We start from the raw sequence: 144,179 nt of genomic DNA on the forward strand, positions 1-144,179 counted from the left end.
CACCCGTCACCTCTCCGTCTTCTACGTCATCCTACTCTCAGTCCTCCATAGTCCTCCTCATAACATGGCAACTTGACTTACATCTACTTGTTATGTTGTTAACGCTTCTTCTGCTCCCACAGCTTTCACACACTCTGCCACTGACTCATGCTCGCCCCTTTTCCACTATCCATGCCCTCCCCCGCACTCTGCACCACAATATCTTATGGCTGACTCCGAGGTCACCAATTGATCACTTGATTCCTGGACTGCATGTTAGATGGCATGGAATTCTCCCCTATGCCATGTGCCCTCCCCAACAATATCAGTCACCTCCTGTCTACAAAATATGCACATGACTTTAAGTGTTGTAGATGAACTGGTTTGTTAGGATTATTCTCTTCTTATCTTTTCAAGCTGTGATTGAACAGATCCAAGACTGATCAACACCAAGACCATTCCAGGAAGTGATTCCTACAATGGGGCCATGTACCAAGAACTTCATGTTTAAAGCAAAACAGGTCAGTGAACAGCAGGGACCGTACATTTAGCAATCTTGAAACAAAAGTCCCAAAGCAATTAAAACAGATCAGGCAATGTTTCATTACAGCATATTCACTATGCACACAAGAGGGAACTCAGTTTCAGTCAGCACAAAAACTCAGTATGAGCAAAAAACATTGTAACAAACATATGATAACTTGTTACTCCGAGTCAACACATTGATATGATACATTTCCAGTTCCTGAATCCTCAACAAACAGAAACTAGACCAACTCCTGTGATAACTGCTCACAGGTCCCACCATTATGCATTCTTCACAGGGTCAGGGACGGACTGGGACCTGAAATTGGCCCAGGAATTTCTAATACACCGGCCCATTTTTTCCATTGAGGCGCATTATTAGCCAAATGATTAAAATTCTGTACAAAACCCCCTATTTAGACCTGCCCACTGCTAAAGCTGGACCAGAACATATGGCATTTGCCCTAACTGCCCTATGGCCACTCTGTTTCTGCAGGGGGTGAGCAACTCTTCACCTGCAGCATCATCAACTAACTACCAGTTGGATCTCTATCCAGGATTCTCTCGTATCATACAATAGTCACTAAGGCTTTAGTTTTTTGTTCATTTTATAGCAACAGTACATAGTTTTGAGTTGCAATATAATTTTTACCCTGATTTGATAATCAAAATCAAATCAATAGATCCACAGTCTGGTAGAATTCAATCATGTTTTAAAAATTGTTTGTGGGTTTGTAAGATAATTTCCTCAATAGATTCCTCATGCATTATTACTTATGCATGTAGTGCAGTCCTTAGAGATGTGTGATTACATTGGGTTTCTCTCAGTATGCTCCAACAGGTGAAATAGTGTTAGTATTGCAGGGCTAGCTTGGAAAATGCTAGGCTAAAATGCAATCCTTAGCTTGTTAACCTGTAGCTATTTATTTAGAATGTGTGTTTCTTTATAGTTTAACATGTGTTTTAGGTCATCCGGCTTTCTTGTTTACGTCTGTTAATTACATTTGGGCATAGCCTGGTCTCTGAAATCATTACTAAATGTAAAGTGCCCACCTACATTTTTTTTGTCCATCAGCATTTTCCTTCGTTGCCTGTAACGAAAACTATTATGGGTGGAAGGGTCCTAAGAGGACTGCGTATCATTACTCTGTCTTAATCTTTGTTCCATAAATATTGATAATGAGTGCCTCACGTCACGAGTTACTAGTACCTGCGCTAAAAATAGTGTACACACTGATGGTGGGATATCTCTAACCCTCAGATCCCAGTCCATCTCTTCAACTTCTCTCCCCGTGTCTCTGTTTACAGGATGTTAGGCTCTACAGATGAGCGCAGACTGAGCACATGGATTGCACAATTACTAGCATGACAGTGAAACTGTTTCACTCCCTTTTTATTTACCATTAAGAATCCTATATGCAGAAAGAGTAAGTATTTTCCTGTCACAAAAGGACATAGAGAAAAGAGAGAATTGTTTTAAATTATGCTTTTGTAACACAGACACCCCTCTCGTATTTCCACTGCCCTTTAGGAAGAGAACACTAGCAAAACCTATTTATCTTCTCATCACGGTGTGCTGAACTCTTTGTAGTTATTCTCTGTCATGCTGCACTGCAACATCAGAATCAATATAGGTTTATCAGATTACATGTCCCCTCCCCAGTCTACTTGCTAGTGTCATACCCGAGTCATATTCTGTTGGCCCAACTTGTGACATAAAGTGACTGGCCTTCATGGCCAAAACTCTGACGTAACCACAATGATATGGGGTAAAATAAAATCTAGCTAGATGAGGAAAAGGAATGTCATTACAGGATAGTTATTACAGACTATCAGTCATTTCCTTCATAACAATGTATGTTTTTACTCTTTCTTAACTCTCTTCCTTGTTGTTGTCGAATCCCACCGGGCACAGACGTCAGTTCAACTAACATTACCTCAATGTGAAATCAACAATAAATGTCACCATGATGTTGGATTTAGGTAAAAAGTTGGGTGAAAAAAGTACTTTTTGTAAATCCAATCAGTTTTCAACATTGATTCAACGTCATCATATTTTTGTTGTTGTTGTTGTTGTTGAAATTATGTGTAAACAACGTTGATTCAACCAGTTTTTGCCCAGTGGGGTGATGTGTGATTGTTTATGGCTCTGCTAGGGCCTGTTGCATGCTGACAGCTCTGAGCTTGTCATAAATCATACCCTGTCAGGTTTGCCTGAGCTCATCACTAAATAGCAGCATTTCAGAACCAACCATGTACATTTCAAAAGAAAGTAAATATGCATGTTGCTATTACTTTGGGGCTTTTGCAAGTCTGTAGAGCTGCTTGCCCTCTCCCTGAGCTGAGGGTAAGAATGAGGACACCCATTTCACTAGGGTCAGAATTGCTCCTCTTAATAAACAACATATACAGACAGATACAGTGATGGTATTGCTCAGTCCAAAAGCAGTAGTTCATTGGCCATTGTATGTGTACAAAGAGGTAGGTGTACATTTGAATAAGTACATTTGCATACTGTGCCTTAGCCAGGCCAAAGGCATTGCAGGCTTCCGAGGAGTGCTGACCTGATCATTTGCATTTATGACTAGCCTGGCAACCCACACAGTCCATTACACTAATAGAAAAAAATAACTATCTGAAGTGTAGTAGATTGACCCTCAATTCTTACAATATAATGATATTAGTCCAGTAGTCAGAGACACTGTCTTCCATACTCATGGAAGTTTCTGCTGGGGGCCAAGTTCAAAGCTAACTACTCCCATTACAAATAAGTGAGAGAGAAGTACTGGTCATACCATACCCTTTTCAGCACTCAACTTTCACACCCCTAAGAGCTATCTGTTACGCCATCTTAAGCCCTCACTCTATTCACTGGAGTAGGACTCATAAGTATACTTTTGTCAATGCTATGGGAAAAGCAGTTTAGGGGTCATGATCGGTTGGGCTCTATTCATGATATTGTTCACAGAAGGCAGCTGAGATGAGAGAAAAACTTTTAATTAAGCATACAGTCAGAACAAAGCTGTCAGTCAACACAGAAAGTCAACACACAATTACAGTGTTGGGGCCTTGTGTAAATCTCAAACTTCTCTGGCTCCATGCAGATACTTAGCATTTTTATATTATCAACTTATACCTAAGAAAATGACCAGACCCATGCAGCTGCTGTGTTTAAATCCATTGGATTTACAAACAAATATTTTTTAACCTGTCAACATGTTTTCTTTGTTTCACCAATTTGCTGCTGATGTTGAATATAATTGAGGAAGAATATTTGTCTCAAAACTTGAAATCCTTTAAAAACCATCAGGTGCAAAGAGGAATACCACTCACTATAGGATAGCTAATGAAGCATCAACACAGGGCTAATGTGTTTGTGATGTGATGCTTCTGTAGCGTTACTCAACGATTCCTAACATGTCCCTCACTTCAACCGACTATCCACCCCCAACAATAAAGTCATACAAAATTCCTCATTACACTTGAGAAACAGACGGTAGGCACAAAGGTTCAAAGTTAAGGTCTTAAAGTGAATAAAGGCTCTACAGTGAATGGTGAGGAATTGTTAAGGATGATACGAAGGAGTGGGATTTCTCCTGCATTTGTCCACGAGGGATATCACAGCCAAAGTTTCTCTATACATCAAAGGGCCGCGGCAAATAAAAGCACACTTGTCAGGGGCGAACAAACTGCTTCCTTTGTGCATTCTACCAGCCAAATTCAGGGACACAAAGCCTTTGGATGTAATACACTGCAAAGAAGACTTACCATTCAGATGACATGCTTTGCTCTGGCAGTTTGCTGTGTGCTTTTGTCTGCCCTGACCAGGACAGATATATAATATCACTGCATCAGAATCCTTTCAGTCCCTTTTACGACCTGTTAAAGCCTCCAATTACACAAGTTTTTTTTTTTTTACAACAAAGTAAACTTGATGCAGCCAGATAAGACAAGGACTGTTAACACTTGCACCTCTAAGGCCTGAGGCCTAAAATGAGTGTCAGGTTCTTACTGGTTTTAGCAATGAGGTACTCTCAGATCTGATCGGATTGGACATTGTTGTGGCAGCTGGCAGGGAAGCTAAGTCCTCTTTTTTGTTGTCCCATTCTGAAAACCTATGTTAGATGCATGCTTACCCACAGTAAACTGACCTCCAGCGCCACACCAATTACCTAATTCACTATGATAAGAAAATTATTTTACTTCAGAGGTTTTACAGATAAACTCGCTATTTTTTCTATTCCATACACAACATATTTATGATAGGCCATCATTGTAAATGACTTGCCTAGTTAAATAAAGGTTACATTTAAAATGTAATTATTAAATTATTTCCAGCATGTACTTCTTGGTCGAATTAGTATTATTATGCTATAGCACACCATAATTAACCGTGATATAACATACAGGTAATTTGACATGATTTACTATTTTAAAGAATGACATACTGTAGAACTGTAACATGTAATATGCTGTGTAGAGCATGTGTTTTGCCATGTGATAATGCCATTGTAGCCACCCAAAGTGGCTATGTCACCCAAAGTATGATACAAGCTTATGAATGATTTACAAAGCTGTTATGTCATGTTTGTGAAATGACTCATTATTTATGCAGGCTTTATGATTTGCACTTCTATAAACATGACTGATATGTTTGTTGTGCACTAGAACATGAGGGGAGTTTCCAGGGGCTTTTACTTGGGAGGGCATTTTTGACAATAACCATGGCCCCATGGTCGCTCTTCACAGCAAAGCTTTACACCATTCTTCTTTCTCAGGGGCGCCTGGGCTTGGAATGAAAGGATTTTTAATGTGCTTTAAAAAGTCTTTAAGTGAATGGTATGAGTCATCGTTAAGGTCATTTGCCTATCGCTGTAAATGAGTGTGGGTGTTTCACTAACTCACTAATAAGCTGGATATTGTTTTTATTATTTGAGAGCTAAATGGGATTTGGGGATTTGCAACGCCAGTAAGACGTTGCAAATGCAGTTGAATGTCAACTATTACAAATGTCTGCTTCTCCTGATGAAGACATGAGCTACCCAGATGTCTATGTAACCAAAGGAACTCCAACTGACATCTTCTCCCCTCACAATTCTACGTACACATAAAAAGCCTTGCCACCGCAAGGACAAAAAGTAGTGGACAAAGGATTCTTCTCTTGTTGTTCTGTCAAACATAAGGACCTTTTCAGACCAATAATACTAGTGAAGCCATGATTTGATAAGGCTGCCATGGCAACACAATAGGTCATCGTTCATAACAATAACACTAAAGTTCTTCACAAAAATTATTTGAATGCATTTAAATGGTTTGAAACTTGTCTGCCTGTTGAACACACATCCTCAGCCTTCTATAGGAATTTAACAACTGCATAGGACTTTGTTTTGGATGACTGGCTGCGAATGCTTATTGAATTGTTTTATTTCTGCCTTTTCTATTCCAGACATTCTGAAATTCACTAAAGCATCCCATGTATGTAACTTTAGTCTTTCACTTTTCAATGATTCATCACCCGACATCGATGAGACTTAAAGTGATAGTTCACTCAAATTTGTAATTGCATGAAGTATTTTCTTACCCTAGAAGTTGTCTTTAGGAGGGATGAGACCATAAGTTTCCATAACAAAAGTCCAAGATGGCTAACATTAGCTTCATTACTAAACTCGTACAGAAAGGCTACCTCAATCCAACTTCTATAATGACAAATTATATCACTCCTACTAAAGGGAATGTTAGGAACAGTTGCGTTTTTCTATATGTGAGGGGTCTCAATAAACAGAGAAGTATAAAAGGAAGTATAACACTAAGGGCATAATTGGAGCACTCTAAATCATACTCAGAAGGCACGATTCAGATGGAGAACAACACAGTGGCAAAGCCGGGGTAAAGCTGTAGTGCTGAAATGCAAGGCTACATGCACAATACAACACATTCCCCTGAGGGTGAGTCATCACAAGCTCTATACATTTTGGGTGTGTTTTGGCTGAGTTCTTGAGTAGAGGTAGCGGGGCTGAGCATACTGCTGAGCCATCACAGCTATATAGTGATTTTACGTCACTTTATTTCACAACAGCAGACATTACCTGGTAAAGAGATTATTTGTACCCCCCCACACCCCATTCTTCATGAATCATGATGATGTGGAAACAACTTGCTTTTTGAAAAGTTCTATATCTTGAAAACTTGATAGCTGACATGCAACACATTTTGGGACTCTATCAACAGTGGACTAATGAAAAGAATGCATACTTTGAGAGGATTATTCCTTTAAGCAATGGTCCAGGACCAGGATACAGTATATGGGCAAAACACTGAATATATGCATTAGGAATATCCTTCTTATAACCATTCTAACAAACCAACCAACCATTGAGCCAATATATTATATTTGAATACTGGCAGGGCGCTGGCAGTGCACCTCCTTGCACAAAGGCGGAGGTAGCGGTCCTGCTGCTGGGTTGTTGCCCTCCTACGGCCTCCTCCACGTCTCCTGATGTACTGGCCTATCTCCTGGTAGCGCCTCCATGCTCTGGACACTACACTGACAGACACAGCAAACCTTCTTGCCACAGCTCGCATTGATGTGCCATCCTGGATGAACTGCACTACCTGAGCCACTTGTGCCACTTGTGTGGGTTGTAGACTCCGTCTCAAGCTACCACTAGAGTGAGAGCACCGTCAGCATTCAAAAGTGACCAAAACATCAGCCAGGAAGCATAGGAACTGAGAAGTGGTCTGTGATCACCACCTGCAGAATCACTCCTTTTTTGTGGGTGTCTTGCTAATTGCCTATAATTTCCACCTTTTGTCTATTCCATTTGCACAACAGCATGTGAAATTTATTGTCAATCAGTGTTGCTTCCTAAGTGGACAGTTTGATTTCACAGAAGTGTGATTGACTTGGAGTTACATTGTGTTGTTTAAGTGTTCCCTTTATTTTTTTGAGCAGTGTATATAGAGTAGAAACTGACAAGGACTAACAAGCTAATGTACAGCTGTCTATACATTTGTGGAATATCACATTTGACCTATCAGAACAATAATGTTACTGTTAGCTACAGGAAACTGCCAAAATAATGGGAACACTTCACTTGAGGAAATGAGGGATAGTATATTGAAAGCAGGTGCTTAAACACAGGTGTGGTTCCTGAGTTAATTAAGCAATTAACATTAAGCACGGGCTTAGGGTCATGTATAAAAATGCTGGGCAGGCCATTCTTTTGGCTACCATGGCTATGGTCCAATAGGATGACAATCCCTCCATCCACAGGGCACGAGTGGTCACTGAATGGTTTGATGAGCATGAAAATGATGTAAACCATATGCCATGTCCATCTCAGTCACCAGATCTAAACCCAATTGAACAATTATGGGAGATTCTGGAGTGGTGCCTGATACAGTGTTTTCCACCACCATCAATAAAACACAAAATTATGGAATTTCTTGTGGAATAATGGTGTCACATCCCTCCAATAGAGTTCTGGACACTTGTAGAATCCATGCCAAGGTGCATTGAATCTGTTCTGGCTCATAGTGGCCCAATACTCTATCAGGACACTTTATATTGGTATTTATCTTGGCAGTTACCTGTATAGCTTGCTTTAGATCACTCACCTTGTTTGATAAAGCAGATCTAAGTTCATCCACATGTACTGTACTTATGAGGCCAGTTGAAAATGAGACACTAACATCTCCATTGAGGTTATCAAGCTTGACAGGAAACCATGGAAAGATTTGAGTCATAAAATATGGTGAAACAAGATCCTGTGGTGCTATTCTACCTGTGCAATCCAAGCATAAAGGAATCTGTGCAGCAAAGCTTACCTTATTCTGTAGCTAAAGTAGGTGTCACTTGTCAGGCAACTGCCTATGGACTGCAATATCTCCTAGTGCAGGACCAGATCCAGAAAATAATATATCAGAACCCCAAATCAATGTAATGCCAGGGTTCTGTCCTGTTCTGTTGGTAGGGAGTGGGTCCCAGCAACCATCTTCTACTGCCCTGCTTTACATTTCAAATCCAGGTTGCATGACAGAAATGTCCATAAACCTTTTTTAAATATTTAAATGAAGCAACATGGGACAGAGACCAAAGGTACCCTTTCTAAAAAGACAGTTTCACTGGATTGATAATTAAAACATGGTAATAAAACATCATCATACTGTATTACTCTCCTCCAACTGACTTCCTCCAACTTTTGACTTCGGTTTACACCCGCAGCTTCCTCATCATCCTTTCAAATGCATTTCTTTATGTCATACAGTTTCCAATGTTGCAAAAATGCAACATTGGGCTTCAATGGTAGCAACAATTTGTGGTCATAAATTATTTTAAAATCACATCAAAATGGTTCATAAGCATTTACATGTGATGAAAAATATTGTCTAATGGTATATACATTTAAAATGAAGTTATATTTTGTCTGAAATAGCCAAATTGATAAACTTGAACAATCCAAATGTTTATATGTTTTAAAGTACACACAATTTTTTGTTTTTGTTTTCTGTGTATGGAGAACATATAACTTACTTTGAGTAATATATTATTGTCCTTTCTATCTTAAATTGTAGAGAACTTTCAATCTAACTTCTCTACCATAAAATGAATAGTCGTCAACAGCAGTATTCTGACCTCATAAACCACATTAAAAAAAGATTTTCAGTTTTGTTATTTAGATGTGTAGAGAGGGCATCAAAGTTACTCTTGAAGTATTTGGTTGTCCATATTTGCAGAATTTGGAAAGGAAACTTGTCTAACTTGTCTATCAAAATATGATTGTGGCCCTACACTCTTAGAAAAAAGGGTTCTAAAAGTGTTCTTCAGCTGTCCCCATAGGAGAACTCGTTTTGGTTCCATGTAGAACCTTTTTTAGTTCCGGGTAGAGCCCTTTTGGGTTCCAAGTAGAACCCTTTTGGGTTCTTCAAAGGGTTCTCCTATGGATCAGCCGAAAAACCCCTTTAAGCTCTAGAGAGCACCTTTTCTCTAAGAGTGTTTCTATCAGTGTGTCAACCCTTCAAACCCAATTTAGCTTTTTGCAACACTTACAAAACATAGAAATACAAAAACATAGAATGCCCACCCCAAATCACACCCTGACCAAACCAAATAGAGACATAAAAAGGCTCTAAGGTCAGGGCTTGACAATATATATACAAATAAAAATCGTCTGATTAATCGGCATCGGCTTTTTGGGTCCTCCAATAATCGGTGGTGTCGGCGTTGAAAAATCATAATCGGTCGACCTCTAGTATAGATAGCTGGCCGCTAAACTAACTTAGCAATATATAAACAAATATCTGACGGGCTAATTGACTGTCAGTGACTGACATAACGAGAAAAACTGCTGATGCAAAACCAAATTTCGAAATTGCACCTTTTGTATTCTACTATTCTGTCACGAACCGGCTCAAAGCCCGTAACAAAAGGGAGACAACGTGGAGATAAGGAATAACAAAATATATTTATTAAACTAAGGTAACCTAAATGCAATTAACAATGGTGTGTGTAATCAGTAATCAGTAGTGTAAGTGAGTGTTTTGCATGCATAAATGTGATAATGCGGTGTGTTGAAAGGTGCTAAAGCAAAAAAACAAAAAGTCACAAAAAGCCACAACAAAATCTATGACGGTGTCTGCATGGAGAGAGTCTCCTCCATGAATGGGGAAGTGGTGTATTTATCCTGGGAGACACCGGGCCCAGGTGTTTCCCATGTAGCTGACGACCCTCTCTCGCTCTGATTCAGAATGTTTGTTTCTAGATTTACATTTTTTGTACATAATCACTACATCTTAGAAAAGACAGGAAAACATATTTCATGTCATGTACATGCATGGATGGCCTACAACATATGCCCGTGTAGGGGCCAGTGTGGTGTTAGATGAGTGGACAGTTTTCAAATTTTCCAGAGGCTACTGCTGCTATAGTAATCATACTGACACTGAACAAACATTATTGTAAGATACATCTGGGTCTACGGAGATGCACTATGCAGTGTTTGACATGATTGCAGGATGCAATTAAGAAAACACTTTATGCTGCTACCAGCTCTCACGGTCTCACGTCAGAATTAGATGTTCATCCATGTTTCTCAAATGTCAAATTTCAAAGTTGTTCAAAACGACAAATTTGTTAAAGGTTAAGTTTTGGCATTAACTCCACATTCTTATGTTTAGGGTTAAGTTCAGGCATTAACTCCAAATTCTTAAGGTTAGGCATTCATTCCGAATGGTTAAGGTAAGGGTTAACTTTCTATAGCTGGATTCAAACTTGCAACCTTTGGAATCAGAGGCAGTTGCTTACACCCATCCACTATTCCCGTCCCCAATACCTTCTTGAAGGTAACGGCGCTCACTGTTGCCCCTAGTGTCCAGTTTCCACGTCATCTCCCGACATCCTCAGACATGGATGGACGTCAAATACTGACTTTTACATTTACATTACATTTAAGTCATTTAGCAGACGCTCTTATCCAGAGCGACTTACAAGTACATACATTCATACTTTTTTGTACTGGCCCCCCGTGGGAATCGAACCCACAACCCTGGCGTTGCAAGCGCCATGCTCTACCAACTGAGCTACACGGGACTTGTATCACGGGTGACTTGGCTGGTATTTTTACAATGTTGGGTCACACAGGGTTAATAAGCATCAGAGACCAAATGCCAACTCAGTAGGAAATAGAGAAGCCAGAGTTAAGTGCCTGCAATTGAATTTCAAATGTGAACAGTTCCAATCTCTCTACAGTTGAAGAGATTAACAAAAACCCTGCATCACAGTTGTGTGGGGTTTTTGAGATCGTAAGGGAGGATGGTAGGCCCCCTACTTGGCAGGGATGGCTCAAAGCTGTTTGCTTGGTGCTGATGCTGGGATAGAGCTAATGCCAGCAGACTGGATTCAGTGTAAAACATTTATTTAGGCGCAGGAGAAAATAAGTTTACTGATAAAAAACCCTGGTCAAAATAGATTTTAAGCTTGCAAGAGAAAAGCTTGATACCATGTTGTCTCTTTTCCCTCTCTACAATCACTTTAGAAAAATAGCATTGTTCATTTCTATACTGCCGATACAATGATATTCTGCAGAGTGATTTACAGTAGCTCGAATGGTAGCCAAAGTCTTAATGTATTTAAGTGTATGCAAGCAAAGAGTAATTTAGTATTATGTAGTAACATTTATGACTAGATTATGTTTCCACAAGGTGCATTGAAGTACTTGACTTCTATTTGTCTGTAGGTGAGTTTGTGTTCTGTTTACATGCTCTTGTTTTGTGGTTTATAATGATTGTCATTACTGTGATACTACTTGTGTAAGAGGATTTTTTTATACTTGTACTGGACCCTCCTGAGGAAGTGGTGAATCTTGAGAGATTTCGCCACCCTTCTTTTTGGTAATATTTTTGGGTGATAATGTCTTTCATACACGTAGTATTATGTCACCTTTCCTGATCTCTACGTTTAATATATCCTTTTTGGACTTAGGTTGAGAAACTTACAGAAACACAGCCACCACGGAGAAAAGTGTAGTTAAGTAAAAGCTGAAAAACTACTGGAAGAAAGAAGGGGGGTGACTGAAACAATAAAAAGCAACTCTTCACTCAGGAAGAAGTCTTAAGTCTTCAGTTTCTCTAATTAGTCAGGAGACTAAAGGATCACAGCTGTGACGCGCTGCCTTGTGGGAGACGGCAGCATTGTAGAAGGGGAGTGCGTATGTTTGTGTGGAAGTCTGTGCTTGTTTTCCTGCTTACCAGTCATGGAAACAGCAAGCTGCAATCTGTCTTAAACTTCAGCATCTACCGCCTAAACCATGTTCTCTCTCGCACTCAGCTTTATCAATAGTAGCCTTCCTTAAAAGTCCAGCCATACTCCCCTCAGCTGGAAAATCATAAAAATTTACAAGATGCAACCTGACAATAAAGAACATAGGATCTAGGAAAGTATGGGAATAAAGGTTTAATTTTGTCATATCAATGTTCTTTAATAGCACAACTGTAACTATAGCAGTTAGCAGTATTCATTTGATAATAGTAGGCCTGCCCCATTATTCTGCAGTAGAAAATCTGGCCGTTGATTAAGTACTATAACACATTTACGTCACAATTAAGGAAGGCATTTTCCAATGGGTTGGCAGTATACACTCAGAATACCAAACATTAGGAACACCTTCTGCTCTCAGAACAGCCTCAATTCGTTGGGGCATGGACTACAAGGTTCCACAGGGATGCCGGCCCATGTTGACTCCAAGGCTTCCCACAGTCATGTCAAGTTGGCTGGATGTCCTTTGGGTGGTGGACCATTCTTGATACACACGGGAAACTGTTGATCTTAAAAAAAACACAGCAGCGATGCAGTTCTTGACACAAACCGGTGCGCCTGGCACCTACTTCCATACCACAGGAGGTTGGTGGCACCTTAATTGGGGAGAACAGTAATGACTGGAGCGGAATCAGTGGAATGGTATCAAGTACATCAAACACATGGTTTCCAGGTGTTGGGTGCCATTCCATTTTCTCCCTTCCAGCCATTATTATGAGACATTCTCCCCTCAGCAGCCTCCACTGTACCATACCCCTTTCAAAAGTACTTCAATATTTTGTCTTGCCCATTCACCCTCTGAATGGCACACATACACAATTCATGTCTCAATTGTCTCAAGGCTTAAAAAAGTATAAAAGTATAAAAAAAACAGACTTAACAAGTATAAGTATAAACAAGTATAAAGTATAAGTATAAAAAAACAGACTTAACAACTTCAAATTATTTACGCATTTAAACAGATGTCATCTTCAAAAGTCACAACACATAACATGTAATGTCTCTCTTGGAGGCAAGATAAGACAATGATACCAACATGATCCTAGATTCTACCTGCAGTTGCTAAGCAACATCCACCTACAATCTCTCAATCTGTCCCATTGGTCAGTGGATAAAACGCAGTCGTCTCCTCATTGGCTCAGAGGAAGTTAATAAACTTTAGTCAAGACCTGCCTCTCTTGGAGAAAATGCAAAATGAAGAGTTTCTTGTGAATGAGAGGTCAGTACTTGCGCAGAAGAGTGCGGATATTTGCATTGAGCAGCACCGTGCACAGACATTTCAGGGGCGCTCAAAATTAAACGTTTTAAAATAATAACTTAATAATATAATATTTATGATCTTCCAACTCATGATATATGGCTGGCAGGCTAGTGGCTCGTGTAGATATTTGAGTGGTGGTTAGCTAGAGTCTAGACTACCTGTGTTGCTGATGGAGTCGAGTCAGAGGGTCGTTGATTCAGGCTTTATGTCTTTCTGCTTCTGTGCTGCGCGTATCAGCCAACCAGACCGAGTATTGATGACGTAAATCAAGTATTATCGTGTGTAAATGAAATGTTATGCTGCTGTGGTAGCTTGCTACACACACTTGACCAGTGACCGCATCTTAAGCAATGCAAGTTTGGATACCGGGCGTGCGCAATCTCCATACAGCGCAGACTGGAAAACAGGCGCAACGCGGGCGCGCCGAGCTCTGTACAGGGCAAACCACGTCATGACGACTTGCGGGCAGTGGGTTCAGAACAACTTTACAAAACAATATGTATACAGTGTCTTCAGAAAGTATTCACATCCCTTGACTTTTTCCAAAGTACATGTTAGAATCACACCTGCATTGTACAATATTTGCCCATTATTCTTAAAAAAATGATTCAGCCTCCCGGGTGGCGCAGCGGTCTAGAGCACTGCATCGCAGTGCTAACTGCGCCACCAGTCTCTGGGTTCGCCCCCAGGCTCTGTCGCAGCCGGCCGCGACGGGGAGGTCCGTGGGGCGACGCACAATTGGACTAGCGTCGTCCGGGTTAGGAAGGGTTTGGCCGGTAGGGATTTCCTTGTCTCATCGCGCTCCAGCGACTCCTGTGGCGGGCTGGGCGCAGTGCGCGCTAACCAAGGGGGGCCAGGTGCACGGTGTTTCCTCCGACACATTGGTGCGGCTGGCTTCCGGGTTGGAGGCGCGCTGTGTTAAAGAAGCAGTGCGGCTTGGTTGGGTTGTGCCTCGGAGGACGCATGGCTTTCGACCTTCGTCTCTCCCGAGCCCGTACGGGAGTTGTAGCGATGAGACAAGATAGTAATTACTAGCGATTGGATACCACGAAAATTGGGGAGAAAAGGGGTTAAAAAAATAAAATAATTTAAAAAAATGATTCAAGCTCTGTCAGGTTGGTTGTTGATATTTGCTAGACAGATATTTTCAAACCAATTTAAGTCAACACTAACTAGGCCACTAAGGAACATTCAATGTTGTCTTGGTCAGCAACTTATATATTTTCGTATATTTGACCTTCTGTTTTAGGTAATTGTCCTGCTGAAAGGTACATTTTTCTCCCAGTGTCTGTTGGAAAGCAGATTGAACCAAGTTTTACTCTAGGATTTTGCCTGTGCTTAGCTCTATTCTATTTCTTATATCCCAAAAAACTCCATATTGAAAATATGAAGTGGTACTCAGTGAGGTGATGGATTTAACCCAAACATAACACTTTGTATTCAGGATGAGTTAATTACTTTGCAGTATTTTATTGGCTTATTGCAAACAGGCTGCAAGTTTTGGAATATTTGTATTCTATTCATTCTCATTTATGTTAGTATTGTGGGGTAACTGCAATGCTGTTGCGCCATCCTCAGTCATCTTCTATCACAGCAATTAAACTGTTTTAAAATCACCATTGGCCTCATGGTGAAATCTCTCAGCGGTTTCCTTCCTCTCCGGCATTTGAGTTAGGAAGGGTGCATGCATCTTTATAGTGATTGGGTGTATTGATATACCATCCAAAGTGTAATTAATAACTTCAACATGCTCAAATGGATATTCATGTCAGTTTTATTTTTTACCCATCTATCACTAGGTGCCCTTCTTTGTGAACCATTGGAAAACCTCCCTCGTTTTTTGTGCTTGAAATTCAATGCTCGACTGAGGGATCTTACAGAGAATTATGTGTGGGTTACAGAGATGGGGTACTCAATTAAAAATTGTAAAAACACTTATTGCACAGAGTGAGTCCCTGCAACTTAATTAAGCACATTTTCACTCCTGAACTTATTTAGGCTTTCCATAACAAGACATGAGATTTTCATTAATTAATTTGTAAACATAATTCCTTTTTGATATTATGGGGAATTGTGTGTAGACCAGTTACAGAAAACTGTGTGTGTGTGTGTGTGTGTGGGGGGGGGGTGCTCAGCACAGGTAGACCCCCTTCTATGCACCTGGCATTGAGCTTCCTGGCTAAAAATAAAGATCAACATTGGATGCTGTGCAACGGAAAGACCTAATTCAAAGTGATGAGTTGGCTTCTTTCCAGACATAATGTAAGTCTGATTTCTTTTCTCTGAAGATATATACAGCCATTACAAAAAGGGTGCTGGTATCAAAGTGCATGTACAACACCTATTGTTAGAGCTGGTAGAAAACAAATGTATTTACTTAAGAGCGGCAACTAGATGGGGCTCAATACAGCTCTCAGTGAGTAGGAATTCTTAAAACTGTTCAACATTTTAACAATATTTTATGAGCCTTCATTTCTGTTTATGTGTAGCCTGATATTGAACAGTGAAAAAAGCTCCACAGGTGAATGAGTTTCCCTATACAGATGGGTTACAAGCGGAATGAACGAACATCACAAGTCTCCATGTCAACAGCATTCACATGCATGGCCATATGACTTGACAGTAAAACAGCATGTCTGATAACTCAATCTACACCTTCCGTTCAATTTTATATTGAAAGGAAATATATGTACAGTAAACAGGGAAAAGCTCAGAAATGAACCATTTGAGAAAAAAAAGATTGAACGAGTTGAATTATTCATGGTAAAAACCAACCACATACATTAGTTAAACATTTTATTACTAAATAACAATAGCAAATTATTGGTACAACAAATGTTAATGTAGGAAATAATGTAAAAACATTAATTCTACAACCAAAAATAAAACTAAGAACAAGTTCAGAATCATACACAATTCAAGCAAAAACTATTCAAGAAATCCATAGGACTTAATTTCTCTCTCCATAGCTACACACGATTCCCCAATATCTACACGACATCAGCAACATCTGGCCAAAAGCAGGTCTCACATCCTCTTTGTCACACTCTTGAATTTCTGGGAGGTTTTATAGAATATGGACTTTTTCCTCTGAACATCCATGAGGTGAAGATTCCCCTCAGAAACACTCCTCATAACTCTTCTGGGCTCGTTCTCCTCTGACCCTAAGGAGAAACACAATGCTTAGAAGAGCCCCCCGTCTGTATGGAGAGCTTCAAATTAAATGTTTTTCCTTTGCAGTGTGAAAAATCCCATCATAAAAACAAAAGTTGGTTATTTTAGATTACATAAATTGAACAATAAAACAAATTGCTGTCTAAAACAAATCACATCAAAAGTATGCAATCTGACGAGAGACCAAATTCTGCACTTGTCCAAAAGCCAAACAAAACCATTCAAAATAAAATACATGTCATACGTAACAGGCAGACAAGCGCCTTCATTGTTGATTAAAAACAGATTAAAAGCTTGTGTCCTTCATAACAGACATATATATAAAAAAAAGCATATTCTGGCCCTGCCCTGAACTTTGTGTTGCAGCTGACAGATGTAGGCATAAGCTCTGCGTGTAAGCACCACTAATTGAAATGAACATGGGGATTTTAGAGGGGGAAAAAGCCACACATTTAATATATTTAAAAAATAGTGAATGAAAGCAAACTACACTCTTTCCCTGGGTCACTTCAGGGGAGAAATACTGGTATTGTTGCACTCACCAGCAAAACGACGCACTCTTAGTGGTCTGCTTGCTACTACTGTGGGGTCCTGCTTTATGCGCTTGGGTGCTGAAAGGATTTCCTGCTCTCTGCTGCTGCTACAGGGGGAAATAGAAACAAGAGATGAAATGTGTTAATATCTGAGCAGCACAACACTTCCTTCCTTGATCCTTCACTAGAAAAATGTTTTTAAGAGTACATCACAACCACACTTACCAGTTTATTTTGCGTTTGCCCTGCGCAGCCGAAGTCATGGCCATGTAGGTCTTGCCACGTCGGATGTCTAACAGAGATGGTATCTCCAGTCTGCGGGAAACAACAAGTCAGGCAATGTCACTTTCCTTCTCAATATTTGATCAGTCTCTGACATGTGACCAAAACATATAAACAGACTGGAATGAGTACAGCACTCTGTTACGTTAGACATTTCTGAGCTCTCTCACTGCCACTTGCTCGTACCTAAAACTTAAGAGAGACAAGGCAGCTCAACGTTGAGAAATAAGTACTTGGAGGGGCTCGAACCCGAATACAATTTCTGCCAGTCTGTCACCTGGGACAAAATGTGTCAAATAAAAATGTCAATTGTTGCGATAAGAGGCAAAAAAAAAAAAATTATACAGAGAAAGTGTCTTAATCTATGAATGTATGCACTGTTTTACATTGTTCAGCAGCTAATATTAAACTGGACTGTTGAAATGCTGGAGTATGATGACCATCTTTGACAATACCACACCCACCTTTTGGGGGGCTTGCTCATGTCATTGGCTCGGGGAGCCTGCTGTTGGCTTGGACTCAAGGGGCACGAAGTCTCAGCCTGATGATTGGGGCTACATTGGTAAAGGATGACGGTAGAGTTGGCAAGAGCTGCTTCATTGTCTCCATTTTCAATGTCAAATGTCATGTTGGGGTCATTGACTGCAGAGTGCTGGAGAGGCAGGAGTGAAGGCCTGTTGAGTGTACCACTGGCCTCTGGAGTGTAGAGCAGTGGAAACATCCCCTCCTGTCTCAACACATCCTGAAGGACCATGGGAACCTGCGCTGAGGCGGAGACGACACTCCCAGGGTTTGGTGGAGACACTGCCAGCTTCCTCCTGGTAGGTTTCTTGGGAATTGGTTCCATCACTGTCACCTGGGCCACTGGGCCTAGAAAACAACATCAATAGGATTTATTTTTTATGAAGAAGCCATAAAGAACCTAACAAATTTAAGCCTATACATGATCAAATAAATTGCTATCAAGTTACACAACACTTCATCAAGGTCAATTCCATTTCAATACAGTCCAATCCATTCACTGTGAATTGACAATTCGTTTTTTTTTCCAATTTTGGCCTAGCTCTACAAATCACTTAATGAATTGAGAGGTCAAATGGAATTGAAAAAAAAAATCATAAACATCCTCCACCAAGCACTTACATGGAAGTGTATACACCTTGGATGTATTCACTGTGTTAAGACCTTTGGAATGTTGCGGATATAAAAACGTAAAGGGTTCCATATTTTACTTGACAGTCACATCTGTTCTACATACATTTATATGGGAGCATTCTATAAGCTTCTTCCTGAACAGGGTCCAGGGTTCATCCTGTTCAGCCAGAACACTTCCTGTTAGTAATTGGTGAGGCCTTGCTACTTGGTTTACTAGTTTGAGCTCAAGTGCAAGATAAGAATGCATTATCCAGTCTAAATCACAGTAGGCTGTCGGCTTCAGCATGTGGGTATTCACTAACAACATGGCAGTAGTTTGCCATAGCAATGTCATACATGGCCCAGGGATGAAAGTTTATTTTTTAATTACATTTTTTATCCCATGACTGGAACTGGAGTCGATCTCAGATCGGCGGGAAAACATTTTGCCTCGAGGTCCACATCGGGATGTCGAAATTCAACGGAGGGCTGCACAGATTTTTTTACGATATGTTTGTCAAAAATCGATTTGCGGTCATGAAAAAGGGCAGTTATTTGAAAATTGATATGTCCATTACAATTTCTACATACATTCTATCTAGTCTTAGACATTCAAGTGTGGTCTGGAGTGTCTTTATTTTAATACCCCAAATAAATCACCCTCCTGGAGAACTTTAACCCCTGCATGGCCTTACCATCTGTGTTGAAGCACCATACTCATATTTTAAGAAAATAAATCACATCTGAATAGATCTTAGGTGGCACCGGTATAAAAAGAAGACACAGTATCACCACCATTGAAAGATGAAGGAATAACATTTCTGTAAAATACTGAAAAGGAGAAGTCCACATCTGCAGTAGGCCTAATTTGGGTTCTCATCTTTTGGCAGTTGGAGAAGTGTAGAGGTAGCCAAAGAAAGTGAACCTGGTGACCTATACACAGTGCAGACATTAATCAGAGGTGTAAGGGAGTAAGGGCCGGGACACATTCATGCTCACAAATTGAGTTTCACCAGTCCCGACAAGCCCAGCTACTGTGACATGGAAGTTGGCTAAGTAGGGGAAAAAAGAAAATGAATCAAATCGATCAAAATCAAAATATAATTCGATGTTACAAAGAAACCAAGACTTAAAGCCCTCAGAACTGCCTCAATTAGTCAGGGCACGGACTCCACAAGGTTTTGAAAGCGTTCCACAGGGATGCTGGCCCATGTTGACTCCAATGCTTCCCACAGTTGTGTCAAGTTGGCTTGATGTCCTTTGGGTGGTGGACCATTCTTGATACACACGGGAAACTGTTGAGCGTGAAAAACCCAGCAGCGTTGCAGTTCTTGACACAAACCGGTGTGCCTGGCACCTACTAACGTACCCTGTTCAAAGGCACTTAAATATTTTATCTTGCCTATTCACCCCCAATGGCACAGATACACAAGCCATGTCTCAATTGTCTCAAATCTTTCTTTAACCGGTCTAATCCCATTCATCTACAGTGATTGAAGTGGATTCAATAAGGGACTATAGCTTCACCTGGATTCACCTAGTCAGTCTGGTCAGTGTTCATTAAGTTTTGTACACTGAGTGTATATTTCCACACTATGAGGTTGGAATAACTGTTTAATAACAGCTGTTTGAAAAGACAAAAATGTAAGCCTGTTTTGCTGGGATGGAGTTTTGGCCTGCCCTGTGACGTCACCAGGCGGTAAACTAGTTAATAGACCAATAAGAGAGTTCCAAACCACTCTACCAATAACAGCTAGTTTTCAGTTTTCCCCTCCCCACTCAGACCACTCCCAGACAGTCCTAGAACAATTCTTGCTTGAGAAATTACTCTTTGCTAAGAAGCTATTTTTGCTTCTTTTTGACATTTTTTATGGAATACAATCATAGTAAGATGACTTAATTGTTATCCAGAAATGATTGATACTGAGAAAATCTGCTGCATTGGACCTTTAACCAATCAAGCAAACATAACAAGGCCACATAAAATCCTTATGGAACACAAAGCAAGGAATGAGGGAAAACAACTTATGGCCGACAAAGCAGGAGTGGACATAAGCCTAACATAGGATAAGTTATTTCATGGTATAAGTGGTTCACAATCACTAGCCATAATGGATGACTCACACGCTTAACAACCTGTCGAATAAAAGATACAGCTACACTGAATGGATCACCATATTAGTCATCAGTGAGGATGAGTCATACACACTACATACTGTTATTTTTTGGTCATTTGATCAAGACTAACTTAGATACAACTAACTTTACATACAACTGATTAAATGGGAATAATTGATATAGGCTACACAATACATTTTTAATATACACCAAAGTCGTTTTAATAGAAAACGTGTCTTCCATTGACCGGCCTAAATGTTATGAATAGAACTTTGGGGTTTAATTCTGTAATAAGAGCATAAACGTATTAACATGAAAAAATATGTTTTACGAGAATAGGTAGACTATGATAAAACCGGCTGAGATTGAGGATTATGTCACCAAAAGAACGTAAGCAGGGTTGTTAGAGTTTAAAAGGTGGTGTGTAAGAGTAAAGTGGCGTGCACGTTGCATCAGAGCAGAAGGAGGCAGACTCACTTGTTGCAGTGAGACACTGCGGCTGCATCATTTACATGCTGCTGACCACAGCCCTGTGACGCCGCTTCCTACCTACTACATTTTACTGAGGAGGCAATTCCCAGAAATGTGAGCTGTGTGGTGGTGGATTTGACATATCAATTTGCCTACCCACCCCCGCACAGACAAAATAGAACAACCAACTAAATTGTTTAATGTAGAAGCTTTTAAGTGACAATGCTCACATTTTTTAACAACATACTTGTGTATCATAAAACGGAGGGGGGATATGGAAGATTAATGGACCTATTTATTCATACGAAGAGCAGAAAGCAATATTTAGGAAATTTGAGTCACAGCTCAGATAGCAAGGCAGGATGAGGGGACAGTGATAAATGGTACCGTTTCTGATGGAGATCTGGCCCGACAATAAATGGCAGCCAAGTTCTTTCAATCACATATTTTTGGCTTGTAGGATTAATACATGCATGAGGTGCTATTTCTGGTGGAGACCGCACCATATTAGGGTCGCTTGGCTGCTGCCTCCCTCTTTATAGTGCTGCTGCTGTTATCGCTGACGGGACAGGGGCGTTTACGCTGGCCTTGCCTACCTTCTTTTCCCTGCAGTGAATTTGCATTTTCATGAATGAGGTTTGAGCAGCCTGGGTTGGGAGGGCTGGATGCTGGATTGACTGAGTACAAGATATGGAGGAAAGGGGGAGGGGGGCAAGGAGGGAGAGTGTGATCGAGCAGGAAAAAGTAAGACTGGCACAGAACGAGGTTGGAGAGAGAGAAGAGTGATTGAAATTGTGTGGGCCATCCTGTGCTGAAGGGAGATAAGGGGATGGGTACAAGGCATTGGACTGGCAGGGTGCAGAACCCTATTGAGAGTGTCATGTGTGGTGACCTGCCCTCGTATCCACTTAGAGATGGTGCGGTAATGAAAAGGTTGGAAGAGGGAGGATCTCCATACTCAATCATTATCAAGCGCTGATGCTAGTTACACAAACACACTAAACAGGTAACATGACTTGGACAAGATCTTATTTCATATCTAGAGTGTAAATCATAGTCCACAGACACGATAGTCCAGTGTCCCATTGTGCCATAGCTACCTGGCTCTGAGATCACCATCTGCGGGGGACACAAAGCCCGAACGCGCACCGCCCCACAATTCCCAACCAACTTTCTGGTCTGGTACGCGTCCTCTACTCATTTGAAAGTGTTGACAGTTGGAGAAACTGCTTGAGGTGCGCTCATAATGAGAAAAGTATGAAAGCCAACGGTCCAATATTCTAACACTGCAGTGCGAATGTGTACTGGTTTTGGACTATGATAAACCCTTAAGGCCATTCATGTAATGCACAATCACAAAAAGCCATTCTGAAGTAGATAAGACATGCAAAAAAATAGGGCTGTGACTGTCATGGAATTTTGGACGACGGTTATTGGTCAGCCAAATGACCGTGGTCACCGTTATTACTGCTCGAATAGCAAAATAAAATACACACATCTCCTCTGCTCCTGACTGCATGTGCTGCTGCCTGTTTGCTACAACACCTTGCTTGTTTCAGCAAGGAGTAAAGTTATCACATTGTTAACAGGCCATGTTACCGTAGAAACAGACTCAACCGTACAAATTCCTGGCCGTCCCGTCTTCAGTCAGCCGTTCCACCAAAAAAAAGTTAACTGTTATGAGGGTTATTATATTTTTATGACGGTTAAACAGTAATTGTGCCAGCCCTAGTAAAAAAGTGTTTTTAAAGCCATTTCCTGTTGCGCTGTGGTCGTCCGGTGTTGTTTTCTTTAAAAATGTAGCTGACGTTTCCCACAATGTGTTTCAATCAAATGTAGACCATCTGTTCAGCAGAAAATATCATTACAGACAATTTGGATGGCCATATTTCACATACTTCCTTATTGTACTTCCCTAAAGGTTTCCCAGTCCTTTTCTTTCTCTAAAAGGGGTCTCAAGTGTTATTTCATTTTCACAAAATATCTTTAGTTCCAGACCAGAAAGTCCACAGTGCTGCACAACTGGAAATCAAATTCTATTTCATGTCGGAATACTTTTTGTAGTTTCTGTAACAGTTTGCCTATTTTATTTTTCCTCATTTAAGAATCAGTTGAAGTGCCAATTGATATCCCATCATCTCGAGGATGGCAGAAGGGAAATTAAGTTGTTACACTAAACACCAGTGATCAGTGGGAATAAAACCAAAAAAACTGTTAATCCACAGATCAATATTACTCATTTCTCACTTCAGTTTGAGCACTACAGAGGGGATGTTTAATATTGTCAGTTCATTATTTTAACCATTTCAGTCCTTGTGGTCTTCTGAAAAAAGCCTTCTCTGTTAACATCCCAAGTTTATACTAGTGAATCCTGAAACCAGTTTTATCACAACTGAAATTGCTGATGAACAATTAACAGCTGAAACAGAGCTTTTACCACAGGAGTGATGACTTTGATGGACATATTTGATCCCCTCTGACTGTCACTATGAAGGATTCCATGTGGCAAGCTATTAGATTAATGACCAGGTTAGCAGGCCTGAGGGAGAGTAAAGACAGGTTTACCTTTCGATGATGGATTGGGTTGAAGGCGCAGCGAGACTCTCCTCTTATGTTTCTCAGCACCTGAGTGACAGACAACAGTATGTTCAACAACACAGCCTCCTTCATGAATACCATGCCGCCCCCCCAGTTATCAGCACAACACACAGCATGACTAGCATCACAGCTCAGCCTGCACAGTTATCAATAGAACAGACACAATCGTGCCTCAGCATTTGGCTGTGGTAAATGTGAATAATCATCACGAGCTGTGTAGCAACGTCTGCTATTGTACACTTGCCTGGTTAAAAAATGGGTAGCCCTTTACACTTGTATCCGTATATGGGTTGAAAATGTCAGCTTTGGACATTGATAAGCTCTTAAATTGGAAGAGTACAGTAACATGCTATACATGACGTCAGAACTCAGGCTCGCAACTTCACAGCTCTGTATGGGTTTTGACTGACAGCCGTTCTGAACTTGAGCACTGCTCATGACAAGAAGTTGCCCCAATCCCTCCTGCTAATTGGGCAACTTTAGAAAATGTTTTTTCTGAGTGAGGGAAATGGTGTAAATTACAAGGACTATGTATTTTGAAAGATGAGATGCTAAGGATTATAATAAATACTGCTTTGATGTCATACAAGCAGTCCCAATGTGTCCCAATGTGCACTTCACAGAGTCCCAATGTGCACTTCACATTTCCATATCATAAAACTCATGTAATATACATTGTCAACATTTATGATTACTATGTTTGATGTACAGTTACAAGATAACATGGCGTTATACCCTGGGTTGTCCTGAACAGAATGAGACTGTTTGTTGTATTGTGAAGAAAGTTTGCCGCAAACTATGCATTTGGATTTACTCATGAATCCATTCCGTGCGCACCAAAATAACAATCTGTTTCTCTGAATTGCTTTGTGAAAGCCTAACACTAAGATCCTATTTTATCATTTTGATAGTCATGTTGGCAATAGAACAAGCGCTCAAATTTCACCCACCTGACCCAGATTGTAAAAAAACAAACAAATGCAGTGAAAAATACTGTAAATTTAAAAATGCACATAAAATCAACAGTGTAATGTTTGGATTCAATCTTGTGTCAGCTGAACTGTTGGCCTCACCTTTAGTCTAATAATTTCCCCATAATCTCCAAACGGTTCCCTTCTAATTTCTACCATGGTTATGCATTTCCATATTTTTTCTGTAAGAAACATTTCAATTTAGCTCTATCCCTATCCAATTCCCACAAGTGTAAGGGGTTAAATGTTCAATGCAGCCATTTTTAATCAAAATATGAAATAATTGTTACCCAGAAATTCAGTTCCTTACTGTGATTGTTTTCAATTAAAAATTGTCAAAAATAAACAAATATTGCTTCTTAGCAAAGCGCAATTTCTCAAGCAAGATGTTTTCTAGGACTGTCTGGGAGTGGTCTGAATGGGGAAGGGAAAACTAGCTGTTATTGGCAAAGAGATTTGGAACTCTTTCTTATTAACTAATTTACCACTTGGTGATGTCACCAGGCAGGCCAAAATGCCATCCAACCAAAACAGGCAGACATTTTAGGCTGTCTTTTCTTAAACTAAAATGGACAGCATCATAATGTTTTACAATTTCATAGAGTGTAAATATATATATAAAATTACAGAAATCAAGTTTTGATTGCACTGGGCCTTTAACTAAATGAAGCTTTAAATATATAATAACAGTAGTCTTCAGGATAGTCATTGCAAGGTGAAAACGGAGGGAATAGAACAAACAGACGGGACCTATTGAGATCTGGTATCATACATTTGTGCTCATGGCTTGTGAAAGGAGGGTCAAATTACAGGATATCACTCAACTACAAGCACAAGTGGACAGGGCCAAAAATACTAAATAAAAGACACAGGGAAACAAGCATGTGACGGGTGCAGGGGGACAGGTGCGGGGTGCACCTGCTGACATATGATGGATAGCAACATGGTAATTAAGTATTGCTGGCCAGCTTTGGTTCACGCTCCATTGTCTCCTAGGGGCTGAATGTCATGAAAGGAGGCCTGATGGCGCACTGGTGCTGGGTTATACAGGACCTGGAGAATGGTGGCTCCAGTGTGTGTAGGCTCCCATGATCAACAGTAAATAGAGCCCAATAGCCCAGGGCCACCAGATATTGCTGTATGTTATACTACAAAGCAAGATCAATGCCAGCTAACTTGCCAAAATATATTTTGATTTTCTAGAAAGAATGGGCATGGTCTAATTAAATCAACAACCAAAAACAAATATTGAACTTCAGCTTTCTTAATGAAGCAGAAAATCAATAGCTTTGTAGTATACCCCTCAGGGGGAAATTACATGTCATCGTTGTCACGGGGAGTTGAAGCTAAGTCTGCGTTTTTTTAAGACAACATAAGGTCATGACTTACTACTGCAGGGACTGTTTTGATGGGGACAGATGAGGTGTGAAAATGATAGGATGGGTGCGAGCTCTGGCCTAAGCCTGGAACCCTCAGCCTGGGTCTCCTCGTCCTTCTGCTCCCCTGCCTTCTCCTGATCGGCCCACACCACACCCCTCTCCCTGAGGACCAGGTGCTCCAGGTCCTGGTTCTCAGCCTCGTCGGTAGCTGTGACCAGGCCCGACCCCCTCAGTGTCCAGTACTGTCTGCTGTAGGCAGGCAGCAGCATGTGCACCATTCTGAACAGAAGAAAGCATGAAACTCAGGCTTAAAAGATGTTCTGTTGAGTCAGTATCACAATTTATAGTATAAAGTTGCCAAAGTGAATTTTGTTACACATGTATGCAACACCTAGTATAGTATAATTCATAAGACTAATAATCTCTATTCACTAATTCATATAAGTAAGCGATAACGACACCGTACATTCTCTGGAGGTAATGTATGACAGGTATGGATGGCACACAGTCATTCATGCTCACATAGTACAGTGTGAGTCACATGACTCATACTCCCATTTTTCATAAATATTATTTCATATCATTCCCATCTTAATATGTCTGTATCTACCTGACCATATTTACCCATTAATGTAGGATTGAGGCCTGAAGATTCCTTTTAAAACATGTAGCAATATCTGTACAACAGATGTTATGGAGTATTGGCTCAGATTGACTTAAGTCTACTTGACAGGTCTGAAAAGTCTGACAAACCCCTTTAAGACCATCTTATGGTAATATCACTGCATTTCCACTCTCTGTCTTCAGTGGATACAGGTGGATGATTCAACTCTGATACGCAATGCCAGGCTTTTGTTCCAGCCCTGCTGTAGCATACCAGACTCCAGCAATCAGCTGCTCAACAGGAACAAAAGCCTGCACACCCATTAGCTTCCAGCTGGAGCGTTGGCTTGGCCACATGTTTTACACAGTAAGTGAGGTATTTTTCCACTGTGGTATCACTGGACTAAAGAGTATCAAATACAGCAATGAATATCGGTATAGAAGTCCAAATTTTGGTATGGCGACAACATTACGCGTTCAATACTGAAAAAGAAAAATGACCTACTTTTTAGTCTGTTTGTTCTCCTGGTCCTGGATGCCGATGAGGTGGGTCATTTGCTCAATGTGTTGCTTGAGGTCCTCTACCTGTAGCTGGAGCCTGTGGCAGCGAAGGTCCTTCTGGAGTACCTGAGGGGGAAAGCGGAAGAGCTGGTGAAATGACCATGAGGGAACATATTGAGTAACCCCGACCACAGCTAGAGAACAAGCTGGCAGGGAGTCATCAGTGACGCACAAGACAATGAGTCTTGAGGGGTTTATTTTGTGCCATGCTTCATCTCTGAGAACCTGTCTTCTGGGTAAAAAAAAAAATAGCTGTCATCCAACTCTGACGTAAAAGAGTATACGAAACGACAGCAGAGAGAACATTTGACAAGCGGATGAATCATTGTTCTGTGCCACTTCCTAGAAGAGGGATGAGAAAGAGGAAAAAAACATCTACATGGTTTTAGGTAACTGGCTGTGTGAGGGATGCGTAAAGATCATTGATCCATTCACCTCAGTCATCCACCAGTGAACAAGAGCAATAAAATAAGCACAGTTCTAATTACCTGGAGAACAGATGGAAGAAACTGTCACAACAAGTTGGGACGAATTTGCATAAACAAACAAACTAAAAGTAAAAAAATATATAAATGTATATTTATAGCATAGAGTTAACTTCCTGTGAGGCGTTCCCATCCCTTCTATAATTCTCTCTGGGAGATGAAAAATTACAGATTTAAAAGGGATAGTTCACCTTAACTATAAGTAGAACCATTTATGTAGAATTAGCCATTAGTTTTTATATGGATCTTATCCAGCGAGTCAGCAAACAAAATAAGGCTTTAGGTAGCTTACAATTAAGCAGCATTGTCAATAAATCTTCACAGTCCCTCCTGGATTTTGTGTGATATTTGCGGGCAACAATGCACTGACGAGGAAAAAAATGTGTGTTAACGTGTGGCTTGATTGAACCATATTATGCTGTAAATGTGCAATGATTGTTTAAAATTGAAATTCTTTGCTGACTCAAAAGGAACACCTACAGCTGAAGTGGGAAGTTTACATACACTTAGGTTAGAGTCATTAAAACTCGTTTTTCAACCACTCCACAAATTTCTTGTTAACAAACTATAGTTTTGGCAAGTCGGTTAGGACATCTACTTTGTGCATGACACAAGTCATTTTTCCAACAATTGTTTACAGACAGATTATTTAACTTATAATTCACTGTATCACAATTCCAGTGGGTCAGAAGTTTACATACACTAAGTTGACTGTGCCTTTAAACAGCTTGGAAAACTTCAGAAAATGATGTCATGGCTTTAGAAGCTTCTGATGGGATAATTGACATCATTTGAGTCAATTGGAGGGGTACCTGTGGATGTATTTCAAGGCCTACCTTCAAACTCAGTGCCTCTTTGCTTGACATCATGGGAAAATCAAAAGAAATCAGCCAAGACCCCAGAAAAGAAATTGTAAACCTCCACAAGTCTGGTTCATCCTTGGGAGCAATTTCCAAACGCCTGAAGGTACCACGTTCATCTGTACAAACAATAGTACGCAAGTATAAACACCATGGGACCACGCAGCCATCATACCACTCAGGAAGGAGACGCGTTCTGTCTCCTAGAGATGAACGTACTTTGGTACTAAAAGTGCAAATCATTCCCAGAACAGCAAAGGACCTTGTGAAGATGCTGGAGGAAACAGGTACAAAAGTATCTATATCCACAGTAAAAAGAGTCATATATCGACATAACCTGAAAGGCTGCTCAGCAAGGAGCACTGCTCCAAAACTGCCATAAAAAAGCCAGACTATGGTTTGCAACTGCACATGGGGACAAAGATCGTACATTTTGGAGAAATGTCCTCTGGTCTGATGAAACAAATAATAATGACCATCATTATGTTTGGAGGAAAAAGGTGACGCTTGCAAGCCGAAGAACACCATCCCAACTGTGAAGCACGGGGGTGGCAGCATCATGTTGTGGGGGTGCTTTGCTGCAGGAGGGACTGGTGCACTTCACAAAATAGATGGCATCATAAGGCAGGAAAATTATGTGGATACATTGAAGCAACATCTCAAGACATCAGTCAGGAAGTTAAAGCTTGGTCGCAAATGGGTCTTCCAAATGGACAATGACCCCAAGCATACTTCCAAAGTTGTGGCAAAATAGCTTAAGGACAACGAAGTCAAGGTATTGGAGTGGCCATCACAAAGCCCTGACCTCAATCCTATAGAACATTTCTGGGCAGAACTGAAAAAGCGTGTGCGAGCAAGGAGGCCTACACACCTGACTCAGTTACACCAGCTTTGTCAGGAGGAATGGGCCAAAATTCACCCAAAAGACCCTGGGACTAAACACCTCCCTCTGCAACTGGATCCTGGACTTCCTGATGGGCCGCCCCCAGGTGGTAAGGGTAGGCAACAACACATCTGCCAAGCTGATCCTCAACACGGGGGCCCCTCAGGGGTGCGTGCTTAGTCCCCTCCTGTACTACCTGTTCACCTCCGACTGCGTGGCCAAGCATGACTCCAACACCATCATTAAGTTTTCCGACGACACAACAGTGGTAGATCACGACAACGATGGCCAGTCTAAGGGGGGTCAGAGACATGGCAGTGTGGTGCCAGGACAATCACCTCTCCCTCAACGTGAGCAAGACAAAGTAGCTGATCGTGGACTACAGGAAAAGGAGGGGCGAACAGGCCCCCATTCACATCGACGGGGCTATAGTGGATCTGGTCAAGAGTTTCAAGTTCCTTGGTGTCCACATACCCAACAAACTATCATGGTCCAAACACACCAAGAAAGTCATAAAGAGGGCACGACAATGCCCTTTCCCCCTCAGGAGACTGAAAGAGTTGGTATGGGTCCCCAGCTCCTCAAAAAGTTCTACAGCTGCACCATCGAGAGCTGCATGGCATCCGACCGAAGGCGCTGTGTTACTTTTTTATTAAATTTTTTTAAACTTTATTCAAGAACTCTTTCTTGAACCACATTGTTGGTTAAGGGCTTGTAAGTAAGCACTTCACAGTAAGGACTACACCTGTTGTATTCGGCGCATATGACAAATAAAATTTGATTTGAACAGCGAGCCCTCTTTTTGTACTGCGGTGATGGGTCAGCTTTGTGATAATATTGCAATATTTTTACTGTTTTATGCAGAAATAGTGCAGTGATTGGTCAAATTTGCAAGCCGTCACATAATATGGAGGGAATTGTTGATTTAGCAACAAAAAAAATAAGATCACGGAATCCTGGAGAAACTATCTTCCTCTACCAGTACATGAACAAAATAACCCATATACCACACCACTAACACCACCCCTGGGTCAAGAGATACCATATCTCCTGACCCCTCCAGCAGTTGCCTCACCACTGGTGGCTGGGAGTCCTGTCCCAGTAGCTTCATGTCATTCTCCACACGGTGCAGCCAGCCATTGTTCTCAAGGAAGCGCAACTCAGCCTCCTCCAGCCTCTTGCGGATGTGCTGCTGCTGTGTGAGCAGGGAAGCCAGCTTGCGCTCGTGCTTGCAGGTGGCCTATTCAACAACAGAGCCTGTCAGATTGAGGTACGACAAAGGAGTGTATGCACTTTAAAACATCAATTTATCACTGGTAAATCATAAAAGACATGCTCCTTCTGGGACCATTTTCTGGCTAAAACGTCATGGTGATAAGCAGGGCCTTTAACAGACCTTCTCAGTCTTGTCTTTGGCACCGAAGAGCTGGGCCTGCTGGTTGCACTCCTCGCTGTGGCGCTGACGTAACTCGTTCTCCTTGAGCTGACGCTCCAGAACAAGGTGCTCCCTCCTGATCTGAGTACGGCTGGAGAAAATGCTCTGTAGGGACTCTGACACCCTATCCAGAAAAAAGGAGCAACCAGACAGTTATCATTAAATGGAGTCTTTGCTTAATAATGGAGGGCAAATGTTTAGAAAAATAAAAAAACGTTTCAGTGTTTGCCCTTCCTCAAGTAAAAATCCTATGTCATGTTATTGTACGACTCAACAGGTTGAACAGTGTTCAAATCAGGCAGCTGCCCTGGATCACCCTCAGCAGCTTTTACCCATAAGGCAGAGGCCTTGCAACAATGTCTCATTCTAGTAAAGGAAGAGGGGTATGCAGGTAAATAAATAAATAGACAGTGGAGAGCAGCCGCTGAGATGTGACTGCACTCTCCAATGTAACCCCTGTGACGTAGGAGCCGCCGTGGCCTTGCCAGACTGATGAATTTTTTATTGTGTGAGAAGCATGCTGCCTCTCTTCAGAGCCTCACATTGTGCAAGTTGTGAATTCTGATGCCGGTGAATGAAATGCGTGGGAATGAGACTCATTCAGCTTTCCACCCCCCCTTCCCTCTCTCCCTTTTTTAAAAAGATGCCACTGCAGCCCTTAGAGGGGACTGAAGGAAGGATTTTTTATATATATATAGCTAATATCGATATATTGTGTCGTTTTATTTACATTTTTTACGTGGCTCACAGCTGCCCCTATCAAAAATGCAGAGCAAACTCTCCACCCACCAGGTCCTTGGGCTTTGTACTTTTCCCCTCAACATTATAAATTATCTATGGATTTCAATTAAAGTGTACAAGTTTAAAGGACAACACTCAAGTGTGGTGCATATTATGCATAACAGAACTTGTATTACTATATAAATACAAGTTTTGCCTTTTGGTTGTTGCATGCACATTGGCACAAGAAATAAGTGCTTACTTGTGAATCTCTGTTTGGTTCTGAGTGCAGATGGTATTAGAGCCTCCAGGAACAAGAGGGCCCATCTTCCTCTCCTCATATTCTTTCAACTTCTTCTTCAATTGAACGATCTGAAATGGCATAAACCATTGATAAATTGTGAAATGTATGTCCACAACTTTTCTGACCATAAAGGCCTCCAGTCTGTGTAGTAGAGATGGGTGCTTCGTCTTATATTACCTCTTCTTGCTGCCTCTCACATATCACTGCATACTGGCCGATGTGACTGTCCAAGCTGACAACATTCCTCTTGAGCTAAAGGACAGGTAGATGCATGTAATAATGTATGGAGGGAGAAAGAGAGGCATTACAAACAGAAATATTGTAAGAAATGCCATGTAGTACAAGTTTCACTATCAAAACCACCTCTGAAATCATGTTTGGCTTTTAAAAACAGAGTTTATTACAAATGAAGGTACACTAAGGAGAGCACAGCCAAAGAGGCCTAAGTAAATCCTATAACATTGTTGGGATGGGTGAGTAGTTTACTGACCGATGATTTGATCTCTTTGGCCCTGTTGGCGTATTTCAGTGTGTTGTGGGTGTCGTCATAAGATTTGGAGGTGGGACTAATGTTGGCGATCATGACCGTCCTGCAGTTCCCACCAAGAGAATCTTTAAGGAGTCGTGTTAGCTTGCTGTCCCTGTATGGTATGTGGGCTTTCTTACTCTGCTAAAATAAAGAAAGCAAAAACAACAGCCTGAGAAAGAGTAAAAGTGCAAAACAGGAAAAGGTTAGGCCTACACATTCAGGTTTGAGGTGGGAAAAGGTCTGAAAAACTGCACTGGACATTAATGCTTTTTTATTTATATCAATTAATTCCAACTTGCTTGCGTTAAAATGGAATTGACCACAGTCCTATGACCCTTAGGGACTCAAAGCATACAGTAAATGCCCAGTGACAATGGAACACACAAATAAGGCTGTATAGGGGGGTGTTTTAGAATAGTCAAATACACTGAATGTACAAAACATCAACAACACCTGCTCTTTCCATGACATAGACTGACCAGGTGAATCCAGGTGAAAACTATGATCCCTTATTGATGTCACTTATTAAATCTACTTCAGAGTAGATGAAGGTGAGGAGACAGGTTAAATAATTATTTTAAAGCTTTGAGACAATTGAGAGATGGATTGTGTATGTGTGCCATTCAAAAGGGTGACTGGGCAAGGCAAAATATTTACGTGCCTTTGAACGAGGTATGGTAGTAGGTGTCAGGCACACCAGTTTGTGTCAAGAACTGCAACACAGCTGGGTTTTACATGCTCAACAGTTTCCAGTGTGTTTCAAGAATGGTCCACCACCCTAAGAAAATACAGCAACTGTGGGAAGCATTGGAGTCAACATGGGCCAGCATCCCTGTGGAACGCTTTCGACACCTTGTAGAGTCCATGCCCTGACAAAGGCTGTTCTGAGGGCAAAAGGGGGGGCAACTCAATATTAGGACGGTATTCTTAATGTTTTGTATATACACATTCTTATTGGCAGACGGTAACTATTTGTTTCCATAAACAGGTTTCTGGCAGACAGATACCTTTCATTTCTATAGAATATGAAAACACCCAAGCACATTATCTTCTGCTGGTGTGAATGTGCTAGGTCTGAATTCAGCCTGGCTTCACTAATGGCACAGATGCGTCTTGAGTACATTACATCTGTTTAGGTGAGTCACAGTCACATGGAGATTCAAATGGCAGGAATTACCAGGAACTTGCAGAGGAAAAGTGATCTGCAATGGGCTGGGGGCTGCCCAGCTGTTCTCCCTGGCCAAAACCTACATCTGGAATCAGGAAACCCTTATATTTCCAGCTGATCCTATGGGAGCTCAAAGTTTGCAGCTAAAAGGAGGTTGTCCCAATTAAGCAGAGTGACTCTTTCGCCAGAGCAGGATTTACAATGTACAGAGAAACAGCCTGAGAGAGAGGAAATGGGCCAATGGAGAAAACCACAAAGGCTAAATGTGCAACTGCAATTCATGGCCATGGAACCAGTCCTAGCTGGGACATCAAGGTATCATTCCCTAAAGCGAACAACGGTGCTATAAAAATAAACAAAATGTAAAAAATAATTTCGGTACAGCGGTGGCATGTTTGTGCAGCATTTCCTAAATGCAAGTGGCCTTCTTGTGGAATCCCCATGATCAGTGGTAAACCGAGATGACTCAGTGACAGGTTAATGTATGCAACTGGAATGAAATATTACCCAAATACTTGGCTTGCTAACAGACCAAGCAAGGCTCCTTGAGTCACAAGGAGCTGCTCACTTTTTTTCTGGCAACGACTGAGCAGGGGAGTATTGCTGCCAGTAGGATGTAAAATTGCAATCAATTAAACAAAATAAAGGCAGAATAAATTAGACTAGACCGACCTAAATATCCACAACAAGAAAAAAATTATCTTAAGAAATGCCGTGTGACCACAGAAATCAACTGGCACAGAGAAAATGAATGACAGCAAGGGATAACCCTAACACCATTCACTGGTGAGATAAATATAAGAAATCAGTTGTAACACCAGGGTAGTGGGTTCAATTACCGGGACCACCCATAAATAAAATGTATGCACACATGACTAAGTTGCTTTGGATAAAAGTGTGTGGGGGGGAATGAACTCAATAGTTTAAAATTACTAAACCAAATGGAAACTGTGTAGAAATGATAATGATCCTACATTCATACGGTTTCTTGAATGTGTCCAGCTCGCTTATAATCCCAAAAATGAAAGCCAGACAGTCCGGGAGCATTGAAAATTCCAAAAATGATAGATAGAGCACTATTTTTAGCAAATTTTGATGGCAAGGAAATATAAGTTTCAGTGCATCCCTCTGGACTTTGAAGACCGAATGCAGGTCCCAGGGAAAAATTAGTTTGGCACACCTGTCATAGTGTTAAATCTAGACATAAGTATGTATATTCTCAGTGGTGAGGTAGCAGCACCCAGGCCTGCTCAAAATTGTTTACGAGTCACACAGAAATGCCTCTGGGTGTTATTGTCAAAAGATCAACCAGCATTTTGAATTATATTGAATTCTGTGAGCAGAAACATTTCCTTTGAATAATTTAAGGTCCTATTCAATCAGAAACATGAATCAAGATGCTTTACACATACCTTAGGGTCGGCCAGAGCGTTGATGACATTTCCCAGGGCAAGGAGTGAACGGTTGATGTTAGCGCCTTCCCGTTGACGTGCTCCCTTTGCGTTAGTGGCACTTGCTCGCTCGGAGCCAGCGAGGTCAATCAGGCTCATTTTGGCCACACGGACATTTGGATTAAGGCTGGCCGTCCTGTCCTGTTGCTTCAAGTAAATCTAGTGGGACAAGAACACCAACAATTTCATCTTCACCTGTCCAGTGACTGCAGTGGGTAAACCTGCTTGCCGTCTGGTAAAGGAGGAAAGGTAGATGACGCCACTCCATTGAAATAGCCTACCTGAAATACAGCATGGGACCGTGACGAGGTCGCATTCATGTCAGTGGGGTGCTGCGTTCTATTCCGATTGCCATAATCCAAAGCTTCAAGGATGTGCTCAGCAGACTTAGGCTACAAAAGAGGTCACATTAATACTTTTAAACAAATAAAATCAGAACACATCAATCAAAAAGAGATGTACCTTTTTTTTTTTTTTTTTTTTTTAACAACACAGCTGACAGAGACAACAAATAACCTGTTGATCACTAACCTGGTGCAGAGTAAGGCCTTGGATTACCACTCCTTTCAAGGGGTCCTCCCTCACTGCAAGAGGTCCCACATTAGCCAAGAGGTCCCGGATCTGCTCATTATAGACCTGCAAACCAGTTATGACAAAAACTTGACTGATTTCTATTGACAATTAAAATTCTGATTGTTCATTAATAAAAGGTGTTTCTTTAATTCCCAGGTATGATGGAGGAAGATTTTTCCTTGATTTCTGTGTAAATCTATTAATTGAAAAATCAGACAGACAAAACCAAAGAGTCACCTCAAGATAAGAAAATGCTACATCGAATATTTTCTCTTCCTTGACTTGATCCATACGGTTGAAGAGCTCCGTCATGGTGCGATACATCACACCCGGGTCATTGCTTGAGCCCAACATGGTGTGTGTCTTGCCTGCTCCTGTTGCGCCATAAGCAAAGACTGCAACGTTTCAGAGAAGGATTAGTAATTAAACATGATCAAAACTTCCACTTCAAATTAAAAATAAATCTGATTTGGTAGATTTAAATGTGACACCAAATGTATTGGAATTTAACTGCTAAATGGGGTACAAAGATGTAGGCTACTGTAGCATACTAATTACTATTTCTAAAATGGGCCTCTGTACTATGACATTCATTTAAATTAAGCTATTTGCAATCAATAAGCTGTTTTCACAAAGTCTGTCTCAATGTGCATATAGCCATAGGCCTACTAATCAGACAGTATAGTCCTGTAAAGATTAGCAGGCTTAGGCCTATTTTATTACCTGTACAGTTAAAGCCATTCAACACTCCATCAAGTATCCTTTTAGTGGTGTTCTCAAAGATATCCACCTGAGAAGAATCCTCCCCAAAAACATGATCAAAGACAAATTTCAGGTCCTTATTAGCTCTCTTGTTGACATCTCTGTTTCGAACTCTTGGTCCCCCGAAAGATGTCATTTGCTGTTCCTTGGGGTCAAATATTAGCATGTGGTTGTCCACAACTTGGACTACATTCCTGAAGTTCTCGCACTTCTCATTGTCGTTAGTTGGCCGCACACGAACAACCACTTTGACATGGCTGCACACGTCCATGACTCTTCTTATTGTGTATTGATCTAGTTGAGAAATCACAAGGAAGATGCTTTAGCTGACTAAACTCCACGGTGAAGGATGTTTCTGATATACTCCAATGGAGTGGCGCAGAGGCCAGGCTTTGTGGAATTGGGCGTGGCCAGATGTAATAACATAGCTAGCTACTTGCATTCGACAACCTTACATTTTAAGCAGTGAACATATACAAATATGTTGTTACATAAAGAACAGGGAGACTTGAATGTCTCGTGTATTCATCGCCCGTAGTGCCTTGTTGTGGCTAGCTAACATTAGCAGTCAACAAAGAGCCATATAAGCTCACCTCCGAGCGAAAACAGTAAGTGCTGCGAGTTGTAAAATACATCGTAAACATTACTTTTGCTCTGGAGCGAAGGATAATACACCCACAGCTTACCTTTGACTATAATTGTTTCACATTTGCAATTGTGGCTTGCTAGCAAGTAACGTTACAGCCACCGCTACTTTTTCTCCCAAGACCAGCGCGTCTTTTCAAAAACAAGCCCCCTCTTCCTTCGCAACAGCTGATTGGCTATGCACTTTGAGTGACGTCGATGAGCTTGGTGTTGCAGTCATTTGATTGCAGTGCTGGTGGAGGAAGTGGTTTAAAAACTATTTTCATATGCCAGCTATTTTCTAGCATTTTTTATAATGTAATTGAAACAATTATGACACATAGCTAACATAACAAAGTAAGTATAATATTGCGTCAAGACCAATGTCCTAAGTACGATTTGCATCGTCCAGTTGCAAGCTATTCAAGGTGTTGTAACCCTAGCTACTACAGCTGAACGGAACTCACATATCCGAACCCCTTTTTCCGAGAGTTTTTTATGAAGATGCACCTGAGAATAGCTAGCTATTAGCTGTCTAACGCTAGTAGCTACCAAGTTAGCTACACACATCATTGTTTCGCAGTACTCCACTTTGGAATTTGATAACTCTTCAACGTGGTTTCTTCTACTGAGTACTGTACTCTACTGTAAAAAGGTGCCCTGGAGCCCACTTTGATTTGGCTTACTGTGTAGTTGGCTAAGTAGCTAGCTATTTACTGTAGTTGGATAACTAGATAGAAATAATGGATCAATGCTTTATATTTTCTGATACCTAGCTAGCTTAGCTAGAAATGTTAGCTACATATTGTAGCTCTCCAATAGCATTATTTATGCCGTCCACAATTAGTGGCATTTATTGCATTAGCCACTAGCTAGAATATTATCTTACAAAGTTGCTGTGTGTTTGTCATGTCACTTTCATCATATGGCTTTCCCCTTCCAATTCTCTTCAGACCATGGCATGCCAGCATGTGTCTGCTTGTCCCACCTTGAGATCATCATGGAGAGTGGCTCTTGATGCTGCTTGTAGAGTCAGCCAGCCATGGAAGGGGAGTAGGTTGTCCTACTCTGGCTTTGCTCCCATGGAGCCAGGTCACCAGGACAGACGTAAAGATGACTCCACCATCTTGGCTGAACAGACACTGCACACACCTGTCATGCTCAAAGAAGTGCTCCGATGTTTAGATATTCAACCTGGCCAGGTAAGTCTTTCTTCTCTAACACGCTGTAAGTATGTGTCAACCCACCTTTTCTTAGTGAGCCCTTGATGGTTAAATATTCTATGGAACAGCAGGTAAGGTTTGTTGTGCATTTTGCCTGTTTTACCGCAATGAAGAATCATATGTAAATCTGCTTTCTTTGAAAGATTGGTCGTGGCCTAACTTCGCTTCTCAGTTCATAAGATGGGCTACTTCTATTGAGAGGGCACATTAAGTCACCAGGATCCCACTACCTTGGCTTTCCCTTACATACTACCAGGACAGATGGACATGAGTCAAAGGCCTTCTGTTTCTGGTGGGCAGTGCCGAGGGAGACTTTATGGGCCCCCTGGGTGGCCGAGAGAAACTGCACGGACAGGGCAGGTGGGGGCCATGGGTCAACATCTTAGTCAGGCATTGTGCCACCTTAAGGCTGTTGGCAGGACATAGAGTGCTGTCTGCAACACTCCTGCCTGAACTTTAGCGCCTCTTACTGTAACTCCTTCAATGTCCGCCCATTGGCCAACTGTCCAAATAAAGCTTGCCAAGAGCTTGCCATTAAAAACAAGTGTTACATGGATTTTTTTATGTAATTCTAGTCACTGCACATTGACAGGCTCTATCTAGGGTGTAGCCTAGTTGCATATATATTACGGTATTGCTTTATACAGTTTGTGCTTCAACTCCAAATGCTGAAATAAAACATATTAAAAGCTGGAAGACCGGCAACGTAGCACAGTAATTAAAAGCTGTAATACTTTACATTAAAGCAGCAATCTGCTGTTTAAACAATAATAAAGGTCTCCCCGCCACTGTTTTGGTAAAATGCTGAGGGATGGGGCTTGAGAAATGTAACCACTTTCAAATTCATAGACAGAGCTATGTATGAACTGACTATCCATGATGCAACATTTTGAGTTTTAACCATGTTTTGAGGTCATAGTGTTTTATAATTACATTATTTACAAACAAGTTTAGCCAATATTTTGGCTTCTGATGGGGTACGACAGTTGAACTAAGCTCTTGAGGAATTTATAAGGTATTCTTCAAGAATCAGTGGGTATACATCATTCATTTAAAAGGCCATGTGGGACAGGCCATGTGGGATGTAGTAGTCACAGATTGCCCCTTTAAGTTGTGCTTACTTGTGTATGATGCTGTAATTACACTCGTAGCAACATTGTCAAACCAGCCTTCCAGTATATACACATTGGAATACTCAGTCCCCTCCCCCATACTCAAATACATTAGCAGAATGTTTTGGGTACTGCACATCCATCTTACCTTCTTCAACTTTCAGACTGAGACACTTGTGTGTGCAGGAAGTAGGCTAGTTGTGTAAATAGAATCTACATAAACACTAAGCCTACTTTGGCATGTTTGATTGAATCCAGCTCTTACTGTAATTTCTCTTTGATGGAGAATTCAAATGCGTCATGTTCAGACTGCTCGCTGAAACATTGCAATGACAATGGCAACTATTTATAAACTGTAATATAAGGTCTCACAAACATGCGCTTAATAAATAAAATGTTTATTCATTCATGTGGTCTATTAGGCTATATGTAATAGCAGCCTTGGTCAAGGTATACATGTTAATAAACAGCTACCAGCACATGTAAACACTTAAGCAGTTTTACAGTAGAAATTCTTATGGTAGAGATTCTCTATGTGAAATCCCCCCACCATTTCTGTTAATGAACCAGTAAGGCAATCAGGTGTCTGCACTCTGTTTTCATCAGCTGTCCTGTAGAGCAGCTAGGTAGTGTAATCACAGACCCAGTTTGTTTAAGTGGGGGTTTCACTGACAAGTCAATGACTGGGAGGAAACCCACGCTCCATGTTAGCCAAATACTCACTTAAGTCACTGAACTGAGTCAGATTAATATTTTGATCCGCTATTGTAAAGCAATCAACCCTGCGTAGTTGCTCTTGTCAGGCTAAGCATAGTGTGTATGAATGGAGCACTTAGGGAGATGATGGGTATCTGAGAGCAAACGCTGTAATTACACCAAAGTGGGTAAATGGCAATGTAGCCTTTCACGCCCCGCTGCCTCCCACGCATGAAGTCCAGCACAGATATCTACACAGGTGGACTGTGATATTTCCCCACATTTCTCTCACACTGTCAGGGCTAGTAGTGATGCACAGCCCTTAAAATAACAAGTGATTCTACTACTTACAGAAATGACGATACGGTTGTGGGCTTAGGTCTTAATTGTGCTGATCAGTCTAGAGATAGTTGATAAGTCTAGAGATGGACCTTGTAAAAGCTTTTTATACTCCAGAAATTAGCTTTATCTCAAGCAGCCACAGTGTTGCTCTCCTGCTGGCCTTCCTTCCCTTCCCATCAACCATAAATTACCCAAACTAGATTGGCCTCATTAACCACCAAATTAGCTCTTAAAAGATTACAGTTTGTACAATTTAATATTTTTCTATTCACCTTGAACGTGAATGCGCTTAGCCAGCCGGATAACCATTTTAACCTAATTATCTTCACCATCTTGATGCAATTGTAGCATTTGGTTAATTGAATAATGGTTAGTGTGAGACCTAAAGGTGGTTATAAACCGAGATGTGGGAGACGGCGGTCGGGGGCTTGGAGAAGGATATCCTTTCTCAGGGCAGAATCAGGCTTTTCCTGACCTGGAGGTTATTACTTTACTCAAGACAGGAGGAGCTGGAGGATAGGGTATTTTCTTTACATGGAGGAACAGGATTTCTGTCTGCTTATTGCTATGAAAATAACTAAATAAATCCAATTGAATCAAAGTAAGAAGGTGTCAGAAGATGACTAACACTAACAAAGTGCCACTAAGATTTTTAAATGGATGAATAGGATGGCCATATTTTAAAAGTCCACATGATGTACGGTATCCCCTACTCTGTCACTCCTTTTGATACTTGCAAGTCATTAGTTTAATGACTGATCATAATACACTAGAGAAGGTAGTGTCAGTCAGCATCACCACATAATGTTAGGGCTGCCCCGTCAGCTAGGAACATACAGAGAGTATCTCTGTGTTCCTAGCCCATCAGTCAGTAATCATAAATCACTGTGGTACACCCTGGCTGATGATACAATTAGGCTTTATTACTCAGGCTAAGTTAATAGCCTTGATGAAACCCCCTGCATCATCCCTGACACTCCCTTTGTTGTAACTTAATTGTTTGAATGAAACAATGAAGAAAACTGTCTTGCACAAATGTTCTCTGCAAGTGTAGAACATAGCTTTTATACAATGTTTAAAAATAAATAATAAGTTTTAACTTTTCTCAGCAAGTTGAACCATTTATCCAGCCCCCATTCACAACCTCCCCAATCACTCTAAGGAAAAGAGACATCTTTTCAAAATGTATGGACTAAAAGCCTGTTGCCCAGCCCCGAAACTCAATATTGTTGAGTATTTTGTCTTTGTCAGGTCCACCCACGACCACTGCAATAGATTTTCTCCTCCAGCATCCCTCATTACCAGCCCACAGATGATAGTGGGTGAGTGTTTCTCTATGTGTGTGTGTCTCTTTCCCCCCCGCCCCTGTTTTCACACGCCCACTCACAGAGGACATCCCGGTGGCTCCACGGGCAGGAAGTGATTTCTTTGTTTTTATGCTGCCAGGAATCCCCCGTCTTGTTGTTGTGGCCCTCGTCCCCTCCTCACCTCAGTGGTTTGCGCAGGCAGGTGAGAGTGAGGACAAGGTGTGGGGAATCCTTTTCTCTGGTGCCAGGATTGGGGAGCTCCGCCAGGGCAGATTAATGAGCCGTCAACTGGGTGTCCAGGGAAAGATCCACTACTGCTTTAGCAGGGAAAACGAGGTGGCCACTGCAGTCTCACAACACTCCCCCTTGTGGAATTAAAATGGCCTCCCGCGTTGCATCTTCTCCTTACCTGAATTTAAATACATAACAAATACAATGTCCTTTTACAAGAGTGTTTTAGTTCCAATGATATTTGTTAGCCAAATAATGAAATAACTTTTAGGAAATCAAAGCACCTTTATACTTTCTGCTGTCTGAAAAACAGGGAGACAAGAAAGTGTATGTGCTGAACTGCGGAGATTCAACTTACTCAGCATAAATAGTTTTTTAAATCTATAGTTCAATCTGTTAAATAAAAAAATAAATAAGTGAAGAAATGGATGACCTAACTGGCTATTATCCAGAGACTTTTGCAACTGTTTGTGGTTGATTATGCATTTACATAAATAGCCCCATTTACATAAAGGCTACCGCTGCTAAATCGTTGCCTCCACTCCAAAAAATATGATAAAACATACATATTTGTTTACATGTTTCAGTGTAAACTTAAACCACTAAACCATATATAAAGTACGTAGAAAAGATAATGGCGCTATATCTACAGTACCAGTCAAAAGTTTGGACACACCTACTCATTCAAGGGTTTTTCTTTAGTTGTACTATTTTCTACATTGTAGAATAATCGTGAAGACATCAAAACTATGAAATAACACATGGAATCATGTAGTAACCAAAGAAGTGTTGAACAAATTAAAATATATTTTAGATTTTAGATTCTTCAAAGTAGCCACTCTTTGCCTTGATGACTGCTTTGCACACTCTTGGCATTCTCTCAACCAGCTTACATTTACATTACATTTAAGTCATTTAGCAGACGCTCTTATCCAGAGCGACTTACAAGTACATACATTCATACTTTTTTTTCACCTGGAATGCTTTTCCAGCAGTCTTGAAGGATTTTCCTTCATATGCTGAGCACTTGTTGGCTGCTTTTGCTTCACTCTGCGGTCCAACTCATCCCAAACCATCTCAATTGGGTTGATGTCAGGTGATTGTGGAGGCCAGGTCATCTGAGGTCATCTGATGCAGCACTCCATCACTCTCCTTTTTGGCCAAATAGTCCTTACACAGCCTGAAGGTGTGTTGGGTCATTGTCCTGATGAAAAACAAATGACAGTCCCACTAAGCGCCAACCAGATGGGATGGCATATCGCTGCAGAATGCTGTGGTAACCATGCTGGTTAAGTGTGCCTTGAATTCTAAATATATCACTGACAGTGTCACCAGCAAAGCACCATCACACCACCTTCTCCATGCTTGACGGTGGGAACCACACATGCGGAAATCATTCGTTCACCTACTTTGCGTCGGTTGGAACCAAGAATCTCACATTTGCACTTCTTATTGGTGTCCTTTAGTAGTGGTTTGTTTGCAACATTTTGACCATGAAGGCCTGATTCACGCAGTCCCCTCTCAACAGTTTATTTTGAGACGTGTCTGTTACTTGAACTCTGAAGAATTTATTTGGGCTGGAATTTCTGAGGCTTGTAACTCTAATTAACTTATCCTCTGCAGCAAAAGTAACTCTGGATCTTCCTTTCCTGTGGCGGTCCTCATAAGAGCCAGTTTCATCATAGCGCTTGATGGTTTTTGAGACTGCACTTGAAGAAACTTTCAAAGTTCTTGAAATGTTACGTACTGACTGACCTTCATGTCTTAAAGTAATGATGGACTGTCGTTTGTCTTTGCTTATTTGAGCTGTTCTTGCCATAATATGCACTTGGTCTTTTACCAAATAGGGTTATCTTCGGTATACCACACCTACCTTGTCACAACACAACTGATTGGCTCAAATACATTAAGAAGGAAAGAAATTCCGCAAATTCACTTTTAACAAGGCACACCTGTTTAATTGAAATGCATTCCAGTTGACTACCTCATGAAGCTGGTTGAGAGAACACCAAGACTGTGCAAAGCTGTCATCAAGGCAAAGGGTGGCTACTTTCAAGAATCTCAAATATGCGAAGGTTGAGTGATGCGTCCTCCGAAATATGACCCGCCAAACCGCGCTCCTTAACACCCGCCCACTTAACCTGCAAGCCAGCTGCACCAATGTGTTGGCGGAAACACCATTCAACTGACGACCGAAGTCAGCCTTCAGGCGCCCGGCCCGCCACAATGAGTCGCTAGAGTGCGATGAGCCAAGTAAAGCCGTCCCGGCCAAACTCTCCACTTCCCCGGATAACACTAGGCCAATTGTGCGCCGCCCTATGGGACTCACGGTCACGGCCAGTTGTGACACAGCCTGGGATCGAATCCGGGTCTGTAGTGATGCATTGCCTTAGACCTTTGCGCCACTCGGGAGGCATATATTTTTATTTTAAATTCATTTTTTAATAAGATCATGATCTATCACTATATAAATTAGAGGTTGACCGATTTATGATTTTTCACCGCCGATACCGATCAATCGGACGATTTTTAAATTATTATTATTATTATTTTTTTGTTATAATGACAATTACGACAATACTGAATGAACACTTATTTTAACTTAATATAATACATCAATAAAATCAATTTAGCCTCAAATAAATAATGAAACATGTTCAATTTGGTTTAAATAATGCAAAAATAAAGTGTTGGAGAAGAAAGTAAAAGTGCAATATGTGCCATGTAAGAAAGCTAACATTTAAGTTCCTTGCTCAGAACATGAGAACATATGAAAGCTTCAATATTCCCAGGTAAGAAGTTTTAGGTTGTAGTTATTATAGGAATTATAGGACTATTTCTCTCTATACCATTTGTATTTCATTAACCTTTGACTATTGGATGTTCTTATAGGCACTTTAGTATTGCCAGTGTAACAGTATAGCTAACCTGGATTTCTTTTAGCTAATTATACAGGTTTAAAAATATATACTTCTGTGTATTGATTTTAAGAAAGGCATTGATGTTTATGGTTAGGTACACATTGGAGCAACGATACGCACCGCATCGATTATATGCAACGCAGGACACGCTAGATAAACTAGTAATATCATCAACCATGTGTAGTTAACTAGTGATTATGATTGATTGATTGTTTTTTATAAGCTAAGTTTAATGCTAGCTAGCAACTTACCTTGGTTTCTACTCCATTCGCATAACAGGCAGGCTTCTCGTGGAGTGCAATGTAATCAGGTGGTTAGAGTGTTGGACTAGTTAACTGTAAGGTTGCAAGATTGAATCCCCCGAGCTGACAAGGAAAAAATCTGTCGTTCTGCCCCTGAATGAGGCAGTTAACCCACCGTTCCTAGGCCCTCGTTGAAAATAAGAATTAATCGTCCATTCCAATTAATCGGTCGACCTCTAATATAAATACTAGACAGTCAGGGAGAATCAAAAAATGTCATGGCAGGAGGCCAACATTGATTTTGTTATAATGTTTGAGTCACTCAGATGGCTTATGCTGTGTTCTCATGCTATGGCAAAATATGTAAAATTGCAGGAAACTAGCTTTAAAACTGTAAAATTCTCTTCGCAGGATGTTCTCCCACTGACTTGGAAAAACATCCTAGGGAAAAACAGGCATGGTTTTCTGTTTTTCCCTAGGATGTTTTTCAAAGTGTATTTTGGAAGTGGGTCATTTCATGACATGACACCTACCATTGTTCTGAAATAGTTTCCGTAGTTAGAACCAGATAAGACTAGCATTCCTGCAACATTATTTTGTTGAAATATAATTTGATCTCTGATAAATTAAGCTAATTAAATTGCTCCCAAATTGGCAATTTTGTATTTATAGAATTCATATACTATTCAATAAATACCTAACATCTGATTTGGACCAAACCTTTTTCTAACAGGGAGTAAGACATAAGGAATCCAAATAAATAGTCAAAAGCCACCCATGGACCCCCTGCACCCCACGCCAATCCCACCCTAACAACCAGTATACAGAATCTTATCAGTTTCTAACAACAGAAACAATTTCATAACAATCTGAGATGGTGGGTGTCGAAATCCTCTTTCTTGTGCTTTTTGAAGTAGAAGGACCTCAATATTAGGAGCACCTTCCCTTTTCCCTCAGAACAGCCTCAATTTGTTGAGGCATGGACTCTACAAGGTGTCAAAAGCGTTCCAATGCTTCCCATAGACAAAGGATGTCCTTTGGGTGGTGGACCATTCTTGACACACGGGAAACTGTTGAGTGTGAAAAATCCAGCAGCGTTGCAGTTCTTGACACAAACCAGTGCGCCTGGCATCTACTACCATACCCCGTTCAAAAGTACTTCAAAATTTTGTCTTGCTCATTCACCCTCTGTATGGCGCACACACCCAATCCATTTCTCAATTGTCTCAAGGATTAAAAATCCTTCTTTAACCTGTCTCCTCCCCTTCATCTACACCGATTGAAGTGGCTTTAACAGGTGACATCAATAAGGGATCATAGCTTTCAGCTGGATTCCCCTGGTCAGTTAGTCAATATTATGGAAAGAGCAGGTGTTCATAATGTTCTGTACACTCTGTGTATGTACAAGAGCAGGGGGTTAACTGTCCCCCAAGGGTAAAATTGGGCCCCCCTGTGGGCCATGGCCACTGTTTTTTTTTTCTCTCACTCATCCATTGTTTTTCGGCGCACAGTGTAGTGAAAGAGGAGGCTGGTGAATAATTGATCCTTGTAATTAAACACTCCAGCTAGGGACGCCGGGGCTGATTGACGGCCAGATATTAAGCCCTTGTCTCGTAAGGTTGCAAGTTTAGTCTGAGGTTATCAGTGGCCAGCAGAGTCTCTCTCCCTCCCTGGCTCATTACTTTCATGAGTAGACCATTTCATAGTGGTGATGGGGGCGTGGTGTGAAAGAGAGTCTGGGACTTCATTAGTGAAATGGGGTGCCTGAGTCTATAGAGCAGCAGGTGGTTCAGCATTGCTGAGCAGACAACCCCCTCGTGGGTGCTCCACCGGACTGTCATGTTGAGCTACTTTAACCCTTTCATCTTACACAGTCTGCGGCTTTAGTTTAATTTAGATACATGTACATCAATGTACTGTACATGCAAACTATTAGTGGCATAGGTCCATAATGTGTGAATATAGCCGTTTTTATCATATCACACCCAAACGTATCCTTGTGCCAGTTTTAGTTGCTTACATTACAAATGAGAACATTACTGTGTGCAGAATGTGCTTGTTTTGTCAACAGGTTCCATGAATTTGACTTCAGTTATTGATATCTTGAGATTCAAATGTACAGTTGAATATCTGCCTTGATGGTTCCTCATGTTGTCAATAATGAGGATGATATTTATACTAATGATGAAAATGTCAGGAGAGAGAGCATAAGGCACAGAATAGAGAGGAGGCTGCCTGTAGAAGGATCTCAGAAATCTGCACCTGAAATCCAGTTTTAATAACTGTTATTTGCGTACTTGCTCACAGTCATACAATATTGCTGAAAGTGGGAAAAATATACAAAGCAAAGCCTTTCCAAGACACGGGAGCAATGCTATTACGGAGGGTTTTATTACAATATTTACATTTGCGCCTGGTGTGTGAGCGTGCGTATGCTAATCAGATGCATGCCCCGTGGACAGCTGGATTGAGATGATGACTCATCCCTGCAACATGTCCTTGATTGGGGTTTGAATGAGGGCTCAAAAACGGCATTATTTGAATGAGGATTTCTCTTAAATGTATTACAGTAGATCTCCATAATGAAACCTTTTCCTGAAAAAGTACATCTCCAACTATGTTTGTGAATTTAATGTTATCATTATGTCCACTAATATTTCCTTTATTAGTTTTATCTTTGGGGTGAGGGAGAGTATGGGGCTCAGTGTTCCCCTATATTTATTTAGCAGTGACGCACGACCGCTGCCAAATCATTGCCCAACTGCACATTAAAAAACATATATAAATGTATTTGTTATAATAAAAAAATTCTGCCGAGATGTGCTTTTAAGATCAGATTGACAAGTTACAAGAAGTTACATATCTTCCTCATATTCTCATCAGATCGTCTGAGAAACTTAAAAGGTAGGTACCTAGCTAGCTTGTAATCCTGGAAGTGTAGCCAACCCATAGAGATGGATAGAGGACTCTAGTACCCAATAACATGTTTTAGATTAGGCAGTGCCATTCAGGACATGCACCATTCTGAAGTAGTCAATTGGTTGGGACTTCCTATGGGTTAAGGAAGGATCACTTAATTCCATCCAGGTCACCAGGAGGGATCAGCCAATGAATTATACACGTGAGCAAACATTCCATAACTGCAGTTGGCAGTAAATTGCCAACCATGGCTTCATACCTGTACAAATAACACACTGCAGGTGGCCATATGGACCCTTTCAGTTTGTTTACCAACTCATAAAGTAGTAGTAGAATAAGAAAATGTACTACTTCAAAATGGTGATGGCCTCAATTCATCTGACCATGCTCTCACAGATGCCATAATGGGACAGATACAATGTTTCGTCCTCTATCTATCTCTGAGCCAACCCTATGAATAGATGTATGTAATAATTGTTAGCTATGATACAGTAAAGTTACGGCAGATACATTATTTTTGGGGTTAATATTAGGGATGTAACGATTTACTGATACGCATCGGTCCCTAATTCAAATGTTTAAGATAGAAGTGCATCGGTCTGCGGACCCCAAACCGATCTAAATGTAGCATGCATCAGTCAGACCATCTATTTAAACGTTACGAATTGGTTCACAAAAATGTTTTCTTTCTACCTTCCGAAAATACTTCTTATCTTTTGTGACAACTGATGCGTCAAAATTCAGTGTCGAACTGCATGTAACTGTGTTAACAGTCATTGAGCTTCAAGTATTTTTGCATGTCAAACAACCCCAGGCAATATCAGTAGCCGAGACAGAACTTTCATCTTGGCTATACCTGCTGAACGGGGCTTACAATAGATTTTATTTTGATTGTTCAGGTTTTGCTTTAAACAATCAGTGTATATATTTATTTGAACTAATGGGAAACAGCCTCAGATTTAATTGAAGTGCAGTTGTTAGCCCATCACCTGATTTTGACAAGTCCTCAAAGTATGAACCCCTATTTATTTATTTCTTGTTGCAGGTATGCTCATGCCACCATGGATCCCCCTAGTGGTTTTGTGTTTATTTTGACAGTCATGGGGGGCAGCTAACAATGCATCGATCCAATAAATGCATTCATAAGTAATGGGGCCTGTGTATAGTGCATACACAGGTCACAGAGGTTTGGGTAAGCATATGGAACAATTGTAGTGCTTTGTAATACAGCGCTGGAAATTAAACTAGCTCTCTTGTCTGAGGCAAGTTCAGAGGGGGCGAGTTGAGAAGCCTGTCATTTTGTCTTGTTTAATTTTGTGATCCTAACACTGTGCTGTCATTTTCCGATCATACAGAATATGTCAAACATTGTGGCACTGTAATCATCATTGGTTATTGATGTACAATTCAACATTTTAAACTCATCACTGATGTAAAACATTTCATGAATTTGCCAGCAAACCCAGTTTAACTGATTGTTGACATAATGTAGTCATTTTGGCATGACCTTCAGTCTACAGTGTTATGTCTAGCCTACTTTAGACCAGACTGACTTTGTCTCATTTACACAGGTAGCCCAATTCAAATATTTTATTTTGTTCCTTTGACCAATCACATCAGATCTTTTCACATCAGATCCTTTTCAGAGCTGATTTGATTGGTTCAAAGACCAATTTAGTGAAACAAAATATCACAATTGAGCTACCTGTCTAAACGCAGCCCATGTCATCTAAATCAGTGTTTGCGAACTCCGGTCCTCAAGTACCTGAACAGTACACATTTTTGTTTTAGCCCGGACAAACGCACCTCTTTCAGCTCATCTGGGGCTTGATGATTAGTTGACAAGTTGTATCGGGTGTACTTGTCCGGGGCTACAATAAAAATGTGTGCTGTTATGGGTACTGGAGTTGGGAAACACTTCTACGTGACTGTCTATTGAGTTAATGGATAGTACTTGAATGATGGTTGAGTGTTTGGTAAACATACATCACTTTTGCCTATTTATCAGAATTTTCCTGTACTTGTGTCTTGTTAGTTCTCTAAGCATCAGCCATCAGCATCCACACAGCTCACTATCTCATGGGAATGAACTAATTGATTATTTGAATACATGACTAATTTATTTATGTAAAATATAGCTAAAAATAGGGTCCGGGAAAAATAAGGAATCACTTCACTGTTAGTGATATAAGAAAAAAATAGTAACTTTCATAATGATCAGGGAGATCATATCTTGAGAGAAAAGACGTTTCACTTAGCAATGTTAAAAAGTACTGCTGAAGGTGAATTTTTATAAACATGAATGTTTCACATTCATTAAAACCCCTGAAAAGATTATAGCAGGGATTTGGTCAATCTGCATTGGGCTTTAATATACCAATATGTTAACAATATTTTATCTGCAATACAAACACAATGTTTGTGATACAAATTCAATATTCAATAGGAGCTCAATCCAAGGCTTTTAAACCTCATGGCCACACAACGATACGATACAGTATCGATACTAACGGCAACAATACCATATGTTGGATTTATCTACTAACTCATACGGTCATATGCATTCACTATGCACATGATTGTACAAAGTTAAATAATGGTTTTCTAGTGCTTTAAATGTTCTACACTGAGCCCATTGAAAGTAGGATTATACTGCGGTGTTGGCCCTGTTCCTGCTCAGGCTGCTTAGTGGCCCAGGGTTCAGGTGGGGTAGGATGCATTACTCCTTGTGGTGCTGAATTACACCTGCAACTAGTCAGCTGTGGAAAAAATCTTATATATATATATTTTTTCTCACTCTGGCAAAACCAGAATGAAAGGATATGTGGTTAGCAGTCTTCACCAGCAGAAGTTAGTCTTCATAAATGATGTCTCACAAACCCAAATGGTTGCATCATGAAAGATGTGAGATTTTATATGCAGATTAAGCTGCAAGGCCACCAAAACAAAATCTAGGACTGCCCAAGCCAAAGTAGAACATTTTGGGTTTCCAACATTGTAAATGTTCAAGGCTCAAAGTGACAAACGAGTAATCTCTGTTAGCATATATTGTTGTCTAACAGAAATTGGGGCAACCGGACTAGTACCAGTTATGAATGGTCTACTCTACACACACATTGCCTTAGCTTGTACGAAACAGGCTCATAGAGCTCCCTGTATGCACTGTGATCATTGCTTATTGTTAGTTGGGTAGGTCATCTGTTTGCATTGTATCACACTCAATGCGGCTCAAACAGCCCCAGAATAAACACTCTGCTAGTGAAGTGCCACATATTTGGCTTGTAGGTAGGGTTGAGTTGGCTCTGTCATTCCCAGGATGATGCTGCTGTTATTGTGATTGGGGAAACATTGGTATGGGGTAGTGAAGGGCAGGTGCAGCAGGGCTTTTAACACAATGTCAACAAGCTGTCTTCAGTCTGATTTCATGCATAGTCACTTTACCCCTACCTACATGTACAAATTACCTTGACTAACCTGTACCCCCTGTATATAGCCTCATTATTTTATTGTTACTTTTTATTAAATTCTTTACTTGAGTTTATTTAGTAAATATTTTCTTAACTCTATTTCTTGAACTGCATTATTGGTTAAGGTTGTAAGTAAGCATTTCACTGTAAGGTCTACCTGTTGTATTCGGAGCATGTGACAAATAACATTTGATTTGATGTGCCTGCCAGCTAAGTATTAGAAATCTACATTTGTACTATAATTGTAATATGGTTTGATATGTTTTGACAACTTCAAAAGTCTGTTTCACAGGAAGTTCATATTCAAACATGCCTGTAAGCTGGAATACCCAGAATCTGTCACAATAATATTTTCTGAGACGTTTTTGTATTTTTAGTTGTCCAATAACCCTTAAAGCACTAGCCTTCAAGGGCGGCAGGTAGCCTAGCGGTTAAGGCTAGTAACCAACTGCTCCCCGGGCGCCAATGATGTGGATGTCGATTAAGGCAACCCCCCGCACCTCTCTGATTCAAAGGGGTTGGGTTAAATGTGAACGACACATTTCGGTTGAATGCATTCAGTTGTGCAACTGACTAGGTATCCCCCTTTCCGTTTCTCTAATTGGAGCTAGACCAATCTACTGCTCCCACACAAACAAACAAATAAGAGCCTTGGAGGGGAAGACCAGGTCTCTGAACACATGCAGTCTCCCCCACTGTTCAACTCCTACCCTGTGCACATAACATATACCTAAACCTGCCTCTTGATTGGGTCTTGAACATTTTCTCCCGTAATAATACTGATACTAAGTAGTATAATGTTGATGATAAGTAGCCTACTCTTTTTTGTATTTTTTAATTTTTTACTTTCATTCATAATTTTACACCATGTCTTCTATTTTTATGGCAGCATGGGCATATATTTTGTTTGTAATTTATCAAACTCCGATATAAACAGCCACATTAATATTTGTTTACTCATTAGATTACTCAGCTTTTCCAATGGTTTTCTTTGGTACAACTTTGGAAAGGGTATTTAGTACAACACCTAGACTACAGCTTGTTTTCCTTGCAAACTAATTATACTACAGTTATATTGGGGATAGTGCTTGCTCCAGAAACTATACTGAACAGAAATATAAACGCAACATGTAAACTGTTGGTCCCATGTTTCATGAGCTGGAATAAAAGATCCCAGACGCACAAAAAGCTTATTTCAAATCAAAGTTAATTTGTCACGTGCTCCGAATACAACAGGTGTAGGTAGACCTTACAGTGAAATGCTTTCTTACAAGGCCTAACCAACAGGGCAATTTTTAAGTAAAAAATAGGTATTAGGTAAGCAGAAGATAAGTAAAGAAATACAAAATAAAACTGTAAAATGACAGTAAAAATAACAGTAGCGAGGCTATATACAGGTGGTACCGGTACAGAGTTAATATGTACATATAGGTATAGTTAAAGTGACTATGCATAGATGATAAACAGAGAGTAGCAGCAGCGTAAAAGAGGTTGGCAGGTGGGGGATGGCAACAGCCAGCTACCATAGCCTCCAAAGTCGGTTTAGAGAATTTGGCAGTCTGTCCAACCAACCTCACAACCACAGACCACTGGTATGGCGTTGTGTGGGCGAGCGGTTTGCTGATGTCAATGTTGTGAACAGGGTGCTCCATGGTGGTGGTGGGGTTATGGTATGGGCAGGCATAAACTACAGACAACGAATGCAATTGCATTTTATCTATGGCAATTTGAACGCTCAGAGATACCGCAATGAGATCCTGAGGCCCATTTCCAGGCCATTAATCCACCGCCATCAACATAATAATGCATGGCTCCATGTCGCAAGGATGTGTACACAATTTCTGGAAGCTGAAAGTGTCCCAGTTCTTCCATGGCCTGCATACTCACCAGACATGTCACACATTGAGCAGGGTGCTCTGGATCGACATGTACAACAGCATGTTCCAGTTCGTGCCAATATCCAGAAACTTCAAACAGCCGTTGAAGTGAGTGGGACAACACAGGTATCTGTGAGATTTCCTTATATAAATTATAACTCAGTAAAATCTTTGAAGTTGTTAATTGTTGCGTTTTTATATATTTTTTTCAGTATAAGTGCGCTGATGAAAATTGTCAAGCTCAACGGCCCATCTATTGTTGAAAGGAGCTTCAATACGAAGGCTGTTTACTGTGGATCAATGCTTGCTTTGTGGCTTTAACAGATCAGGCCCACAACACTCTTTTCCGGCCTACTCCTCATCCTTGCTTATTCTGCCCAGTCCCATAGCACATCCAGGAATGCCAACCTCTGCATATTATTGCCAACATTGGATTATGTGTCATTTAGCATATTGCTAGACGATACAACTGTACCATACAAAACAAATAAAACACAAAACAAAGATAATAGATTAAAATCTGAGGAAGTTTTGGTGCCTTAATGACTTTCAGGGGTTTCTAAGGCTTAAAAAGTGAAAATTCTCTTGTGTTTCGATAGTGTCTGAGAGGTTGAACTAGAAAAGCTGTGCACTTAGTAGGCTACACCCTACCCCATTTCTAACAGCTAGATGTATACAAAATAGCTAGCTTTGGACTGATGATAATTCCTGTCTTCAAACTGCCTGGGGCATCCACTTTATCAGGAAATCTTTAAACCGTTGCAGTACATGATGGATGGCACAGTCTCTCAACCCATCCAACACTCCCTGCCCCCAATTCTATTTCTTTCATCGGTTATTGTGAAAGCAGCCTTCAACTACCAGAAGCATCTCTTCATATGCCTCTAGATTATTATTTTTTTGAGTACTCTTTCACTGGGAGGTCTTCATTTAGCTTGATGCCACACTTGACACATACTAATGGACATGACCCCGTTCTTCTTTTGTCTTCCTTTAGTAGCATAAAATTCACCTTCAGGAGGGAAGCCATTTCTCCTTCTGCTTCTTTACATTTTGTGAATATACAGTAGTTAGAGGATTCTACCCCCGAACCCCCTCCTTTCAATTTGGGCTATAAATAGTTTGCGTTGTTTCCTTTGCACGCCGTGTTGACAATACTGTTACACTCTCTCATCCATTTGACAAAGTGGAGTCTCTTAAAATGGGCACCAACCGACCGCATAGTCATTTTGAAAGGATCCGCTGTATCATGTTTGACCCTGTTTTTGTTTTGTTCTTGTTAAAATGAATTAAGAAGAGCTTTTTGGCATTGCCATTTCTTTTAAATCCTTCCCCTCATCCCCCAACCTCTGGAGCTTTTCTCATCTCTATAGTCTCAAGAAATATTTCAAATTGATGGCAATCAAAATATCTTGGTGCAATATTAAGCTACGCCCCTAGTTCAAGCTTTATAATAAATTATTTGATAGTGTCAGTTCCACCCCTTCCCAGAGACAGCAGGCATGACTAACATCCTTTCCGTACCTCAAAGCTATGGCTTGGATTCAGCCTACTCACCAAATTTCACTCTCGTTAGACTTTCTTTTTTCTTCTTCAAATCAACACTTCCTTCAGTCGAGTGATGTCTGCGTACATCTGTCGACACACTTTTTCACAAGCCTTTTTATTTTAAATGTTTTATCTATCTGCATATTATTTGATGGTGATGATATAAATGAGTAAGTCCAAATTTATTTGGAAATAAGTGGTGCTGGTGAATAACTAACCTACAGGGCAAACTCTGTCTAGAATTCTGGGTATGGGGTGATGACTCATGCACACACTTAGAAGAGTTTGCTCCTTCTCCTTAACCTGGAACATTCAAATAACTCATTACCTGTTGCCATTCATTGCCTCCAGACTAGATTGCCACCATATTGGACTTTTACCTGTGAAACATTTTGGCTTGTATTTGACAGAGGAAAACAATACTCTTCACATCAGATATAGCTCAGACATTTGTCTAGCAATGTATTTTGCTGACAAGTTCAGTATGTGATTCATTGCAGTCTATTTTAACGGTAGAATTAAGTGCTTCATATACAGGCTCCTCCTTACTTTTCCATCCACCACTGTATCTGTTAAGGCAGTCTCAGGGCACCTGCCGTGGGAGGCAGGGTTGACAGGGGCTTTATGAAGAGGAGGCTCGGACAGGAGTTGTCGATGACATTTGTAACATCTAGAAACATCTTTGGGGGCGTTGATGGAGAGAGAAGATTTATCTCCCAATTCCCTCTGTCCTCCTCCACTCAGTGTGGCTTGGGGACACGACGTGGTAGCCTCATGATCTGTAAAACAGCAAGTGATTGTAGGATCATTAAAGAGTTGATCACCCGAATGAGACAATTAATAAGCCATGAATTTATGACAGAATTGGTTGCCATAAAAAAACGAAATCCTTTGTTTGTTCTCACCCCATGTCCTGTGATTCTGAGAAAGATGACGTAGGCCTATGTGGTTTGATGTTAGGCTAGATTTAAGGGCAATGCAAATTAGTTTAAAAATACACTAGATCCCTCACCCTAAGCCCTAAAGGAATTAATATGGATTTATTTGATTATGTAGAGTCCAGCTAATAATGAGAAAAGTATTAAGTGCAAATATATATTTTTAATGCAGCTTGAATAGCCTATGTGGTGTAGTAAAATGTAGCTATTTTCCTTGCTAGCAAAGGGCGAAAGATGATGGAGTTCGTCCACTGACTGTGTGCTAGGTAGAACTGACTGAAACATTGGATAGCTAATTTCACCTCCGAGTCCCGGGGACAGTTCCTCTTGCACACTAGTCCATTTCTTTCTTGCAATTAATTGCAGCATTACCACAAAAATGGAAGAGGCAAGTAGAAGGGGAAACAAGTAAGGAACTTGTATGTCGGCCCTGTATTAAAGAACATAAATGGTTAAAGAAAAGTGTGATAAATATAAACATATACCAATTTCATTTATGGACCAAAAAACTGACAGCTGTGCCATATAGATTGCAAAGTAGTTGGGAAGAGATTTTCGATGTACCCATTCCATTGCACATTGTTTATGAATTCATACGCAAAACAACGCCGGATTCAAAACCTCAAATTGTTAGATTTAAATTACTATACAAAATTCTTGCTACCAATAGAATGTCATGTATATGGGGGATACAATCTTCCCAGCTCAGCAGATTCTGCTGTGAGGAGGCAGAGTCATTAGATCATTTATTTTGGTGTTGTCCATATGTACCTCGTTTTTGGTCACAGGTCCAGGAATGGCTGAAGAATTGCAACGTTTGCCTAGAACTAACGCTGCAGATAGCAATACTGAGTGATTTGAAAAGCCATAGTCAATCAATCAATAATATAATCATTGTTTTAGCAAAAATGTATATTTTTAATTTACAATCTGTAGAAGCTATGCGAATAGAAAGGTTCAATACTTTTGTGAAGCATCACAGCACAGTTGAAAAATATATGGCAAATAGAAATCCAAAATGGATGATGTTGAGAGATAGATGGGAGGGGTTGAATGGAGCTGAAGGGTGGGACCAATAAGATAACCAATGTAAAACATATGGGGTCTGTAAAATGTATATAGGTTCTGAACTTTTGTGAAATAGCACAGTTACAAATTGAAATCAAACTGGACGGACATCAGAAATAGAGGAAGGAGTAAAAACAAACAAAATATAACTATTGTAAAATAGATTGTCTGTAAAATGTGTATAAGATATATAAACTGAAGGTAGAAGCCTAAGTGGTAATTAGTTTAAGTAAATTTCTGAAAAATCATTCAAAAATCAAACTTGTTTTTATTTAAAAATAATTATATTGTAGTTTTGCAATTGATTTGCATGCAATTGGTTTTTTACATGCTGACTTTTTGGACTGAAAAATCTGTCTTGGTCTACAACAGGCAGTTACGATTTTGTGAACATCGTGATGGGTCTAATCTCTCGTAACAGACATTCATATAAATATGAAGATACAGTTAGCTAGCTACCTGGCGAGAGATGTGCTAATGGGTTCCGAGGTTAGGATGGGTCAGATCTCTAGTATGGCAGCCATTGGCCGGACTCTCCACAGAGGGGTTATGGTAGGGTCCTAAAGACTGTGTACTCTGGGCCTCTGACTATTTTTCCTGATGGAATTCAGCTGCTAATGTTTTCATTTCTTTGGGAAATATTCCCTAAACCTACTCAGACAGGGTGGTTATAGTAACAAATGTTTTGGCTCATGCAGTTCTGTCTTGTCCTCGCTAGCTTAAAAGCTTTCTCCAAAATAAATCTTTACTTAAAATCTCTAGAGGTTTGAATAGACAAAGAATATTTGTATTTGTAACTCTACTGCATTCCATTAACAAAAGGGAGATTACCTATACATACAGCAAGGTAGTCGAAGACGGCCCTTTTGCCATCTCATTTTTTGTCAGGCGGCGCACGCACGCACGCACGCACGCACGCACACACATACACACACATACACACACACACACATACACACACACACACACACACACACACGGAAGTTTTTCAGGTAGGTCTATTCAAAGCCTGTAGAGACAGTTGAGGCAAGAGACCACATGTGTCTTGGCCACGAACAGCAATGAAGCCGATCAACATAATAACCTCAGTCTTGACAGAGTAATTGCTAGAAGTTTTCTTGTCCGTGAGATATTCACCTCTCATTTGCCTTCTGCGTTGCTGCTGTTCAAGCCTTGGTGTATGGAGTTGATGCCCAGACAATTATTTGTTTTCTGATGTAGCTTGCTATTTCTTTTCTGTAACATTTTAAACTTCCACTTGGTTTGTATTGGATTCCGTTAAGAGTTTCTGTGACACGTTTGAAGATAGTAAGTTATCCTAGTGGGAATGAGTCTGACCTTGATTAATAATGTGAAATGCAGATACAACATCTTGTGCTACAAAGGTCCATACTGTATATTAGTGCAAGTTCTTCAGCGTGGCTCCGGCTTGCCTGTTCTGAAGCAAACCTATTTTAAATTAAGTGTGAACTCTGTTTCAGTGTGCTGGGTTGTAAATTATATGTGCACTTGGAGCAACAGAACTTGGTTTAATGTAAAGGGAAAGTGGGATACCTAGTCAGTTGTACAACTGAATGCATTCAACTGAAATGTGTCTTCTGCATTTAACCCATCCCTCCTGTATCAGAGAGGTACGGGGTGCTGCCTTAATCGACATCCACATCGTTGCTGCCCAGGGAGCAGTTGTTGTTGTTGTGGGTTAACTGCCTTGCTCAGGGGCATAACAACCGCTTTTTACCTTGTTGGTTCTGGGATTCGATCCAGAAACCTTTTGGTTACTGGCCCATACCCGCCAGGCTACCTGCCAATTGGCTTGTCCAGACACTGTACATCTTTGTTTCAGTATTATGTTTTATTCCCTCCCTGTGTTCGGCCCAGACTTATTATAATTCCTGAACAGATGTGCAGCGAGAAATACTGATTGAGCACTAAGATGTTTTTTCTTTGTGAGATCTGCACGTGTCTGTGATGAGAGGTAAATGTTGACCCTAATAAACAAAACATCTTCTTCTGTAAAGCACATTGACCTTATTCCAAGATTTTATCTCCAGTCTTCAAGATTCAGTGTAAATGTAAATGTTTAACAGTTCTTTACAGCTTCTTAATAGCCTTAACCAGTAAGTGCCAGTTGGCTGCCTGCCTTCCGTGCAATTGAGTGAATCCATGGGCAACGGCTATACAGGAGACACTTCTGCTTCTCAACCATAAAGTCATCCAGTCGAGGACAACTGCCCTCACCCCCATAACATTCTGCACCTTTATTAGCCATTGAAGACCCTGAGTGCCCTACATAAAATACACACACTCCATCACAAGATTGACAAATTTATGTTTACTTAATCTTGCTCTGAACTTTGAGTGACGGGGGAAATGCAAACCCACTCCCCCATCCCTGTCATGGCAACAGATGCGACAAGGAAAGCGATCCTGTACCAGTGGATCGGTCTCCCTAATGGTCTGTCTGTTAGTGTAACAAGATATTTAAAAACTCCCCTCAATGACATTTTAGATCCCTCACTGTAACTGACCCGGGCTGGGGAGTCACAAGTAGGATTTTCGTGAGTCCTCTGCCATCTCTCAGGTTCCTGTCCCCTTTTCCTAATGAACTGAAGAGGGAGATTATGGAGATGTGGCCTTTTTTTCCATATAGCCAGACTGTCATATGTCTTCATGAACTAAATCACTAATGAACTCAATATGTAAAACCATTCTATAAAATGCAAGGGCATCCCTGAAGGATTTTCATATAGGCTATTGTGTAACTTTACCCTTTAGCAGTATCTAACTCTTCTCCTCTGTTTCTCTTAGGATGTTGAGCATAGAAGGTGTTTAGAGGAATGCAGTGAGGTGACTGTGCCCAACTGCCCTGCAAGCTACAGTACCACTGCCTTGTAGTTTCAATGGCCAACTGCCCTGCAAGCTACAGTACCACTGCCTTGTAGTTTCAATGCCCAACTGCAACACTTGGGGCGCTCCTGACTCTCCTGTTCCCTCTGCTGGAAAAGGCAGATATTACATCCCTTAATTAGTGGACATGCAACTGTATATTGACGATCATTCATTCACAAGGCTAAGGTTCAAGATGTATGTCTCACCTGTTATGATTGCTTTACCTTTCCTCCTGCCTTGTCAAATCAGATTACAACCTCATCATTAACATATGTTAATCTAAGACAGGGATGTCAAACTAATTTTGTCTCGGTGGCCGCCTTCGATCTTCAACGGGGTCTGGGGGGGCCGCACTGAATATTGGTTATATTTCCGCGCTGTCAAAACTTGCGTAGTTTTTGAAAATTTCTATACTCTTCGACTGTGTAGCTTTAATTCCGGTGATTATTAGTGAGCTGGACACAGTCAAGAAACTGTATAAATGTAGGTCCATTATCATTTCTACACAGTTTGATGTTGGTTTTAGTAATTTTAAAGTATACTGAGTTACAGTTCATATAAGGAAATCAGTCAAATTAATTAAATTCATTAGGCCTTTATCTATGGATTTCACATGACTGGAAATACAGAAATGTATCTGTTGGTCACAGATACCTTAAAAAAAGGTAGGGGCGTGGATCAGAAAACCAGTCAGTATCTGGCTCATGCAGTTCGACACGTCTCCTTCGCATAGAGTTGATCAGGCTGTTGATTGTGGCCTGTGGAACGTTGTCCCACTCCTCTTCAATGGCTGTGCGAAGTTGCTGGATATTGGCGGGAACTGGAACACGTTGCCGTACACGTCGATCCAGAGCATCCCAAACATGCTCAAAGGGGGACATATCTGGTGAGGATGCAGGCCATGGAAGAATTGGGACATTTTCAGCTTCACGGAATTGTGTACAGATCCTTGCAACATGGGGTTGTGCATTATCATGCTGAATGAATGGCATGACAATGGGCCTCATGACAATGTCTCTGTGCATTCAAATTGCCATCAATAAAATGCAATTGTGTTAGTTGTCCGTAGCTTATGCCTGCCTATACTATAACCCCACCACCACCATGGTGCACTCTGTTCACCATGTTGACATCAGCAAACCGCTCACTCACATTATGCCACGCACGTGGTCTGTGTTTGTGAGGCCGGTTGGACAGACTGCCAATTTCCCTAAAACGACATTGAAAGCAGCTTATGGTAGAGAAATGAACATAAAATTCTCTGGCAACAGCTCTGGTAGACATTCCTGCAGTCAGCATGCCAATTGCACGCTCCCTCAAAACTTGAGACATCTGTGGCATTGTTTTGTGTGACAAAACTGCACATTTTAGAGTGGCCTTTTATTGGCCCCATCACTAGGTGCAGCTGTGTAATGATCATGCAGTTTAATCACCTTCTTTATATCTTTCCCCCTGCCTGATCCAGGATGTCTTGGTCCAGGCAGACTTGGCTAGAGCACTACACACACCCCTTTGTATGTATGCGAATGATTTGCTCCAACTTCAGTGTCAATCGTCATTGCAAATGCCAAGCCCATTATAGCCAAATCCTTCAGGGAGTTGTTTGGTCCGTCTGGTTGCCGAGATGGCAGGTTGCTTAAAGGGGAAGGATCATATAAAATGATGGCCTCTGTAGATGTTACACAAGGCATTCATATTTGAGGCTTTTTCTCGTTTTCTTTTTCAAAACAGACGTCATACTCTAAAAATACATCACAGGAGGAGAGTTGTGGGTCAACAAATGAAAATACCCTCCAATGACACTGCTGGATCTGGTAGACTTGTTGCATTGCATGCTCCCTGCGTAGTAGGATATATTTCCATTTGTCACATGAGGTTTAACACATAGGCAGGGTTTTTTTCTGTATCAAAATGGGGCTTAGGTATGTGGGTGGTGACAATGGGCTTGGCCATTGGTGTAGCCGCCGACCAGAATTTGTTGCGGCACTTCTCTTGGCCACAGAGACAAAATGTTGCTTTTTTTAAAGGCAATTTCTTGAAATTCTACACATTTTTCAATGGAGCATGGAGAAACAATTGCAGTTTTAAAGTCCTAATCCAGTTTCCTGAAATTCTACACATTTTGGCATGGCTTATGCTATCTGAGTGACTCAAACATAACCAAATCCTGCCATGACAAAAATACTCCTGAATGTATGAATTTTTGATTCTCCTTGACTGTGCCTTTTTTGGTGTTGGTGATTGATAGTTCTCAAAGAGGATCTTATTAAAAAATATATAAGTCAATTTTCTTTTCTATGTAGTGTATATCTGGTTTTAGTTGATGTAGTGTACACTGAAAACGTTTTACCATTCCCCCCCAAAATTGGACTGTGGGGTGTATTTGGTGCCCGAAGCTTGAACGGACCCATATGTTCACACACCTAATCCACAATGAGCAGTCATGGTGGTGATCTTCCCATCATACATCTAAAGCATGGATTAAAAATGTAATATATTATCTGTTCATGCCCAGAGGCAGTCCTTGTTATCCTAGACTGGGCTAGGAGACATCATGAGGATTGGTGTCTAGACTGGAGTGGGTTGTGCTGGGATTACATTAACAGGTTTACTAGCTTCAGGTTAGTACTGTATTAGAAGGCATTTTAAAATAATATTAGTTGATGCTCATAGGTAGATTCCTCCTTATCTAACTCTGATTCCAATACTGGCACATAGCCTAGTAAGCCTACACTGTTTATTATCATATTTGACTTGATCAATCCACATCACCTAGGCATGATCAGCATTGTTGCTTCTATGGCCACAGTTCTAACGATTTAGGAGGCTTGAGCTGAGCTGAGGTAGAGTTCATGAGATTGGATCCCCTGCTTGCCCCAATAGAAGACTAGTTTTCCTTTTTTTGTGTACGATTTTATTTTTAACAATACAAAACATAAATTTACAAACGACATCATACAGACTCACACAAACATCCACAACATCACCCTGCCCAGACCCACCGGCTCACTCACTCGTATCACTCTCCGCCACATGGCCTCAAACGGCACCATTTTGTTTCTCTCCATCGCCCACACACTTAAAAAATGTAGATAATAGAGCATTTGACCTTTCCATTGTGTTAATGATGCAGGATTGGCTGATTTCCAGTGTTTAAGTACATGTTTTTTCAAGATGATTGATGAGGAAAGTATTGCCCAACCCATTGGGTATCTTACTGCACCCTCAAATGCCATGTCTTGACATATGCAGACAAACAGATTAAAAGTACATTTACATTATAATACTTCTGACAGCCAACTTTCTAACTCCGCCCATAACTTTTGGATTTTAGAGCATTCCCTGTGTCATTTAAGCAATAAGGCCTGAGGGGGTGTGGTATGTGACCAATATACCACGGCCAAGGGCTGTTCTTACGCACGACGCAACGCAGAGTGCCTGGATACTGTCCATAGACCACAAATCCCTGAGGTGCCTTACTGCTATTATAAACTGGTTACCAATGTAATTAGAGCAGTGAAAATAAATGTTTTGTCATACCCGTGGTATACGGTTTGATATACCACGGCTGTCAGCCAATCAGCATTCAGGGCTCGAACCACAGTTTATAATGTTAGTTTTACACTTAAGACATGACTCTGCCGTTGTGCTGTAGAATTTGTCAATTTTTGTTTAGTCTAATAACTAGTTTGCCTTTTACTAGCATATGCTTACCCTTTTGGTTTTGAAACGTTTGGTTTATTCGGATTTAGCTTTTGCCATTTAGCTTTTGCCGAAGCAGCAACTATTCTTCCTGGTGTCCACACAAAAACAAACCAAAACACGACATGAACAGTCACACAAATGTTAAATACAACAATATACAAATAATACAACAAAAGAAGGCGTGAGTAGATTGTGTATGATAGTGTTTGTGTGTCTGTGTGTCATTTCACAGTTCCTATTGTGCCATACGATGTTCTCTTATAAAACATGTTGGTTAAAGGCCAGCAGACTTTGCAGTTTGTATTTTTGTTGTTTTTTCTTTTTTTTGTATTGAATGGCACAACAGGCGAGTTCATTATGCGTGTGACTCATCCCACTAGCCCACACCACCTCCCCATCTGCTGCTGTGCTTTAAATGGGGAGATGGGAGATGGGAGAGGGAAACGCCATTGATCACCTCTTCTCTCACATGCACGCACACACCCCACCTCCGACGTCACTATCGATCGGCATGTTTAATGTTTTTGTGGGGAACGGAAGACATTTCCCATTATCATTTTCCATCTGTTGCCCACCAAAAAGCCCTTTTTGTTGATGCAATGTGACAAAAGGCAGAAGTTATAAGCCACAGACAACTTGACTGCAATGTTTTCCTTTCACTTTCTTAAAAAATGCAATGGTTAGGGAGCATCCACTGTTGAGACGCTGAGAACAATTTTCCTTCGAACCCAAAATAAATAGGCATATGGTTGTAAAGGCACAGAAAGCAAAAAAAGATATTGAAAGTACAGTATGGCTAAACTTTGTGGTTACTGAATACTTATGGTTATGTACATGTGACTGACTGAGTTCGAACCCGGGTTTCCTGCACACCACAAGACTGTGTTTGCTCACTGAGCTGAATCGTAGGCATTAGCTCGGGATGTATCACAAGTCCTCAACTCTCAGGCAATGCACAAGCATGTCTTACCAAACCATCTTTATTCAACTTTACCCCCTTTTGAGGATCTTCTTGCAAAGACCGATCTGAGGCATGGCACTAATGTCAACAAATAGGTTCAAACCCGGCTGTCTCATATGCCACAAGACGGTTATCCCGCTGAGCTAAAGCCTAGACATACACTTTGGGAGCTAACACAAGTCTTCAGGCAAAGTTACTCTTCACACAACCACCACGAACCACCTCATTCAGATGAGCTGAATATGTTGGTAGGAATCTACACAAACTGTTATAACACAAACACAAATCTACACAAACTGCTAAATTCTATTCAAAATGATTTGTGGTCTAATCAAAAAATGTGATGCTTGCCGTTTTCTTTCTTCCGTCATAAATATTTTCCAAAGCCATGCCCCATTTCACTGGGAGCATAACAATATGACCACAGCTGCTGTAATTGGATGCAAGTGCAATGTAGATAATTGTACTGTAGGCCGCTCTGTAATTGGGCATTTGTTCACTACATCAATCATTTTTACATAATATTCTTTATAGTAGAAAAAGAAAATGAATGGAAAGGCAGTAAAGTAACATTTTGTCACAGTTTGTGTGGATAACTTGGCCCCCATCTTCTGTTTGACAGTCACACAAAAAAGGCAAGCAAGTCCTGACAGGGAAAGCTCTGTCTCTGTGACAGAATCAAATAAAAAAACATACCTAGTGACATTTAACCCCCTGGTAAACCCCTGTCCCCCTGTTCTTCCTTATAGCAATAGTGGATCATGTCTGAAACAGTTAGAGGTATCAAGACTAGAATTTTATGGTCGCTCACCCAGACTTTGCAGACAACCTTAGTCTTCTGTCCCAAATAAGACACAAAAGTTGGCAACTTGTTTCCTTTCCAAAATGTAGAGATATATTTTTGGGGGGTGTAAAACATATAAAACATATACAGTACCAGTCAAAAGTTTGGACACCTACTCACTCCTACTTATTCTTTATTTTTACTATTTTCTACATTGTAAAATAATAGTGAAGACATCAAAACTATGAAATAACACATATGGAATCATGTAGTAACCAAACAAGTGTTAAACAAATCAAAATATATTTTTCAAAGTAGCCACCCATTGCCTTGATGACAGCTTTGCACACTCTTGTCATTCTCTCCTTCACTCTGCGGTCCAACTCATCCCAAACCATCTCAATTGGGTTGAGGTCGGGGGATTGTGGAGGCCAGGTCATCTGAGGCAGCAATCCATCACTCTCCTTGACCAAATAGCCCTTACACAGCCTGGAGGTGTGTTTTGGGTCATTGTTTTGTTGAAAAACAAATGATAGTTACACTAAGTGCAAACCAGGTGGGATGGCGTATTGCTGCAGAATGCTGTGGTAGCCATGCTGGTTAAGTGGGCCTTGGATTCTAAATAAAACACTGACAGTGTCACCAGCAAAGCACCCCCACACCCTCTCACATCCTCCTCCTTCATGCTTCACGGTGGGAACCACACATGCGAAGATCATCCGTTCACCTACTCTGCGGCTCTGGACGGTTGGAACCAAAAATCTCAAATTTGGACTCATCAGACCAATTTGGACTCATTCCACCTGTCTAATGTCCATGGCCAAAGGACAGATTTCCACCGGTCTAATGTCCATTGCTCGTGTTTCTTGGCCCAAGCAAGTCTCTTCTTTATATCGGTGTCCTTTAGTAGTGGTTTCTTTGCAGCAATTTGACCATGAAGGCCTGATTCATACAGTCTCCTCTGAACAGTTGATGTTGAGATGTCGGTTAATTGAACTCTGTGAAGCATTTTATTTGGGCTGCAATCTGAGGTGCAGTTAATTGCCGTTTTCTGAGGCTGGTAACTCTAATAAACTTATCATCTGCAGCAGAGGTAACTCTGGGTCGTCCTTTCCTGTGGTGGTCCTCATGAGAGACCGTTTCATCATAGCGCTTGATGGTTTTTGCGTCTGCACTTGAAGAAAAGTTCTTGACATTTTCTGGATTGACTGACCTTCATGTCTTCAAGTAATGATGGACTGTGGTTTCTCTTTTCTTATTTGAGCTGTTCTTGCCATAATATGGGCTTGGTCTATTACCAAATAGGGCTATCTTCTGTATAACACCCCTACCTTGTCACAACACAACTGATTGGCTCAAATGCTTTAAGAAGGAAATAAATTCCACAAATTAACTTGGCACACCTGTTAATTGAAACGCATTTCAGGTGACGACCTCATGAAGCTGGTTGAGAGAATGCCAATAGTGTGCAAAGCTGTCATCAAGGCAAAGGGTGGCTACTTTGAAGATTTTTTTTGTTGATACATGATTGCCATATGTGTTATTTCATAGTTTTGATGTCTTCACTATTATTCTACAATGTGGAAAATAGTAAAAATAAAGAAAAACTGGAATGAGTAGGTGTGTCCAAACTTTTGACTTGTACTGTATACACTCCCGTTCAAAAGTTTGGGGTCACTTAGAATTGTCCTTGTTTTTGAAAGAAAAGCAAAAAATGTTGTCCATTAAAATAACATCAAATTGATGTTACACTACAAGGTTCTTACTGTGGAATGCAGTGTTTGGTTTTTGCCAGACATAATGGAATCCATGTCATCCAAAAAGTAATACTTTTGAATAATCTGTCCAAAATCATTCTTCCAAGAGTCTTGATGTTCATCCAGGTGCTTCCAGGTGCTTGAGTCAAATTTTGGATGAGATTGGTCCCATCATGTCTAGCTAAAACAAAACACTGCATTCCACAGTAAGAACCTCATTCCAACGGTGAAGCATGGTGGTGGTAGTGAGATGGTTTGGGGATGCTTTGCTGCCTCAGGACCTGGACGACTTGCCTTAATAGAAGGAACCATGAATTCTGCTCCATAAATTCTGCTCTGTATCAGAGAATTCTACAAGAGATTGTTTGGCTGTCCGTATGTGAGCTGAAGCGCAGCTGGGTCATGCAGCAAGACAATGATCCAAAACACACAATCAAGTCTATATGAAAATGTCTGAAATTTAACAAATTTTAGTTTTGGATGTTCAAGTCAAAGTCCAGACCTAATCCCAATTGAGATATTATGGCCGAACTTGAAACGAGCAGTTCATGATTGAAAACCCACAAATGTCGCTGAGTTAAAGCAGTTCTGCATGCAAGAGTGTGCTAAAATTCCTCCACAGCGATGTGAGAAACTTATCAACAACTACAGGAAGAGTTTGGTTTCAGTCATTGCAGCTAAAGGTGGCTCAACCAGTTATTGAGTGTAAGAGGGCAATTACTTTTGTTGCGTAACTTTGTTAATAAAATAAGTATCCCATTTTTTTATTTATTTGTAAACTCAGGTTCTCTTTATCTAATATTAAGTTTTGATTGAGATCTGAATGTTAAAAAAATATGCAAAAATAGAGAAAATAAGCAAATACTTTTTCACAGCACTGTATGTGGTAGTTGTTTACAAGATAACTTTATTAGTTGTTTTGTGTTCTAAATTAGCTTGAGAATGAAGCCAATAAGTATTTGGCTAATGATATAGACTGGAAGTAAGTGTATATTTATCTGCAGCCATTCATTTTCTGCCGGTCGACGTTCCAATTCTACGGCACATTTTGCGTAAGGTTTTTTTGGAGCACATTTGCAGAACTTTAAATCAGTCGCTTGGAAAATGGAAAAGGATGCCAAGCTTCGGCCTTAAAACCTGTTCAGGACTAATTCTCGTACCTTTATTAGTATGCCCGAGTAATTATTTTTCTTCATGTGAGGGCCATGAACAGTACCTAGTAATGCTGTGTACTGTTAGAAAGTTCTGATCCTCTGATCTTTATTTAAGCAATAGGGCACAGTCACAGGTGAATGGCATTGTTCCGCCCTACACGAAAGCAATAAGACACTGCCTCGCATGTCTTATTGCTTCTATAAAACGTTTACCAAATATTAAAACAGCAATAAATTATACAATTCATAAAAAATATATAAGTAAAGTAAATTGATACAATTGAATTATTCTACCAGAGGAAGTAGTCCAGACAGAAATCTGGTCTTTTAGTTATTTTCGTCATGTTGCTACAGATGCGCTCCAGTCGTTAATTATTTTGCATCGTTGCTATGTAAAAGTACTGGTCGTACATTCTAACAAAAATGGTTTCTATGCAGGCTGACTTATGTTTCTGACCATTTCTAGCTAGCTAGCCAACTTCAGCTAACTCAGTCACGTCAAACATTGCACCTGGAATGACTAGCTGCGTTTTCATTTGTTTTAGCTTCTTTTCTATTGGAATTTACTTGGCTATATCCATAATAATGACGTTGATGCATGATATCGCCTGGCTCAAATAAAGTTGACTTCCGTGTAGACACCCGTCCACTCTCTATGTAGGCTCCAAGGGAGTTTGCAATTCAAAAGGGAAACAAATTTTCAGAGGCCGGACAGGCAGACTTCTGGGCTTATATTAACCCCAGCTGTACCAAACCAAATGCTAGGCTGGAAGCAAGGGGAAATAATGTGCAAGTGGCGATAAATACAATCAGGGATTTGGACAGCAATGTGAACATAATGAAATTCTTATGGAGGCACAGTGTTATTTCAGATGGAATTGTTAGCAGGCATAGTGGTTTCCACTAGATTATATAGCCACAAGGTCAAAATTGTTTATGTCATAAAAATGTATGAAAACCTAACATAGCAGGCGTAAAATAAACACCTCAAATTAGATCCCCTACATACTGGTCTTGAGGAGAAGAAAAACATTTGTTGGGAGGTTCTCTTCTACACTGTTCAACCAATCCAGTAAATGTGGAGGAGGAGTTAAGATGGAGTGTCACCTTGTTAACTTCTTACGGCTGAGATCCCGTTAACAGGATCGACTTGACAACAGCCAGTGAATGTGCAGGGCGCCAAATTCAAACAACAGAAATCTCATAATTAAAATTCCTCAAACATACAAGTATTTTACACCATTTTAAAGATAAACTTGTTAATCCCACCACAGTGTCCGATTTCAAAAAGGATTTACGACGAAAGCACACCATCTGATTATATTAGGTCAGTACCTAACAGCTACCTCTCATGTGAATGCGCGTGGCCAGCTCGTGGCACTCAGCCAGACCTCTGACTCAATCCCCTCTCATTCCCCCCTCCTTTATAGTAGAAGCATCAAACAAGGTTCTTAATACTGTTAACATCTAGTGGAAGCCTTAGGAAGTGCAACATGACCCCATTGTCACTGTATCTTGGATAGGCAAAGAGTTGAAACACTACAAACCTCAGATTTCCCACTTCCTGGTTGGATTTTCTTCTCAGGTTTTTGCCTGCCATATGAGTTCTGTTATACTCACAGACATCATTCAAACAGTTTTAGAAACTTCAGAGTGTTTTCTATCCAAATCTACTACTACTATGCATATCTTAGCGTCTGGGCCTGAGTAGCAGGCAGTTTACTCTGGACACTTTATTCATCCAAGCTACTCAATACTGCCCCCAGCCATAAGAACTTAACGTCCAAAAACAGAAGTTGTGTCACAGGCTCTCTTTCCATTCTTTCCACTCGGCAGAGGCAAGGGTTAGGCATAAGGTTAGCAGTGTGTTTAGGGCAATGTTTCAAATAACATTTTAAGAGGCTTCATGGTAGAAATAGGTGGGGTTTAGCCATAATTATAACTTTGTGGCTATAGGTCATTATCAATAAAATGTCACAATAAGGTGCAGAGCGTTCGACTTGCCTGCTGGGGTCAAGGAAACCTGCAGCTCCGCAAAAACAATTGACATCTGTGTGCTGTTTTCAAGGGATTGTTAAATAAATGTTAACTATTTGGTTGTAATATCATCCATCACCTATTGAAGAGCATAGTCAGAACTACAAATTTCAAATTATTCCTTTCAAAAGAATTGCACACATTTTGCTCTATCGTAAGTTATAGGCCTACAGCAAGTAACTGTATGCTTTTCATGATCAGTAAACATCAATTGAGCATGTCATTTCAGATAAATGAGGGTAGCCACAAACTATCTTTCAGTATTGGCCACCATTAATTGGATATTTGAGTGATATAAAATGAAAGTGAACAATACCTGACAAGTATGAGTGGTTTAGGTCCATTTCCCATCCCTTGTGGGGTCTGCCTTTCAAACCGCAGAAGAGTGCATTTGCCAATGTAACATTACTGTTAGCTAATGTCTACTTTGCAAGCTACAGGTAGAAACTTTGTGCAGTTGACTAAACATAGTGGTAAGTAGACCTGGGGTACTTTTTACACCAACGTAGGCCTACCCAGTGGAGTTGGCAAGCAGTATCCCCTTTCAACGTTGTTTTTTGTGTTTGATCATGATTGCTGCTGACAGACATGATAGCTAGCTAATAACAGATCAGATCAATATGGCTAGTTAACAAGCTCACTTTCAGGAGATTAACTAGATGGCTCTATCTAAATATTGTTTGATTTGCTTTCCATCTATAGTGTTGATGACAGTAGTCCGATTTGACAACTTTACCAGGACAATGTCAAGCTCTTTCCAAAATCCTAATCTCTGATGAAGCAAGCTAAATGACACGTTGTTTCCTTTAGCTAGCTAGCTACACGACGAATGGTTCTGGCTACCCTCACATATCTGAAAATACATGATCAATTAATGTTTACTGATTTGCTGTATTTTTTTAAATTAACTTTTATTTAATCAGGGGAGCCCAATTTGAGACCAGGGTCTCATTTTCAATGGTGGCCTAAGACCACAAAGCAAAATATAAAAAATATAACAAGATACAATAAGAAGTACACTACATCGAACATCACAGCCATCATAAACAAGTTATTAAATCAATCAAACAATTTTACGCCTTTGTGAACTCATTCATCATCAGGGGTTTAAAATGCCCTAGTGACACCAGGGAATCCAGATGTAATGCATTTTGTAAGTGATTCCAAAAATGTGAAGTGTGAAAACGGATTAACTTAATTCCGAGTAGACCCTAGGATTCTAGGCTGGAACCCACTCGATGAGAGAACCATCCAATGAGTAAAAATGTAGTCCAACTGTGACATTTTTGCCTGAATTATAGAACAACATATATTTAGTTTTGCCCGCATTAAGTAAAAGTTTTAAATCAACAAGGGCCTTCTGTGCAGCTCTAACATTGCAGCTCTAACAGCTTGGTCAACAGTTGGTGCAATGGCATACATAACTGTATCATCTGCATACAGATGAATATTACAGGATTTAATATACCTATATTATTTATATAAATAGTAAAGAGAATTTGTCCCAAAATCGACCCCTGCGGTACACCTTTCATAATAGAGGAAGTTTTACAATTTCATATGCATTGAACAACCTATTCAACAACATATTAATGAAAAATGGGTGAATAGGGCCTGAATATATATATATATATATATATATATATATATATATATATATATATATATTTTTAAAAAAAAGTTGGGACACATACTCATTCCAGAGTATTTCGTTATTTTCTACATTTTTGGCTACTTTTGTTGGCTGCTTTTCCTTCACTCTGCGGTCCAACTCATCCCAAACCATCTCAATTGGGTTGAGGTTGGGTGATTGTGGAGGCCAGGTCATCAGATGCAGCACTCCATCACTCTCCTTGGTCAGATAGCCCTTACACAGCCTGGAGGTGTGTTGGGTCATTGTCCTGTTCAAAAACAAATGATAGTCCCACTAAGCACAAATCAGATGGGATGGGATGGCATATCACTGCAGAATGCTGTGGTAGCCATGCTGGTTAAGTGTGCCTTAAATTCTAAATAAATCAGACAGTGTCACCAGCAAAGCTCCATTACACCTCCTCCTTCATGCTTCACGGTGGGAATCGCACTTGCGGAGATCATCCGTTCACCTACTCTGCGTCTCACAAAGACACGGCGTTTGGAACCAAAATTCTCAAATTTAAATGTCACCAACAACCGGAACGTCAGCACTCCCCGATGCTTTGTATGAAGCCGTCTGCATTCTGTAAGGACCAACGCCGGGGATGAGAAGCAGGTACGGGGAGTCAAACATTCAATCAGGAACAGATATAAAACCAGACAGGAACAGCGTCAGCACACGGGTATACAAGGACATAAGACAATCAATACAGAAGCCTTCATACGAAGCATCGGGGAGTGCTTTCTTGCCCCGGTTGGCGCAGGAAGGCGCCCATCCCATGTCATGCCTCAGCCGGATCGTCAGGTTTTTACGCCCAGCCAGCTCGTCAGGCTGCTACGCCTCCGCCGGATCATCGGGCTCCCACGCCTCAGCGGGATCGACAGGCCTTCATGCCTCAGCCGGATTGTCAGGCTCTCACGCCTCTGCCGGTTTGTCGGGATTTCATACCCAGCTGGCTTGTCCAGTGCCCGTTCCTCGGCCGGCCCGTCAGGCTTGCCCAGGTGGGACGCCGGGTGGTGCCCCAAGAGAGAGGGGGGGGGGGGGGGGGGGAACTGTCACGCCTGCTCCCCCTCCCTGGAGCTCAAAGATGCCAGGCTCCCCAGAATTACGCACTCCTGCCACCATCAGTACACACACCTGCCTTTCCCCGTCACTCGCATCAGTGTATTATTGGACTCACCTGGACTCAATCACCTGTTTTATTACCTCCCTTATATATTTGTCAGTTCCCCATCTCTGTTACCTGCTGCTGCATTGATTGATGATTGTAATTGTGTACCCGTGTGCTGACGCTGTTCCTGTCTTGTTCTTTGTCAGTTCCCCATTTAAATGTTCTACTCCCCATACCTGCTTCTTGACTCCAGCGTCGGTCCTTTCACTGTATACCAACCCTACCTTGTTACAACACAACTGATTGGCTCAAAAGCATTAAGAAAGAAAGAAATTCCACAAATGAACTTTTAACAAGGCACACCTGTTAATTGAAATGCATTCCAGGTGACTACTTCATGAAGCTGGTTGAGAGAATGCCAAGAGTGTGCAAAGCTGTCATCAAGGCAAAGGGTGGCTACTTTCAAGAATCTAAAATATATTTTGATTTGTGTAACACTTTTGTGGTTACTACATGATTCCATTGTGTTATTTCATAGTTTTGATGTCGCCACTATTATTGTAAAATGTAGAAAATTGTAAAAATAAAGAAGAACTCTTGAATGAGTACGTGTCCAAACTTTTGACTTGTACTGTATATTTACTATAAACTTCGTAAATTACATCCTATAAGAGTTCAGCTGCCTTTTTACTGTAATAATTCATCATATAACTAGTGGGTTGGAAAAGTATCCTTATTTCTTGCAGCACTGCCTTGATTCTTTCTTTCCTCCCCTCCTGTACATCTCACAGAGTTGGTTAGTGACTCTACAAATTTGTTAAGATCTCAGCTTTTGTCTCCTATAAATGTTGTCCTGCTGTAATGAAGTACGAATTATGACTGTCTACAAATTGTTCATTTTTTAGCTGCTATCCACCCTAACTAGCTGCTATCCACCCTAACTAGCTGCTATCCACCCTAACTAGCTGCTATCCACCCTAACTAGCTGCTATCCACCCTAACTAGCTGCTATCCACCCTAACTAGCTGCTATCCACCCTAACTAGCTGCTATCCACCCTAACTAGCTGCTATCCAAATGGAAGGTTCTTAGTGATTTTCTCAGAAAATTATCAAGGGTAATTTCTACAAAACTATGTAGTGATTTTCACAGACAAATACTTTTGAAAAAGGTCATACATTTTATTTACTCAGTTAAACCATTATACCATTTGTTGATTTGAATGCTCATTCACAGACAGCCATTTTCCACAATCCCCAGATGACGCAGTGATCAATCAATCAATCAAATGTATTTATAAAGCCCTTCTTACATCAGCTGATGTCACAAAGTTCTGTACAGAAACCCAGCCGAAAACCCCAAACAGCAAGCAATGCAGGTGTAGAAGCAAGGGGGCCAAGAAAAACTCCCAGAAAGGCCAAACCTAGGAAGAAACCTAGAGAGGAATCAGGCTATGAGGAGTGGCCAGTCCTCTTCTGGCTGTGCCGGGTGGAGATTATAACAGAACATGGCCAAGATGTTCAAATGTTCAGAGATGACCAGCAGGGTTAAATAATAATAATCACAGTGGTTGTCGAGGGTGCAACAGGTCAGCACCTCAGGAGTAAATGTCAGTTGGCTTTTCACATCATTCATATCATTCCGATATTTCAGAATATCTCTACCGCTCCTGCTGTCTCTAGAGAGTTGGAAACTGCAGGTCTTGGACAGGAAGCACGTCCGGTGAACAGATCAGGGTTCCATAGCCGCAGGCAGAACAGTTGAAACTGGAGCAGCAGCACGGCCAGGTGGACTGGGGACAGCAAGGAGTCATCATGCCAGGTAGTCCTGAGGCATGGTCCTAGGGCTCAGGTCCTCCGAGAGAGAAAAAGAGAAGAGAATTAGAATTAGAGAGAGCATACTTAATTTCACACAGGACACCAGATAAGACAGGATAAATACTCCAGACTGACCCTAGGCCCCAGATACACAAATGTCTGCAGCATAAATACTGGAGGCTGAGACAGGAGGGGTCGGGAGACACTGTGGCCCCCGTCCAACGATACCCCCGGACAGGGCCAAACAGGCAGGATATAACCCCACCGACTTTGCCAAAGCACAGCCCCCACACCACTAGAGGGATATCTTCAACCACCAACTTACCATCCTGAGACAAGGCCGAGTATAGCCCACAAAGATATCCGCCACGGCACAACCCAAGGGGGGGGTGCCAACCCGGACAGGAAGATCACGTCATTGACTCAACCCACTCAAGTGACGCACCCCTCCTAGGGACAGCATGGAAGAGAACCAGTAAGCCAGTGACTCAGCCCCAGTAATAGGGTTAGAGGCAGAGAATCCCAGTGGAGAGAGGGGAACCGGCCAGGCAGAGACAGCAAGGGCGGTTCGTTGCTCCAGTGCCTTTCTGTTCCCCTTCACACTCCTGGACCAGACTACACTCAATCATAGGACCTACTGAAGAGATGAGTCTTCAATAAAGACTTAAATGTTGAGACCGTGTCTGCGTCTCTCACATGGATAGGCAGACCATTCCATAAAAATGGAGCTCTATAGGAGAAAGCCCTGCCTCCAGCTTTTTGATTCGAAATTCTAGGGACAGTAAGGAGGCCTGTGTCTTGTGACCGTAGCGTACGTGTAGGTATGTACGGCAGGACCAAATCAGAAAGATGGGTAGGAGCAAGCCCATGTAATGCTTTGTAGGTTAGCAATAAAACCTTGAAATCAGCCCTTGCCTTAACAGGAAGCCACTGTAGAGAGGCTAGCACTGGAGTAATATGATCAAATTTTTTGTTTATTGTCAAGATTCTAGCAGCCGTGTTTAGCACTAACTGAAGTTTATTTAGTGCTTTAGCCGGAAAGTAGAGCGTTGCAGTAGTCTAACCTAGAAGTGACAAAAGAAAGGATTCATTTTTCTGCATCATTTTTGGACAGAAAGTTTCAGGTTTTTGCAATGTTACGTAGATGGAAAAAAGCTGTCCTTGAAACAGTCTTGATATGTTCCTCCAAAAGAGAGATCAGGGTCCAGAGTAACGCCAAGGTCCTTCAGTTTTATTTGAGACGACTGTACAACCATCAAGATTAATTGTCAGATTCAACAGAAGATCTCTTTGTTTCTTGGGATCTAGAACAAGCATCTCTGTTTTGTTCGAGTTTAAAAGTAGAACATTTGCCGCCATCCACTTCCTTTTGTCTGAAACACAGGCTTCCAGGGAGGGCAATTTTGGGGCTTCACCATGTTTCATTGAAATGTACAGCTGTGTGTCATCCGCATAGCAGTGAAAGTTAACATTATGTTTCCGAATGACATCACCAAGAGGTAAAATATATAGTGAAAACAATGGTGGTCCTAAAACGGAGCCTTGAGGAACACCGAAATGTACAGTTGATTTGTCAGAGGACAAACCATTCACAGAGACAAACTGATATCTTTCCGACAGAGAAGATCTAAACCATGCCAGAACTTGTCCATGTAGACCAATTTGGGTTTCCAATCTCTCCAAAAGAATGTGGTGATCGATGGTATCAAAAGCAGCACTAAGGTCTAGGAGCACGAGGACAGATGCAGAGCCTCGGTCTGACGCCATTAAAAGGTAAATTACCACCATCACAAGTGTAGTCTTAGTGCTATGATGGGGTCTAAAACCAGACTGAAACGTTTTGTATACATTGTTTGTCTTCTGGAAGGCGGTGAGTTGCTGCGCAACAGATTTTTCAAAAATTGTTGAGAGGAATGGGAGATTCGATATAGGCCAATAGTTTTTTTTATATTTTCTGGGTCAAGGTTTGCCTTTTTCAATAAAGGCTTTATTACTGCCACGTTTAGTGAGTTTGGTACACATCCGGTGGATAGAGAGCCGTTTATTATGTTCAACATAGGAGGGCCAAGCACAGGAAGCAGCTCTTTCAGTAGTTTAGTTGGGATAGGGTCCAGTATGCAGCTTGTGGGTTTAGAGGCCTGATTATTTCCATTAATATGTCAAGAGATAAAGTACTAAAACACTTGTGTCTCCCTTGATCCTAGGTCCTGGCAGAGTTGTGCAGACTCAGGACAACTGAGCTTTAGAGGAATACGCAGATTTAAAGAAGAGTCCAAAATTTGCTTTCTAATGATCATTATATTTTCTTCAAAGAATTTAATGAATGTATCACTGCTTAAGTGAAAGCCATCCTCTCTTGGGGAATGCTGCTTTTTAGTTAGCTTTGCGACAGCATCAAAAATAAATTTTGGATTGTTCTTAAAACTTCTTGTCAATAGGGGGTGCTGTTAGCACTTTTTTTCTTGACGTTGCCAAATTAAACTGCCTAGCACTCAATTCTTGCTCGTACAATATGCATATTATTATTATTATTGGATAGAAAACACTCTCTAGTTTCTATAACCGTTGGAATTGTGTCTCTGAGTGAAACAGAACTCATTCTACAGCACTTTTCCTGCCAGGGAGTGAGATTTCAGAAATCTTGGCCTCTGTTCCCAGGTCAGTTTTTAGGTCCCTGTGAATGCTATGGGGCTACAAACCCTGCCTACGCCTTCCTCTAGATGTCAGTAAGTGGTGACAATTTGAATGGAGTCGATTGCGCAATCCGGGACTTTTCTTCCCTGCGCTTGACCCACGATGGACGTCGGACTGGCCTCCTTCCAAGCTTTGGTTTAGCCAGTAATATATCTCCGGTCATGTTTTTACTCGTTATAGGTGTTAAAGACATCATAAGGTAGTTAATTTAAACCGTTTTATAGCAATTTATATCCGTTTAGTGCGATTTTCTGGCATTTCTTTGTGACGCACTTCCAAGAGTTGGACATTTTTCCAGTACATGCCGAACGTTAGTGGCCATTTCGACAGGACAAGAGGACATCTTTCGACCAAAAGAAGATTAGACCGGAGAAAGGATACATTGCCCAAGATTCTGATGGAAGTTCAGCTAATAGTAAGAACTATTTATGATGATAAATCGTTGTTCTGTTGAAAAATGTTAAACCCATATGCCGCCATTTTCTTTGGGGTAGCTTCGCTTTGGCGCACCCTGTATTGCACAGTAAGGATAATTTAAAAAATGTAATTCAGCGATTGCATTAACAACTAATTTGTCTTTCAATTGCTGTCCACCCTGTATTTTTTAGTCAAGTTCATGATTAGTTATTCATTAGACTAGATCACTGTCCAAGATGGAGCCCGACATTTTCTGGCCAGTTTGGCTACTTTTCTCATTGTATAACCACATTTTTTTGTGGCTAAATATGCACATTTTCGAACAAACTCTATATGTATGTTGTAATATGATGTTACAGGAGTGTCATCGGAAGAATTCTGAGAAGGTTAGTGAAAAAATGAATATATTTTGGTGGTGATAATGCTATCGCTCTTTTTGCCTTGAATCAATGCTGGGGTAATGTTTGCACATGTGGTATGCTAATATAACGATTTATTGTGTTTTCGCTGTAAGACACTTAGAAAATCTGAAATATTGTCTGGATTCACAGGATCTGTGTCTTTCAATTACTGTACGCTGTGTATTTTTAAGAAATGTTTTATGATTAGTAATTAGGTAATACACGTTGCTCTCTGTAATTATTCTAGTCGAGTTGTGATGGTGGGTGCAATTGTAAACTATGATTTCTACCTGTAATATGCACATTTTTCTAACAAAACCTATGCTATACAATAAATATGTTATCAGACTGTCATCTGATGAGGTGTTTTCTTGGTTAGTGGCTATCAATATCTTTATTTGGTCGAATTGGTGATAGCTACTGGTGGAGAGAAAAAATGGTGGACAAAGAAAAATGGTGTCTTTTGGTAACGTGGTTAGCTAATAGATTTACATATTGTGTCTTCCCTGTAAAACATTTTAAAAATCAGAAATGCTTGCTGGATTCACAAGAAGTGGATCTTTCATCTGGTGTCTTGGACTTGTGATTGAATGATATTTAGATGCTAGTATTTACTTGTGACGCTATGCTAGCCATGCTAGTCAGCTTTTTTACTGGTGGGGGTGTTGGGGGGTGCTCCCGGATCCGGGTTTCTGAGGCGGTAGAAGTTAATTTCCTCAATTAAGTTGGAAAATAGGATGATCGAGCAGCAGTGAGGGCTCTTCGATACTGCACGGTACTGTCTTTCCAAGCTAGTCAGAAGACTTCCAGTTTGGTGTAGCGCCGTTTCCGTTCCAATTTTCTTGAAGCTTGCTTTAGTGCTCGGGTAATTTTCTGTTTACCAGGGAGCTAGTTTCTTATGACAAATGTTTTTGTTTTTAGGGGTGCGACTGCATCTAGGGTATTGCGCAAGGTTAAATTGAGTTCCTCAGTTAGGTGGTTAACTGAGTTTTGTACTATGACATCCTTGGGTAGGTGGAGGGGGAGTCTGGAAGGGCATCTAGAACTCTTTGGGTTGTCCGAGAATTTATAGCACGACTTTTGATGATCCTTGGTTGGGGTCTGAGCAGATTATTTGTTGCGATTGCAAACGTAATAAAATGGTGGTCCGATAGTCCAGGATTATGAGGGATAACATTAAGATCCACAACATTTATTCCACGGGACAAAACTAGGTCCAGAGTATGACTGAGGCAGTGAGTCGGTCCGGAGACATGTTGGACAAAACCCATTGAGTCGATGATGGCTCTGAAAGCCTACTGTAAACAGTAGCTATAAAAAGTGATTGAGTAGGCTGCATAGATTTCATGACTATAAACTCAAAAGATGAAAATGTTATTTTTTTTTTGTAAATTGAAATTTGCTATTGTAAATGTTAGCAACACCTCTGCCTTTGCGGGATGCGCGGGGGATATGGTCACTAGTGTAACCAGGAGGTGAGGCCTCATTTAACACAGTACATTCATCAGGCTTAAGTCATGTTTCAGTCAGGCCAATCACATCAAGATAATGATCAGTGATTAGTTTATTGACTATAACTGCCTTGGAAGTGAGGGATCTAACATTAAGGAGCCCTATTTTGAGATGTGAGGTATCACAATCTCTTTCAATAATGGCAGGAATGGAGGAGGTCTTTATTCCAGTGAGATTGCTAAAGCGAACACTGCCATGTTCAGTTTTGCCCAACCTTGGTCGAGGCACAGACACAGTCTCAATGGGGATAGCTGAGCTGACTACAATGACTGTGCTAGTGGCAGACTACACTAAGCCGGCAGGCTGGCTAACAGCCTGCTGCCTGGCCTGCACCCTATCTCAATGTGGAGCTAGGGGAGTTTGAGCCCTGTCTATGTTCGTAGATTAGATGAGAGCACCCCTCCAGCTAGGATGGAGTCCGTCACTCCTCAACAGGCCAGGCTTGGTCCTGTTTGTGGGGGAGTCCCAGAAAGAGGGCCAATTATCTACAAATTCTATCTTTTGGGAGGGGCAGTTTTTTTTTAAACCAGCGATTGAGTTGTGAGACTCTGCTGTTGGAGATCCTCAATCCCCCTAACTGGGAGGGGGCCAGAGACAATTACTCGATGCCGACACATCTTTCTAGCTGATTTACATGCTGAAGCTATGTTGCGCTTGGTGACATCTGACTGTTTCATCCTAACATCGTTGGTGCCGACGTGGATAACAATATCCCTATACTCTCTCCACTCGACAGTTTTAGCTTTAGCCAGCACCATCTTCAGATTACCTTAATGTCAGTAGCCCTGCCCCCTGGTAAACAGTGTATGATCGCTGGATGATTCATTTTATGTCTAATACTGTGGGTAATGGAGTCGCCAATGAATAGGGTTTTAAATTTGTCAGAGCTAATGGTGAGAGGCTTTGGCGTCTGAGACCCCGTAACGGGAGGAGTAGAGACCAGAGAAGGCTTGTGATTAAGTATGTGCAGGGGCTGAGCTTAACTCCAGAAAGAGATTGGCAGTCAAACTAATTGTACATTTTTGCACAAGGTACTATTGGGGATAAGTCTTTATTTTTCAGTGGCGTTTTTATTTATCAGGACACATATTGTGTGATGTGTGGGTGTAGCTTAGATCGTCCAGGGAATTTGGGGCTGGGGTGTAGCTTGGACGGCAGGCTGAGTTGAGAAAGATCTTTCAAGAGAGGCAAGGATGACAAAAAAATTGACTTTTGGATGCGAATGGAGAACTGTCTAGCTAGATAGCTGTTGTGTGTTTTGTGACAACTAAAAGAGACTCAAACAGTACCGTTGGTTAAAAGGTTCTTCAAATGTTTAAGTGCATGATAGCAATTATTACAATGGCAATAATATATAATTGCAATTATATGATTGGACATTTCATGATTATTTAGTCTTTCATAGTGTACTAGTGCATTATGAATTGAGGTATGCTAACTAATCATTCTCTGAGCAATCACCTTAGAAATGAGGACTATGTATAGGCTAATTGATAGAGGGTTGTCATTGTAAGGCCTCTGAAAGCACTGTCCTTGACATCAGACTACCTATTGTCTGTGTCCATAGGTTGTTCTGGACATGACCTTTGGAGGTGGAGGTCACACCAAAGCCATCCTGAAGGCATCTCCTGAGGTGACAGTAGTGGCCCTAGACCGAGACCCCACAGCATTCAGCTTAGCTCAACAGCTGGCCAAGGAACACAGGTGATTGCCTTTTTTATAATAATTACAGTGGTATGTATAATATTGGAACAAATTGTACTTAAGTCACATATTTCACAGATTTGCAAGTCAAAATACATTTGTTTGCAAATGTAATCTGCATGTAGAAATGTCAATGAACATCAAGGGATCCTTTGGGATTTTGGCAATGAGGCCTTTTCTTCTTCCCCAGAGTCAGATGAACTTATGGATACCATTTTTCTGTCTCTGCGTGCAGTATGAAGGAAGTTGCTAACTAGTTACAAATACATAAAAATGGTACACACGAGTTCATCTGACTCTGGGAAAGTAGATAAAGGTTCTCATTGGCAAAATCCCAAAGGATCCCTTTAACACATCTTAATATGCAGTAACACAAAAGTTATTGTAAATTGTGTAGGCTACCTACAATGCAATTAATTGCACTGTACCTGCTTACATTATGATTAATATATACATGCTTTAGAGACAGTTATTTGAAGTGACACTACAAAACAGAATAGACACTCTAATGAAGTCTGATTCACAATATCTCTACGGCCGAATGTGATTGGTATGTGCTTGCATTGTTAATGCTGTTATGTGGGTTATTTCCCCTCAAAGTTATACAGTCAACAATTTATGGATCATAGTTTAGATTGAAGGTTAGCTAGATCATGATACAGCCTTTTGCATGCATCCCACCTCCCAACCCTCTCCACCTCCTTGCCAACCCTCATACCCTGAAAAAAAATGAATCATTGAATAACTGCTGCTAAAGCCCCTCGTTTCACAATCCATCCACATCCATTGTGTCAGGGAGACTTAAACCCAGTCCCCCCACGCTTAGCTGGTGGGCCTGGTGTCTCATTTGTCAGAACAGAGGCCCACAGCCCCAGTGTGAGGGAGATGCTGCCTCCCACTGAGGTTCCGTCAGTGGTGAGTGGGAGGTAAAGAGAGAGGAGAGCCCAGCAAACTTCGAAGAGAGAGGAGGGAGACACCGGGCCACTGTGTTTAATAATGAGGGAGAGAAGGAGTGTGTGCGAGCGAGAGCGCATGAGGGAGGATGAAAATGAGATGTTCCTAAGACCATGGCGTGGGTAGGAATCCTTTTACGTAGATTCCGGGGAAACCTCTCTCTGGGGGAATGTCTGCTACAGATACGCGCCCATGAGAGGGGGATGAGACGGAAGAGAGAAAATCAGAGTACACCATTCTGTCAGCAGCAATATACCCCAGCTATAAACCCTTCCACACCCACTCACGATTTGAGTTGAGAGAAGAGAGAAATCTAGCAATTAGCTAATATTATTGGAAGCCTGTATAAAAGACCCTTGCAGCCCACGCAATGCCTCCACACAACAGGGCTGGAGAGCGTTCTCTTCTCTCTCGCTCGTATTTCTATCCTCACTGATTTCACTTCTCTTTAGCCTTGCAAAAAGTACAGCCTTGATGCAAACTATTGAAGAGCGATGTGAATCTGCACTTATGTAATTGCTTAGATTAGTTCCCAGAGGAAGAGTTAGATTTTCTAGCGTAGTAGACGCCCTGACAACTTTCACATTGGTTGCAGTGGTCTGAGGGGTATCCTACGAAGGAAGCTGGATCTACTCAGTGTTTTCTAAAGCTAACCAGCTTCAATTAGCTTCAGATTCCAACTCAGGCTTCATCCGTACTACTACGGTATGAAGCCTGCCGCAAACTCTATCAGGCTTGTAACTGCACGTACATGTCACACATGGCTAGTCGAACGCTGAACTCTTCATTGAGACAATGCTGAAACATCAAGCAATGGGCAAATCAGTTGCACATTTTCATTTGTGCCAAAAATCAAAATGAAAGAAGGCCTGGGACGATACCAGTATCGCAATATATATCGCAATATTTCCTTGCCAAAAATGGAAACGCGAAGCAGATCAAAGTCTTTGGTCCTTTATAAACCTGCTGTATGTGAAATAGTGTGTGCTTGAGCTTGAAAAATCAATACATGTAACTCTGAATGACATCATGTTGTTGTTTGTTTCCAATATTAGGGCTGTTTTCCTAAAGAAGGTAAATCCGCTTTGTGTTTTGTTTCCTTGCCACGACACTGAGTATTGCGATACTGTTATTGTCCAGGCCCTAATGTTGAGACTTAATTCTCTATTCTGGGTGTGACAATATTGTGGAGATTCTACGCACTAGTCTATTACCAGAGATATCTTTGTTATTGCTATTACTTACGTATAGGGGGCTTTATGTGTGTGCAACTTTTAGGTAGAAAATTAACTAAAGCCACATCTGGGGGGAAAAAGAGAAAGTAAATTAAAAATGTGTCTGTATGTAATTGATTTGCATGGGGTGATTAGCATTTAGCAAATAACCTGATGTATCATGTTTACTATAGACACCGATCCACTCTCCTAGGGCGACAATCCATAAGAAATCTAGTGAATAGGCCTACCAGGGAGAAGAAAGAGGAAACGACATTAGTTGTGGCACTCTACTGAGACTCTACGTAGCTCGAACTCTCTTTAGTCTTAGGCTTACATCTTAAACATGCTACATTTGTTTATTTTTAAGTTTAGTTTAAACTTCTAGAGTTGAGGTTGCTTAAGTTCACATTCCAAACCAAACACAAGCATCTTTCGCCGGTGGTACTTTGTGTGTGTTCTTTTTTCATGTCCTGTAGATATTTTCATCACTGCTCCCCTGCTGAAAGCAATCAATCAGCATCTTGTCTTAGGCCTTAGTGACGCAGGTAGAGGAGCTGAGCAGGTCAGCACTGGGGAATATTTCAGACTTGATTTGTGGAGAAGCAGCGCGTCACGTTGGACACACACACACACAAACTTAGCACTCAATGGTGAGGACTCCTACCACTTTTACCTCAAGATGGGGCGTTGGAAGGGGAATGGCATCTGCGGATGTGTGTTTTCAAGTGCTGCTGAAAATAGTGCATTTTTGTGTAATGTGTTCAGGTTACAGTCATGAAAATGGAAAACAAAGGACACGATCTTTACACAGTACATCCGTACTGTGCATTTGTGTCATCCGTCAGAGGAAGCGCTTAAAAGATTAAACAAACCAACAGAGGAATTGTATTTTTAATTATTTTTTAATTGAACCTTTATTTAACTAGGCAAGTCAGTAAAGAACTAATTCTTATTTACAATTACAGAATATGTGTAGGCAAACCCTTATCTGCTCTACTTCAAACCTAGATAAACAGGTGACAGACGTTCATATGAAGAAGACTGCAGCAGCTCAAAGCTCTGTTCCTTTATTAAGGTCCTGCTCCAGGGCACCAATACTACCACCAATACTTACTCCCATGATTGGCCTACAGTACACAGACAGGGGAAGGGCTTTCTTTATCACATTTGTGGACAACTGGGGACATTTTCTGGGGCAAGTAGCAAAAATAGATGCAGGCTGAGCACTTGTGGAGAACCTTGACAGAAATTGGAACAGGGTGTTGATTAAGAAAGACGGAAGTTTCGCCATTTAATGGCCAATCTTCACACTTCCTGAAGACCCTAATGGAACTTAAATGGAAGCAGTTCCCAAAACCCCTTTTAATGTGATACGTGACATGGAAGTTGTAGTGACTACAGATAGTCAGAGCCTCAGTGTTAACATCTCCTCTGACGAACGGCGCTCTTTGCAGGACAGTAACCCCAGTCACCACCCTGGGGCATTGGGGTCTACCTTGTCCAGAGGGAAGAGTGTCCCTACTGGCCATAGTTTGACACGTGCACGTGAAGGAGAGTGGTTGTAACAATAACCAGTTCATCATTATTTTTTAAACAAGGTTGCCCTGCCTGGAGCCCTGTTACCTCACTCAGCAGGGCAGGGCATCGTCCAGCATTACTTAAGGTCATTCAATCCACCATATGCCCCAATGTGGCCTTTTCTTCAATCATTTAACATGTTGTAGGTGGACCAGGGGAGATGGCATTTAAAACAACAACAACCTTTTATTCAGTTATAAGTTAAGAATGATGTCAATGTTGTGGGTTGCACAATTACATATAGATCAGTTCTCTAAATGTAACGGCTTTCTTCTGTGGACGAAGAATCGGACCAAAGCACAGCGTGGTTAGTGTTCATCATTTTTAATTAAAGCCAATAAACGTGAACACTACAAAACAACAAAATGTGAAAAAAACGAAACAGTTCTGTCTGGTGCAGACACATGAAGACAACCACCCACAAAACCCAACACAAAACAGGCTACCTAAATATGGTTCCCAATCAGAGACAATGACTAACACCTGCCTCTGATTGAGAACCATATCAGGCCAAACATAGAAACGGAAAACTAGACACGCAACATAGAATGCCCACTCAGCTCACGTCCTGACCAACACTAAAACAAAGAAAACACAAAAGAACTATGGTCAGAACGTGACACTAAAGCAAATATAAGCCTATACTTGGACCATCCACACACACACACACACACACACACACACACACACACACACACACACACACACACACACACACACACACACACACACACACACACACACACACACACACTACCGAAACTGGTCTTGTTTAATAATATAACACCTTACATAAGGCATTTATATATCCAACCATGTTTCTAAGCCACATAAAGAAGTTAATCAATAAAAAACGTTGTGACTGTTTTGCATATTCTTAAATCCTTCTGTGGCTCACAGAAACAGAGCATCGGAGCCTCCTCAGCGTGTTGGGGAGTTCAACCGGCATAGCTGAGGGTGTGTGGAAAAAAAGTACCAGGATCTTAAATATAGTAACTGAAAATGGTATGATAAGGAAATTGCCCACTTGGCCAGTGTCTCATCTCTTGCAATTATCAATTAATAAAGTCCATAGATTAAAATCCCTTACTAAGAAAGCTCCATTATAATCTTTTGTAGTTCAACACGTTTTAGCCACAACTACTATAAGAACAGCTTGTTAGGGTCTTTGTCTCTTCAATGCTTTATCCACCTCCTCTCATAGCCTGCCTGCCTTATTGCTGAAGACAATGTAAGATTTGTGGAGGAGGCTAGAAGAGTTGACACGACACCATCTGTACCAAACCAAGTTTATGATTAAACCTCACGATGCATTTAAACAAGTCAACTACCTGGATGAAATTAAATGTATCTCCACACACTGTGTTGTTTACCATGGTATCCAAGTTTAATTGAATTAGGGGGATAACAAAGGTATGTCAATTTTAGATGTTATGTCCATGAAACAATGTATGGATAATATGATATCCCTTCAGTTTTCCTACACTTTATTACATTTTATAGCCAATGTAACTTTTTAGGGGTCTTCAGTCTCTGAAGGGAGTGAAATGCATCAAGAGTCCTGATTGATGAAAACGGCCTTAAACCAATGAGCTGCAGAAGCCATAAATTCTCAGCATATTGACATAAGGTCTTACTGTATACTGCATTGGTACACAGTAGGCATGGTTGCTCTGTCTGGGGGCACTGCTCTGTTGAGATGGGACCGGGAGAGGGTGGACGGGTCTGTGAAGCACGTGGGTGTGGAGAATGCCTTGCTATAGATTTTACAGCATATTAATGACTGCAGCAAAGAATGAAAAACTTCTAGAGCATGATAAGGAAAAGCCCTGGCCTGACAGCGCGGGCGAGATGCTCCACTCAACCCTTGGTCTCTCAAGCGTCAGTGGGTGTATATACACAAGGACCCCAAGGCCTGCTTGCTAAGCCGTTAGTGGGAGAGACCTTATCGAGATGGCCACTGCTATTATATCTTTATTGCAGCAATGGGGGTCTTTTATTTTATTTCAACAAGACTATTGAGAGGAGACTAGAGGAGGTTAGATGAGGAGGAATCGCAATTGTCTGCGGTGCTGAGATGTGGAAGACGTTATATGTCAGGTTGGTGTGGTGTCTAAGACCCTGCCTCTGTCTCTCCCTTTCTGTCTGCCAGTGTTGGGTGACCCCTCAGGCTGATTTATGGCTGCCCCTCTAGCTCACACCAGCCATCATCTCGGCTGACTATCTGAAAAGGTCACATGAAAAATGCATCCCACTACCTGTGTGTGCGGCAGGAGGCTGTGTCTTGTACAAGGCTGTCTGTGTGTTGAGGCAGGAGGCTGTGTCTTGTACAGGGCTGTGTGTTGTACAGGAAGGATTTGCATGGGGATGGGGTCCAGAGGAGACAGGTGTTGAACAGCAAGGAAAGGCTGACTTTGTCTGTCAACCACTTTTGCTTTAAAGGTTTTTATAGTGCTTTTTATTTGTCTCATTAGCATTCATAATAAACAGGAAGTGTCAACAGGAGTTTTTGTACAAATTCTTGTACAGTATTTCTGACCTGTGTCCTGAATGTGTTTACATAATTTGTACCCATTTCTCCATGTCTCTTTCCTGACATTTAATTATCTGATGAAAGGTTTTCTCCCCCCCCCCCTCCCTCCTTCCCTGCCTCCCCCAGTGGCCGGGTGCACCCGTTACTGGGGCGCTTCAGTGAGCTGGGAGCCCTGCTGTCTAGACTGAGGTTGCAGTCAGGTAGTGTGGATGCTGTTCTTCTGGATGCTGGCTGCTCCTCCATGCAGATGGACTGTCCCGAGAGAGGCTTCTCCCTCAGTAAGGATGGCCCTCTGGACATGAGGATGGATGCAGAAAGGTGGGACCACGCATAATCACCCCTACACTGCTGATGCGCTCTTAAAGTGGCAGCGCACGGTGAAGGCTCCGTGCAGGATTTCGCCACAAGTTGCACAAAGCATTATTGTCATTTTCTGTCCATCACTATGTATTATAGGGTAGTATCAGTGATTATTAATGATATAGGCATATGTGTCTGGAGGATACATTGAAATACCTTCAGCCCAGGTTACTCTAACATAGTATGTGTTCCTCAACACACATACGGCATCTCCTTCCTACTGCGTGCTTGGAAATGTTATAATCTGTGGTGGTAATTTTATTTCCCTGCTTCTGTCACTGGCATGAGAGGAAAGTAATTTGGGTCAACAATTTATTCCCATAGGTGTATGTATGTATGTATGTATTTGAGCATTGAGCACTCATAAGGCCTGGAACTTGTAGTCTATCAATCTATCCTTGCCTCCGAGGACTTTGACAGTGATTTGACATGAGCTTTCAAATGGACAGGTATTATGTTTCTGCGGAGAGGAACGGCAATTGTTATTGTATAATCAGTAGGATTCCGCCGCATCAGCCAACCCTTACAGCAGCAAAATGAAAATGATCGATACATCTCACAGTAGCAAAGCAGAGTGGTTCATGAACTAGTATATCATGTTAGTGTTCGATGAAGGAATGAGTCACTCTTGCTGTTGTAGATGGACAACATATAAGGGCTTGCATCTGTTCTTTATCTTTACCTCCCATTTACACTGTAAAAACCCATCTCGGTCAATTATGTGGTTTATTTTTTCCCCATTTGAGGAACCTCGTAGGCAATGTATTTTAAACACCATTTGAAGCTACATATTTTTATCTTTTATGACAACATAAACAGACATGGAGCAAAATATCCTTTGTTTTTAGGTTATGATAAGGTATGACAATTGTACTAAACGCACCTACTCAAGGCATTTTATTGTAATTCATATTCCTTTAAAAATGATTTATTATATTACCCTCGTTCTGTTATCCTTAGTTGAAATGACCAATGAAGCTCGTTCAATAATTGTTCATATGGCAGATCTCAAGTTTATACAGTTGAAGTCGGAAGTTTACATACACTTAGGTTGGAGGCATTAAAACGAGTTTTTCAACCACTCCACACATTTCTTGTTGACAAACTATAGTTTTGGCAAGTCGGTTCGGACATCTACTTTGTGCATGACACAAGTAATTTTTCCAACAATTGTTTACAGACAGATTATTTCACTTAGAATTCACTGTATCACAATTCTAGTGGGTCAGAAGTTTACATAAACTCAGTTGACTGTGCCTTTAAACAGCTTGGAAAATTCCAGAAAATGATGTCATGGCTTTTGATGTCATGGCTTCTGATTGGCAAATTGACAACATTTGAGTCAATTGGAGGTGTATCTGTGGATGTATTTCAAGGCGTACCTTCAAACGCAGTGCCTCTGCTTGACATCATGGGAAAATTTAATGAAATCAGCCAAGACTTGGAGACCTCCACAAGTCTGGTTCATCCTTGGGAGCAATTTCCAAACACCTGAAGGTACCACGTTCATCTGTACAAACAATAGTACGCAAGTATAAACACCATGGGACCACGCAGCCGTCATACCTCTCAGGAAGGAGACTCGTTCTGTCTCCTAGAGATGAACGTACTTTGGTGCGAAAAGTGCAAATCAATCCCAGAACAACAGCGAAGGACCTTGTGAAGATACTGGAGGAAACAGGTACAAAAGTATCTATATCCGCAGTAAAATTAGTCCTATATGGACATAACCTCAGCAAGGAAGAAGCCACTGCTCCAAAACCGCCATAAAAAAGCCAGACTAGGCCTCCCGGGTGGCGCTGTGGTCTAACCCAGAGTCTCTGGTGGCACAGCTAGCACTGCGATGCAGTCATGTGCTACCAGATACTCTGGGTTCGAGCCCAGGCTCTGTTGCAGCCGGCCTCGAACCGGGAGGTCCATGGGGCGACGCACAATTGGCCTAGCGTCGTCCGGGTTAGGGAGGGTTTGGCCGGTAGGGATATCCTTGTCTCGTCGCGCAGGTGTTTCCTCCGACACATTGGTGCGGCTGGCTTCCGGGTTGGATGCGCGCTGTGTTAAGAAGCAGTGCGGCTTGGTTGGGTTGTGTTTCAGAGGACGCATGGCTCTCGACCTTCGTCTCTCCCGAGCCCGTACGGGACTTGTAGCGATGAGACAAGACAGTAACTACTAACAATTTGATACTACAAAATTGGGGAGATAAAGCCAGACTACAGTCTGGCAACTGCACATGGGGACAAAGATTGTACTTTTTGGAGAAATGTCCTCTGGTCGGATGAAACCGAAATAGAAGTGTTTGGCCATAATGCCCATCGTTATGTTTGGTGGGGAGACTTGCAAGCCGAAGAACACCATTCCAACTGTGAAGCACGGGGGTGGCAGCATCATGTTGTGGTGGTGCTTTGCTGCAGGAGGGACTGGTGCACTTCCCAAAATAGATGGCATCATGAGGTATCATGAGGTAGGAAAATGATGTGGATATATTGAAGCAACATCTCAAAACATCAGTCAGGAAGTTCAAGCTTGGTCGCAAATGGGTCTTCCAAATGGACAATGACCCCAAGCATACTTCCAAAGTTGTGGCAAAATGGCTGAAGGACAACAAAGTCAAGGTATTGGAGTGGCCATCACAAAGCCCTGACTTCCATCCTATAGAAAATTTGTGTGCAGAACTGAAAAAGCTTGTGCGAGCAAGGAGACCTATAAACCTAACTCAGGTACACCAGCTTTGTCAGGAGGAATGGGCCAAAATTCACCTAACTTATTGTGGGAAGCTTGTGGAATGCTACCTGAAACGTTTGACCCAATTTAAAAGGCAATGCTACCAAATTCTAATTGAGTATATGTAAACTTCTGACCCACTGGGAATGTGATGAAAGAAATAACAGCTGAAATAAATCATTCTCTCTACTATTATTCTGACATTTCACATTCTTAAAATAAAGTGGTGATCTTAACTGACCTAAGACGGAATTTTTACTAGGATTAAATGTCAGGAATTATGAAAACCTGAGTTTAAATGTATTTGTCTAAGGTGTATGTAAACTTCCGACTTCAACTGTAGATAGTAGTCTACACTGTTTATTTCAAGGTCTACTGTACAGGTGAATTTTGTATGCCTGCTCCTTTTCTATGCATTCAAATCTGAGGCGTTTGTGGAATTTTAATATGCAGAGGTCAGCATTGATTTTTCCTCTGACATAACCTTTCGCATTTGTTTTCTCCAGCACCAACTAAAACGACACTTGATATGTATGATCATTGGCACATTATTCATCTAAAGCGTTAAATGTCTTTCCCACCCAACACTTTGTTGTAGTTCTATTTATGTATTTTTATCCATATTAATTATGTTTCTCTAATGAGATGTACCCGAGAACCTGTCGATGAGTAAATGGAGACAAATGAACTGGCAAAATAGACATATGGCTCTGCCACTGGCTACATCTCCCTTGTTAGCCACAGAGGTTTTCAGCTGTGTCTGAGATATGTCAGACTTCGCCGCTGTCAGCAAGGACGTGACGTCAAGCAGTCTAATTTGGCTCTTCTTTGTGCGTAGGTACCCCGACATGCCCTGCGCCGCTGACGTTGTGAACGCCTTAGATCAACAGGCTCTTGCGTCCATCCTCACTGCCTATGGGGAGGAGAGGCACGCCAGGAAAATAGCCTCGGCAATGGTGGAGGCACGCAGTGTCTACCCCATCACCCGGACACAGCAGCTGGCCAGCGTGGTGGCAGGTACCCTCATTAATTCCCTACATCGTCTTAGAGGCTCAGGGCAGAAACGGTAGGGAAATATTAAGCCCCTGTCTCCCCGTGGGACCTATTTGTCTGGGGAAAAATCACGATGGCTCTAATCTCAAGCATCATCCTCTCCTGTCTGGGTTTTGGATGCCTCACACCCCTTTCCTGATGAGATTACTATTAATAAGGAGGAGAGATGCGTCTGGCGTAGAGTGTGACTACCTCTCTTTTTCACACGAGCCCCCATTCTCATCTTCCTCCTCCCCTTTGTTGCTTTTGATTTCGTTTCCCACCCTACCTCATTTTATGCCCATCCCCGCAGCCCGTCTCGTTCACACACATGCACACACACTCATGCACAGATTGAGGATGGATCATCATTTTTTAATGCATTTTTGTAAATGTTTTTTTTGCCTCCCTCTGAGAGCTAGAAAGAGAGGTCTTCTCAATGGCTGTTACGGAGCTAGGCGCTACGTGCGTCACACAGGGAGAACAGGTGTGAGGGAGGACAGTTGTTTGATCTCTTGAAGAGCAGAGCGAGTCACCAGCAATCTTTATTCCAATCAATCCAAGAGGTCCTGACTCGTGCGGGTCCCAGGGGGTCAGCTAGGCTGCTGGTGACACCGTTGCCTAGGGAAGAATGCCATGTGGGTGGAGGGGAGGGAAGGTTGTATTTGTGTAAGGGGGCACACTTTGTAGCGCAATGGTTGGGGGGTGTTCAGGACCGAAATGATAGTGTGCTGTAGGTCTATTGGACGGGTCTTTCTTTTTCTCTCTCCATCTCTCTACCTTTTTGCAGGCACACTTAGATCAGGATGCAGATCTCTTAAGCCCCATAGACTACAGTGGCAGGAAGGGTTCCAGACTGTTTGGCCATGTTGGTGTGCAGAGCTTGTTTTGAGCCAGGGCTCAACACTGTGTTTGCTACCGATAGCCCTGCAGCTCTTCTATAAGGACTAGTAGCCCTGCAGCTCTTCTATAAGGACTAGTAGCCCTGCAGCTCTTCTATAAGGACTAGTAGCCCTGCAGCTCTTCTATAAGGACTAGTAGCCCTGCAGCTCTTCTATAAGGACTAGTAGCCCTGCATCTCTTCTATAAGGACTAGTAGCCCTGCAGCTCTTCTATAAGGACTAGTAGCCCTGCAGCTCTTCTATAAGGAGTAGTAGCCCTGCAGCTCTTCTATAAGGAGTAGTAGCCCTGCAGCTCTTCTATAAGGAGTAGTAGCCCTGCAGCTCTTCTATAAGGAGTAGTAGCCCTGCAGCTCTTCTATAAGGAGTAGTAGCCCTGCAGCTCTTCTATAAGGAGTAGTAGCCCTGCAGCTCTTCTATAAGGAGTAGTAGCCCTGCAGCTCTTCTATAAGGAGTAGTAGCCCTGCAGCTCTTCTATAAGGAGTAGTAGCCCTGCAGCTCTTCTATAAGGAGTAGTAGCCCTGCCTCCTTCATTTCCTTTCCATTCACCTGTATTATGAAAATGTAGTGACGTACTAAATCAAATAGTTCCTGCCTCAATAGAGCCATTCAGAGTTAATTGTACTGAACGTAATTCCGAAATTTGAATTTGATTAATCTGTTTATTAACCTCTTTAGCAGAGCTAGCTAAAGGACATGGATCTGATTTCATGAGGAGAAAAATACCACAGAAATAGACAAACCAGTCAAATAAATATGACTTAACCAACCCATAGGTTATATAAATTGATATGAATACAACTAAACATTTTCGACGTGTGATGAACAAAAGCAACAATCCACTAACAGATCAAATATTAGACTATTAGAATTCATTTTGTGTTTAGCTTACATACATTTGCATAACACAATCATACAGTTTTGCTTCAGTTATGGCTCCAATATATTAATTCTAAGCCGATTGTCGCCCTCCCCCTTCCCTGCCAGAGTCAACAGTAATGCCTAATGAGTCCTACCTACCCCCTCTCGCTTGCACCCCAGCATCTATTTTGTTACAAATTAAGCAGTGGTGGTTGGGTTGTTGAAGGTGTTGAGACACCATAATGACAGGTGCCTTGAGAGCCTTTTACTCCCCCCACTCACTTCCTCCCTCCATACATCCCCTTGTCTCTCTCTTCCTTCCTTTGTGTAAACCCACACAGCTGAGGCCTCTAAAATGTTTTCATATATACATATATTTTTTAAAGAACTCCTAACATAATATTCTGGAGTGCAATCCATTTAGCCCATATAGCAGGGGTCAGCAACACGTTATTTTGTCAAATAAGACCTTAACATCCAGGAATTCAGCTAAAAATGGGTTTAATTCTTAACAAAAAAAAGTTTTATATATATGTCATGGCTCAATGTAATCAAGATATGAAATGATTGTATTTGAAAATAACAATCTCTTTTTAGGCTTAGATGTTGTCACGCCCTGGCCCTAGTATTCTTTGTTTTCTTTATTATTTTAGTTAGGTCAGGGTGTGACATGGGGAATGTTTGTGTTTTGTCGGTTTTGGGTGGTTATATGGTAAAGGGGGTGTTGGGTGTAGTGTATGGGTTTGTGTTGAGTGAATGTGTCTAGCTGTGTCTATGTTTGTGTGTAGTTGTCTAGGAAAGTCTATGGTTGCCTGAATGGGTTCCCAATTAAAGACAGCTGGTTTCAGTTGTCTCTGATTGGGAGCCATATTTAAGGTAGCCATAGGCTTTAGTTTGTTGTGGGTAATTGTCTATGTCTAAACGTTAGTAGCTTGTGTGTGCACTTTCGTTTTGTAGCTTCACGGTCGTTTGGATGTCCTGGATGTTTTCCTTCTTCAAAATAAAAAGAAGATGTCTTATTTTTCACATGCTGCGTTTTGGTCTGTCTCTCCCCCACACGATCGTGACAGATGTGGTCATATTTGCAGTGTAAAATTATTCTAATTATGTTCTGGCCCCCTGACCATCCCCTCCGACAAAAATAGGCCCGCGGATGAATCTAGTTGTCTACCCCTGCCATATAGGCTCTGTTATTCACTGGGTCAGAGTGGTGCAGCCAACCACTAATGCATCTCAAATGGACTCAAGGTGTTGAGAGTTAACGCAGCAGAGTGAACAATCACATCCTTGATATGGTGATGGACACCGCTAGTGAGGATAACATGATTGACTGTTGTAGGAGTGTGTGGCCTTTCAACCCAACATTCACTCACGTGACGGATGTGGTTAGTAATGGCTGTTTGCCTCGCAATAAATGCATTGTGTCAGTGTGAAGTTTGCCCAGCTAAATGGACACCCTAGTTTTCTTCAATTACAAATGAACAGCCCTTAGAATTGCAATGCTGTGTTGATTTCTAAATCACACTTTTCCAGTGTTAAACAACCTCAAAAGAATAACATTCTAATGTGAATTCTAAGTCAAGTCGAGATAATGTTTTCTATCCTCGTCATGGTGTCTGCAACTTGGTGACATTTGGCGGTGGTGTTTCACTAACCACAGACCGTGAATGTTGCGGTGGTTTCAGCTCACAGAAACAAATAATCACCACGGCACAAGCCCAAGCTCCATGGAGAGTTCACGAGCAGTCCGTTGAACTCATGCCTCAAGCGCTGACAATATTAATGATGTAATACATCCTCAAGTGCCTCACTGCTTTATAGAACACAGGATTTATGAAGTAATAATCAAGCATCACTCTGAAATACTCTTGTGCATAAACATGCAGCGTATGGCTGCCTAGGAATGGTTCTTCCACGACTCCAACTGAAGCCATGTAATTTGGATCCCTTATCTTTAGTGGTGTGTTGTTCCACAGTGCAGTACTGTCCTTATTGAGAAGCAATTGCTGTAATATGATTGTGAAGTGAATCCCTTTCCCTGACCCCCTTTATAGAAACAAATGAGATGGAAAAGAACATATACAGCTCAGCGATACCCTTTCATTTCATAGCAAGACAGAGTCCATCACATCAGCCTTCGGACCAGACAATCACCAGGGATAACATCACCTGGAGAAGAAATGTATTTAAACATGGGCATTCTTATGTTTCTTAGACTAAATTCTTCGTTAATAATTATGCTTTTCTGTCATTCTTCCAGATTTTATGTCAGGGTTGTAGCAAATAACATTAGACAAAAGTATTTTTAGAATATTATTTATCCATTAGCGATGAAGACAAAGTGATTGGTCTTATAAAATGGTAATAACCACTACATCCCAGAGGGGTTTCAGAACTCCGCTGCCTCCAACAGGTCTGGAGGATTTGGTGTCTGTTTGGCAATGCTATTTGTTCAGCCTGTTCAGTTGATCAATGAGATTGTTCGGATGTAGCTAGATTTGTGTTAGCTTTCCCAGTCTGCTGCTTTGTGGCATCTTTGCTTTTTTTTCTCTCATGCACTCTAGCTGTGGGACCCTTGAAAGATGAATTAGAGAGAGAGAGAGCACAACTTGGTGAAGCTGGGCCACGGCCGCAGCGCAGGTTTTCTATTGATTGCTGGGTGACTCACAGTCAGTGCTGTTGAACGCAGGAGGAGAGAAATGCCACACTGCTCTCTCTCTCTCTCTCTCTCCCCCTCTCTCTCTCGCTTTTTCTCTCTCTCCCCCTCTTGCGCTCTCTCTCCCGCCCTCCCTCTCTTCTCCTCTCACGTACACACATGGGCTGGGTCCTACGTCAATGCTGGCATTACTCTGGACAGTGGACACCAAATCTCCAGATAGGAAACAGAGCAGTGCTTCAGCAGCCAGGAAGGCACTGCGGTCTGGACCCCTTGACTATCAATCAGTGCCAGGGAGCAGGGAGAAGTGGTCGTGCTCTTCACCCAGCACAGATTGTTTTGTGGCACTTCAAACAGTACCAAATGCAAACATGACCATCTGAGCTTACTTGAACACAGTCTGTCTGAACATGGCTGAAAGAGAACCACAACTTTATTTTCAATATTATCACAAGCACCTGTTTATTTACAGGTTTTACTTACTGTCATTGTCAATCACATATTAAAGCTGCAGCCTGGACAGGATATGGGAAGATGTGGCTATGATTGGGGCTTATTCAGACTGGGAGTTAGGTTAAAAACTAAGAGTCATTAGAGAGCTGTGAGACTTCTGTTCTGGTCTGTTGCTGAGAAGCATGTGTCTCCTGGATAGAATGTGAAACATTTCAGATATGCTGCTCTCCAGGTGAATAACATGCTTCCTGCGCTATATAAATGCTTCATGTCATTTGTTTGATTTATTTCAAATAAAAGCATTTCTTTGTCTCTAGGATCTTTTGCAGCCAGCGCTCTCTATGCCCGCAAAGATCGGCTTCAGCGGCCCTCACACGTTGCCACCAAGACATTTCAGGCGCTGCGTATGTTTGTCAATGATGAGCTGAATGAACTGCATGCTGGACTCTGCACTGCTCAGACAATGCTTAAACCTGGCGGCCGCCTCTGTGTGCTGACCTTCCATTCACTAGAGGACCGCTTGGTAAAGCGTTTTCTCCATGGAGAGGATGTAGGTGCCCCACCCCGTCGGAGTCTCCGTCAGAGAGTCCAGCGATGGGAGGAAGAGGAGGAAGAAGAGAAGGATGGGGAAAAGGACAGTGGTCACTGGGTTGACCTCCAGAGAGGGGTGCTGATGCCACAGGCAGAAGATGTACTGGAGAATCCACGGGGACGCTCAGCCAAACTCAGGGCAGCATTCAAACAATAACCCTCTGGAACTTGGCCTCAACCTGCACCAATTAAATCTTCCTTGTTTTTTAACTAGACTACAGAACCACAGGCTGGTCTTCGTCAGACACGAGCATACTGATCATATCCAGGCACAGTCTCACTGGTGTCGGTCGGGTGACATACAGAACAAGTGCCTTGTTAATGGTGGAACTCTGAGGCTGACTGGTATTTAACTGCCATGCACTAATAGTCAACAATCCATGTAGGCATGTGCTCTGTAGTTCGTAGTATACTGTGTGTTGGCACTGAGTATTTATTTCATTTAGTTTAAGTGACTTGTGTACACTACTTGAAGTATAGGAAACACAATTGTGCTGAGTTGAAGATATCAAAGGTTAAGACAAGGATTCTAATATCCCATAACTCTTTGCATAAATGAGAAAGAATTGGAAAACAAAGGGGTCAGCTATGCTAGTTAGCAACGGCGCTGGTCCCATGAATCTATTTTTCGAAATATTCTAATCTGGGTATCTTCAACCTTGGCTGAAGCCGGGTTTGTTCAACCTAGGCTGAAGCCGGAGATATGGAAGACAAAAAGTCTCTCTCCCACTCACTCACTCAATTTGTACTGCATTACTTTATGGCTGAGCTGACACAGTTGCATACAGTAACAGTTCTGTCTTGAATTCTGAGTTTCCTCAGTTCTCCCCGTTGGCTGAACCCATAATGTCTTTGCTCTTTTGACTAATTAATTAATCAGAACAATGTTGCCTCCAACCGACTGATGAGTATCCAGATCAACGGATGTAGGCACTAACCTCCCTCACTGATGTCTGTATACTCCAGCAATGAGATGACAACTTCCTAGGTAGTTTTGGCCGAATGTGTACTGCACTGCACTGCATGAATCAGTAATGTCTTTAAATACCAAGTGACTCAAGTGTCACAAGTGGCGGTGAATGAGCGGATGACTGTTTCGTTCATGAGCCTTCTCCTCCAACTGTTAACAGATGAGGTGTTTTGATCTGTACTATTGGACTTTGTCTATTTGTAATTGCTCCATCAAGAGGATCAACACTTTTCTTCCCCTCTGCCTCGTTCTGTACACTCTAAATATACACTTCTTGTTACCTTGGAAACTAAACAGCACAAGTAACATTTAACTGTGTTTAAATGCGTTTTCTGTTTTAATCTTCTGCGAAACAATGCAATGTAAAATTTTGACGTCACACAATCGTCATGGTTATTTGAATTCAATTTGAAATAAGAATGGTAATCCTGTTTGATCTGTTCTTTAATGGATGTTCCAAGGGTTTTAAGCCCCTTACTCTGTAGACCCCCATTTCTCCCCTCTAATCAGGAATGATTCAGACATGTAACACCTGGTGTGTGGAATCGGAATTCAAAACTCAAAATGTGACTCTCTCCCTTTTGATGACCACTATATAACTATGACTCATAATCGTGCAACTGGTGACAATTCAAACCATAAATTCTTCTGTAGATATCCGCCAGCACCTGTACACATCATCTGCCTTTTCCTTCCTGTACACCCTCTCTGCCACCTGACCAAATTAAAGCTTTCTTCAGTTCTCCCAAGTTTGTCTAACTTTAACCAATTTAACAAACGTTGCTTTGTTTCCCCCCACTTCTCGTAACCTGTCAGCTTTTGTCTTTTACTAGTAAGGAACCCCTCAACACGTAGCAAATTCCACATTCTTCTTTACACTCAAAACTATCAACAAGTATTTTGTATTAACTAAAGCGGTCAAAAATTGTTGTCAGTTTTCTCTGTTTTAGACTGCATGCTCTTGTTCATGGATCCTGATTTGTTAATATTAAGACTTGTAATGTACAGTTGTGGCCAAAAGTGTTGAATGACACAAATATTAATTTTCACAAAGTTTGGACCCAAAATATCGATGTTTTGTTCTCCGAGCCACATAGTTATCACTTTTGCCTTATGGCAAGGTGCTCCATCATACTGGAAAAGGCATTGTTTGTCACCAAACTGTTCCTGGATGGTTGGGAGAAGTTGCTCTTGGAGGATGTGTTGGTACCATTCTTTATTCATGGCTGTGTTCTTAGGCAAAATTGTGAGTGAGCCCACTCCCTTGGCTGAGAAGCAACCCCACACACGAATGGTCTCAGGATGCTTTACTGTTGGCATGACACAGGACTGATGGTAGCGCTTACCTTGTCTTCTCCGGACAAGCTTTTTTCCGGATGCCCCAAACAATTGGAAAGGGGATTCATCAGAGAAAATGACTTTACTCCAGTCCTCAGCAGTCCAATCCCTGTACCTTTTGCAGAATATCAGTCTGTCCTGATGTTTTTCCTGGAGAGAAGTGGCTTCATTGCTGCCCTTCTTGACACCAGGCCATTCTCCAAAAGTCTTTGGCTCACTGTGCGTGCAGATGCACTCACACCTACCTGCTGCCATTCCTGAGCAAGCTGTTGTACTGGTAGTGCCCCGATCCCGCAGCTGAATCAACTTTAGGAGACGGTCCTGGCGCTTGCTGGACTTTCTTGGGCGCCCTGAAGCCTTCTTCACAACAATTTAACCTCTCTCCTTGAACTTCTTGATGATCCAAAAATGGTTGATTTAGGTGCAATCTTACTGGCAACAATATCCTTGCCTGTGAAGCCCTTTTTGTGCAAAGCAAGGATGACGGCACGTGTTTCCTTGCAGGTAACCATGGTTGACAGAGGAAGCACAATGATTCCAAGTACCACCCTCCTTTTCAAGCTTCCAGTCTGTTATTCAAATTCAATCAGCATGACAGAGTGATCTCCAGCTTTGTCCTCGTCAACACTTACACCTGTGTTAACGAGAGAATCACTGACATGTCAGCTGGTCCTTTTGTGGCATGGCTGAAATGCAGTGGAAATGTTTTGGGGGATTCAGTTAATTTGCATGGCATAGAGGGACTTTGCAATTAATTGCAATTCATCTGATCACTCTTCATAACATTCTGGAGGATATGCAAATTGCCATCATACAAACTGAGGCAGCAGACTTTGAAAATGAATATTTGTCATTCTCAAAACCTTTGGCCACGACATTGTGAACATCAATTGAGTTAATCTTGTGTAGAGGGGGATGAGCATAAAGCAGATATGTCAGTGGTTGTAAATGAGACTGACCTGTGCTTGTATGTTCTCAATTACCATGGAAACAGTGGCTTAAGTGAACAGTCGTTGGGATAACTTGCTCTATTATTAACAGCCATGTATCAATCCATGGATTGAATTACTACCAAGTAATAAGTAATACCTACCAGGAAGATGTTAATCAGTTCTCAGAAGCCCGTTTCTGGCTAAGTCTTTCAGTTTGCAGACAAGAGTTACACACGTCCGTTCCCATGTACTAACAAAAGGTGTGTATTGGGTCAGTTGCCATAGGAACAAACTCACAAAACCGATTTCTTAACTCACCTCAGTTTTCTGAGAGAGGATTTACAGAGGAAAATTGTAACTGAATGCAAATAATAAATGAAATCCAGTCCTTTTCTCTGTGTATGCTTCGGTTGTTTATTATATGTCTCAAAAAGGAATAGATTTGACAGCCTTGACCATATTGGAATAAGCCTTTCTGTCAGGAGACAAAGGATAAGGCTATGAATGGATCTGCTTTCTACATTAACAACGATTTGACACTTTTCCAGATGTTTCCACAAATTTGGCTATATTTACAATGGGAGGGGCAATGAAAGAATGCTGTTACCTGCTCTGTGCATTAGCTTTGGGCTGCTCATTCTAGACCAAAATGAATACATTCATCGCCTAACTCCACCCTGACTTTGCGTGCTGTTTCTTTTAATGTACCAATTAAAAATGTGAGTCAACAGAATATCTGGGCAAGTAATGAGATACCTGCTTGCATTCATTCTAATTAGCCATAATTAGACACCTTTTGTCCATTATGTGAAATCCTGAGTGGGCTGAGTGGAGATGGTATGGTGGTGGGGGGTGGGCTATTTGTGGAGGTTGGGCGTGCACGCTGGATCCCCGCTGTCGAGTCACCTTGGAAAAGGGACATTTTATTTATGATAACAAGTCTTGGAACACTATCCATAGCTTTGAAAAATGGAGTATAGAATGAAGAAAATAAAAGAAAGATAATATATGAAATATGCATTTAATGAGAAAAGCAGGTAGAATCATGTTAAGATTCAATGAGTATGGCTGAAAAAATGACATCCCCTTGAAATTGGGAAAACGTCAATGATTGAAGACATGTCCATGACCCAACCAATGGAATCGGAGCTCTACAGTACATGAGTGTGTAGGCTGTGTGTGTGTGCGGTGCATTCTTGCTAAACTGGTAGATGAACAAAGGATCTGAAGTATTTTTGCCTGTTCCCAAGACAAGCTCACTGTTTCACTCAACCTGTCTGCACTGCTGTAGCTTAAGCCAAAAGCCTTCTCTAGCCAATCCCTAACCAGAGGGCTATTCCAGCCAATGGTTTACTGTTCAATAGTTGCACGGTCTGACTGATGCTTGCTCCAGACAATTTTTCACTATCCAAACCAGAAGAGATATGTATCTTGGCCAATAGCTCGTCACACGAGATGAAACAGACACATGTGCCGGCCAATGGCTCCCCCTCTGAGAGATGCAGAGGAGCAGAAGCAGTGGCTCAGGTAAGGACAGCACAGTCTGCAAACCCTCTCCCCCCACAACTCCCACCCTCCTGCTCTCACTCACTCCCGCCTGTCTCTGCTGCTCCTGCTATAAAAAGATTTCTCAATGAAAAAGGCTTTGAGGTCAAAGCCATTTGAATTATTTTTGTGAATGACGCAGGGGCTGTGGGAGGAGACAGACATTGAAGCGGAGCCGGGGAGCACAGCTACTGTAGGGGGGGCTTCTGCTGCATTTTGCTGACTTTCAATTAAAACTTGGATATGGAAAATAAAATATGAAATTAAAATAGTATTTATGAAGTCCTCCCCCTCCTGAGAATGCATAGCTAATGCCTTGAACCCAACCATAAATATCCACCCTCTGATGGTCTGTTCTCAAAATAATCTATTTTATTCTCACCTGTAATAGAATGCACCCCTCTGCGTTGTCAGATGACATAGTAACCTGAGGTAGTATGGTCTCGTCTCAGGAGAGTAGATACCCTGGACAGATCACCGACTCCCCAGTGGACTCTATGAATGGACTGAATTCCACATCACTCTGCTCATATAATAATGATCGATGACATAGTAACCTGAGGTAGTATGGTCTCGTCTCAGGAGAGTAGATACCCTGGACAGGTCACCGACTCCCTAGTGGACTGTATGAATGGACTGAATTCCACATCACTCTGCTCATATAATAATGATCAACATACTGGACAGGCTGAGAAGTCCCAGAGCTAGAGGAATAACTTGTGCTCAGTCTGTAATGTTTACACAGGGCACAGACATTACTATAGGATTTGGGGCCAGGAGTTTTTCCTCATCAGTAAATTCTCCAGGCCTGAGGTTAGATGTGCTCTAGCTTGTAAGCACAGTATGGCTATTGGAAAAAGTATGTTGGTTAAGGCTTCACCAAAGTCCATTTATGAATTTGGAGTTTTGAAAAATGCAATTTATTTTCGTACATGGGAATAGATTAATTGAGATGGGTTATTTTTTACCAATCTCTTTTTATTGGTCGTTTGTTAAAATAACAAAATTGTCAGGTGCTTTAAAGGAAATCACACTGACAAGAGGATTCTTTGGCACAGTGGGGAATGACAAAGCCCAGAAACCAGGAGCTATCAGTAATCAACACCAATGAGGCAATGTATTGAATAGTGGCGGCAGAATAAAATCATCTTCCTCACAGTGGGGGGCCCTGACTCAGTCCAGCGGCCCCTCCACTTTGGCTGTATTATCCTTCTCTAGGAAAATCACATTTGCACTGCGACCTGTAATATTCCAAGTGGTTGTCCATGGGCTCTCACCACGGCACCATTTTAAGAGGACAGTGATTTGGAGGTTGCAAACATAACAATCACCCTTAGGTAATGGCAGGGTTTGTTGCAGGTGTCATTTACTCCATACAAAGCAGCACATCCTCCTGTATGGCCCAAATGGAGTCCTCCTCAGCCTGGTCTCTCCTGGCAGCTTATCAGCAGCTACCCTGTTGGTGTATCAGATTGCTGGAGCAGTGTACCAATAGGAGTCCTGTGGTCTGTCTATAATGGTCACGGCATCTGTCTCTCATCGTTAGTGAACTCTAATGCAGTTAGCGGGGAGGGTGATTCCTTTTTTAATCAGGGCCAAAGAGACTGTTAATGATCCCTGGTGTTGGATTTGTGAGCTGTGATGGAGCATGTAATTAGATGATGAGAGGGAAGGTTCCTATGATTCCTCCACTCCTCTGTTAAACCTTTTTATGTCTTTATGATGACTCCTTCCTCGTTTTACACTGTCACCTTGTCTGTTTGATCCACAGTGTTACCAGAATCAATCTGGTCCCAGGTGAATTGAAACACTTGTGATCATGCCTATATTATTCCACTGTGCTGCATAGTGTAGCTGAAATGATTTATGCAATAGCATGATCAAGTGTCAAAGATAATTTAAAAAATGTGTTCGCTATGGTTCAAAATCACAGGAGGTTGGTGGCACCTTAATTGGGGAGGATGGGTTTGTGGTAATGGCTGGAGTGGAATAGTATCAAACACATGGTTTCCATGTTTCATGCCATCCCATTCGCGCCATTCCAGCCATTATTGTGAGCCGTCCTTCCCTCAGCAGCCTCCACTGGTCAAAATATGGAGGATAAATAAACATGACCAATGAGGACCCTCTTGGCCAGATGGTCATCGGCTCCTTGGCCGCCACAGGCCTGAGTCATAGCACAAACCAACAGCTGCCCCACATGAAATTAAGCTCCACTTTAACAGCGCTCTGCTTTGTAACCGACAGAGAAATGGGTGATCCTAATTGGTCAAAAAATAAGGATCTCCAGTGGAGTCAGGAACATACAATTATTGTAATAATATATTTTATCCTTAAAACATCTTATGGCTGCAATCCCGTTAACGGGATGATATGACAACACCCAGTGAAAGTGCAGGGTGCCAAACTCAACAACAGAAATCTCATAATTAAAATTCCTCAAACATACATGTATCTTATACCATTTTAAAGGTAATCTTGTTGTTAATCACACCAAAGTGTCCGATTTCAAATAGGCGTTACAGCGAAAGCACCACAAACGATTATGGTAGGTCACCGCAAAATCACAGAAAAACAGTCATTTTTCCAGCCAAAGACAGGAGTCACAAAAAGCAGAAATAGAGATAAAATGAATCACTAACCTTTGATGATCTTCATCAGATGACACTTATAGGACTTCATGTTACACAATACATATATGTTTTGTTCGAGAAAGCTCATATTTATATCCAAAAATCTCAGTTTACATTGGCACCATGTTCAGAAATGCCTCCAAAGTATCCAGAGAAATTGCAGAGAGCCACGTCAAATAACATAAATACTCATCATAAACTTTGATGAAAGATACATGTTTTACATAGAATTAAAGATACACTTGTTCTTAATGCAACCGCTGTGTCAGATTTCAAAAAGCTTTACGGCAAAAGCACAATATTCAATAATCTGAGAACAGCGTTCAGCCACAAAAGGAAGCCATACAGTTACCCGCCAAATTGTGCAGTCAACAAAACTCATAAAAAGCAATATAAATCTTCACTTACCTTTGCTGATCTTCATCGGAATGCACTCCCAGGACTCCCACAAGAAATGTTTGTTTTGTTCGGTAATGTCCATCATTTATGTCCAAATACCTATTTTTGTTAGCGTGTTTGGTAACACAAATCCAAAGTCAGAAAGCGCGTTCACTAAAAGCTGACGAAATGTCAAAAAGTTCCGTAACAGTCAGTAGAAACATGTCAAACGATGTATTGAATCACTCTTTAGAATGTTTTTAACATAAATCTTCAGTATCGGTCCAACCTGAGAATTACATTGACTTCAGATATGCGATGGAACAGAGCTCCCTCATGTGAACGCGCATGGTCAGATCATGGCCAGGTCATGGTAAACCTGACTATTTCCTGTCTCCTTCGGCCCCACTTCACAGTAGAGGCATCAGACAAGGTTCTACAGACTGTTGACATCTAGTAGAAGCCGTAGGAAGTGCAAACTCATCCATATCCCACTGTTTGTTCAATAGGGGCTGTGTTGAAAATCTACCAACCTCAGAATTCCCACTTCCTGTTTGGATTTCTTCTCAGGTTTTTGCCTGCCATATGAGTTATGTTATACTCACAGACATCATTCAAACAGTTTTAGAAACTTCAGAGTGTTTTCTATCCATTACAAATAATAATATGCATATATTAGCAACTGGGACTGAGGAGCAGGCAGTTTACTATGGGCACCTCTGTGCACCTTTCATCCAAGCTACTCAATACTGACCCTGCAGCCATAAGAAGTTAACCGACTATATTTTTGTAGTTTTGAATGGCCTTGTTGAACCGAAGCTCTGTCAATATCTTTGGATAATAATGGTTCATTGAGTGGCTACTGTCTTTGATGCATTTGAAGTACAGTACAGTATGTACAACACAAATATGGAATCCAGCGGAGGCTGGTGGGAAGAGCTATAGGAGGATGGGCTCATTGTAATGGCTGGAATGGAATAAATGGAATAGTATAAACACATCAAACATATGGAAACCACATTTTATTCCACGGAAACCGCCATTTTCTTCCATTCCAGCCATCACAATGAGCCTATCCTCCTATAGCTCCTCTCACCAGCCTCCTCTGACTGAATCACATCACATGCACACACTCGTACACACACACAGCTAAAACTACTGTATCTTCCATCTCAGTTTTAACACAATGATTTTTAGTCTAATATTCCACATCAAAACATTCACTCTTACATTCACTAAGACTGTTCTTATTCATTATTAACAGATACAATTACCATTGAATCAGGCAGTTGGTTATTTTACAGCATGCTTGACATTTTACCAGAGAGAAAGAAAGGGAGCAAGAGGAGGCAGGGCAAAAAGAGGGCAAAAAAAGAGACCGGAATAGTCGTTGGTATTTCTGGTTTCTACCAGGCAAATTATATGATTATTGCTGATTACAAGTAATTGATCAAAACAAGTCGTAAGTGCCACAGCAATTACCACTGATGCATTATTTGCCAGGCGAGATAATAATGTACAATTTCCACGTTTGAGGATGCCCACTTATGATTTAATTGCAACTTACCCCTGCCTCTTACTGTTCTATGCTTTGTTAACTTGTGGTGTTTGTGTGTGTTGTTCTCTTGCATAGTTTTCATTCAAAAGGAGAGGCCACCAATGTACACAAACCTGCAGCATCATGGTCCTTTAATGCACAGTACATTCATTTTCCCCTGAGTAGTAAAAACAGTGACGATTTCACCAACTTAACAAAAGGTATAAACCAAATTGGTCAGCCCAAACCCCATTGAATAATGTGATGCAACTATTGCATCATGAGACCTGTGCGTAGGTGGCAAACAGACTAAAACTGTCACTTTTCTAGAGAAAACAGTTGGTGATCTAGTCCAGTGTGATTGTTTTTCATTTAATTTCATCTTGGAGACATGATAAAATGGTATACCCAGCCACTCACATCTGTTTCCAGCACTAAGTAGCCAGAAGGTTTTGGCTGAGGGTTAAGAGGGAATCATTAGGTAGACAAGAGTATTGACATGAGCAGCAATAAACAGCAATATGCCAGAAAAGAGGCTGTGCGTGAATGAGACTGCAGGAGGGAGTGTACACATTTGTGTGAGTCTTTTAGAGGAGAGGGCTTGAGTGCGCCTGCCTGCAAGTGAAGTTGAAGCAGAGAAATGCCACAGCCCGCCGAGTGACGTCAGCCAGGAGGCCTCGTGGGGATGAGGTGAGTCAGAGCCAGGGCCGCGGCCTCGCCAGCTCTCCGCAGCCATGAGCGCGTCATCACCAGTCTCACTGACACCCTCTCACATTTCTCTGCATCTGCTTCAATGTGCCTCCTCCTCCTCACGAGGATCACTTCATCTGTGGCGTACGCCAGTCCTCTGTCTCCCTATCCTCCTCACAGGCAGGCATGCTCACAGGGGAGAGAAGTGCACATCAGCCTCCCCATCCTTATTATTCTTCAAAGCCAGCACACAAGCTGTTAAGTTTCTGTTTGTGAGCTCAAATAGTGAGGAGACTAATAAAAACAAAAGAGAATATCTGGAGCTGGACAGGATGTTTCATTGTTTTCAGGTGTTAGGTAATAACGCATTGTCACACTCGAATATAGGTGTGTACTGTACCCTTTTGCTTAAAACAATAAATGTACTGTACAAGGGCAAGCAGTGGGAGTTGACAGGTGTGGTGTGGAGGTGCTTTCCATATTGATATTTATTTTACATTTATTCTTTGTAAAGAACCTGTTTTGCAGCCCAAAGTGCATACTGAGACATTACTACCATCCATTATTGTTGTTCTGCTGTTGTGTTGGGATTCATATGCCTTCTGATGATTACAGCTAGCTTTCAATCATAGGAGGGATTATTGTTCAGAATGTTAGGCCACTAAACCTTGATTAGGCTGATATCAATCGTTATTTTGTTTTATGATTTTCAATTTGATTGTCATTTCTGTATGTCCGACACTTTCTCATTCTGAACTAACGCGGGTGGGATATAAGGATGGGTGTGGTTTCGTCACAATGACCCCAACAGCAGCCACTCACCAATTTGACAGCACCAATGCAGTTACACCTCCGACATCGCCTAAACAAAAGCAATGATAAGCTATGCGTTTGTCGGTTATTGCGGGTTAACTCTAATCTGATTGAATCCTGGCCTTAAAGAGTAACTTTCATAAAAATTAAAAATAAATGTTTTGGGCTTAGTTATAGTGAAACACGTCAATTCTGGTCTTCATTTCGACAGTTTGTTGCAAAAGTGATATAAACTCAGCAAAAAAAGAAACGTCCCTTTTTCAGGACCCTGTCTTTAAAAGGTAATTCGTAAAAATGTAAATAACTTCACAGATCTTCATTGTAAAGGGTTTAAACACTGTTTCCCATGCTTGTTCAGTGAACCATAAACAATTAATGAACATGCACCTGTGGAACGATTGTTAAGACAGTAACAGCTTACAGACGGTAGGCAATTAAGGTCACAGTTACGAGAACTTAGGACACTAAAGAGGCTTTTCTACTGACTCTGAGAACACCAAACGAAAGTTGCCCAGGGTCCCTGCTCATCTGCGTGAACGTGCCTTAGGCATGCTGCAAGGAGGCATGAGGACTGCAGATGTGGCCAGGGCAATAAATTGCAATGTCCGTACTGTGAGACGCCTAAGACAGCGCTACAGGGAGACAGGACGGACAGCTGATTGTCCTCGCAGTGGCAGACCACATGTAACAACAACTGCACAGGATCGGTACATCCGACCATCACACCTGTGGGACAGGTACAGGATGGCAACAACAACTGCCCGAGTTACACCAGGAACGCACAATCCCTCCATCAGTGCTCAGACTGTCCACAATAGGCTGAGAGAGGCTGAACTCAGGGCTTGTAGGACTATTGTAAGGCAGGTCAGACATCACTGGCAACAATGTTGCCTATGGGCACAAACCCACCGTCGCTAGACCAGACAGGACTGGCAAAAAGTGCTCTTTACTGACGAGTCGCGGTTTTGTCTCACCCGGAGTGATGGTCAGATTCGCGTTTATCGTCGAAGGAATGAGCGTTACACCGAGTTTTTTTTAAAGTCAAGTTTTAAAAAAATTATACATGCAATGACTTGTTCAACTACAAATCTTTGTTTATTTATTGAGGCTACCAGATAGCCCTTTTGATTATTTTGTCTACAGCACATTTTGATGATGTAATTGTAAAATAGGGACCTTGTAGTAGTGGTAAGGGAATGACATCAGCAAAAGGCAAGGCAGGTTGACTACTAATTATACTAACCTGCTATGCATTTTAGCTAAGCCTAACCCTTTTCCTAACTCTCCTAACCTGCCACGTTAATTATCCTAACCTGCTACGTTCATTCTCCTAACCTGCTACATAAGTTCTCTTAACCTGCAATGTACACATTAAGCTGACCAGCGGTGATCCTGACTATGGCCGGTCTGACCAATAATGGAGCGCTGATTTTACACCCATCACTGTTGAGCCACCCACTTATTTTGCAACGCCCACTTTCAGAAACAATCCAAGTATGCAGTTACCCATAGTTGGAGCCTCCTCTTGAGAAACCAAATCGAATCTGTGTAATAGGAGCTCAAACGGGTTCAGTACATAAGCACTTGGCCCCTCCCAGGATCATACAATTTCAACATTGGCAATTACAACCAATGAACTGGTTCTACATTGTAAAATACAATTTCCACATCCATTGTTACATTGGTAAATTCATCTTTATCAGATTTAATGATTATTAATGATATTTCATCCCCATTCATACATGGAACAATAATTGTATCTTGTTCAATGTACTGATTCCAAAGCGTAGTCACAATGGGCCTCAGGATCTCGTCATGGTATTTCTGTGCATTCAAATTGCCATCGATCAAATACAATTGTGTTCGTTGTCCATAGCTTATGCCTGCCCATACCATAACCCCACCGCCACCATGGGGGCACTCTTTTCACAACGTTGACATCAGCAAACTGCTCGCCCACACGATGCCTTACACGTAGTCTGCTGTTGTGAGGCCAGTTAAACATACTGCCAAATTCTCTAAAATGACGTTGGAGGTGGCTTATTGTTTAGAAATGCACATTATCCTTTCACTCTCATGTTCACAATGTTTATACTCGAATTGACTACTTTTTGGTTGATGCTAAACTACTCCCCTATACCTGTAATGTGAAGTATCATGATATTATAATCTCGGACCACAGTCCACTCACCTTCTCCCTGAGATTGGGTGACATGGTACCAAACGAGAGGGTCTGGAGGTTAAATCCTCAGCTCCTCACAGAACCAACATTCTGTGAACATCTTAAAGACCAAATAACATTTTTCTTTGATACCAACGACAACACAGAGACTTCCCCAGCATTACTGTGGGAAACACTTAAGGCTTATTTGAGAGGCTGTATCATCTCCTATCAGACTGCCAGGAGTAGGCAAAACAAGGGAAAATTGGTAGAACTGGAGGGACAAATTCACTTACTGGATAGGGAGAATGCTAGACATCCATCTATGGAGAAACATAAAAAAATTACCTCTTTAAAATTTGAATATAATCAGACTCTCTCAGCTAAAATTGCTAAATCTTTTCTCTACGCCAAGCAAAAATATTTTGAGTTTGGTGACAAACCACACAAATTACTCGCCAGACAACTTCGAAAAATTGTGAGTGACCGAATGATTCACAAAGTTAAATCTGCATCTGGGGAATTACTCTCTTCCCCCAAAGACATCAATGACAGATTCCGTCAGTTTTATGAGACTCTATATACGCCAGGTCAGCGGAGTCAATCACCACCCTCCGGAGACACCTGAAACCCCACCTCTTTAAGGAATACCTAGGATAGGATAAAGTAATCCTTCTAACCTTGTAAAGTGGTTGTTCCACTAGATATCATAAGGTGAATGCACCAATTTGTAAGTCGCTCTGGATAAGAGCGTCTGCTAAATGACTTAAATGTAAAAATATACATCTAAAGCCGATTCTAACCCCTTAATTATGCAAAACTTTTTGGATGACTGTAATCTTCCTGCCCTGAACCAGGAAGATTCTAACTTCCTGAATAAGGAAATATCTCTTGAAGAAATTCGAGAAACAATCAAAACTCTAAAGAGTGGCAAGACCCCGGGCCCAGATGGATACCCGGGTGAATTCTATAAAACATTCAGCAACATGCTCTCTCCCTACCTGCACAAAATGTTGGTTCAGTCCAGAGAGGATGGAGCTCTCCCATCTACTTTGGATGAAGCATTCATTACAGTTATACATAAGAAGGGTAAAGATCCGGAAGAGGTAGGGTCGTACAGACCAATATCCCTCCTCAATACAGACCAAAAGATTTTAGCAAAAACCCTGGCTAACAGGCTTAGCACTTTAATTGGCAAACTGGTCCATTCGGACCAGACCGGCTTTATCCCGAACAGAAACTCATTCTTCAATCTCAGGCGCCTCTTCAACATTATGTATTCTCAGAGGTTACCAAACATGGACCTTGCCGTTATATCTCTTGACGCCGAGAAGGCTTTTGACCAAGTTGAGTGGTCCTATCTATTCAAAGTCCTACAGAAATGTAATATTGGAGATGGGTTCATAAATTGGATCCAGCTTTTATATAGGAACCCCTGTGCGAGAATACTCACTAACCAATCATTGTCGCCCCGATTTAACCTTTACAGAGGGACAAGGCAGGGTTGTGCGCTGTCGCCTATGCTCTTCGCCCTAATCATTGAACCTCTCGCTCAGACGATTAGATCTGATGCAGCAATACACGGCTATAATACTAAAGATAATCTAAATAAGATTTCCCTATACGCAGATGACATTCTCCTCTATGTAACAGAACCCCAAGCTAGTATTCCAGCTATTCTTGATGTGATTAATTTGTTTGGTACCTTCTCGGGATACAGAATAAATTGGAACAAGAGTGAATTAATGCCCATACGGTTACAAAACACCTCCTGGCTAGAACATCTTCCACTTAAGTTATCTTCAGAAAAATTTACCTATCTAGGAATTGTAGTTACCAAACAATATTCCTTACTATTTAAAGAGAATTTCCCCTCGCTGATGCAAAAACTAAAAACAAACATACAATTTTGGAGAACTCTCCCAATTTCTCTGCTCGGAAGAATTAATGCCATTAAAATGGTCTTCCTCCCACAACTGCTCTACCTATACCAGAACATCCCAGTATTCATACCTAAATCCTTTCATAAACAACTGGACTCAATTATCAATCCTTTCATCTGGGATTATAAAACACACAGGATAGGTAAAAAACACCTCTGCAAATCCAAGATGGAAGGAGGATTGTCTCTCCCAAATTTTATATTTTATTATTGGGCCGCTAACCTCCGTGCGGTTACACTTTTGCTGGATGACGCACGTCCGTCACCCACCTGGCTTGGTATGGAGCGGGAGGAGTGTCACCCCTTCTCTATTGGTGCTGTGATTTTGTCGCCTGTCAATCTGGAGAGGTCACTTTATCGTAACAATCCTATTATACATTGCACAGTCCGAATCTGGAAGCAAATTAAAACCCACTTTGAGCTTAGACCAATGTCATTCATGCTCCCTGTTGCCAGGAACCCCTCCTTTGCCCCCTCCAACCTTGATAACACCTTTGAGCAATGGGGAGAGTTGGGGATAAGTACCATAGGGGATTTATATATAGAAGGGACCTTTGCTTCCTTTGAGTTGCTGAGGGAAACTTATAATCTTCCCAGAAATAACTTTTTCAGATACCTACAAATCAGAGACTATGTTAGGAAACACCTCCCAACATTTGGGAACGCTAAGCCCTCCATGTTTGACGGATGCATAAAAACATCCCCCACCTCAGACAAACTGATATCTCGTTTATATGATTCTTTTCAATCGGTTAGCACACCCTCTACAGATGCCATTAAGGCAAAATGGGAGGAAGAACTAGGGACTGACATTTCGATGGCAGACTGGGAAGATAGCTTGGAGTATATCCACACCTGCTCCATTAACTCCAGACATCGGCTCATACAATTCAAGGTATTACACAGATTACACTATTCCAAAACCAAACTGCATAGGATATTTCCTGATACATCCCCTTTGTGTGATAAATGTCAGGCTGCACAGGGTACACTTCTCCACTGCTTTGCCCTATGCTCTAGCTTGCATGGTTACTGGTGTGGAATTTTTAGGATCCTCTCTGAAGTTCTGGAGACTTCATTTGACCCAGACCCGCTTCTGATAATCCTGGGAGTGTCTGATTCCCTAATCGGACTAACCAACCCCCAAAAACAACTCATTTCTTACAGTCTCATTTCGGCAAAAAAACTAATCTTGTTGTTCTGGAAAAAGAGGGAAGCGCCCACTACCAAATTATGGCTCAGCGAATTGGCAAACACTGTACACTTAGAAAGGATTAGATATATTCTGAACAATAAATTATTAACATTTGATCAGATCTGGCAGCCTTTCCTCTCTTACTTAAACCATTCGGCGCTGTGAATTTGTACTTTTTAACGCACTCTCCATTGTAATATTTTAATCCATCTCTGGGCAGCACGTGTTGGCACCGCCACCCGAGCAGCGGGGAGGGGTATAAGGGGAAGGGATAAAGGGGGGGAGGGATAAAGGGGGGGAATAAGGGGGGGGGGTGACACCCACCCTCTTTCTTTCTACCTGTCCTTGTTTTGTATGTCTTGTTTTGTAATAATTGTTTTGTACCCAGAACTCTGGATCTTTTTATTTCTATCTGCTCTTTTATGTTTAGTTAAAAATTGTATACCTGCCTTTCATACCTATACACCATTCCTGTGTGTGTTCAATAAAAATATTTGAACAAGAAATGCACATTAAATTCACTGGCAACAGCTCTGGTGGACATCCCTGCAGTCGGCATGCCAATTGCATGCTGCCTCCAAAACATGAGACATTTGTGGCATTGTGTTGTGTGACAAAATTTTAGTGGCCTTTTATTGTCCGCAGCACATGGTGCACCTGTGTAATGATCATGCTGTTTAATCAGCTTCTTGATATGCCACACCTGTCAGGTGGATGGATTATCTTGTTAATGGAGAAATGCACACTAACAGGGATGTAAGGAAATTTATGTACAACATTTGAGAGAAATAAACTTTTTGTGCATACGGAACATTTCTGGGATATTTTATTTCAGCTCATGGAACATGGGACCAATACCTTACATGTTGCGTTTATATTTTTGTTCAGTGTAAATAAACAACGTTTACCTCATGAGCCTTGCGAATATTTATGTGCACAATAAACATCCCACCCACTCAGGGTAAGAAATGGTAAATTAAAATGTATTCTATCAAACTTGAAACAGAAATGTCGAAGTGTTGCAATAAATGGTATAGGGATGAATGATGAAACGCTAGCAATTATTGTAGTATTGGATGGACTAAAGATTTACCACATATGCATTTAAACATGTGAAAGCAACAGCAAATATTTCAACAAGAGAACAAAGCACTCTCCACTGGCGGGAGTTTGGAGAGCACAATTGGAGCGACACCTACAGTAGGGTGCTTCTTCACCACAGTTCAATTCATTTTAACAACAAATTCCATATGCAAGCTTTTAAGTAAATTGCCACTTTCAACCAATTTTGACATACCAAAAAAACAGTAGGTAATGCTGAGCGATTAACCCGAAATTTCTGTTATTTTTTGTTTGACCAAAGTCGATTCAATTATTTGAATTCCATTTCCTTCAGGGTTTTTTTTCTGGGAGCTCACAGTGCACATAGCAGTTTCTCTAGAGATAAATCAGATCCAGCCTGAACTGTGCGATGTAGTATGGAGTTTCCAACAGGCCAATATTCGACATAGTTTAGCGCATAAAATGTGATAATAACCTACAATGACCATAATCCACCTTCTTGTCTGGTCTGTGTTCTTTAAAACTGTTAAGGAAGAGAGAAGAATGTGCGATCTTGAGATGATATAAAGAGCAGTTTTTGATTCGCCAGGTATCTCTACCTGAAAATACATGGTCTAAGTGATTGATAGTTGGTATTCAGCAGTCATAAAAGTGTGCCTTATTAACTTTGAAGAACTACAAAATAGGGATTTTGTCAGACAGCATAGGCAGAAACTCTATAGATATGAGATGATTTGGAATGAAATAAAGTCATCAAATAAAACAAATGTAATATACACAATAAATGAAATACTGAGTCCGCTAAAATAGTTGGCTCATAGATCAATGGTTCAGAGTTTTAATCCCACATGGAGCAGATATATTTTTTCAAATCCTTTATTTGAAATATTTATCCCGTGCCCACCCACTTCTAATTCTGAAAAGTGAAAGCATACCTGTGAAAGGAGTTGGCCTGGTAGTATTTGTAGGTTTTTATACAGAACCCAAGACCAATCTGTGAGTGAATTTGACAATTGGAAAAAGAGCTACTGGATAAATACTGCCTTGCAGGTTGGATTGAATTGAGCCCCTAATCTTCATTTTCAAGGTGATGATTGCACTTTTCATCCCAACATAATACCGCAATAAATGTGAGTCCACATAAAATAGTTTTTTTGTGGCCCATGAGTGATTAGAATTTACTCCGCAAATGGCAATAGCTCTCAGGAACTCAGCACCTTACCACTCACTGTGAACTAACTGTCAAGAGCCATATTTGCTCTCGATGCACATCATTTTATTATCAGACCATGCCAGTGGACTTCTGGTAAGTATGCTTTAGTGAGAAAGTGTTAGGATCAGGTGCAACTACGTTTACCCACCCCAAAATGTATATTTATGAGCAATTCTCCTCACCAACAACTTCTCACCTAAATGCATCCATTTTTATTTTTATTTTGAGGGGTTGGGCAAAGGCTGTAATTGGGGTTGAGAGTTACCCATGATTACATTTAATTTTGGTAATGTTCTAGGAACACTGGTTTGAAACAACATTCTTCTGTACTTCAGTATACCACAGTATAATGTTTCCTAGAGGTTTCCTCATGGTTCTATTGAAAGTAATGTTCTCAAGTTCAGGGAACTTTAAGAAAACTTTCTTTAAAAACCACAAGAAAACTGTAGTAACATTGAGAGAATGTTCTAAGAATGTTATTTAAAAACATATACGTTCTGTTCTCAGCATCAACAACTCTCTATCATCTATCTTGTTAATTGTGTTCAGGTGTGTTGGCCGCGCCCACTAATTGGCCTCACCTGATCTTAAAGCTGCAATATGTAACTTTTTGGGCGACCCGACCAACTTCACATAGAAATGTGAGTTATAGATATGTAATTGTCATTGAAAGCAAGTCTAAGAAGCGGTTGACTTGTTCTATGGGCACTATTTCTATGCTTCCTGTTCTTACGTTTAGTTTTTACGTCTTTTACTTTTGGTGTTGTACACCAGCTTCAACCAATTGAAAATACTATATTTTTTTGTAATATTTTACAGCGGTTTAAATGGTACATTGATTCTCAACACTATCCATTGCTTGTTTTATCACATAAACTGAAATTAGGTGAACTATTAGAATTTTAGCAACCAGAAAATGGCAGAGCAATTTCTGCATATTGTACCTTTAACGAGTGCTTGTTTCCTTTGAAATTCGGTCTGTTTGAATAGACGAAAATTAACAGCGTTATATGCGTGAAGAAAAATGGCATGCTAGCTCCATTCTGGTGGGGCAGTGGACTAATTCCATTTGTAGAGAACAGAAGATAGGTTTGAATCTGTCTGTAATGGGCGGCAGGTAGCCTAGTGGTTAGAGCGTTGGACTAGTAACTGAAAGATTGCAAGTTCGAATCCCCGAGCTGACAAGGTAAAAATCTGTCGTTCTGCCCCTGAACAAGGCAGTTAACCCACTGTTCCTAGGCCGTCATTGAAAATACGAATTTGTTCTTAACAGACTTGCCTGGTTAAATATATATCTATCCAATTTGTAAGTTGCTCTGGATAAGATCGTCTGCTAAATGACCTAAATGTTAAATGTTAATCTCTCATGCCATGTCACAATAAAAAATACATGATTAATGTCTAAGGAAATGCATTTCCATTTGTCCTATCTTTGCTTGGAGCTCAAAAATGTTAACCCAAAATAAATTAACAGTGTTATTAAAAGTCTTATTGAAAAATTCTGTTAAAGTTTTAAGGAAGTTATTCAAAAACCTCAAAATAACCTATACTTTTCATTCTCAGAGTGTAGATTAAACGTTCCAAGAAAACTTTCAAGGAACCAGAGTAAAACATTATCAGAACCTCCCTGCAACCTAAAAATAAACATTCCCAAAACAGGCAAAGCTTTCACTGTTAAAAAACATTTAAAAAGTGTTCAGTTTTACCGCCAGGAAACGTATGGCTTTATTCCGACAACTAGTGTGAAACCAAAAACATACGTTCCTATAACTTCCGAAGAACCAAATGTGCTAGCTGGGACACCCTTCATGTTGCTGCTGATGGCTAAATGTTAATATGTACAGCAACAGCCAACATATTATTCTCCAGTCAGAATTTCTATGGATTTACCAGGTTAGAGAGCAAATGCACATTTACGTGTGACCAGAGTGTAACTTGATGCTGATAAGGAGCTCATTAGTAGCTTGTATGGTACTAGTGGTGGACAAGGGGCAGGAAGGGGGGGGGGGGGGGGGCGAGATGATTCACCCATCATTAACAGAGATAGGCACTTTTAAAACAAGCACAGACACATAACCTTCCCTCCTCACCCCCACCGCCCCTCAGAACAGTTTTCCCTGAGCCGGCCGTTGGTTGTCAATAATGAATATAAAAGGATGAAAAGATAAGTGACTCCAGGATTACTCATCATCAGCATCAGTAGCTTGTCATATGTCCCTCAGCCTGTTTAGCATAATTTTTATGAGCTCTCTTCAACAGTCCTTTAAGCGCTTGAGTCTCCTTCATCACTTATTTCAGAGAGCCCATCTCTATCTTCAGTGTGTAAAATGCCCTAATTGGTGTTTATTTTCGTTATGTTTATTGGAGGACATTGCAGTCCTCATTACAGACAGGCCATCTAGAAAGATACATCTTTCTACCATTGTTTATTAAAACTCTAAAAAGTGATGCTATGAAGAGATTAACCCTTGGTGGCACTCCCCCAGACAACTGAATTAAAATGTCGAATCCATTTTCTTTTCCCTGTGGCAAATGTGACAAAGTGATGATGCAGGAGGACCTTAGTCTTCCAAAATGAAATTAATCTATTATCAAAGCCCAAGCACCTCTTTCACAAGCTCACAAAAAAACTTTCATTTGCGTTACATTACCGAAATGATATAATAAAGAGTTAAAAATGTTTATCTCTGGATTGCTACAGTAACAACATAGTTAAACACCTATAGACAATTCAAACGCGTTTGAGTTTCATTATGCAAGAAAGTTATTTATAGAAAGTGTCGGCCGGGGCAACACTTCTAACTGGTAGTCAAGCGTATGGATCACACCTTTAATCTGTGAAATAGTGAACATACGTAGTTGCGTACTTGTGCGGTAACTCAAACTTTTGCTCACTCCCACTTTCCTCTCCCCTATTTCTTATCCCTCTAATTCATGAGACCTTGGAACATCTTTCCAGTCTTTTCTCCAATTCTAGGTCTTATTGGGACTGGGCAGCAGAATGAAATAAGTCTGGCTTGACTATGAGCTCTGAATAGGCTCTTCAAAACCTATTAAAAGCAACAACTGTAAACTTCTACCTTCCTTCTATCTGTAGTGGATGAGGTTGTCAGTCTCTCTCTCTCTCTCTCTCTCTCTCTCTCTCTCTCTCTCTCTCTCTCTCTCTCTCTCTCTCTCTCTCTCTCTCTCTCTCTCTCTCCTCTCTCTCTCTCTCTCTCCTCTCTCTCTCTCTCTCTCTCTCTCTCTCTCTCTCTCTCTCTCTCTCTCTCCTCTCTCTCTCTCTCTCTCTCTCTCTCTCTCTCTCTCTCTCTCTCTCTCTCTCTCTCTCATAAATGGCCGTCATTCATTAGAAAGAAGGTAGTATGTGCAGATCACTGTATACTATTTCCGATCAAAACCAGCTGGTAGATAACATTCTTTTTTATTTTTAAAGGACACGTCAACATCAAAATGATATTCTGAATATCAATCTTAGAGAGAGGTACAGTTGAAGTCGGAAGTTGACATTCACTTAGGTTGGAGTCATTAAAACTAGTTTTTCAACCACTCTACAAATTTATTGTTAACAAACTATAGTTTTGGCAAGTCGGTTAGGACATCTACTTTGTGCATGACAAAAGTAATTTTTTCAACAATTGTTTACAGACAGATTATTTCACTTTCACACTCACTGTATCACAATTTCAGTGGGTCAGAAGTTTACATACACTAAGTTGACTGTGCCTTCAAGCAGCCTGGAAAATTTCAGAAAATTGTCATGGCTTTAGAAGCTTCTGATAGGCTAATTGACATCATTTGAGTCAATTGGAGGTGTACCTGTATTTCAAGGCCTACCTTCAAACTCAGTGCCTCTTTGCTTGACATCATGGGAAAATCAAAAGAAATCATCCAAGACCTCAGAAAGAAAATGTAGACCTCCACAAGTCTGGTTCATCCTTGGGAGCAATTTCCAAACGCCCGAAGGTAGAAACAATAGTACGCAAGTATAAACACCATGGGACCCCGCAGCCGTCATACCGCTCAGGAAGGAGACGCGGTCTGTCTCCTAGAGATGAACGTACTTTGGTACTAAAAGTGCAAATCAATCCCAGAACAACAGCAAAGGACCGTGTGAAGATGCTGGAGGAAACAGCTACAAAAGTATCTATGTCCACAGTAAAACGAGTCCTATATCGACATAACCTGAAACGCTGCTCAGCAAGGAAGAAGCCACTGCTCCAAAACCGCCATAAAAAAGCCAGACTACGGTTTGCAACTGCACATGGGGACAAAGATCATACTTTTTGGAGAAATGTCCTCTGGTCTGACGAAACAAAAATAGAACTGTTTGGCCTTAATTACCATCGTTATGTTTGGAGGAAAAGGGGAACGCTTGCAAGCCGAAGAACACCATCCCAACCGTGAAAAACGGGTGTGGCAGCATCATGTTCTAGGGGTGCTTTGCTGCAGGAGGGACTGGCGCACTTCACAAAATAGATGGCACCATGAGGTAGGAAAATTATGTGGATATATTGAAACAACATCTCAAGACATCAGTCAGGAAGTTAAAGCTTGGTCGCAAATGGACAATGACCCCAACCATACTTCCAAAGTTGTGGCAAAATGGCTTAAGGAAAACAAAGTCAAGGTATTGGAGTGGACATCACAAAGCCCTGACCTCAATCCCATAGAAAATTTGTGGGCAGAACTGAAAAAGCATGTGCGAGCAAGGAGGCCTACTAACCTGATTCAGTTACACCAGCTCTGTCAGGAGGAATGGGCCAAAATTCACCCGACTTATTGTGGGAAGCTTGTGGAAGGCTACCTGAAACATTTAACCCAAGTTTAACAATTTATTGGCAATGCTACCAAATTCTAATTGAGTGTATGTAAACTTCTGACCCACTGGGAATGTGATGAAAGAAATAAAAGCTGAAATAAATCCCTCTCTCTACTATTATGCTGACATTTCACATTCTTAAAATAAAGTGGTGAACCTAACTGACCTAAAACAGGGAATTGTTACTAGGATTAAATGTCAGGACTTGTGAAAAACTGAGTTTAAATGTACAGTGGGGCAAAATAGTATTTAGTCAGCCACCAATTGTGCATGTTCTCCCACTTAAAAAGATGAGAGAGGCCTGGAATTTTCATCATAGGTACACTTCAACTATGACAGACAAAATTAGAAAAAAAATACAGAAAATCACATTGTAGGACTTTAATGAATTTATTTGCAAATTATGGTGGAAAATAAGTATTTGGTCAATAACAAAAGTTTATCTCAATACTTAGTTATATACCCTTTGTTGGCAATGACAGAGGTCAAACGTTTTCTGTAAGTCTTCACAAGGTTTTCACACACTGTTGCTGGTATTTTGGCCCATTCCTCCATGCAGATCTCCTCTAGAGCAGTGATGTTTTGGGGCTGTTGCTGGGCAACACGGACTTTCAACTCCCTCCAAAGATTTTCTATGGGGTTGAGATCTGGAGACTGGCTAGGCCACTCCAGGACCTTGAAATGCTTCTTACGAAGCCAGTCCTTCGTTGCCCTGGCGGTGTGTTTGGGATCATTGTCATGCTGAAAGACCCAGCCACGTTTCATCTTCAATGCCCTTGCTGATGGAAGGAGGTTTTCACTCAAAATCTCACGATACATGGCCCCATTCATTCTGTCCTTTACACGGATCAGTCGTCCTGGTCCCTTTGCAGAAAAACAGCCCCAAAGCATGATGTTTCCACCCCCATGCTTCACAGTAGGTATGGAGTTCTTTGGATGCAACTCAGCATTCTTTGTCCTCCAAACGACGAGTTGAGTTTTTACCAAAAAGTTTTATTTTGGTTTCATCTGACCATATGACATTCTCCCAATCTTCTTCTGGATCATCCAAATGCTCTCTAGCAAACTTCAGACGGGCCTGGACATGTACTGGCTTAAGCAGGGGGACACGTCTGGCACTGCAGGATTTGAGTCTCTGGCGGCGTAGTGTGTTACTGATGGTAGGCTTTGTTACTTTGGTCCCAACTCTCTGCAGGTCATTCACTAGGTCCCCCCGTGTGGTTCTGGGATTTTTGCTCACCGTTCTTGTGATAATTTTGACCCCACGGGGTGAGATCTTGTGTGGAGCCCCAGATCGAGGGAGATTATCAGTGGTCTTGTATGTCTTCCATTTCCTAATAATTGCTCCCACAGTTGATTTCTTCAAACCAAGCTGCTTACCTATTGCAGATTCAGTCTTCCCAACCTGGTGCAGGTCTACAATTTTGTTTCTAGTGTCCTTTGACAGCTCTTTGGTCTTGGCCATAGTGGAGTTTGGAGTGTGACTGTTTGAGGTTGTGGACAGGTGTCTTTTATACTGGTAACAAGTTCAAACAGGTGCCATTAATACAGGTAACGAGTGGAGGACAGAGGAGCCTCTTAAAGAAGAAGTTACAGGTCTGTGAGAGCCAGAAATCTTGCTTGTTTGTAGGTGACCAAATACTTATTTTCCACCATAATTTGCAAATAAATTCATTAAAAATCCTACAATGTGATTTTCTGGATTTTTTTTCTCATTTTGTCTGTCATAGTTGAAGTGTACCTATGATGAACATTCCAGGCCTCTCATCTTTTTAAGTGGGAGAACTTGCACAATTGGTGGCTGACTAAATACTTTTTTGCCCCACTGTATTTGGCTAAGGTGTATGTAAACTTCCAACTTCAACTGTATGTGTTAAGAGTGAATTTTTGTGAGCTTACTCTTCTCTCCACCTGAAGTTTGTACAAGGAACGCTGAACGAGCAAGAACTAGGCCTAATGTTTCACCCAGTTAATTATTCACGCTTGCCCTATTGGCCGAATGTCACCCATTGATCCCGTTGACAGATTTGGTATTCATCATTTGTCCCCCAATTTCCACACTGGTGAATGCATTGCTAAGCTGGCCATTCATTACTAACATCCGTCAGATATTCAAATGGTATCTTTCAAAAATATTTTTAGATATTCAAAGGGAATCAATAACAAGAAGCACATTTTGATATAACAAAATGTTAGCATTTTGTAGTGAAAGAAATACAACTTTTTTGTAACGGTCCTGACCTGTTTTATGTTGTTTTTTGTATATTGTTTAGGTCAGGGTGTAACGATAATCCTCCTCCTCTTCAACCGAAAAGGAGGAGTATTGAGGGAACCAAGGCGCAGCGGATTGTGAAGACATAATGATTTATTAAAGACAAGACGAAAACACGAACTTCACTATAAACTAACAAAATAACAAAACGAAAGTAGACAGTCCTGAACGACGAACTTACATACAACGTGAAGAACGAAATGAACAGACTACATGAAATGAACAAACCGTATACAGTCCCGTATGGTGCAAACATTGACACGGACACAGGAGACAACCACCCACAAACAAACACTGTGAACCGCCTACCTAAATATGACTCTCAATTAGAGGAACGCCAAACACCTGCCTCCAATTGAGAGCCATACCAGGCAACCCTAAACCAACATAGAAACAGACAACATAGAATGCCCACCCAAACTCACGTCCTGACCAACTAACACACAAAACTAAACAGAAAACAGGTCAGGAACATGACATAACCCCCCCCTCAAGATGCGTACTCCGAACGCATCACCAAAAAGTCCAGGGGAGGGTCTGGGTGGGCATCTGACCACGGTGGTGGCTTAGGCTCCGGGCGTGGTTCCCACCCCACCATAATCAATCCCCGCTTCCGTAGCCTCCCCACAATGACCACCCTCCAAATAACCCCACCTAAATTTAGGGGCAACACCAGAATCAAGGACAGCTCTGGGACAAGGTAGCTCAGGACAGAGGGATAGCTTAGGAGAGAGAGGTAGCTCAAGATAAAGAGGTAGCTCAGGATAGAGGGGCAACTCCGGACTGAAGGGCAGCTCCGGACAGAGAGACAGCTCTGGACTGATGGGCAGTTCTGGGTATCTAGCCTTTTCAGGCTGAAGGGCAGCTCATGGCTGACTGACGACTCTCGACGCTCATGGCAGGCTGACGGCTCTCGACGCTCATGGCTGGCTGACGGCTCTCGACGCTCATGGCAGGCTGACGGCTCTCGACGCTCATGGCAGGCTGACGGCTCTCGACGCTCATGGCAGGCTGACGGCTCTCGACGCTCATGGCAGGCTGACGGCTCACGACGCTCATGGCGCTCTGACGGCTCTCGACGCTCATGGCGCTCTGACGGCTCTGGCTGCTCATGGCTCTCTGACGGCTCTGGCTGCTCATGGCTCACTGGCGGCTCTGGCAGATCCTGTCTGGTTGGCGGCTCTGGCAGATCCTGTCTGGTTGGCGGCTCTGGCAGATCCTGTCTGGTTGGCGGCTCTGGCAGATCCTGTCTGGTTGGCGGCTCTGGCAGATCCTGTCTGGCTGACGGCTCTAGCGGCTCCTGTCTGGCTGATGGCTCTAGCGGCTCCTGTCTGGCTGACGGCTCTGTAGGCTCATGGCAGACGGGCGGCTTTGCAGGCTCATGGCAGACGGGCGGCTTTGCAGGCTCCTGGCAGACGGATGGCTCAGATGGCACTGGGGAGACGGATGGCTCAGATGGCGCTGGGGAGACGGATGGCTCAGATGGCGCTGGGGAGACGGATGGCTCAGATGGCGCTGGTGAGATGGATGGCTCTGGCCGGATATGGCGCACTGTAGACCTGGTGCGTGGTGCCGGAACTGGAGGCACCGTGCTAATGATAAGCACCTTCCTACTAGTGCGGGGAGCAGGGACAGGGCACACTGTATCCTCAAAGCCTACTCTACCCCTGATGCGTGGTACCGGCACTGGTGACGCCGGGCTGAGGACAAGCACATCAGGATTAGTAGGGGGAGAGTATATAGTGTGTACAGGGCTCTGGAGACGCACTGGTAGCTTAGTGCGTGGGGCCGGAACTGGAGGCACCGGGCTAGATGCACGCACTACAGGGAGAGTGCGTGGAGGAGGAACAGGGCTCTGGAAATGCACTGGTAGCCTAGTGCGTAATGTAGGCACTGTAGGTACTAGGCTGGGGCGGGGAGGTGGCGCCGGAAATACCGGACCGTGCAGGCGTACTGGCTCTCTTGAGCATTGAGCCTGCCCAACCTTACCTGGTTGAATGCTCCCGGTCGCCCTGCCAGTGCGGCGAGGTGGAATAGCCCGCACTGGGCTATGCAGGCGAACCGGGGAAACCATGCGTAAGGCAGGTGCCATGTATGCCGGCCCGAGGAGACGCACTGGAGACCAGACGCGTTGAGCCGGCCTCATGACACCTGGCTCAATGCCCAATCTAGCCCTACCAGTGCGGGGAGGTGGAATAACCCGCACTGGGCTATGCACACGTACAGGAGACACCGTGCGCTCTACTGCGTAACACGGTGTCTGCCCGTACTCCCGCTCTCCACGGTTAGCCTGGGAAGTGGGCGCAGGTCTCCTACCTGCCCTTGGCCCACAACCCCTTAGCCCCCCCCCAAGAAATTTTTGGGAATTACTCACGGGCTTTTCGGGCTTCCGTGCAAGACGCGTCCCCTCATAACTCCGGTTCTTCACTCCAGTAGCCTCTGCTCTCCTCAGTGCCTCCACCTGTTCCCATGGGAGGCGATCCCTTCCAGCCAGGATCTCCTCCCATGTGTAGCAACCTTTACCGTCCAATACATCGTCCCAAGTCCATTCCTCCTTCTTGTGCTGTCCCTTACTCCGTTTAAACCGCTGCTTGGTTCTGGATTGGTGGGTGGTTCTGTAACGATAATCCTCCTCCTCTTCAACCGAAAAGGAGGAGTATTGAGGGAACCAAGGCGCAGCGGATTGTGAAGACATAATGATTTATTAAAGACAAGACGAAAACACGAACTTCACTATAAACTAACAAAATAACAAAACGAAAGTAGACAGTCCTGAACGACGAACTTACATACAACGTGAAGAACGAAATGAACAGACTACATGAAATGAACAAACCGTATACAGTCCCGTATGGTGCAAACATTGACACGGACACAGGAGACAACCACCCACAAACAAACACTGTGAACCGCCTACCTAAATATGACTCTCAATTAGAGGAACGCCAAACACCTGCCTCCAATTGAGAGCCATACCAGGCAACCCTAAACCAACATAGAAACAGACAACATAGAATGCCCACCCAAACTCACGTCCTGACCAACTAACACACAAAACTAAACAGAAAACAGGTCAGGAACATGACACAGGGCATGTGTTTTGGGTGGGCAGTCTATGTTATCTGTTTCTATGTTGGTTTTGGTTGCCTGGTATGGCTCTTAATTAGAGGCAGGTGTTTTGCGTTCTCCTCTAATTAAGAGTCATATTTAGGTAGGGTGTTCTCACTGTTTGTTTGTGGGTGATTGTCTCCTGTGTCTGTGTCGATGTTACACCATACGGGAATGTTTCGGTTAGTTCGTGCGTTTATGTAGTCTGTTCCTGTGTTAGCGTGCTTCGTGTATTTGTAAGTTCGTTTGTTCAGGTCTGTCTACATCGTTTTGTTATTTTGTTAGTTATATCAAGTATAGTTCGTTTTCGTCTTTGTCTGTTTTGTTTATTTAATAAATCATCATGTATTTACAACCCGCTGCGCCTTGGCTCGATCACTACTCCACCTCTTCTTATGAAGAGAGAGAGGAACGCCGTTACAGAATCGCCCACCATTCCAGAGCCAAGCAGCGGAGTAATTGGAGTAAGGGACAGGAAAACAAGGATTTCTGGACTTGGGAGCAGATATTGAATGGAGAAGGTCCCTGGGCTAAAGCAGGAGAGAATCGCCGCTCTCAGGAAGAGAGGGAGGCAGCTAAAGCCCAGGAGCGGTGGTTTGAGGAGGCAGCAAGGAGACGTGGCTGGAAGCCCGAAAAGCCATGGGAGCAGCTGGAGGCACTGGGGAGAGCAGAGGCTACCGGAGAGAGGAACCGGAGCTATGAGGGAACGTGTCTGGCACGGAAGCCCAAAAAGCCCGTAAGTAATTCCCAAAAATTTCTTGGGGGGGGGCTAGGAGGTAGTGGGCCAAGGGCAGGTAGGAGACCTGCGCCCACTTCCCAGGCTTACCGTGGAGAGCGGGAGTAGGGCAGGCGCCGTGTTACGCAGTAGAGCGCACGGTGTCTCCTGTACGAGTGCATAGCCCAGTGCGGGTTATTCCACCTCCCCGCACTGGTAGGGCTAGATTGGGTATTGAGCCAGGTGTCATGAGGCCGGCTCAACGCGTCTGGTCTCCAGTGCGTCTCCTCGGGCCGGCATACATGGCACCTGCCTTACGCATGGTTTCCCCGGTTCGCCTACATAGCCCGGTGCGGGTTATTCCACTTCCCCGCACTGGTCGGGCAACCGGGAGTATTCAACCAGGTAAGGTTGGGCAGGCTCAATGCTCAAGAGTGCCAGTACGCCTCCACGGTCCGGTATTTCCGGCACCACCTCCCCGCCCCAGCCTAGTACCTACAGTGCCTACACTACGCACTAGGCTATCAGTGCGTCTCCTGAGCCCAGTTCCTCCTCCACGCACTCTCTCTGTAGTGCGTGTATCCAGTTCGGTGCCTCCAGTTCCGGCACCACGCACTAAGCCTCCTGTGCGTCTCCAGAGCCCTGAACACACTGTATCTTCTCCCCCTACTAATCCTGATGTGCTTGTCCTCAGCCCGGTGTCACCAGTGCCGGTACCTCGCATCAGGGATAGAGTAGGCTTTGAGAGTACAGTGTGCCCTGTCCCTGCTCCCCGCACTAGTAGGAAGGTGCTTATCCTTAGCCCGGTGCCTCCAGTTCCGGCACCACGCACCAGGTCTACAGTGCGCCGTATCCGGCCAGAGCCATCCGTCTCCCCAGCGCCATCTGAGCCATCCGTCTCCCCAGCGCCATCTGAGCCATCCGTCTCCCCAGCGCCATCTGAGCCATCCGTCTCCCCAGCGCCATCTGAGCCATCCGTCTGCCATGAGCCTGCAAAGCCGCCCGTCTGCCATGAGCCTGCAAAGCCGCCCGTCTGCCATGAGCCTACAGAGCCGTCCGCCAGACAGGAGCCGCTAGAGCCGCCCGCCAGACAGGAGCCGCTAGAGCCGCCCGCCAGACAGGATCTGCCAGAGCCGCCAACCAGACAGGATCTGCCAGAGCCGCCAACCAGACAGGATCTGCCAGAGCCGCCAACCAGACAGGATCTGCCAGAGCCGCCAACCAGACAGGATCTGCCAGAGCCGCCAACCAGACAGGATCTGCCAGAGCCGCCAACCAGACAGGATCTGCCAGAGCCGCCAGCGAGCCATGAGCAGCCAGAGCCGTCAGAGAGCCATGAGCAGCCAGAGCAGTCAGCCCGCCATGAGCGTCGAGAGCAGTCAGCCCGCCATGAGCGTCGAGAGCCGTCAGCCCGCCATGAGCGTCGAGAGCCGTCAGCCCGCCATGAGCGTCGAGAGCCGTCAGCCTGCCATGAGCGTCGAGAGCCGTCAGCCTGCATAGACCTGCCAGAGTCCCTCAGCCAGGATCTGCCAGAGTATATCAGCCGGGACCTGCCCCTTGTCCCGGTGTTGCCCCTTGTCCCGGTGCTGCCCCTTGTCCCGGTGCTGCCCCTTGTCCCGGTGCTGCCCCTTGTCCCGGTGCTGCCCCTTATCCCGGTGCTGCCCCTTATCCTGGTGCTGCCCCTTGTCCCGGTGCTGCCCCTTGACCCGGTGCTGCCCTTTGTCCCGGTGCTGCCCTTTGTCCCGGTGCTGCCCCTTGTTCCGGTGCTGCCCCTTGTTCCGGTGCTGCCCCTTGTCCCGGTGCTGCCCCTTGTCCCGGTGCTGCCCCTTGTCCCGGTGCTGCCCCTTGTCCCGGTGCTGCCCCTTGTCCCGGTGCTGCCCCTTCTCCTGGTGCTGGCCGTTTATTTAGGGGATGTGAGTTTTAGGGTGGTCATTGGGAGGGGAAGACAGAAACGGGGAGTGACTATGGTGGTGTGGGGACAGCGTCCAGAGCCGGAGCCACCACCGTGGTCAACTGCCCACCCAGACCCTCCCCTGGACTTTGTGCTGGTGCGCCCGGCGTTCGCACCTTGAGGGGGGGGGGTTCTGTAACGGTCCTGACCTGTTTTATGTTGTTTTTTGTATATTGTTTAGGTCAGGGCATGTGTTTTGGGTGGGCAGTCTATGTTATCTGTTTCTATGTTGGTTTTGGTTGCCTGGTATGGCTCTTAATTAGAGGCAGGTGTTTTGCGTTCTCCTCTAATTAAGAGTCATATTTAGGTAGGGTGTTCTCACTGTTTGTTTGTGGGTGATTGTCGTCTGTGTCGATGTTACACCATACGGGAATGTTTCGGTTAGTTCGTGCGTTTATGTAGTCTGTTCCTGTGTTAGCGTGCTTCGTGTATTTGTAAGTTCGTTTGTTCAGGTCTGTCTACATCGTTTTGTTATTTTGTTAGTTATATCAAGTATAGTTCGTTTTCGTCTTTGTCTGTTTTGTTTATTTAATAAATCATCATGTATTCACAACCCGCTGCGCCTTGGCTCGATCACTACTCCACCTCATTATGTTATGATTGCATAAAATAATGAGGCAATGTAACTTGTAATATAACATGTTAAAATGTGTTGACCAAAGGTAAAATGTATGTGAATAAAAGATTAACAGATAGATGAAGTGTTCTTTATTTTATTAATTGTGCCATATCCAGTTTTAATCTTTCTAAAAAACATTAGGGGAAAATAAGTATATCCCAGAGAATATGATGCTATGATCTGAGAAATCATAATCAGCCAAATCCTAGCAGTGCTCTTTGAGATGCAGTTTACCATAGGAGCCAGCTGCTCCAGAGAGTTACACCTCTCTGATGGCATAGACAAGCCTCTAGCGGAGGGGAATGCAGCAGAGAGAGACTCATTTTTTATTATTATTCAACGCTTGTGAATGCCCCATCCTCCTCGTGCCTGGCGCCGCCTTCTCATTGGTTGACGCCTCTCTGCAAGCTGCTTGCAACGTAAGCACTGAGAGTTCCATTAATGCCAAGTAGGGGTGTCAGATAGGGGGGAGTTTGTGAGGGGAGAGGAAGTAGCCAGCCTGGAGAAAGAGGTCTGCACCACATACAACATTCAAACGGACGTCTGACGTCAGCACATTAATAATTAAAGTGTTTTATTCATAGCCTGGGAGAAGAAAAAAAATCAATTGACAAATCACATATTCACTTTGAGTTACTTCAAACAGTGAGACAATTAAAATGCAGAAGATGGCAGAGGATGCGTATGTGTGTGAGGAGTGATGCTACGTACCCCTTATCTATTTAAATGCCTCCATGTGATTTAGGATGCATTCCCTTAATGTAAGTTAACGGAAGGCAAAACATTCCAAATACTAGTGTCTCAGTACTTTTCTTAAAATACTTTCCATGCATAGTCGTTTGATTACAAATTACTTGTGTCCTTAATCTATTAGTAGGGAAGTCGCTAAAATTGGAATGTCCCAAACAACTACGTAACACTTTAAGGGCTATATTTTCAGTTGGCGCTTAGGAGGCGCAAGTGTCAAATGTAAAAACTGGCGCACTGGCATTTTCCAGCCCTAACGCCAGGTTCAGCAATTTACCAGTTTAACATCAGCTTGCTTGCGCTAAGGTGGGAGGGGTGGCAATATTTGAGATGTGTCCTTAAAAACAAGTGAAAAGTGAGAATTTCATGCAGCGCTAATGGGAAGTTTTAAGACCCACAAAAAGCAGGTCATAACAGCAACACAGTTTATAATGGGATGGATTTTGAAAGATGAAAGCACAGCCTATCCAGCCATGATGCACAGGTTTTCCATTTAATTTGATTAAAAACCCAGCATGTAACGGCAGTCTAAGTCGTCCTCCTCCTCATACGAGGAGAGGCGAGAAGGATCTGAGGACCAATGTGCAGCGTGGTAATTTTCCATGATTTAATTAACACAAAACAAGACACCGTACAAAAGGACAAAACAAACTAACCGTCACAGTCCTAGCTGGTGCAGACAAAACACAAAGACAGGAAACAACCACCCACAATCCCCAACACAAAACCAGCCACCTATATATGATTCTCAATCAGGGACAACGATTGACAGCTGCCTCTGATTGAGACCCATATTAGGCTGGACACAGAAACAGACGAACTAGACACAACATAGAATTCCCACCCAGCTCACGTCCTGACCAACACTAAACAAGCAAAACACATAAGAACTCTGGTCAGGACGTTACAGTACCCCCCTCCTGAGGTGCGGACTCCGAACGCACCTCTAAAACTCAAGAGGAGGGTCTGGGTGGGCATCTGTCCGCGGTGGCGGCTCCGGCGCAGGACGAGGACACCACTCCACCATTGTCTTTGTCCCCCTCCTTAGCGTCCTTTGAGTGGCGACCCTCGCCCCCGACCCTGGTCTAGGAACCTTCACAAAGGTCCCCCCTAGATAGAGGAGACAGCTCAGGACAGAGAGGTAGCTCAGGACAGAGAGGTAGCTCAGGACAGAGAGGTAGCTCCGGACTGAGTGTCAGCTCCGGACTGAGTGGCAGCTCCGGACTGAGTGGCAGCTCCGGACTGAGTGGCAGCTCATGACTGTAGGGCAGCTCATGACTGTAGGGCAGCTCATGACTGTAGGGCAGCTCATGACTGTAGGGCAGCTCATGACTGGAGGGCAGCTCATGACTGGAGGGCAGCTCATGACTGGAGGGCCGCTCATGACTGGAGGGCAGCTCATGGCTGTAGGGCAGCTCATGACTGTAGGGCAGCTCATGACTGGAGGGCAGCTCATGACTGGAGGGCAGCTCATGACTGGAGGGCAGCTCATGACTGGAGGGCAGCTCTGGACTGGAGGGCAGCTCTGGACTGGAGGGCAGCTCTGGACTGGAGGGCAGCTCATGACTGGAGGGCAGCTCATGACTGGAAGGCAGCTCATGACTGGAAGGCAGCTCATGACTGGATGGCGGCTCTGGCAGCTTCTGACTGGCTGGCGGCTCTGGCAGCTCCTGACTGGCTGGCGGCTCTGGCGGCTCCTGACTGGCTGGCGGTTCCTGACTGACGGACGGCTCTAGCGGCTCCTGACTGACGGACGGCTCTAGCGGCTCCTGACTGACGGACGGCTCTAATGGCTCAGGACAGACGGGCGGCTCTGAAGGCTCGTGGCAGACGGATGGCTCAGATGGCGCTGGGCAGACGGATGGCTCAGGTGGCGCTGGGCAGACGGATGGCTCAGATGGCGCTGGGCAGACGGATGGCTCAGATGGCGCTGGGCAGACGGATGGCTCAGATAGCGCTGGGCAGACAAGCAGTGCAGGCAGCTCCGACGGCGCTGGGCAGACGAGCAGTGCAGGCGGCGTTGGGCAGACGGCCGACTCTGACCTGCTGAGGCGCACAGTAGGCCTGGTGCGTGGTACCGGAACTGGTGGTACCAGACTGGAGACACGCACCTCAGTGCGGGGAGCAGGAACAGGTTACACTGGACTCTCAAAGCGCACTATAGGCCTGGTGCGTGGTACCGGCACTGGTGGTACCGGGCTGAGGGCACGCACCTCAGGGCGAGTGCGGGGAGAAGGAACAGTGCGTACAGGGCTCTGGAGACGCACAGGAGGCTTGATGCGTGGTGTCGGAACTGGAGGCACTGGGCTGGAGACACGCACCACAAGGAGAGTGCGTGGAGGAGGAACAGGGCTCTGGAGACGCACTAGAAGCCTGGTGCGTGGTGTAGGCACTGGTGGTACTGGGCTGGGGCGGGAAGGTGGCGCCGGATATACCAGACCGTGCAGGCGTACTGGTTCCCTTGAGCACCGAGCCTGCCCAATCTTACCTGGTTGAATGCTCCCCGTAGCCCGTCCAGTGCGGGGAGGTGGAATAACCCGCATTGGGCTGTGTTGGCGAACCGGGGACACCATACGTAAGGCTGGTGCCATGTACACCGGCCCGAGGAGACGTACTGGAGGCCAGATATGGTGAGCCGGCTTCATGGCACATGGCTCAATGCTCAATCTAGCCCGCCCAGTGCGGGGAGGTGGAATAACCCGCACCGGGCTATGCACACGTACAGGAGACACCATGCGCTCTTCCGCATAACACGGTGTCTGCCCGTACTCCCGCTCTCCACGGTAAGCATGGGAAGTGGCCGCAGGTTTCCTACCTACCTTCGCCACACTACCCTTTATCCCCCCCAAGAAATTTTGGGGGTTTCTTCACGGGCTTCCAGCCACGCTTCCATGCTGCCTCCTCATACCACCGCTCCTGGGCTTTAGCTGCCTCCATCTCTTCCCGAGAGCGGCGATATTCTCCAATGTGAGCCCAGTGTCCTTTACCCTCCAGAATTTCCTCCCATGTCCAGGATTCCTGTGTAGTGGGCCGCTGCTGCTCGTACTCACGCTGCTTGGTCCGAGTTTGGTGGGTGGTTCTGTAACGGCAGTCTAAGTCGTCCTCCTCCTTAAACGAGGAGAGGCGAGAAGGATCTGAGGACCAATGTGCAGCGTGGTAATTTTCCATGATTTAATTAACACAAAACAAGACACCATACAAAATGACAAAACAAACTAACCGTCACAGTCCTAGCTGGTGCAGACAAAACACAAAGACAGGAAACAACCACCCACAATCCCCAACACAAAACAAGCCACTTATATATGATTCTCAATCAGGGACAACGATTGACAGCTGCCTCTGATTGAGAACCATATTAGGCTGGACACAGAAACAGATGAACTAGACACTCAACATAGAATTCCCACCCAGCTCACTTCCTGACCAACACTAAACAAGCAAAACACATAAGAACTCTGGTCAGGACATTACACAGCATAGCTGTAACGTACACACAGGGAGTCAGGAAGCAGGTGCAGAAGGTGAGTTTGAAGATAATACAAAACAGGAGATGCGTACTGAACATAACCAATACTGCCTGATGACTATATGAGGGGAGAGTAATCGGGGAAATGATGGTTGCCACGTGTGCGCTGCTAGGACCGGTTAGTAAACCGGAGACATCGAGTGCTGGAGGGAGGGAGCAGGAGTAGGCATGACAGATAGAAAACCCGGATGATGGGGCCTCCCGAGTGGCGCAGCGGTTTAAGTGCTAGAGGCGTCATTACAGTTCTGGGTTCAATCCCGTGCTGTGTCGTAGCCACCCGCGACCGGGAGACCCATGAGGTGGTGCACAAATGGCCCAGCATCGTCCGGGTTAGGGGAGGGTTTGGCCAACTGGGATGTCCTTGTCCCATCGCGCTCTAGCGACTCCTTGTGGCGGGCTGGGCGCATACACACGGACTGCGGTCGCCAGCTGTACGGTGTTTCCTCCGACACATTGGTGTGGGTGGCTTCCGGGTTAAGCGAGCAGTGAGTCAAGAAGCAGTGCTGCTTGGCGAGGTCGTGTTTCGGAGGACGCATTGGCTCTCGACCTTTGCCTCTCCTGAATCCGTACGGGAGTTGCAGTGATGGGACAAGACTGTAACTACCAATTGGATATCACGCAATTAGGGAGAAAAGGGGGTAAATAGTAAGAAAAATAAATAAAAAATGATTATGTTGGGGTCCAAGATGTCTGCCATCGGGACCCAAGAGCGCTCCTCAGGACCGTACCCCTCCCAGTCCACCAGGTACTTGAGCCGTCCCCCACAACGTTGGGAGTCCAGGAGAGACCTAACAGTGTAGGCAGGTGTCTCCTCGATGTCCAGGGGAGGCGGAGGGATGTTGCGGGCGACAGCCTCAACCAGGGGACCAGGAACCACCGGCCTGAGGGAAACATGAAAGGAGGGCGAGATCCGGTAGTTGACCCTCCGGAGGACTTTGAGGTCCCCACAAACCGGGGGCTCAGCTTCCGGCAGGGCGGGAGGTTCCAGGTGGAGAGCCAGACACGATCACCAGGATGGAACACGGGAGCCTCACTGCGATGGAGGTCCACCTGATCCTTCTGATGCCGGAACCACTCGTCCACTGCAGGGGCCTTGGTCTAGCTCGGAGTCCACAGAGCCAGGGCTGGCTGATATCCCAGGACGCACTGGAAGGGAGTCAGTCCGGTGGAGGAGTGACGAAGTGAGTTCTGGGCGTGTTCCGCCCAGGGAAGGAACCGGGCTCCTGGTTGGACCTCTCCACCCACCCCTTAGACTGAGGCCAGTACCCGTATATGAGGCTGACCGTGGCCCCAGTTTCTCCATAAAGGATTTCCAGATCCGCAACGTGAATTGGGGACCACGGTCAGAAACAATGTCCTCCGTAAGGCCATAGTGCCAGAAGACCTGCTGGAATAGTGCCTCAGCGAACTGAAGAGCAGTAAGTAGACCAGAGAGAGGGATAAAACGGCAGGATTTAGATAATCTGTCAATAACAACCAGAATAGTGGTAAAACCATCAGAAAGGGGAAGCTCCGTTACAAAGTCTTTGGACAGATGTAACCAAGGCCGATGAGGTACAGGAAGGGGAAGTAGTTTCCCTGCTGGAGCGTGCCAGGGAGATACTGAACATGAGTACATACTGAACATGAGTTGACATAGTGGGCGACGTCCTGAGCCAAAGTGGGCCACCAGTATTTATCTGAGAGAGATTAGATGGTGCAGGTGAAACCTGGCTGTCCAGCGGCGAGGGATGTGTGTGCCCAGGTCAACAGCCGATCTCTCACCTCCACGTGGACGTAGATGGGTTCTGGAGGGCAGGAGCGGGTTCCCTCTCCAGAGCCTGGCGGATGTCACTGGGCCCCACACGCACCAGACACCACTGAAGCCCCTCCTGGCCGCAATAGGGACAGAGCCCTAGCTATCTCCGGCGACGCGGTGTGTGGCCCCTACCTCCATTGGTTCAGGCTTTGTCTCAGGACAGTGCAGTTTATTCATGGTGTGCTCAACAGGAGGTGACATAGTTCACGGCGTGACCCACCTCGCCTCCGGGGCTAGTTGATGGCATCGACTCCTCTCGAGCCGGGCAATTCCAGGCAATGTGCCCCAAGGCGCCACACTCAAAACACCTCCTTTGGTCTCCATCTACCTGGGGTTGTCGGTGGCGGGTCAGCCCTACCTCAGCCGTCTCTCCACGGGTTTGCGATCCTTTGGCCCTGCCGACTGTCGGTTCGGGGGATACAGTGGTGGGGCTGTCTTTCCATCCCCTTGAACGGGTCGTCGACTCATCCCGGTTCACACTCAGCAGAGCCTGAGTGTTCTGATGCGTCTCCACTGCTTCCAGGAGGCCCTCCAAGGTCTGGGGCGCTTAAACTCGCTGCCCTCTTCATGTCATGGGGTAGCGCCCATAAGAAGCGATCCAGGACTACTTTGTCGAGGAGGGAGAGGGTGGAGCCATGCCCCGGTGACGCGCAGTAGGTCAGGGGGTTTGGTCAAGACGTTTACACAGATCAGACACGGACAGAGTAGGATGAGCTCGGTTTCAAGGGTGTTTATTTAAATAATAAATCAAAAAGGATAGGTCTCCCCCAAGAGACCCTCTCCGGGATACCGTCATCTGGGCTCCGGGTCTTGCTGTATCCTGTCGGGATCAAAACTGCACTCACTCCTGTTACCTCTGTAACCATCCCCAACTATACGGGAGTCCTTTCTTCCCCCGAACTCTCTCCCTGTGTGCTGCCCTTCTGGCAGCTTTATAAGCCTTGCACAGCTGGTAAGCAATCAGCCCTTGATTACTCACCAACTCCCAATCAGCCCCAATTAGTCCTGGCCGGAGGACCCGTCGAGACCTGGCACGTCCAGCAGATGGAGCCATCGCCTCGTGATGTATATACACCGTCTGTCACCAGGCATCAACGAGTCTCCCCCTGGTGGCTGACCTCCTGCACGCCACACTATGTTTGGCATATCCATGTCCAGACTGCAATTTCCAGACTTACAGCAGGCCTAGAACATATATCAGGGTGAATGCTATAGCCTATGTTTAACAATGTATTTCCATATTGAAGCAATGCAATTAGAACAATGTAGACTGCAAACATGTTTAATATAGCAAATATGGGGCAGGCTATTTAACTAACTAGGCTATAATGGACATTTTAATTGGAGTTGATGACAACACAATACAAGACCATAAATACAAAACTTGAAGCAACCACATACTGTATTTAACCATGGAGCACATTCTGATTGTCCAGTGAGCTGCCAAGCCTCGACTCTGCATGTCAGAGCAAAAACCAAGCCATGAGGAAGTTACCAAAACATTTCTGCTGCATTAAATTTCCCCAAGAACACAGTGGCCTCCATAATTCTTCAATGGAAGAAGTTTGGAACCACCAAGACTCTTCCTAGAGCTGGCCGCCCAGCCAAACTGAGCAATTGGCGGAGAAGGGCATTGGTTAGGGAGGTGACCAAAAACCCGATGGTCACTCTGACAGAGCTCCAAAGTTCCTCTGTGGAGATGGGAGAACCTTCCAGAAGGACAACCGTCTCTGCAGCACTCCACCAATCAGGCCTTTATGGAAGAGTGGCCTGATGGAAGCCACTCCTCAGTAAAAGGCACATGACAGCCCGCTTGGAGTTTGCCAAAAGGCACCTAAGGACTCTTAGACCATGAGAAACAAGATTCTCTAGTCGGATGAAACCAAGATTGAACCATTTGGCCTGACTGCCAAGTGTCATGTCTTGAGGAAACCTGGCACCATCCCTACAGTGAAGCACGGTGGTGGCAGCATCATGCTGCGGGGATGTTTTTCAGCAGCAGGGACTGGGAGACTAGTCAGGATCGAAGGAAAGCTGAACGGAGTAAAGTACAGAGAGATCCTTGATGAAAACCTGCTCCAGAGCACTCAGGACCTCAGACTGGGGGCAAAGGTTCACCTTCCAACAGAACAATGACCCTAAGCACACAGCCAAGACAATGCAGGAGTGGCTTCGGGACAAGCCTCTGAATGTCCTTGAGTGGCCCAGACAATGACAATAACTGTGCAGCGACGCTCCCCATCCAACCTGACAGAGCTTGAAAGGATCTGCAGAGAAGAATGGGAGAAACTCCCCAAATACAGGTGTGCCAAGCTTGTAGCGTCATACCGAAGAAGACTCAAGACTGTAATCGCTTCCAAAGGTGCTTCAACAAAGTACTGAGTAAAGCGTCTGAATGCATCTCTAAATGTATTTTTTCCTGAATGTAAAATTCTAAAAAGCTGTTTTTGCTTTTTCATGATAGGGTATTTTGTGTAGATTGAAGAGGGAAAAAAGCAATGTAATATATTTTAGATTAAGGCCGTAATGTAACAAAATGTGGAAAAAGTCAAGGGGTCTGAATACTTTCGAATGCATTGTTTGTAACAATGTGTACCCACATTATTATTATTATTATGTAAATACACAGGTTCTAGGGCCACTGAACGTAAAATGTGACCAGAGACTCGTTCCACTGTAACCTTGGCGTGATTAGTTTGACTAATCTGCCTCCGGTCGGTCTTGCACTGCCCTTATTGCTTCCTGTTTCCTGCCCTGCAAGCTGCCACTCACATAGCCTTGACACCAGCTCTCCCCTCTGGCCCTGTCTCCAATCTTCTGCCCTCCCCTGGCCCTTCAGCTTGCTCTTTTAAGGTATAGGTCTGGGTTCTTGTTAGGCACTTTGGATGACTAACGCATTTGATTGAGAAATGTAATCAATTTTTTTTTGCAAGCAATTAAGTTTCCACAGCACACACAGGTGTGCAACAGTCCAGGATAGGTCATTCTTACATTTATTTATTTATTTTATTTAACCTTTATTTAACCAGGCAAGTCAGTTAAGAACAAATCCTTATTTTCATTGACGGCCAAACCCGGACAACGCTGGGCCAATTGTGCGCCACCCTATGGGACTCCCAATCACGGCCGGTTGTGATACAGCCGGCCGTCCATTTTATAGTAGCCACTCAGCCAGAGACATGCAATACTGAAGAAGAAAACATTTGCAATACAATAAAAGGAAAGAGAAGTTACAAAATATCCTCAAATGGTGTATGGAAAAGAAACTGTATTTTTGACTAATACAAATAACTCTGTTTTTACAGAGCATAGGCCTCTTGAGACTGAACAGGAGCAGTTTGGCAGGAGGCCCTTATGAAAACATACGTCAAAATGAATGAGTGTCAGAGATTAATCAACAATAGTCCTCATGTTTCCAGACCACATCATAATTCATTCTATAAATTTTGCAAATGAGCGTTATGCTGAGATAGTCAATTAGGCTAAGAGCTAATGTGTTTGGGTCACAGTTAAACAGGTTAGAGAGGAGAAGAAAATATGGGGCAGTGGCTGGATGAGGAATTTCAAATCCAAAAAGAATTACACCCATCATGATCAATCATCTCAGGCAGTAGGGTGACTACTCCATCCATACTTCATCAGTCTGACACGATGAGCACCGCACATTAGCTGGATGACCACATTGATTTCACCATCTACAGCAGAATGGGTTAAAGTTTTTTTTACATGACTGATGCAATGAGTTAACACACATAAAATAAAGCCGTGTCATTATAGCAGAAACAAAACTCCATAGCGACTGATTTAAAAACAGTTCCATGTGTAACTTAAATATATAACAGAGACACTGAGAAATATAGATGCACCAATCAGCAGTGTGTTGGTTGCTGCCAAACATACACGGATAGTGTGTTCAGAGGCACACATTATGGTGTTGTGTGTGTGTGAGTGAGATAACCACTAAGAAACAGCGAGAACAGAGAACTTTAAGGTCCTCTTGAAACCCGCCAGATCAGTTCCCAGAGGTGCAAAATGGAACGCTCAAACACAACCATTGTCAGGGAAGATTCTCATTTATTATTAAAGTGAAGGATAGCAAGCATGTTTTTAGCACATACACACTCTGAGTCTGCTTGTGAGGCTCGCCATGCCACTTGTGATAATGCACATTTTCCTGACTCATGGTGTTGCCTACTGTGGTGGGGAGAGAATGGAGAGGGGAGAGAGTCAGAGGAGGAGGTTCTTGGCGATTGAGAGCTGTGTGAAGTGTTTTCTCCCCCTACTGACTGAAATCCATTCTGGTATGCTATTTCATTTTGGTGAGGTGCACACATGCACACACAACTACTCAGACACACAGGGAGTTGAAGATTACACACACTGAGCTGTCACACAAACAAGTACTGCATATGGCTGAGGAATGGTTCTTTGAAAAGTGATGGGGGAGAAAATGTTGAGTCTCATTTGGACTGTTAATCAGGAAAGTGAAAAGTGTTGCTGAGGTATGAATAGTGTATCAGGAATAGAGAAAAGAGGAGAGGGAAAATGAGAGAGAATAGAGGAAACGTATGACCTACATTCTGAGACGTGGAAAACCTTTAATTTTCAAAAAGGGCAAGGGACATTTGAGAACACTGCATTAGAATAGTCTACAATCCAGTCACTATTTTTGTCAAATGATTGGTGCAATAGGGCTTCCAATGGCTGTTTCGTGTTGTCAATGGATGCCCATATGCTAAATAAAAGCCCAGACACACACATGGAGGAACAGGGTGTCAGTGTGGTGAAGGAAGATTTTGACTGCTAAATTCTGAAGCAGTAGGCCTACTTACTATAATATGATGGATTATATAAAGGGAACATCTAATATAAATATTCAATTTTGTACCAGGAAAGTGCTACTCAAAAATGACATTCTTTGTCATTCCATGTGTGTTTAGTTTTGTGTAATATTACTGTTGTTGAGTGACATGTCATTTTCTGTCCACTGAACAGCACTCACAGTGAGCAAAGTTGATCGGGATACAGAAAGTGTAACATTTAAATAGATGGAATAGCACTGTGTATATACAGTCAGTAATAACGGTACTGAGCCTTTTTCTAAAATGTTTTATGAGATTGGAGATACAGTGGGGAGGACAAGTATTTGATACACTGCCGATTTTGCAGGTTTTCCTACTTAAAAAGCATGTAGAGGTCTGTCATTTTTATCATAGGTACACTTCAACTGTGAGAGACGGAATCTAAAACAAAAATCCAGAAAATCACATTGTATGATTTTTAAGTAATTAATTTGCATTTTATTGCATGACATAAGTATTTGATACATCAGAAAAGCAGAATTTAATATTTGGTACCGAAACCTTTGTTTGCAATTACAGAGATCATACATTTCCTGTAGTTCTTGACCAGGTTTGCACACACTGCAGCAGGGATTTTGGCCCACTCCTCCATACAGACCTTCTCCAGATCCTTCAGGTTTCGGGGCTGTCGCTGGGCAATACGGACTTTCAGCTCCCTCCAGAGATTTTCTATTGGGCTCAGGTTTGGAGACTGGCTAGGCCACTCCAGGACCTTGAGATGCTTCTTACGGAGCTAGGGTTAGGGTTACATGACGCTAGGGTTAGGGTTGAAACAGGATTTGGACATGAAGCTAGGGTTGGGCTTCTGGTGTAGGCTATAGGTTAAACTGAGAAGTTTTATTTATGAAGGTTGATATGTATAATACTACAACATTCATTAAGGTGTCATGACTGGTTTCATAAAGGTGTTATGAATGCATTATACTCCCTTCAAGTGATGTCTTTACTGTAAAAACTGTCATAGAGACACTTCTCATGGTTATGACATAGTTAAGAAGTCTTGACAGATGTACTAACACTTTTTACTGTAGCCTAATTTTGCCTAAATGAGCAGGCGACATTGACTGTTTTGTCAACATACAGTACCAGTCAAAAATTTGGAAACACCTACTCATTCAAGGGTTTTTCTTTATTTTTTAAACTTTTTTCTACATTGTAGAATAATAGTGAAAACATCAAGACTATTAAATAACACAAATGGAATCATGTAGTAACCAAAGAAGTGTTAAACAAATCAAAACATATTTTATATTTGAGATTCTTCAACCCTTTGCCTTGATGACAGCTTTGCACACTCTTGGCATTCTCTCAACCAGCTACATGAGGAATGCTTTTCCAACAGTCTTGAAGAAGTTCCCACATGCTGATTACTTGTTAGCTGCTTTTCTTTCACTCTGTGGTCCAACTCATCCCAAACCATTTCAATTGGGCTGAGGTTGGGTGATTTTGGAGGCCAGGTCATCTGATGCAGCACTCTATCAATGTCCTTCTTGGTCAAATAGCCCTTACACAGCCTGCAGGTGTGTTGGGTCATTGTCCTGTTGAAAAACAAATGATAGTCCCACTAAGTGCTAACCAGATGGGATGGCGTATAGCTGGAGAATGCTGTGGTAGCCATGCTGGTTAAGTGTGCCTTGAATTCTAAATAAATCACTGACCGTGTCACCAGCAAAGCACCATCACATCTCCTCCTCCATGCTACATGGTGGGAACCACACGATGATGAAAATAATCATTATAAAGCTTAGTTGTCCTGAGTCTGCACAACTCTGCCAGGATCTAGGATCAAGGGAGACACTCACGTTTTTTAGTACTATATCTCTTGACACATTAATGGAAATAATCATGGCCTCTAAACCTTCAAGCTGCATACTGGAACCTATTCCAACTAAACTACTGAAAGAGCTGCTTCCTGTGCTTGGCCCTCCTATGTTGAACATAATAAACGGCTCTCTATCCACCGGATGTGTACCAAACTCACTAAAAGTGGCAGTAATAAAGCCTCTCCTGAAAAAAGTAACCTTGACCCAGATAATATTAAAAAAACTATCGACCTATATCGAATCTTCCATTCCTCTCAAAAAAAAATGAAAAAGCTGTTGCGCAGCAACTCACTGCCTTCCTGAAGACAAACAATGTATTCGAAATGCTTCAGTCTGGTTTTAGACCGCATCATAGCAGTGAGACTGCACTTGTGAAGGTGGTAAATTACCTTTTAATGGCGTTAGACCGAAGCTCTGCATCTGTCCTTGTGCTCCTAGACTTTAGTGCTGATTTTGATACCATCAATCACCACATTCTTTTGGAGAGATTGGAAACCCAAATTGGTCTACACGGACAAGTTCTGGCCTGGTTTAGATCTTCTCTGTCGGATAGATATCAGTTTGTCTCTGTGAATGGTTTGTCCTCTGACAAATCAACTGTACATTTCGGTGTTCCTCAAGGTTCCGTTTTAGGACCACTATTGTTTTCACTATATATTTTACCTCTTGGGGATGTCATTCGGAAACATAATGTTAACTTTCACTGCTATGCGGATGACACACGGCTGTCCATTTCAATGAAACATGGTGAAGCCCCAAAATTGCCCTCGCTAGAAGCCTGTGTTTCAGACAAAAGGAAGTGGATGGCTGCAAACGTTCTACTTTTAAACTTGGGCAAAACAGAGATGCTTGTTCTAGGTCCCAAGAAACAAAGAGATCTTCTGTTGAATCTGACAATTAATCTTGATGGTTGTACAGTCGTCTCAAATAAAACTGTGAAGGACCTCGGCGTTACTCTGGACCCTGATCTCTGTTTCAAGGACAGCTTTTTTCCATCTACGTAACATTGCAAAAATCAGAAACTTTATGTCCAGAAATTATGCAGAAAAATGTATCCATGCTTTTGTTACTTCTAGGTTAGACTACTGCAACGCTCTACTTTCCGGCTACCCGGATAAAGCACTAAATAAACTTCAGTTAGTGCTAAATACGGCTGCTAGAATCCTGACTAGAACCAAAGAATTTGATCATATTACTCCAGTGCTAGCCTCCCTACTGTCAATGGTGTATTGGAGGCGAAGTCAGGTGCAGGAGAGCAGAGTATAATGAACAGGCACACTTTTATTATAGTTCCAAAAGCGAGAACACTACATAAATCAAACACGCTCAAAAAACGGAACATAAAAGTAAAGCGCGTAAACTAACACCACATAACATGAAACAATTACACACAAAACATGATGGGAAACAGAGGGTTAAATACAAGTAGATTGATTGGGGTATCATCGGATGGGGCCACAGTGTCTCCTGACTCCTCCTGTCTCAGCCTCCAGTATTTATTTGTTATATCTGGAGTATTTATCCTGTCTTATCCGGTGTCCTGTGTGAATTTAAGTATGCTCTCTCTAAATCTCTCTCTCTTCTCTCTTTCTTTCTCTCTCTCGGAGGACCTGAGCCCTAGGACCATGCCTCAGGACTACCTGGCATGATGACTCCTTGCAGTCCCCAGTCCACCTGGCCGTGCTGCTGCTCCAGTTGCAACTGTTCTGCCTGCGGCTATGGAACCCTGAACTGTTCACCGGACGTGCTACCTGTCCCAGACCTGCTGTTTTCAACTCTCTAGAGACAGCAGGAGCGGTAGAGATACTCTCAATGATCGGCTATGAAAGCCAACTGACATTTACTTGTTGAACCCTCGACAACTACTGTGGTAATTATTATTTGACCATGCTGGTCATTTATGAACATTTGAACATCTTGGCCATGTTCTGTTATAATCTCCACCTGGCACAGCCAGAAGAGGACTGGCCACCCCTCATAGCCTGGTTCCTCTCTAGGTTTTTCCTAGGTT

The 144,179-nt window shown here is 42.6% G+C and overlaps 2 protein-coding genes across 3 annotated transcripts; one reads left to right on the forward strand and one right to left on the reverse strand.

The window, feature by feature from the left end:
• Nucleotides 1-16,360: 16,360 nt before the first annotated feature.
• On the reverse strand, nt 16,361-37,438 carry LOC129834624 (kinesin-like protein KIF18A). 2 transcript variants are annotated; one of them, XM_055899797.1, is made up of 18 exons: nt 37,258-37,438; nt 36,533-36,865; nt 36,047-36,204; nt 35,768-35,872; nt 35,518-35,628; nt 35,198-35,395; nt 32,579-32,755; nt 32,266-32,340; nt 32,047-32,156; nt 31,026-31,188; nt 30,705-30,869; nt 27,346-27,467; nt 26,248-26,516; nt 23,855-23,914; nt 18,031-18,436; nt 17,510-17,599; nt 17,294-17,391; nt 16,361-16,741 (listed from the first exon to the last, which is right to left on the reverse strand). In XM_055899797.1, the coding sequence occupies exons 2-18, from the start codon at nt 36,840-36,842 to the stop codon at nt 16,605-16,607; spliced, it is 2,754 nt and encodes a 917-aa protein (XP_055755772.1). In that variant the 5' UTR covers nt 36,843-36,865; nt 37,258-37,438; the 3' UTR covers nt 16,361-16,604. The 2 variants fall into 2 exon arrangements, with proteins under 2 accessions (XP_055755772.1, XP_055755771.1); XM_055899796.1 differs by having other exon boundaries at nt 32,579-32,758; nt 37,258-37,436.
• A 231-nt stretch (nt 37,439-37,669) lies between these two features.
• Nucleotides 37,670-101,148, forward strand: mettl15 (methyltransferase 15, mitochondrial 12S rRNA N4-cytidine). The gene is made up of 6 exons (XM_055899799.1): nt 37,670-37,850; nt 38,149-38,397; nt 81,528-81,664; nt 88,073-88,264; nt 91,863-92,041; nt 97,243-101,148. The coding sequence occupies exons 2-6, from the start codon at nt 38,152-38,154 to the stop codon at nt 97,671-97,673; spliced, it is 1,185 nt and encodes a 394-aa protein (XP_055755774.1). The 5' UTR covers nt 37,670-37,850; nt 38,149-38,151; the 3' UTR covers nt 97,674-101,148.
• The last annotated feature ends 43,031 nt before the right edge of the window (nt 101,149-144,179 follow it).

This window comes from Salvelinus fontinalis, chromosome 35 (assembly GCF_029448725.1).
Source record: "Salvelinus fontinalis isolate EN_2023a chromosome 35, ASM2944872v1, whole genome shotgun sequence".
NCBI classification, from domain to species: domain Eukaryota; kingdom Metazoa; phylum Chordata; class Actinopteri; order Salmoniformes; family Salmonidae; genus Salvelinus; species Salvelinus fontinalis.

What these genes read in the sequence shown, in the direction of transcription:
- LOC129834624 (XM_055899796.1), bottom strand. Translation starts at nt 36,842, where the DNA reads ATGGACGTGTGCAGCCATGTCAAAGTGGTTGTTCGTGTGCGGCCAACT. An exon ending in CCAAAGAGATCAAATCATCG is followed by an intron (nt 32,341 to 32,578) that starts GTCAGTAAACTA and finishes CCTGTCCTTTAG; the next exon opens with CTCAAGAGGAATGTTGTCAG. An exon ending in CCAAAGACAAGACTGAGAAG is followed by an intron (nt 30,870 to 31,025) that starts GTCTGTTAAAGG and finishes GTTGTTGAATAG; the next exon opens with GCCACCTGCAAGCACGAGCG.
- mettl15 (XM_055899799.1), top strand. Translation starts at nt 38,152, where the DNA reads ATGGCATGCCAGCATGTGTCTGCTTGTCCCACCTTGAGATCATCATGG. An exon ending in CAGCTGGCCAAGGAACACAG is followed by an intron (nt 81,665 to 88,072) that starts GTGATTGCCTTT and finishes TGCCTCCCCCAG; the next exon opens with TGGCCGGGTGCACCCGTTAC. An exon ending in ATGAGGATGGATGCAGAAAG is followed by an intron (nt 88,265 to 91,862) that starts GTGGGACCACGC and finishes CTTTGTGCGTAG; the next exon opens with GTACCCCGACATGCCCTGCG.